Source organism: Pimephales promelas, chromosome 17 (assembly GCF_988280905.1).
Source record: "Pimephales promelas chromosome 17, fPimPro1.hap1.1, whole genome shotgun sequence".
NCBI lineage: Eukaryota > Metazoa > Chordata > Actinopteri > Cypriniformes > Leuciscidae > Pimephales > Pimephales promelas.
The window spans coordinates 13,756,162-13,860,382 of NC_142785.1; the positions used below are offsets into that span (position 1 = coordinate 13,756,162).

At 41.3% G+C, this 104,221-nt stretch overlaps 9 protein-coding genes, 13 non-coding genes and 1 pseudogene across 22 annotated transcripts; 16 read left to right on the forward strand and 7 right to left on the reverse strand.

Annotated features, from left to right (window-relative positions):
* The first annotated feature begins 224 nt into the window (after positions 1–224).
* irf9 (interferon regulatory factor 9) lies at positions 225–25,082 on the forward strand. The gene is given in 11 exon segments (XM_039691168.2): positions 225–364; positions 1,431–1,487; positions 1,950–2,072; positions 3,600–3,777; positions 4,711–4,850; positions 5,031–5,100; positions 5,204–5,266; positions 5,385–5,789; positions 24,651–24,763; positions 24,885–24,998; positions 25,000–25,082. Coding segments are annotated over 10 exon segments (1,284 nt in total). The 5' UTR covers positions 225–364; the 3' UTR covers positions 25,021–25,082.
* A 6,542-nt stretch (positions 25,083–31,624) lies between these two features.
* Positions 31,625–38,221, reverse strand: emc9 (ER membrane protein complex subunit 9). The gene is made up of 6 exons (XM_039691169.2): positions 38,080–38,221; positions 36,027–36,221; positions 32,536–32,612; positions 32,389–32,458; positions 32,196–32,290; positions 31,625–32,119 (listed from the first exon to the last, which is right to left on the reverse strand). The coding sequence occupies exons 2-6, from the start codon at positions 36,219–36,221 to the stop codon at positions 31,939–31,941; spliced, it is 618 nt and encodes a 205-aa protein (XP_039547103.2). The 5' UTR covers positions 38,080–38,221; the 3' UTR covers positions 31,625–31,938.
* Positions 38,222–39,233: 1,012 nt separating this feature from the next.
* On the forward strand, positions 39,234–39,356 carry LOC120486074 (5S ribosomal RNA; annotated as a pseudogene).
* Positions 39,357–40,658: 1,302 nt separating this feature from the next.
* Positions 40,659–44,401, reverse strand: LOC148971478 (uncharacterized). Its single transcript, XM_089121905.1, has 6 exons — positions 44,372–44,401; positions 43,546–43,710; positions 42,275–42,563; positions 41,257–42,169; positions 41,127–41,160; positions 40,659–41,075 (listed from the first exon to the last, which is right to left on the reverse strand). The coding sequence occupies exons 1-6, from the start codon at positions 44,399–44,401 to the stop codon at positions 40,659–40,661; spliced, it is 1,848 nt and encodes a 615-aa protein (XP_088978031.1).
* Positions 44,402–44,722: 321 nt separating this feature from the next.
* LOC148971479 (uncharacterized) lies at positions 44,723–46,085 on the reverse strand. Its single transcript, XM_089121906.1, has 3 exons — positions 45,534–46,085; positions 45,235–45,443; positions 44,723–45,146 (listed from the first exon to the last, which is right to left on the reverse strand). The coding sequence occupies exons 1-3, from the start codon at positions 46,083–46,085 to the stop codon at positions 44,723–44,725; spliced, it is 1,185 nt and encodes a 394-aa protein (XP_088978032.1).
* LOC148971480 (uncharacterized) lies at positions 46,085–47,553 on the reverse strand. Its single transcript, XM_089121907.1, has 4 exons — positions 46,973–47,553; positions 46,789–46,864; positions 46,135–46,642; positions 46,085–46,091 (listed from the first exon to the last, which is right to left on the reverse strand). Exons 1-4 carry the CDS (start codon positions 47,513–47,515, stop codon positions 46,085–46,087), a joined length of 1,134 nt encoding a protein of 377 aa, XP_088978033.1. The 5' UTR covers positions 47,516–47,553.
* A 2,790-nt stretch (positions 47,554–50,343) lies between these two features.
* Positions 50,344–54,086, reverse strand: LOC148971481 (uncharacterized). Its single transcript, XM_089121908.1, has 6 exons — positions 54,057–54,086; positions 53,231–53,395; positions 51,960–52,248; positions 50,942–51,854; positions 50,812–50,845; positions 50,344–50,760 (listed from the first exon to the last, which is right to left on the reverse strand). Exons 1-6 carry the CDS (start codon positions 54,084–54,086, stop codon positions 50,344–50,346), a joined length of 1,848 nt encoding a protein of 615 aa, XP_088978034.1.
* Positions 54,087–54,407: 321 nt separating this feature from the next.
* LOC148971482 (uncharacterized) lies at positions 54,408–55,770 on the reverse strand. Its single transcript, XM_089121909.1, has 3 exons — positions 55,219–55,770; positions 54,920–55,128; positions 54,408–54,831 (listed from the first exon to the last, which is right to left on the reverse strand). The coding sequence occupies exons 1-3, from the start codon at positions 55,768–55,770 to the stop codon at positions 54,408–54,410; spliced, it is 1,185 nt and encodes a 394-aa protein (XP_088978035.1).
* A 3-nt stretch (positions 55,771–55,773) lies between these two features.
* Positions 55,774–57,238, reverse strand: LOC148971483 (uncharacterized; the record flags this gene model as incomplete). Its single annotated transcript, XM_089121910.1, has 3 exons — positions 56,658–57,238; positions 56,474–56,549; positions 55,774–56,327 (listed from the first exon to the last, which is right to left on the reverse strand). Coding segments are annotated over exons 1-3 (1,173 nt in total), but the record flags the coding sequence as incomplete, so codon positions are not given.
* Positions 57,239–59,614: 2,376 nt separating this feature from the next.
* On the forward strand, positions 59,615–59,733 carry LOC120492972 (5S ribosomal RNA). Its single transcript, XR_005625637.2, has one exon. It is a non-coding gene; the product is annotated as a 5S ribosomal RNA (ribosomal RNA).
* Positions 59,734–62,841: 3,108 nt separating this feature from the next.
* Positions 62,842–62,960, forward strand: LOC148971484 (5S ribosomal RNA). The gene has a single exon (XR_016147198.1). It is a non-coding gene; the product is annotated as a 5S ribosomal RNA (ribosomal RNA).
* Positions 62,961–63,852: 892 nt separating this feature from the next.
* Positions 63,853–63,971, forward strand: LOC148971485 (5S ribosomal RNA). Its single transcript, XR_016147190.1, has one exon. It is a non-coding gene; the product is annotated as a 5S ribosomal RNA (ribosomal RNA).
* Positions 63,972–67,105: 3,134 nt separating this feature from the next.
* LOC120492968 (5S ribosomal RNA) lies at positions 67,106–67,224 on the forward strand. Its single transcript, XR_005625633.1, has one exon. It is a non-coding gene; the product is annotated as a 5S ribosomal RNA (ribosomal RNA).
* Positions 67,225–68,116: 892 nt separating this feature from the next.
* On the forward strand, positions 68,117–68,235 carry LOC120492969 (5S ribosomal RNA). Its single transcript, XR_005625634.1, has one exon. It is a non-coding gene; the product is annotated as a 5S ribosomal RNA (ribosomal RNA).
* Positions 68,236–71,115: 2,880 nt separating this feature from the next.
* LOC148971486 (5S ribosomal RNA) lies at positions 71,116–71,234 on the forward strand. Its single transcript, XR_016147191.1, has one exon. It is a non-coding gene; the product is annotated as a 5S ribosomal RNA (ribosomal RNA).
* An 892-nt stretch (positions 71,235–72,126) lies between these two features.
* On the forward strand, positions 72,127–72,245 carry LOC120492971 (5S ribosomal RNA). The gene has a single exon (XR_005625636.1). It is a non-coding gene; the product is annotated as a 5S ribosomal RNA (ribosomal RNA).
* Positions 72,246–75,123: 2,878 nt separating this feature from the next.
* On the forward strand, positions 75,124–75,242 carry LOC120492970 (5S ribosomal RNA). Its single transcript, XR_005625635.1, has one exon. It is a non-coding gene; the product is annotated as a 5S ribosomal RNA (ribosomal RNA).
* Positions 75,243–76,134: 892 nt separating this feature from the next.
* Positions 76,135–76,253, forward strand: LOC148971487 (5S ribosomal RNA). Its single transcript, XR_016147192.1, has one exon. It is a non-coding gene; the product is annotated as a 5S ribosomal RNA (ribosomal RNA).
* A 2,878-nt stretch (positions 76,254–79,131) lies between these two features.
* LOC148971488 (5S ribosomal RNA) lies at positions 79,132–79,250 on the forward strand. Its single transcript, XR_016147193.1, has one exon. It is a non-coding gene; the product is annotated as a 5S ribosomal RNA (ribosomal RNA).
* Positions 79,251–80,142: 892 nt separating this feature from the next.
* On the forward strand, positions 80,143–80,261 carry LOC148971489 (5S ribosomal RNA). The gene has a single exon (XR_016147195.1). It is a non-coding gene; the product is annotated as a 5S ribosomal RNA (ribosomal RNA).
* Positions 80,262–83,408: 3,147 nt separating this feature from the next.
* LOC148971490 (5S ribosomal RNA) lies at positions 83,409–83,527 on the forward strand. Its single transcript, XR_016147196.1, has one exon. It is a non-coding gene; the product is annotated as a 5S ribosomal RNA (ribosomal RNA).
* An 891-nt stretch (positions 83,528–84,418) lies between these two features.
* On the forward strand, positions 84,419–84,537 carry LOC148971491 (5S ribosomal RNA). Its single transcript, XR_016147197.1, has one exon. It is a non-coding gene; the product is annotated as a 5S ribosomal RNA (ribosomal RNA).
* A 14,331-nt stretch (positions 84,538–98,868) lies between these two features.
* On the forward strand, positions 98,869–104,154 carry psme2 (proteasome activator subunit 2). Its single transcript, XM_089121943.1, has 11 exons — positions 98,869–99,027; positions 99,342–99,374; positions 99,459–99,521; positions 99,700–99,786; positions 99,878–99,923; positions 100,661–100,758; positions 100,840–100,908; positions 101,036–101,103; positions 101,433–101,487; positions 103,541–103,627; positions 103,772–104,154. The coding sequence occupies exons 1-11, from the start codon at positions 98,980–98,982 to the stop codon at positions 103,850–103,852; spliced, it is 735 nt and encodes a 244-aa protein (XP_088978069.1). The 5' UTR covers positions 98,869–98,979; the 3' UTR covers positions 103,853–104,154.
* Positions 104,155–104,221: the final 67 nt, after the last annotated feature.

A 104,221-nucleotide genomic window follows, 5' to 3' on the forward strand; every position in this document is an offset into this window, starting at 1 on the left:
AGATCGTGGCACACGTTAAATCATGTGTTACCTAGGAGGACATTTGTCACAATGAGGAAAGGGAATTTTTCCAAATTATTTCACAGTCCACGTTAGCAATGTTTTTATATGATTACTAGGCCCTCGGCATACATATTTACACATTTCACGAATAATGTAAAATATTCCGTACAATGACGAACAGTGTGATAATTCGACGCTGTGAGCCGCTGAGCGCCCCCTACAAAAGTTACACAAACAGGTCAGGACGCTCTACTGTTTTCGCTTTCAGGAATTTCTAGTGCGATCATCTGCGATGGGCTGGACAGGCAGACTTTGGTGATCTCCAGAACTGCTGACAGTATAAAGACGACCGAAACTAAAGGTAGGCTAAGCGAAACTACAAACTACATAATCATTTTAAGTTTATACAAAAATGCCGTTTTTGTGCCTAAACTTATTTATACAACGAGCTACATTGATTTTTGATGTGGATAGTCTATATGAAATTGTTGAAATTATATATATAAAAAAACAATGTATCTCTATTTGATTTTTAATTAACGTTAAGCATTATTCAAGTTTACAAAAAGTATTGTGATTGCGTCTTAATAAAGTTAGCATTAGCACCTCCGCCTGTACTGCACTAAGTTAGATAACGTACCAAAGGAGGGAACCAAACAGCGATTTTTATCGAAGAACGAAAGTGATTGCGGAAATTGTTAGTCAAAATAAGATTTAAATAACAACCTGTGTGTAATTACAATTCTTTATTGTTTTAGTCAAGTGTAATAAGAGCTCCATTGATCACTGTTAATAACAACTAAAAGCTCAGAAGATCAAACTCAGAAACACATCTAAAACTGCATTATCTCATTTCATTGGGGCTCAAAACACGTCCATTTCAGAAACTTGACTCACTTACATTCATAAATCTTAAACAGTAAAAAAAGGGGAAAAAAAGTCCTGAGTCATGAGAAGCTCAGCCAGAGAAAAGAGGGTCTGAGATTTTTCATAAGGTAAGATACAAGAACAGGTTAGAAGAGGGTAAAGACTGATCAGTTATGTTGGCTACTGTTGAGTAGATGCTCATATACATTATATATGTAAATATTAAAACTGTAATCCACATTCGTATAGCCTGATCAGAAGTTGTTTAATTAGTTTGTCTGACCAATCAAAAACATTATCACATTTATTATTTATTGCTATTATTATTATAATTAACATTACTAGATTCATCATTACTTGGCATTATTATGTAGCATTTATATTAAAATACAAATGTATTGTTTCTAATTTTGAAAAGTAATTGTTTTCTTTATGTTTGCATGAGTGTTGATGAAAGATTCATCTTCAATTTAAAACTAATTTTATTGGAAGAGTATTCACAACTCCCGATGGTATAACATGGTCAAATAACATGGTACTACCCACCTCTGTACTTTCAGATGGCATCCGGAAGGATTCGCTCCACGCGCCGTCTGCGCTCCTGGATAGTAGAACAGGTGTGTGTGTGTGTGTGTGTGTGTGTGTGTGTGTGTGGTATGTTGAGTGTGTCAGAGTTAATAAAATCTTTGATAGTTTTTCATTGAAATAATGTTTCTTTATGCTGTTAAATTAAAGTTTATTGTACTTATTTTAGTGTCATCTGTGTTACCACGACAGTGTTTTGTATTGTATGACGTGCATCTTATGTTTAGTATTTATCTCAATTTGTGGAAAAGCTACATGTGTAGGTTGCATCTCTTATATATTTAAGGTGGATGACAGTATTATCAAGGTAAAAAAAGGAATTTGAGTAGTTTAGTAATAAATTAGTTATAATGTATTTTAGTTCTTTTAGTTACTCAAGTCTTTTTTATATAAATACCTTATTATGTAAATATTTTCATAATTAGGTTATAAATATGAATAATTATGATTAATAATTATAACTGTTTCTCTCTTGTGTGTGCTTTGGGATATAGGTGAACAGTGGGAAGTATCACGGCCTGGTGTGGGACAACACTGATAAAACTATGTTTCGTATCCCATGGAAACATGCAGGAAAACAAGATTTCCGAAGTGAGGAAGATGCAGCTATTTTCAAGGTGGATATACATTTCTGTGTGTGTGTGTGTGTGTGTGTTCATGATGTTTTTCTATCCCGATGGGGACTTCAACCTGAACACTGAGTCATGGGGACTCTGAAAGCCACGCCCATTCACCTAACACGCACACACATGGCGAGGGCGAGTCAATGAATCCGTGAACCATGACAGAGTTAGTGTAAGGCGATAGAATATACAGTTTTTACACAGTATAAAAAACATTACATCTATGGACACAAAAAAATAGCGAATCCTCCCTTGTAGTTCTGGGCTGATTTCTCACCTTTCTTAGGATCTTTGAGACCCCACGAGGTGAGACCTTGCATGGCGCCCCAGTCAGAGCGAGATTGACAGTCATGTTTAGCTTCTTCTATTTTCTAATGATTGCTCCAGCAGTGGACCTTTTTTCACCAAGCTGCTTGGCAATTTCCCCGTAGCCCTTTCCAGCCTTGTGGAGGTGTACAATTTTGTCTCTAGTGTCTTTGGACAGATCTTTGGTTTTGGCCATGTTAGTAGTTGGATTCTTACTGATTGTACAAGGTGGACAGGTGTCTTTATACAGCTAACGACCTCAAACAGGTGCATCTAATTAAGGATAATAAATGGAGTGGAAATGGACATTTTAAAGGCAGACTAACAGGTCTTTGAGGGTCAGAATTCTAGATGATAGACAGGTGTTCACATACTTATTTGCAGCTGTATCATAAGAATAAATAGTTAAAAAATCATATATTGTGATTTCTGGATATTTTTTAGGCCCTGTTTACACGAGAACGCTCGCGGGTGAAAACGTAAAAATATTTTATCGGATGTGCCTTTCGTTTACACGGCGACGGCGTTTTTGAGGCTTAAAAACACAAAAAAGTGAAACCACCCTCCAGAGTGGAAATCTTAAAAACGCTCCACCGCCGCGTTCCCGTGTAAACGGTAAAAACGCAAAAGTCTGCTCGACAGTGAAGGTTGTATGCAGGCGCGTGGACTTGGTGTTGTTCTAGTATGCACTCCTAGCCGCCTGAAGTGCATACTACATTGAATTTCACACACATTTGCGTCACCATTTGCACCCGGATTTCCCACACAAAACGCTCGTCTAAACGCAGAATAAAAAGTGATGACGCAACGCCACTTTTGCGATTCTCTTCAGAATCGTTTCCGTGTAAACATAGCCTTAGATAATGTCTCTCACAGTGGACATGCACCTACGATGACAATTTCAGAGCCTTCCATGATTTATAAGTGGGAGAACTTGCAAAATAGCAGGGTGTTCAAATACTTTTGCTCTCCTACTGTATATATATATATACAGTATATATATATATATATATATATATATATATATATATATAAGTATATATGCTAGTATATCAAATAGTTTGTTTCTACCTCTGTGGAATTACATGTTGATGATAATTAATTTGCACATTACTGGTCATAATTTATTTGAAAGATAGTTTGAGCAGTAATTCACTTATTATGAAATTAAACATTTTATTTTTTAAAAATTAATTTGAACTTTTCTGATTGAAGGCTTGGGCGGAGTTTAAAGGGAAGCTTTTGGAGAATGGAAATGACCCTGCATCCTGGAAGACTCGCCTTCGCTGTGCCCTCAACAAAAGTCCAGAGTTTAGTGAGGTCGTTGAAAGATCACAGCTGGACATCTCAGAACCCTACAAAGTGTACCGCCTCGTACCACTAGAAGAACAAGGTAACAAATAGATGTGGAAACTTTTGTGTGCAACATTGCAGGGTTGCCAACTCTCACGCATTTTACACCTTCAGTTTCTTTCTCTCATGCCCCCCATACATTTCAACACAAAATAATCCCTAAATTTGCAAAACTCCTTAGCATGTTCACACCATAATGAGGCTTGATTGGTCTAAACCAGGGTTGTCCAGTCCTGGGCCACTATCCAGCAGAGTTTAGCTCTAGTCCTAATTAAACGTACCTGAACCAGCTTATCAAGGTCTTTAGGACCACTAGAAACGTACAGGCAGGTGTGTTGGAGCCAGAGGATTTAAGGGGAGTGTTTATCTGATGTTTTTCTATAGTAGTATATAATTATCACCTGTCAGTAGTTATGCTCGACTTGTATTCATACTCCCCGTTTTGTTTAGTCCCTTGTCAGTTCTCGTTTCAGTTTATATAGTTAGCGTTTTCTAGATTCTAGATATCTCCTGAGAGTTTGTTATTCTAAAGACATTGTGAACAGTCCACCCTTACCTACATGCATATGTGTGGTTATATTCAATCACTTTTTTTGCATTACTTGGAATGATTACTACTTTATTCTGCATCCTGGTGGTTGGATGTTAACTGCATTTCATTGGCTTTGTATTTGTACTTTGCTCAATGACAATAATTGTAAGTGTCCTTTAATATTTTGTATAATAATTACTATATAATTATAATATGTTGTATAATAATAAAAATGTTAATAATATTACAGTATATATTTTTTTATATTTATATTTTTGAGAAAATAAGCTTTCTTAGACATCAAACATTGACTATAAAAAATGCCATTTGAAGTTTTGCCCATTCCTACAGTTTACAAGAACAGCAAACATTCATGTGAGTACGTACGTATAGGAGTTACTTTGTGTACTAATTATTTACTTCATTTTCCTCTCATCATAGGAGGGGTGAAAGTAAAAAAAGAGAATGGACAGAAAGCAGCGAGAAGCATCAGGAGGAGACACAGCGAATCTGAGCATGATCAGGAGGTCGAATGCAAAAAGATCAAAAAGGAGGTTGTTGCGTTCCAGCCCATCAACATGGTAAAAACATAACTAATCATTGAAGAGCTATGCTGTTCAAACTTTAATTAAGATGCTATTTGCAACATGCATGCTAATTAGAAAAAGCCGGCCTTACAGAAGCAAAACAAACACATTTTACATTCCAGTTAGCAGAGTCTACAATGAATTGAGCACTATTTCCACTTCTGATCTTAACAGAGCGCACAGGAAACTGTACCACATACAGGAAGTGAGATCGGGATGCAGACAATCCTCTTAAAGAGTGACAGTAATTATCTGTTTTTACTCAATAAGTTTTCGACTTCGGTCAATGTTGATGTTAAAAATGCAAAGTGGATAACTGACTTATTGTTATTTAACACTTTCTTGAGGTGCTGAAGATATCCAGTTAAACTTTACAATCGAAACAGTGCCTTTGTCTGAAGAAAGGAGGGGTAACTAAAAATACAATTTGATTCATTTATTAAGTAGAACAAATCTGATCTAAATATATTTCATGTTTAACCAAAGTATCAGCAGATGGTTTCTAAAAACACTTTTGTTTTTTTTCAGTGCTGAACACTTTTCACATAACCGTGCACTACGTTGGTCAGGAGGTTCTGTGGCGAGAAGTTAGGAGTGATGATGTTCGGATTGCTTACCTACCTCCGTCACCTGTCCCTCCGTCTCCACCGTCTCTGAGCGGCCCTTGCTTCCATCGAATCCCTCTCCCAGAGCCCCCATTAGACCTGGTTGATGACCCCATCCTTGCTCCACGTTTGAATGATCTTAAAAAATTACTGCCCTTCATGGAGCGGGGAGTTGTGCTGACCTTGACAGGAGGAGGCATCTATGCCAAGCGTTTTTGTCAGGGGCGGGTGTTCTGGAGAGGACCGCACAACACCACCACAGGACCCTGTAAAATGGAGAGGGCAGGCGAGCTTACCCAGCTGTTCAACATGGATACATTCAAACAGGGTAAGTGTTTCACAAGCAAATTTTTTGCACTGGAAAACCCAGAATAAAAAATTACTTGAGCGGTCAACTTAAATTTCTATGTTCCATCAACCCTTACAATAAGGTTTATTAGTTAACATTAATTAACTGCATTAGCATGACCTAATAATAAACTGCACGTATAGAGCATTTATTAATATTTGTTAAAGGAGAACTCCGGTCAATTTTAACATTGAGCTCATTTTTTTTTTTTTGTACATTTGGAGTGCTGTCAGTACAGACAAAAACGACAAAAATCGTTGTTACCTACACCATGTTATCGTCTTTTTAAAATTCGCACCCTGTTGACTTCAATGGGGCAAGTTCTAAACCTGCTTTTAAGCCTCTTAACATCATTGATTTGTCATTACGAGTGCACAGCCATGTGAGTGGTGTTATTAAGGCCGTGTGTCCACCAAAGCGTTTTTATCCAGCTGAAAACGCTAGACGCTCTGCTGAAGACGCCGTGCTTTGGGCGCTTGAGAGCGCTTTGGAAGCGCAGCGGGTTTCTGTTGAGACGTTTCGTTGCTATGATCCGCAATATATGCAGCAGTTTGAATGTTGTGACAGTTGGTTGGTGTGGTTTGGTCCCGCCCCTCCTCCACTGTGATTGGACGGCTGGGTAAAATGTGACAGTGATAAGCGCTGCGTTTTATCCAAAGTTGAACATTTTTCAACTCCCAGCGACCAGTAAAAACGCTGGGCGCTCGGCGCTTCAGCGAGAAAAAGAACGCTCTGCACCTCGGTACGCCCACGGCGTTTAAAAAACGCGGCGCTCCCATTGAAAACAATTGAAAACATACGCCAGGCGCGTGGAAAATCGCTTTGGTGGACACACGGCCTAAGAGTGACCACGGTCAATCTGACCGCAGTAGATGTGAAAGATATTAACAAAAATGATGTTAATCCAGCCAGCTCACATACCACATTTGCTTCCTGTTTTCGGTCGTAGCCCACAGTAGTCGATTGTCAAGTTCATTCGCGCGATCATTGGTGGATATTATCTCAAACCTCCTCCGTGTATTCAACATCTGATTTGGATGAACTATCCATTTGGAGCTGATATTCTCAGAACACCACACAGTGGTACTTTGAGATGATATTCACCAATGATCGCACGCGTGAACTCGACAATCGACTACTGTTTTCTTAGTGTTAAGAAAATTGGACTTTCAAGAACCTTTTTCCACTAGGCTATAAATAAGTTTTTAGCCATAGGAAAGATGTTAAATGTTCTTCATGGAACCATAGATGCCAATAAAGAACCTTTATTTTAAAGAGTGTTATAACAGCTCCTAAATAGTGGTCAAATGATATATTGCCAGGGACAAAATATTGATGATATTGATTGCTGATATTTGACATTTTTTAATTTAGTTTTTCTGTTTGCTCCCATTCTTTTGCCAATAGTTTACTATCTCTGTTTTAAAGTTCTGTCTAATAAATTATACATACTGTAATTATAAAGTATAATGGCATTTGCTTTTCTATTTTTTGTGTTCTTTGTATTAAAAAATTAGCAGTCATCAGGTTGAAGTAGAGGGGGCAGAGGAAAGAACTGAAAGTTTTGAAGCGTTTGAGTTTGTCTGAAGTGCCGTTGAGCTTGTTTTTGGTAATATGGTGTGTTTGCATGGTGTTGACATTGATAGAAAAAGTGGAGAATATTGGTTTATACATACCAACGTCAGCAGAATCCTGATTTGTGCCACTACTGTGATTGAGGATAACCCATCTTTGTGGCACAAGATTTTGGTCATAGTGCTCACCTTTCTGCTATAAAGTAATTCCATAAATTTTTAGTCCTATAGACTACGCCCTGTTGAGACTGCCAGTCCAAATCCAATTTTTTGTGCTTATCTGATTGGAATCTGATCGTATCTAGCAAGTGTGAAAATCTAGCAATTTTAACAAATCCATTTCAAGCTATTTGGTTTGAAATCCTTTTCAAATCTAATTTCCAGAAATGCGTTTTAATCTTACTGCTTTAATTTGCATAGTTTTTCTGCTTTGGTCACTTTCTCATGCCATGAAATACATCAGATGTTGTAGTAGACAACATGCATTGCTAGTCTGCTTCATCTACATACGTACCTCTTTGAGTTATAAGATCAGTGGAGCCTGTATCACCTTTATTTATATACCGCCTTATACAATACATATTGTTTCAAAGAAGCTGTACTGTGATAACAGGAAAGTCAGTGATACAAACAGATTTCAATGGGCTATATGCATGCATAAGTTCCGCATTTGACGCGAGGATGCTCTTCAGTTTCCGGTTGGGGAGATTAAAGTGGTGGAAAACCGAGGAAAATGGGATTATGGCAGAGTCTTCAAAATTTACTGTCCTTCCGTCTTTGAAACAAAACTTTCATACGTTTAGATGTCATTTTATATATAGTTATGTTTATTTAATATAATTTGAAAAAGAAGCATAAACACAATGAGGGGTGTCTGTTTTAGCTGTTTTTGTGACTAACGTTTCTTTAGTATAACCATGGTATGGAGTATAAAATTCAATATAAAATATAGCTGCGAGCAGCGATGGCGGGCCCAAGCCGGAGGCACCGCAACCCCGGTTCCTTTAGTTACCTAAAGGCACCCGGGTGGCGGTGCCGAAGGCTTTGGCCCTTTCATGATTAAATGTTAAAACGGCTTGCCATACTCTGTCATTTCGACTAGTCACAATTATGTTACAGATATCTTAAATGATAATACAAACTATCCAAAGTGTAACGACTAGACAGAAAGACTTTGTTGATATCTACAATGTTAATTCCGGACAGGCAAACTTAGCTTTTAAATGTTAAAAGGGCTTGCCATACAGGGACGTAGGCTCAGAGAGAGGCTCACCATATTCAGACCAAAATATCTGACTTCCTCTTGGTCTGAGCTAATGACTATGTATTAGAAAGTTGTACGGCTTGAGGAGTACAATGTATATACCGATTTTTGTAACTGTAGATAAAACTAACAACCCCACTTTTAAGTATATATATGGTGCCTTTAGTGTTATTCTGCACGACGTGCAAAAACTTAACCCCCGCTTTTTTAAGTATATATATATATATATATATATATATATATATATATAAAGAGGGTTATTCTGCACGACGTGCAAAAACTTAACCTCCGCATTGACTGTCGAAGAGAAGTGTGCAGAAGAGCTTGCATCAGTGAGGGCTTTGCAAAATATATATACATACAAACACACACACACACACACATATAAATGAGGTTAGTGTTTTACAATATTAAGGAAAGCAAATGTATTGAAATATAGCACATTAATTTTAAATTCATTCAGCTTCAATTACCAATTTGTAGTTTACCAATTTATCTTACTTTTATTTAAAGCAAACTATACATTTAAAAGATTAGGGTTATATGCATATTTTGTCATTTAAAAAAATACAAAATTGTTATGCAAAAAGATAAGGACTTGCAGAAAAAATCTACAGTCAGCCACACACACACACACATAAACGCAGACACCAGCAACCCCCCCCCCCCCTCCCTCTTCCCCATACAGACACTGATAGAGACAAGATACACATCCAAACTGCAATATCTGACTTTCTTTTGGTCTGAGCTTCTTACTGTTAATTAGAAAGTTGATCGGCTTGACAAGAACAATATACGTGGCATGTTTTGTAACTGTAGGTAAAACGAGCAAAGTTAACACATTTTATGTGTCCTTTTTTAGTCATAAAATTATTTTCCTCGCCACGGCCAAACCGTTCGAGATATCAAAAATCCGTCCGGAATTGAGCATCCTCAATGTCTTGACTTCATGCACACCGAGTATGGTGGTGATTGGTAAACACATGCGTTGTAATTTGATGTATTTCTCCTAGGAGATTTATTCAAACAACACATAATTCCCAACTTCCATTTGAACTGTCTTAAAACTTAGAGCAGAGATGGGCGCAGGTCACGCAAGTCTCAAGTAAGTCTCAAGTCTTAACCGTCAAGTCTCAAGTAAGTCCCAAGTATTTTTTTGGGGGGGGGCAAGTCAAGTCAAGTCACAGGCTATGTCAAGTCAAGTCAAGTCTTGTAGTAGGTTAAGTCAAGTGCAAGTCAAGTCACCTTATTATTTTAATTTTACATGCAGAATCTGATCTTAATAAAATGAAAAGACAAGATAAGTATTTGCCAGTAAATTACAATAATTTGCATTGTAAATACTCATGTTCAGTAAAATACACCATGGAATCAAACTAAATTGTAACTTCATAAAATTATTTATTTTTCACTTCTGCCAACAGTGTGTTTGAAATGTTTTAAATTTTCAACATTGAGTCCATAAAACAAATAACAGCTTAACATCCTACAGACTCTCTGAACACCTTCCTCTCTCTCAAACACAGTTTACAAACAATATTAAACTTTGTTACATTTCTCTCTCTCTCTCTCTCTCTCTCTCTCTCTCTCTCTCTCTCTCTCTCTCTCTCTCACACACACACACAGTGGCGGTTCTAGACCATTTCAACTGGGGGGGCCAAGCTGGGGCCAGTTGTACTGTTAGAGGGGCCAGTTACATTTAGACCTTATCATTTTCTGCACTGCACTGAATGCATAAATAAGCAAAATACCATGTTTATAATTATCCAACAATTTGCATTTGCATTATATTTTTACATTTGCATTACATATATCAGTCTGTATTTGAATTTCCATTTTATTTTTTTACATTGAATATACAGTATGTATATATATATATATATATATATATATATATATATAATTTTGACAAATTAATCTACGATTTTTGTGGGTTTTTTTTTTTTTTTTTTTGCAAAAAGATCAGCAAATTATCCTCTAAACTGGCCTTTTTAGGGGGCTTTCCTCTCAGGGTGAATGAGCTTTTTTATAATTGTTTTTTTCCTGACATCTTTGAAAGACAGAAGCAATAATTAATGCATCCTTGGCCAGGATATAATTATAAAATATGACATGATTTTAAAAGTGACCTATAATATCGACTATGCAATACACTTTAATTTATCTAGTGCTAATAAAATTATTAAGCCTATTTGGAGAGAGAGATGTTTATAATGTGACAATATGTCAGTCATCGTGATTCGTGTAATAAGATGACTAGGCCTAGACTACTTGTTCTGAGCAGGTGTTGTCAGTGAACAGGCTGTAAAACTGTTGTCTAAGTTACAGACTGATACTAATTAAATGGGAAACGAATCGATTACCTAACGTAACCTCGGTTCTCTCTAGATGAGGGAACGAGCATTGCGTAAGCTAGCTTACGCTACGGGAAAGATTCATCTTACATCAGTCAAGTTGTCATAGTTTTTGTCAAACAAGTTGTGAATTTGTTGTAACATTAAAACAGGAGATCATGACTTACTCCGTGCTCCAAGTGATGTTCGGAGCTCCAGTGATTAGTTTCATCTGTGGGACGGGTGAAGAAACTTTCGGAAGATGTTGTAACAGAATCATATGAACAATTCCAGGATATGCTTTTTTTCATTGGTTGTTGCGTTAAATTTTACCCAGATACAATAGTGCCCTTTTCTGATTGGCTATTAAGTAGCACTTCTCTTTTTTTGATTGGCTGATGCGTAGCAGGGTCGACTGCTGAACTCCAGGCGAGACGCGCTTGATTCTCACGTGAGAGCGGCGCGGCCAGAGAAATTGCGTATATTAAATATATTATTAAGTTTTTCCGCATGAGAAATACAATGTGTGACGGGAGTGTGAGACAAAAGACTGAAACGAGTGACTGTCATGCTCAATGCGTGACACACTATAAAAAAAATATTTCACACTGACTCCACATTTAGGGGGGCCACAAGGGGGTCCAAGCTTGTTGTCGCAGGGGCACTGGCCCCCCCAGGCCCCCGCCTAGAACCGCCACTGCTCACACACACACACTTTCTCTCTCTCTCAAGAAGCAAAAACATGACTGCTAAAGGTTGTATCAGCGATGGCGGGGTAACATCACTTAACATCACGAGTGATATTCCCTTAGGCCACGCCCCCTTGTCTCCCCAAAGTATTATAAGCAATCATGCGCATCCCGTGTGCAGAACGATGCACTTGAAGCAACACCAAGTCACAGCACGCAACGCTTCACATTGAAAAGAACATAGCGAAGGGATGGTATCTATAATCTATGCTTAGTAGGGCTGCACGATTTGGGAAAATGTCATATTGCCATTATTGAGCCAATATTGCAATTGCGATTTGCGACTCCGATATAATAAAATGGTTTCATGAGTCCAACTTGCTTGGTTCTAAAGTAAAATGCACACACAGATTAATGTTTATTTCTCAACTCAAACTAAAAACAACAACAACAATAAATGATTGATAACACCTATAATGATCAATAAACCATCAACCAAACCAACATTACAGTGATTCCATCAATTGAAAGCCATCAACTTTTTAAAAAATTATTAGGCTTAAAAAAAATATATAACAGCTTTTAAATTAAGTGAACTTCAAACAATCCCCACATAAACCCATAATAAAAAACATATTTACCTGTGCCCTTCCTGTCTTAACAGGTACAGAAATTGAATAAAGTTATCAAACAGTCTGCGCTGCCTGAATCATAAATTATATATATAATAATCCTTATTAAAGCTACAAAAGTTCTTTACTCAAGATCAGTGAGTAATTTTCTAATTTCCCTTTGTTCTTTTAACTTTACTGAAAGAACGCTTTATTCGCTGCTGGCCCTTTAAGAGCACCCGTTGCCGAGACGCGGATCTCACACGCGCCTCATAGCACAACTCACAACTCTCACATTTTGGCATAATTGTGTGTGCTATTGTTCGTTCAAGCTCGAAAGAGAACTGTTTATTCTGGGCTGGCACACGGTCAGTGCATGCGCATTATGCGAGTCTCATCTATTCTAATCTAGGGCACTCACAGGCAGCTTTTCACTTCTTGTCGTGCAAAATGCGAAAAGGCATTTGAACCAATAAGAGGGGGATCTTGTAACACTAGTCAAAGGATGACAAAAAAGAAGAGATGCTGCGCTAATAGCCCTACTTTGTTTATTTCATTTAAAATCGCGGCATTTTGCGTTATATAATTGCATAGGTTTGAGATCGCTATTACGACTGCGATATAATTAATCGTGCAGCACTAATGCTTAGTGTATTCTAAAGGGCAATAAACTCCACTCCAGCAAGATAGTCATTTTATGCAAATCATAGACCTTTATGCCTTATCTACAAAGAAAGTATAATATTGGGAACATTGATCTTGAAGAGAGTGTCGTCGTGTTACTGTCGCAACCGAACGCGACGCGCTAATGCTGATGCATGGAGAATGACTGAGGCGAGATGACTTTCCGTTAACTTTAACTTAGAGACTAAAATATTAATTTTACCACACATTAAGCTATTGAATGACTTTAGAAGTCTTGGAATATAGTGTGAAAACTTGATTGTGCTTTACAGTTTTTTATGCCTTTAGTGGGGCTTAACAAAATAACACAATATGCAGAATGTCGGACGTCACTTATAGGCTAAACTGTTTTTATAGATAAAACTATTTACATTCGGCAGTCATGAAAACAAATCTCAGATAACGGTTGACTAGGTAACAATGTGTAATTTTGCGCCGGAGTTCTCCTTTAACTTACATTAGCTAACGTTAGCTAACTACGAACGAGCTAACCAGATAACATTAACAAATTGACAAGCACTTACTGGGCAGAATATGGCTCTTCAAATGACGGACGAAATTGGAGGTTGTCATCTGACTGTCGATCTTAACGTTGCATGTCTTGCAAAGCGCTGTTCTTTTGCCATCTTGTTGTAAGAAATTCTTGAATCCAAAAGCGACGACGACCCTCGTTATCCCTCCGGCTGACATGTTGATGTGATCTGATGTAAGTGGGCGTGGTGTGCGCGTAATGGCTCTTTCAGACTGCACGATTTTCAAAGTAGTCAGGTCGCTGCTCTTTTCACACTGCATGACTATCTTGGCCAGCATTCAGTCGCTGCTGTGTTCACACTGGACGATGGATCGGCGACAGAAGGTTTCACACTGCATGACTTTAGAAAAATCGCCGACAGACTCTGTCTAGCACGCTGCGCGCAAACTACATTTCACAACAAACACGCGTGAGATATGAAAAGGAAACAACGCGCGACACCACACGTGCAAGACCGGAGTTCTCACGTGAGACTTTTTTTTTCGACCCGGTTGTGGTACAGCTGGTGAAACAGACACGAGTGCTCCTGCCAAATTTCTACTAATTTTTCTTCCATTTATTGTGTCCAAATAGACCGAGAAGAAGCTTTTTTTGTTGAAACAATGCCATATCATGTTGATATGTGATCTATAACTCCTCCCCGAACTCCCTGCTGCTCTGTATCTTGCTCTCTCACTGGCTGCCGGTGATCGCCGATGTAGTTTTCAGTCAAAACACTTTTCACACAGCAGGATTTTGAATCGCCGACAGGTCCAGATATTTAGCATGCCAAATATCTCACGGGCGTCGGCGACTCGTCGGTGATTCTCTCAGTTCGCGTCTTTGCTTATTCACACTGCGTGATTGTCACTCGCGTGAACGAGCGCCGATTTGCCTGTGATTTCGGGCATTTGTCGGCGATTTCTCAAAACCTGTCGGCGAGGCAAAATCGTGGCTAAAATCATGCAGTCTGAACTCGGCATTAGGTATGAGAAGGCATGACTGATGATCTCTGATCCAGTCATGACAGCGCTATTCTCAGCCTGCGCTCCAGCTGGATCAACTTTATTTTTTTTTACATAATTTATATATTTTATATTCAAACTGAAAACATGATGTGATTAACACTCAAGTCATATTATTACATGCAAGTGTGTTTGATTTATGGACCAAATTTTCAGATCAAGTTTATGGACCAAGTTAATTTAATTAATAAACTAATTATATAAAACTATTAATGCACTACAATTAAACTGGTTATATGCCTTTACTTATAAAAAAATAAAAAACTTATTTAAAAAAATACCAGGCTTAAGGCATTTATTTTTTATGCAGGCCATACACACAGGAGTGAAATGGTTAATACCCCTCCCCCTACAAACACACACACATACACAGACAGGCAAAGACAGCAGGCTCAGATTGAGCAAGACCAAGTTATAATATTTGTATAATTTAATTTAGAAACAAATGATGTATAATTACATTTTTAGAAGATATGAGGCTTTTAGTGTTTACTTTTTTGACATTACTTTAATCTTTTGCCATAGTTGCACATGTCTATTGGCTAATAAATGTGATGTATCTGTTGAGTTTCAAGCAATTTCAAGCAAGCTAAGAGTCCCAAAAGCATCAAAAAATAATGTTAAAGTTTGTTTCGTTGCCACGGCATTTTGAAAGTGACACACTTCCTGCTGCCAGTTGGTGGCGCTATAACTTTGACTCACAATAGTCACATCCATGTGATCGGTCTCTTACAGCGAAAACACTGCTGAAGTTTCATCAAGATCAGTTAATGTATGCTGAAGTTATAACACACATCCTGTTCCATGTTTCTCGCCATAATTTCGTTTCCTCGCCACGGCCAAACCGTTCGAGATATCAAAAATCCCGTGGCACTTTTTCATCCTTAATGTCTTGACTTCACGCTGATCGAGTTTCGTCGAATTTGGTTCAGTGCTCTAGGAGCAATAATTTAAATTACATTGCATGTGTTTTAAACACAACCCTAAATAGCCAACTTCCTGTTGGGCTGGGGTAAAAAGTAAGAGTGTGAAGTATATATGAAACGATGAGATCTATATGTGTACCAAGTTTCATATTATTACATGCAAGTGTGTTTAATTTATGGACCAAATTTTCAGACCAAGTTTATTGACCAAGTTAATCTGATTAATAAACTAATTATATAAAACTATTGTCAATTCACTACAATTAAACTAGTTATATGCCTTTACTTATAAAAAATAAAAATAAAAACTTATTTAAAAAATACCAGGCTTGAGAAATGTATTTTCTTTATGCAGGTCATACACACAGCAGTGAAATGGTTAAGCCCCCTCCCCCTGCACACACACACACACACACAGACAGCCAGCCAGCCAGCCAAAGGCTCAGAGTGGCCATATTCAAACAAAAATATCTGAGTTTCTGTGGGTCCTAGCTAATAAGTGTCAATTAAAAAGTTGTCCGGCTCGAGGAGTACAATATACATACCAATTTTTGTAACTCTAGTTAAAACTAACCACCCCACTTTTGTCAAAAGGTGGCGCTACTGAGCCCTCACCACGCCCGTTTCTGCAACTTTGCACATGTCTACTGGCTAATAAATGTGATGTGTCTGTCGAGTTTCATGCAATTTGAAGCATGCTAAGGGTCTCAAAAGCATCCTAAAAGCATCCTAAAAGAAGGGTAAAGTTTGATGCGTCGCCACGGCAACAGTTTCAAAGATATCAAGAATCCATTCACAGGTCTACATCTGCCGTATGTTTACATTATACATATGAAGTTTGAAGCAAATCGGGTAAAAATAAAAGGGTGATATCTAAGCATTTTGAAAGTGACACACTTCCTGCTGCCAGTTGGTGGCGCTATAACTTTGACTCACAATAGTCACATCCATGTGATCGTCCTCTTACAGCGAACACACTGCTGAAGTTTCATCAAGATCAGTTAATGTATGCTGAAGTTATAACACACTTCCTGTTTCACGTTTCTCGCCATGATTTCGTTTCCTCGCCACGGACAAACCGTTCGAGATATAAAAAATCCCCTCGCAAACTTTCATCCTCAATGTCTTGACTTCACGCTGACCGAGTTTCGTCGAATGTGGATCAAAGCTCTAGGAGGAGTATTTGACATTCCATTGCGAGCGTTTTACAAACAAACCTCAATAGCCAAATTCCTGTTGGGCTGGGGTAAAAAGTAAGAGCGCGAGGTATAGATGAAACGATGAGATCAACGTGTGTACCGAGTTTCATATTATTACATACAAGCGTGTTTGAGTTATGGACCAAGTGTTCGGACCCCGTTCCAGGGGGCGCTGACGAGCTGCCCTGCCACGCCCGGGTACCATCTTCAGCCCGGCTCTGATGGCCGCGGGTTCTGACCCGTGTGCAAAGTTTCAAGAGTTTTCGAGCACGTTAAGGGCCCCAAAAGTGCCCAAAAGGTAGTAAAATAATAATTATTATAATAATAATAATAATAGTAAAGAAAAATAATCCCAAGGAAAACAATAGGGCCTTCGCCCTTTCAGGGCTTGGGCCCTAATTCTCTGTATTCAATGGACTCTACGATCGGTGGAAGTTATCGAGCATCTTTACACCTTCACCGGAAATACCGCCATGCGTAGAGCCCATTCTTCTGTAAAGCAACTCTAAAAAACACAGGGTATTGTCATTATTCGGTTCATTGTTTTCGGTTTAAGAACTGTGTAAAGCTCATCAATTATGAAATGAGTTCAATTGTAGCATAAAGCAGCTTTGCAGAAAACAGTGATGTCATCGGTCCAGCTCAGTTCTCATCCAATAGTGTCAGTGCAGTTACACCAATAATACTGCTGAATATTGAGTGTCCCCAACTTAACAAGCCAAAGCCGACAGTAGCAAGAAACCAAAACTTGGGAGATACCAGGCTCAGTCGGGGGCAGTTCTCTTCTAGCCAAACGTGGGATTATGATTCCAGATCGGAGATTGTGGACTGTTCATTCAATATATTTCTTCCAGTTCTGCTTGAAGATCTGGATATAGCACGACGGCATTTGGTGGGAGAAGTTGAAGGTTGCTACTGGCTAGGGTCTGTTACAGTGTTGTGCACTCGAGACTCTGTCTCGGACTCGGTCTCGAGTCCATATTTTAATGGTCTCGGTCTTGTCATGGACTCGTGTGCATTTTGACTTGGAATTGACTCGTACTCGAACATATTAGGACTCGGACTTATTCTAGAGTCCACTCGAGTCCCATTCAAAATATGTCATGATTATTGCTGTATGTTAATATTTCTTTAAATTGTTTTATTGAAACGTCCAATGATTGCCGACTTTCTTGTCCGCAACTGCGGATGACTTGAGACTATAACGTTTGCGGCGCGCAAATGCAGCAAGACCCAGGTCAGATGTGATGTGAAGCGTCTAGCTCAACTATGTATCGAAAATGTCTGCCTTATCATCCATAATTCAGTTTGCATATAAGAAGTCATGTGCAGTAATGTTATGTGAAATAGAACTTACTGATTGTAATAATTTTAAGTCATAATTGTAATAAAATTACCTTTACACCACTATGTGGCCTTTTTACCATTACAGTGTACATGATTCCACGGTATATTTGGTTTACGTGAGTATGGTGCCAATTTTATTGTTACCACCAAATATTTAAAATATTCTTAAAGATATCTTTAAGTCTGGTTTCAGACCCAACCTTAGATTATCCGACCTCTCTGGTCTCGACTCGGACTCGACTCTCTTTGGTCTCGGTCTCGAGTGAGCTGGTCTCTCTCGAATACAACACTGGTCTGTTAGGTCTAGATGTTCCCATAAATTTCACTAATGTTCTTTAATTGTTATGTAAATGTTAGGACAAAACGTTCTTAAAATAATGTTTATGGAACGTTCTTTTAATTGTATTAATAATATACGTTCTAGCAATGTAGAAAAATGTTCTTACAACATTCATGGAATGACTTTACGATGTAATTTTTACTTGATGAATGTTCTCATAATGTAGAAAGAAAACATTGTGAGAACAATGTTCATAGAACATCCTTAAAATGGTATTGCTAATTAAATGTTCTCATAACATTGAGAGAAAACAACATTCTTGAAAAGTCGTTATGATTAATATTTGCTGAATGTTTTTGGAATATTAGTCGCTTGTTTTAGCAGATTCCCAGCTAACGGAACGTTCTCGGAACCTTGGCTAGCATTCTGGCAAGGTTCTCTCAAAGTTATGAACAAACTCATACTTTGAGAACTGCAAAGTTCATAGTCATCTGGTCTTAAAAAAATTCTCAAAACGTTAGCACAAAAACATTATTTCTACATCAGTCATGGAATGAATATTTGTAATGTTTTAGTTGGACGTTCATGTTTTAAATGTTACTATCATTAAAGAGAATTCAAGAGAAGATAACATAAAGTCAGAAGATGTTGCATAAGGAACAAACAATGAATGCAAGTTATGCAAATAAAATATACAGGCAAGCAAGTATAATAAACTGGCTTAATGCATTACACTAAGCATTCAGGACTTTGAACTTTCCCTTTTGTAACAGCATTTCATCTGTTGTTCAGTGGTTTAACAGATCACAAAACTTACGGATCAGATCTTATCAGATTTTAGATCTGCAAGAAATTAACGATAGGGGGGTGTGGGGGTAACTTTGCGATCCATTTATTACTTAAAGCACACTTTAAGTACTCCGATACCACAGCAGAAAATTCAAACATTATTAAAGGCATGTGTGAACAGTCAGTAACAAATACATTAATTGCAAGCATAGATAAATACAATATAACAAAGTTACAAATAAAGGAAGGTCTAACTAGTATTCATCTCAGGTACGTGATAATTAAATGTAAAATAACACTTGGGAACAACAGATGGGAATTACCTTGGACTGTACTTCCCAGAGACTCTTAACAGTTTAAAATAAAAGGAACTGGATGAAATATTTGAATGCTTCCACATTGCATCCACAATCTACAATCTGATTCTGACTTGTGATGTAGACTGAATCATAATCGCACAGTTTTCATTTGTTGTCAGAGGTGAACTGGCTGAGAACATGACTGAGCCTGGTTTCTCCCATAGTTTTTTTTTTTTTTTTCTTCATTCTGTCACCTGAAGGAGTTTGGGTTCCTTGCCACTGTTGTCTCTGTCTTGCTTAGTTGGGGACATTTTATTTTCAACAATATTATTGATTTGACTTCACAGACGCTGTTGAATGAGAACTGAACTGAGCTGGACGATGACATCACTGTTTTCTGCAGAGGTGCTTTATTGATGAAATGAACTACTTTAAAACGGAACTGAATCAACTTAACTTAAGCTGAGCAATGACACTTTCTTTTAGAGCTGCCCTGTTGTGCATCATTGAATCATTTTCCTGTTATCACTGTAAAGCTGCTTTGAAAAAAATCTGCATTGTATAAACAAAATGAATAAAGGTGACTTGACTGCTACAGTAAAATGTAAACCTTAACGTAAAGTCTTATCTGTTTATTTTATAATTCAAACTTTTAATGCACTTCGAAACTTGTATTCTCTGGGAAAATGTAAACACTCTGAAAAATGTATCTTAACACAGTTTTTGGAACTTGATGTTTGTTACTTTTCTACCTGTGGCTGTAAGAAATTAATTGTTTTTTTTTTTATATATATATATATATATATATATATATATATATATATAATTAAAATTAATATATAAGCAGGACAGCTCAGTGGGTAGCAGTAGCTCTCACCTCACAGCAAGAAAGTCCCCAGTTCGAGTCCCAACTGAGCCATGAGTCTTTCTGTGCGGAGTTTGCATGTTCTCCCTGTGTCAGTGTTGGTTTCCTCTGGGTAATCTAGTGTCCGCCACAGTTCAAAGTCATGCAGCATAGGTAAACTGGTGATACTAATTTGTCCTTATGCCACAAGACCAGCCAAACGCGGTGAGTGTGTGTTAGAAATCAGGAATTGTGATCAGGAACATTGTGTTTGGTACGTTTTTCGTCTTCAAAACAAACTTGGGTCTTCAGCCGACAAAGTTTAAATTCCGTCTGGCTAGTGTGGTTCCTTTAATTACTTTTCATTAATAAAGTTCGGGAGGAGCACGTTCAAAAAATCTAGCCAATCAACTCTTCATCATCAATTACCTCGTATATCCCATAGATGGTCAAATTGTTAGCTTTTGAAAAAAGATGGTCTATATCCGGTCAACCAAAACGGTTCTTAATATTATGTGGAAACAGGGCCTCTAACATTCACATAAACAAGGAAAAACTTTCATATATAAAAAACCTGGACTTTTTGAATGTTTTCATAACTTAAAGGGATACTCCACTTTTTTTGGAAATACGCTCATTTTACAACCCCAGAGTTAAATTGTTGAGATTTACCTTTTTTGAATCCATTCAGCCGATCTCCGGTTCTTAGCATACATCATTGAAGTGCACAAGAACATTATCATTTCTCCCAAAAAAAGGACCAAAGTGTTTCTATATTTTTCCTATTTAAAACTTGACTCTTCTATAGTTACATTGTGCACTAAGACATACGGAAAATGTAAATGTGTTTTTTTCTAGGCTGATATGACTAGGAACTATACTCTCATTCCTGCGTAATAATCAGGAAACTTCACTGCCGTACCATGAGTGCAGCAGGCGCAATGTTATGACGCAGCGCCTGAAAACAGTGCCCAGCTTCCAACGTGCCCAGGACTAAGTCTGTAATCATCGCGCCTGCTGCACTGCACTCATGGTACGGCAGTAAAGTTTCTTGATTATTACGCAGGAATGAGAGTATAGTTCCCTGCATATTGTTGTGGCAAATTCTAAGTCTTCAAATCAAGTCATCAAAATCTGGTTCAGGTCTCAAAAACCTTTCAGAGGCGAAGTTTCAGGTCTCAGGAGAATTAACTTTATTGAGCAGTTCAACAAAGTGAGATGTGGCCAAGCATCTGATCTTACAATGGTCTGCACTCGTTTCTTATACCTTGTGGTACCCAATTAGCGCTCAAATTGTTATCTTTTCTCTCCTTGCTCCTCCTTATTACTCCTCCCAGATTAAAAACACCTGCATCATCATTTTATTTTTAATTGGGGCAACCTTCTTTGCGCATGCGTATCTTTTCTTTTAAAAAAATGGACATCTGTATTAGTGTCTTTTTACACAATGGGCTCCTGTATTAGTATCTTTTTACACAATGGGCTCCTGTATTAGTATCTTTTTACACAATGGGCTCCTGTATTAGTATCTTTTTACACAATGGGCTCCTGTATTGACTCTGTGCACGAGAAAAATGCTAACTTCCGCCTTGAGGGCAGATGTTGGGTACTTCGGTTCCGGTTGCCGTTGTTTACATCCTACATCAGTGGACCGGCTATCTAAAGCTTAGCTATCTAAATATATTTGTCTAAAACTATGTTCGTTTTTTTCATTGTCAAGTCAACCAACACAGTTTTCACTCATATTTGGGTGGAGCCAGGCGCTGCTGCATTGTGAAAAGTAAACGATATTTCACATTTTGTCACCGCACCCAAGCAGTCGCTTTACAGAGTGGAGCGTTGCGTATACATGACAACTAGAAGGAAGTTTTTAGGCTACTAATTATTTATTATATTATACCGTTTAACCAGGAGAAGCCCCTGGGGTTGGAACCTATTTTGCAAGGGAGACCTGTTTGGAAATATGTGTGAACAGCCTAATATGAGTTAAACAGCCTAACTTGATAACGAACGAACCAACGTCGGATACCTTTACTCCCTGTATGACATGTATAGTGGTTGTCAACACTGACATATATAATGACATTCTATATAGATAGTGGTTGTCAACAACATAGCCTCTGAACATCATAAATGAAACAATGGCTAACACAAACTGTTCTGGAAAATGCACTTTCTAACACATGATTTCGACTTTTATAATGTATAGAGAGATAACATAACAGTTACCAAATAGCATAGCTTGAGCGCGTAGCATGGCAACATTAATGTCCGAGTGATTCCACGTGTACCGCGTATGTACACGCCGTCAAATGTCCGAGCGAAACAAAACAAAATGTAGATCTACATCTGGGGAGCGATATTTTTTCCTAGGATGGTAGGAGTGACGGGTAGGTTTAGGGATGGGGTTGAGGTAGGTCATATGCAATATATATACCCAGACAGCAAACTGACATTGAATCAACGTGGAAACGACGTCTCTCATGACATTGAAACAACGTTGATTTGCTCATCGATTTTACGTTGAACCAACGTCAGACGCGGCATTCTTCAAAGCTAAATGAAATCGAAAATTGGTTTGCTTTCATAACGTTGAAACAACGCGTTGATTTCAAGTTGATTTTCCGTTAGTTTTGAAAGAATGACGCATCTGACGTTGGTTCAACGTTAATTCAATGAGCAAAACAATGTCAGATCAACGTTGTTTCGATGTCATATTTCCACGTTGATTCAATGTCAGTTTGCTATCTGGGTATATATATATGAATATATATATACAGTAATAACGTTAAGTCAACGGTATTCATAAACACGCTGAAAAGAGATTATGCGTGTTGATAGCATGCCAAAAATACGTGATACGTGTCATACATACGCAATTTCATGAGATCAGTCTGAGCATGGATGTTGTTGTGACTTAACGTTCCCTTCAAAATGATGCAAATACTGAGAAATGTAATATTTAAACCCCTTCTCTCTTGCTCTGGGGAGCTGGAGGAAAATCATTAGCCAGTCGATGAACATAATCGACTGTAATATTCGGCAAATGTTCAAGACATCTGGAGAAACATACATCCTCTACGTCGTCCATCAGGCTACCGGAAACTAGACACCCCATATCGGTTTCGCAGCCGGAACTAGCATATGCTAATGTGCACATAGTCCATTAGTGTCTTTTTACACAATGGGCTCCTGTATTAGTATCTTTTTACACAATGGGCTCCTTGTTTTAGTATGCTTTTCTCTGTGGCACATTGTTACATTGTATACAGTCTGTTTCTCTCCCAGACAGTGCCTCCCAACACCTGCATCTGTGCTACAAGTGTTTCCTGGGTACTTTTCCACTCTCTCGTCCCTGTCCTCATGTGCCCTATGACCTAGTTTTTTCTGCTTGGCATTACATCACATGCACGCTTCTTTCACATGTACATAGGACAAGCAGAATTCTCCAACAATATCAGCCTAGAAAATCGCAACTTTACATTTTCCGTCTGTCTTAGTGCACGATGTAACTATAGAAGAGTCAAGTTTTAAATAAGAAAAATATCGAAACACTTTGGTCCTTTTTTTTGGGAGAAATGCTAATGGTGCACTTCAATGATGTATGCTATTGCTAAGCTATGATAAAAGTGGTACCGCCAGAACCGGAGATCGGCTGAATGGATTCAAAAAAGGTAAAACTCAACAGTTTAACTCTGGGGGAGTTGTAAAATGAGCGTATTTCCAAAAAAAGTGGAGTATCCCTTTAATGGCAAATTGTTAGCTGGATATGGCCTTTTCTGATGATCTTTACTCTTCAGCCCCAGCTGACTACGGGCTCCCAGCAGTAATAAGCAGTAACTGAATTTAAATAATATAACAATATTTTGGGCTCTGTTATTAACCTTTAATTGTAATTTAATTAATTTAATGACAGACACCATTTGTTCATTAAACCACAGTTTAATATAAAGAAAAAGAAGACATTTTATGGTTAGTTTCCTCCCCCCTGCAGTACCGAATCCACACCGAACCATGACTTCAAAACCGAGGTACATACCGAACCATGAGTTTTGTGTGCCGTTACCCTTACCGGCTACACATGTTGTAATACAACAGCTGTATTCCCAACACCTCCGTGTTGCTGTTGTTGTTTTTGGTGTGTAGGCATACCAACGCAACGGCAAGAGACACACAAATCAGACCTAAACATACAGTTGCAATACACAGTGTGGACATTCAGTCATTTAGATCATATTTGGACTGGTAGATCATAATTATTTGAAGTTGCCCAATGATCAAGCCAGAGACAATTGTGGCAAGAAATAAAACAAAAAAGGTTGGTTTTAGATACAGGAGGGAAAAAAACGATGGGTCAGTTCTCCTCCGGCTATAATATAGTGTAAACATAATGTCATGTTTCTTTTCGTCTTCTATATACAGTAATACCAAGTTTTGACCAGTTGATTTTCTTTCCTATTCTCAGAGTTGGATGCTTTCCGCAATGGAGGAAAAGAACCTCAAAGTGAGATCATGCTGTGTTTCGGAGAAGAACTGTATGATGGAGACAACATCTCTGATAAACACATCATCATTAAGGTAAATACCTTATAGGAAGGTAGATGCTAAAATTTTTTTGGGGACATGTACAGTGAAAAAAAAAATTCTGTTTATACATTTGTTTTGGGAGCACTTTTCATTTGATTTTTTCTCTCTCCAGATCTCTCTGCCATGGGTTGAGTTGCAGATAGAAGAGGTCAAGACCCTAAGAGACCCTATTGCAATTCTCAAATGTTTGGCCAGCCAGTCTCCTACAGGGGAAGTGACTCTGAACCTTTGTTGAAGTATCGGAGTAACAAACCTCTAAGATATCACTCACAGCATTCTAAACATTAAGGATCAAAATGAAGAGGAAAATGGCTTAAGACAACTAGTAGAAACACATTACTGTTAGTGGAAATGCTGCAGTTATTAGTTGCTTAAATATATATAGCAGTTAAATATTTATAAGTAATACAAAGAGACATCTTTAGTCAATAGGCATGTCAGCCAAAAGCTGAATACCTTGGTCCAAAGCGGGCCAACTGGGGCTTGAGGAGTGGTCTTGAACAACGGCGTTTAGCAGAAGTTTACCAGAATCAGGAGATGGTCAACACTGCTTTTCATTTCCCATGTTGTCATACCAGGCTACCAGTTCATTTCAAGACATTTTAAACACTTTTCAGCTTTTCAGACACCAAGGATTGTTTGAAATAACTTACGATAACGCTAATGTATCATTGTATTTGTCACTTTATATCAATCAATGGCAATAAATGTTGTTGTCACTTGCCTTGTCTCAATCGTAAAGGCATAAACTGAAAGCTTTTCTTAGATTTTATCGACTAAGCAGTGTGAGGCTACTTGTTTTAGCTCATGCCAACTTTAGTCATCAATAGCTATACAAAAACATTGAATCATGCAAGTATCAGGGGTGTCATGCATCTTTTTTAGTGATCCAGTCAAGCACCCTCTTTATACTTCTTTTTCTTCACCATCATCTTCCCCTAAAAGTGTGTGGGCATTATAACAAGGCAATTAATGTGTTGGAAATATTGAGAATTTATTTATTTTTTTTCCCCCTGAATCCCTGAGTCAACGACCTACCAAAGGCTTTACATTTTTTTCTCCATTTTGATACAAAAAAATAAAATAAAAAAATTGTACTCATTCTAGGCTATTGGTCTGATCTTTACCAAATTTCATAAACAGCTGCTAGGGACAGTGATGGAAATTTTTATTTGCAAAGATTTAAGCATAATTTAATCTGATCTAAAACTTAGTCTGCTGCTACACATTTTTCACGAATTCACCTCTCCTGAACATAATGTTTAAACTTAACAAAACTTGATATAAACCAGAGGAAATTCAGAAAATACACTCCCAAATTGGATAAAAATTCCACCTATGACGACACTACAATGAATGAAGTAGGTATTTGACATTTTAGGAAAATTAGTATTTGTTTCCTTTGGTAGACCTGCTAAAATATACACTAGTATGACTACAATGTCAAATCTCACTTGTTTTCATGTATGCTTTAATGTTCATACATCTGTATAATTATCTATAAACATCTGTGTATTGTAGGTCTGTTTTATTGATTGTTGCTGACCATCTCCCTCTTCCCTCCCACACCTTTATTCATCCATTTAATCTTTACTTTGTATTGCTACTCAGCATGTGTGATTATTTGCTCCCCTGGGGACGGTATTCCAGAAAGTAGGCTTAACTTAACATGATAGTAACCCTGAATTCTGATTGGCTTAAACAGATTAAATTGAATAGTGCCAGTTGACTTTCATTGTGTGGGCAAAAACACAGAGACAATTCTCAAAATATTTTTTATGTTCCACAGAAGAAAGAAAATCATACAGGTTTAAAAATGCAAACATTATATTAGCAGTGCTGAAAAGAAGGGAAGAGAACAGGAAATAAAAGCTCCAGACACACCCGAAGATTCTCATATTTCAAATCATGCTTCTCTGAGTGCTTTGGTTTGTTCTCAATTTGCTGCAAGGAATCACCTACTCATCTATAGTCATGGTCAAAATTGATGGCACCCCTGGTAAATATGATCAAAACTGGCTGTGAAAAATATCTTTCATGAAAAAAAATCACAAAAATCTAACCTTTCATTGAAGTAAAAGAATTGAAAGTAGGGGTAAATCACTTTATGAAATAGATGTTTTTCTCCAAAACACGCTGGCCATAATTATTGGCACCCTGTTATTAAATACTTTTTGCAATCTCCTTTTGAACGAGATAACTGCTCTGAGTCTTCTCCTATAATGCCTGATGAGTTTGGAGAACACCTGACCAGAGATCAGAGACCATTCCTCCATACAGACTCTCTCCAGATCCTGCAGATTCCCAGATCCATGTTGGTGCTTCTTCTCTTCAGTTCACTCTCCACTCATCAGGTCAGGACACTGGGACGGTCATGGCAGAAGCTTCATTTTGTGCTCCCCAACACATTTTTTTGATGATTTTGATGTTTGTTTTGGATCGTTGTCCTGATGGAAGATCCAACCACAGCCCAATATAAGATTTCTAGAGGAAGGCGTCAGGTTTTGATTTTTTATCTGTTGATATTTGATAGAATCCATAATACCATATATCTGAACAAGATGTCCAGGACCTCCAGCAAATAAATAGGCCCACAACATATAAGATCCAGCAGTATATTTAACCGTAGGCATGGGGTACTCTTCATCCCTGTTTGCACCAAACACATCTAGTGTGTTTGCTGCCAAAAAGCCAGTTTTTGTTAGTTTCATCTGACCACAGAAGGCTGTGCCATTTGAAGATCCAGTCGTGTCTGACCACTGAATATGCTGGAGTTTGTTTTTGGAGGAGCGAGGAGGATTTTTCTTGAAACCCTCCCAAACAACATGTGGGGATGTAGTTTGTCTGACAATTTGGTTTTTAGTTTTTCCGATCCCCAAGACTCAACTGCAATTCTCCATCTGTGATCCTTGAAGAGTCTTTGGCCACTCAAACTTTCATCCTCACCGTCCATGTAAGGGTTAATGCCCGACGAGGTGTCCATCGTCAGGTTTTAATGGACGACGGCGAGGCGTAAACCGGCCGACGCGCAGCGGAGTACGGTTGCCTCCGCCGAAGTCCATTAAAACCTGACAATGGACCCCTCGGAGGGCATTAACCCGCTTATACCATGGTCACTTGCCAAATAAAACATTTTTAAAACATTAGTTTATATTTTAATTAGGCTAAATCTAGTTTTTACAAATAATAACTTGCCTTGCCTGACTGTTTATTTAGCAACCGGAGATATTTATAGTCCGCTTAGCTCGTATCCCTTCAGGTTCACAAATACATTTTTTTTTTCATGAAACACAAAGGTAGGCATAGTTTTTTTTTTTTATTACACATAAAACAATTAATCAAACAACAATAAAAAAACAATTAGCTCTGAGCTCCAGCGATTTGCGCTTAAAGGATTAGTTCACTTTTGAAAAAACTTTTGCTGATAATTTACTCACCCCCATGTCATCCAAGATGTCCATGTCTTTCTTTCCTCAGTCGAAAAGAAATTTAGGTTTTTGATGAAAACATTCCAGGATTTTTCTCCATATAATGGACTTCAATGGGAACCGGATGGTTCAAGGTCCAAAAGACAGTTAATAACTGTTTCAGATGCAGCTTCAAATGTCTTTAAACGATATCAGACGATGAATAAGGGTCTTATCATGCGAAACGATCGGTTATTTCAAAGCTTATTCCAAAAATGTAACTTTTCTAAGGACAAATGCTAGCCTTTCTCCATTCTGTGAGGCGCGTTTGTAACGTCACGTAATACGTAATTACGTTCAAAAGGTCACGGGCGACGTAGCCGGAAGTACAGAATCAAAATCGTCCGACATCGTTGTTTTACCTTTTAATTCCTTTTTTGTAAACGGCGTTTGAGTTAGTTTTCACGTTCAACCTATGCGTTCAACTTGTAAACACTCTGACTCTGTACTTCTGGCTACGTCGCCCGTGACCTTTTGAACGTAATTACGTACTACGTGACGTTGCAAACGCGCCTCACAGAATGGAGAAAGGCTAGCATTTGTCCTTAGAAAAGTTACATTTTTGGAGTAAGCATTGAAATAACCGATCGTTTCGCATGATAAGACCCTTATTCATCGTCTGGTGTCGTTTAAAGACATTTGAAGCTGCATCTGAAACTGTTATTAACACTATCTTTTGGACCTGAACCATCCGGTTCCCATTGAAGTCCATTATATGGAGAAAAATCCTGGAATGTTTTCATCAAAAACCTAATTTTTTTTTCGACTGAGGAAAGAAAGACATGGACATCTTGGATGACATGGGGGTGAGTAAATTATCAGCAAAAGTTTTTTCAAAAGTGAACTAATCCTTTAACGTTATAGAGGGCAATAAATTGATCAGATCAAAGAGAGGGTCATTTGCCTCAGGCTCCTTAGGCTTGAAACGCTGTAACGTTCAGCCTTCTCCTGCCTTGGTTGTCTGGACAGCTGCGTAAAACTCCCGCAGGGTCTCATTCAGGGGTGCGTTTCCCGAAAGCATCGTTATCCAACTATGGTCGCAAGTTACGTCGTTACATAGAGTTCAATGGAGCAGAGCAGCAGCGGTGTAATTTTCTCCGTTTTATTTACATTTTTTCTTTCTTCAGCAGCATACCAGTCGTCAAAGTTGCCATATTCTCCATAAATGTTAAAAGAAATAGCACGAAGTCGCTCATTGTTGTATTAGGCTATAAAATCTAACGTTAGATGATAGAGCTAGAGCATGTGACTGCCTGTTGCTATGGTTACTCACAGCCGTTGTGGGCAGCGCATTTATTTATTAATTTCGAATGGTAAACAGGCAGTTTCACCAGAACTACTTTACTAGGTGTCCTCTATCACTTTTTAACGGACACCCTGCAGCCAATCAGAATCGAGTATTCACCCAGACCATGGTATAATAAGGCAATATAGACACAAGTCCTCTTCGTGGCAGATTCCTAACATCTTTAGTTGATTATAACTTCTTAATTATTGTCCTGATGGTCAAAATGGGAATTTTCAATTCTTTAGCTATTTTCTTACATCCACTTTCTATTTTGTGAAGCTCAACAATCTTTTGCTGCACATCAGAACCATGTTCTTTGGTTTTATTCATTGTGATGGATGATGAAGGGGATTTGGCCTTTGTGCTTCCTCATATTTAAACTCCTTGAAACAAGAAGTAATGACTGGACAATTTCATGTTCCTAGTAATCACCCTGGTGTGCTTAAAAATTAAAATATTAATGGAAATATATTTCAGAGATTTTTCTCATAAAAAATTCTAGGGGTGCCAACAATTATGGCCAGCATTTAAACATTTACACTCACCGGCCACTTTATTAGGTACCCCATGCTAGTAACGGGTTGTACCCCCTTTTGCCTTCAGAACTGCCTCAATTCTTCGTGGCATAGATTCAACAAGGTGCTGGAAGCATTCCTCAGGGAGTTTGGTCCATATTGACATGATGGCATCACACAGTTGCCGCAGATTTGTCGGCTGCACATCCATGATGCGAATCTCCCGTTCCACCACATCCCAAAGATGCTCTATTGGATTGAGATCTGGTGACTGTGGAGGCCATTTGAGTACAGCGAACTCATTGTCATGTTCAAGAAACCAGTCTGAGATGATTCCAGCTTTATGACATGGCGCATTATCCTGCTGAAAGTAGCCATCAGAAGTTGGGTACATTGTGGTCATAAAGGGATGGACATGGTCAGCAACAATACTCAGGTAGGCTGTGGCGTTGCAACAATGCTCAATTGGTACCAAGGGGCCCAAAGAGTGCCAAGAAAATATTCCCCACACCATGACACCACCACCACCAGCCTGAACCGTTGATACAAGGCAGGATGGATCCATGCTTTCATGTTGTAGACGCCAAATTCTGACCCTACCATCCGATTGTCGCAGCAGAAATCGAGACTCATCAGACCAGGCAACGTTTTTCCAATCTTCTATTGTCCAATTTCGATGAGCTTGTGCAAATTGTAGCCTCAGTTTCCTGTTCTTGGCTGAAAGGAGTGGCACCCGGTGTGGTCTTCTGTTGCTGTAGCCCATCTGCCTCAAAGTTCGACGTACTGTGCGTTCAGAGATGCTCTTCTGCCCACCTTGGTTGTAACGGGTGGTTATTTGAGTCACTGTTGCCCTTCTATCAGCTCGAACCAGTCTGGCCATTCTCCTCTGACCTCTGGCATCAACAAGGCATTTCCGCCCACAGAACTGCCGCTCACTGGATGTTTTTTCTTTTTCGGACCATTCTCTGTAAACCCTAGAGATGGTTGTGCGTGAAAATCCCAGTAGATTAGCAGTTTCTGAAATACTCAGACCAGCCCTTCTGGCACCAACAATCATGCCACGTTCAAAGTCACTCAAATCACCTTTCTTCCCCATACTGATGCTCGGTTTGAACTGCAGGAGATTGTCTTGCCCATGTCTACATGCCTAAATGCACTGAGTTGCGGCCATGTGATTGGCTGCTTAGAAATTAAGTGTTAACGAGCAGTTGGACAGGTGTACCTAATAAAGTGGCCGGTGAGTGTATTTCATAATGCGATTTACCCCCCACTTTCAATTCTTTTACTTCAATGAAAGGTTAGAATTTTGCCAATTTTTTTTTAATGAAAGATCAAAAGGATAAACAATGCAGATTTATTTTTTTCAGCCAGTTTTGATCATATTTACCAGGGGTGCCATCAATTTTGACCATGAGTGTAAAGAGACTTGATTAATGCACAATGCACATGCATCAGCCATAATAAAATCACCATGATTTACTTAAAGCTGAATTATAAGACTATTCTACATTTTTTAAAAATCAGTTTAGTCTGGATGTGTAAAAATTTGTATTAAATCTGAAAAACCGAGAACCCCATGTAGTGAAAGAACCTGATGAAGAACATTTTAGTTTTATTACAGAATTACTTAATTCTTAGATATATCTTTAAATCAACAATTAATAGCTTATTATTAATTTGCTTAAATATGACATGTAGAATGATGAAAGTAAGGAAATATGCTGGTTGTATTATATCTAGGATCAACACACCAAATCATAATGAACAAGAAAAATATGTTTCTGCATATTTCATTTAGATCATAATGACAAAATGAAGCGCGATACACAGTCAAATAGTATTAAAAACAGAATTTAAGTGAAAACACTATGACATGAGCTGATTTAGTCTGTATAGTTAAACATTTCCATTGGCTGGGGAGACCAGCTCCATGATCTTGGCATTGAGTTTCGGATTGGTCCAATCTTTTGTGATGTCATCCAAATGGCTGTCAAAATCCACCAATAGTGCCTGATCACCAGAGCTGATCAGCTGATTAACTATGGAACAGGTTTCTTCCCACTGCCGAAGCATTATTCTAATGAAAACACATGTCGTTAAAAGCTGCACTACAACATTATCATCAAAAACAAAACAGAGAGAGATTTTCTTACGTGTGTTTGTCTTTGAGTGCCCAGCGAGCGTCTTTGCGCTCATACATTACAATCGGAGGAACACGGCAGCCTGGAAACATCTTTTCTCCATCGATCTGAGGCAAGCATTTTTCCAATTAAAAAAGGGACTTTTCCTAGTAACTTTCATAATAAGGTGACATTTCCCACAAGTAAATTTCCCCCCCAAAATTACCATGAGTATCACGGCATTGTTACACTGCTCGAAGATCTTCTCTGCGATCTTCAATGCACAGGGTGTAGGGCTGGAAAAAGACAGTAAGAGAAAGTGAAATGCAGTGGAAAAATAAGGAACTCAATATAAGAAAAAATGAAGGAGTACCTGCTGTCTGACACACAAGCGTTGGCCTGATAATATCCCACAATCCTTTGCTGTGTTTGTGCACACCAAACATCGACCTACAACAGGAAATATCATGTTATCATGAATTCTAGATTTCTAGAGCAGCATATCAATGTCATTACAATTCACATAGAAAACCCCTTTATCCAAACCCTTTATCTTACAAATGAGGAATAGAACAATGTCATGCTGTTAATGCTGCTAATATAGATAATTCAACAGCATTCCTCAATTCTTTCAAACTGGGCAGCCACATTAGGGAAAAAAAATATTAGAAAGCAATGAAATGTGTAGGTATTGGATATTTCAGAAAAACATGTAATCTACTTAAACCAGGGGTAGGCAAGTATGGTCCTAGAGAGCCACTATCCAGAAGAATTTGGCTCCAACACTGGACAAACCTCTCCTGCGTTCAGCCGTAGTAATCCTGAACATAGATATCCATAATAAAGGCTAGATTTCGCATCTGCGCTGCTGGATAGTGAAGGTCGATGTCTGCACCTGGCGGCCATCTTGTCACAGGCAGCTTGCTCACTCGTAACATTAGTTGCATATCCACTGCCGGGCTAGGGCCGGGCCAGGGCTAACAGCAAGCCAAGCCGAGCCAGTGGCTTCGGGTCTCAAGCACCGGGCTTGCACTTGCAGTTTCCACTGCCGAGCCAGTAGCCCTGCAGCGCTGCCCTAAACTCCGCCCCTAACACGCCTTTCTGGTTCAAACCACATACAACCCAACCCATTTCAGCGGGTATTATGAATTTATTTTTTAAGTTAGGAAGATAGCATGTATATTACCTCGCCGGCCGTGGCTGCAATAGTGTCCCGATTGTTTCGCGAGTCGCCAATACAATGCAATAGTGCGCCCGCAACTTTTAAATTTTTTTCCTGAACTTGAAGCGTTGCTCGCTGAATGCTTAGCTTAGAAAGTTCAGCATCGATGTATTTTATAACGTACTCGTTTCTTCACACACCGTCACATTGACGTTGTCCCCTTTCTTCTGCCCAAATGCTCAGAAGAGCTTTGGTATCTTCGACAGACCAGTACAGGCGATTCTCCATTTCAAGCAGCGATTATTTTGCGCGATATAAAAAAGTGAAATGTGCATTTTGCTTCAGATCATAACATTCCATAACACAAATAAACTCCACCTTTTACCTTGAGCATGCCTCTAGCCCGAGCTGGCCCGCTTTGGCCCAAGGTATTCGACGGGCCAGAAATCCTGGCCGTTGGCCCTGAGTAATCCCCGATCAAGCCCTGGAAGTGACAGTGGAAACGCAACTGGCCCTGGCACGCACTAGCACGGCTCGGCAGTGGAAATGCGGCTATTGTGTTTTAATGGTGCTTGTACTTTCTAAATAACCATAACTTGCTCAATGGTTTGGTTTGTTATAAACGTCAGAGATGTAGTTATGGTACTGCATACTTATGAATAAGTGTATAAATAAATACTTTATACTAAAAAATAGAATACAGAATTATAGCCACATGAATAACGTTTGTAAGAAACCAAACCATTTGTAAATCAGTCAAGATTTCAACGAGATGAGTAGTTTGTTTTCGTGCAGATCACTCATCTTACATAAGGTACCACAGAGCCCACCAGAAAGCTTGCCTGTGACAAGATGGCCGACGGTGATGGCGATAGAAACTCCGCCATAAGACATTTAGCCTTTATTATGGATATCTATGATCCTGAAGACATTGATTAGCTTGTTCAGGTGTGTTTGATTAGGGTTGTAAATAAATTCTGCAGGACAGCGGCTCTCTAGGACCAAACTTGCCAACCCCTGACTTAAACATTGATTGAGATAACCAAAAATATATATACAAAATCATCATTATACAGAAATTTCTAGTTAACCTTTAACACATTAAAAAAAAATCTGTCCCAAATTTGATGCTTCCAAAAAGGTTTCATCCACTGACTAAATGATTTGATTAATTTTCTTCACCCTGTTTACACCTGATATTAAGATGCATTTTGGATCACAAGTAGATGAGGGAGACGCATACCCATTTACACCTGTTGTTTTAATCCGTGACTTTTGTCCACTTTCACTTTCGAGTACTTATATTACATCGAGTACTTAACACATCAAAAATTGTAAATGGAAACTCAAACGTGCCTGCTTGTCATGCGAGAACAATTTACATTGCTTCAAGCTTGAAAATATTGAGGACAGACTTTCAATGGATGGACTTTCATGACCTCTGATGCCTGATCCTTTATTTTCTGTCAGGTGTCGTGCAGTAGGTGACGGTATGCACCTTCAAGTGGGTTTGCCAACTGCCATTAAAAGGAAAATATATAAATGCCTCATCCTATTCTATATCTGATGCTAACTTGTGTAAAAAAAAAATCACTGTCAAGCAGTGTTGGGCAGTAATGCATTACTTACGGCGCTTTTCCATTACCACTACCAACTCGACTCGGCTCGCCTCAGCTCGCTTTTCGTTACGTTTTCCATTGCAGACAGTAACTATCTCTGGCCAAACTATTTAAAAATAGCGCGGTTATTCTGGATACTCCATCTGGCGCTTGTAATGATGACGCAGTGAATGGTGATTCTCTCTGACCAATCAGCAGTTGGCATTGTTTTCACGTGACATTTTAGTATCGCCTAAGCTAGTCTTAGCTCGCTCAGAACCTCGCCGGAGGTGGTACAAAAAAAGTACCCGAAAGCAGGAACAGGTACAACTTTTACACAGTGTAAAACCAAACAAAGACGATCCGAGCCAAGGTGGTACTGTAGTGGAAAAGCGACATTAGTAACTTTGTAATTTGATTACTTATTTTAGTTACGGAGTAATGAAACGCATGTAATAATTTCCAAAATAGTAATTCAAATATAGTTCCAATTTATTATACATTACAGCTGTGTTATATTTCTGCCAACAGACTGCGGTGTTTTATCACCTAGATTGTAAAAAGAGAAAAAGCTTCCGCGACGTCATCTATCCGAGACCTAATTTCACTGGTAAGAGCTTGCGCAGTGGGTAAATCAATGAAAACAAAGTCAGCATGGAGAGAGAAAATGACACGTTCTGTAGCTGGAAATAGAAGCATTGTTATGAGTTTATTCTACTGTCGATTCCAGTCCAAATATGAAAATATTTTAAAAGTTTAGAGTTGAAAGTCAGATGAGAGTGAGACTGGCTTAATTTTGTTTGTTGCGAGAGAGGTTTTCTGGGGGGTTGGTTGGGTAGTAATGTAACTAGTTACTTTTTAAAAAAAGTAATCAGAACTTAAAAAGGAGTAATCAGAAATTTAATTAAATTTCCAGAGTAACTTGCACAACACTGCTCTCAAGACATTTAATGTTTATTTTTTATATGCAATCAGACTATCTGTCGTTGTTTCGCTTCAGACTTGACTGACAGACTTTCTGACACTGCGAACTTCATGCTTATCTCCACTTTTCTCTCGCTGTGCTAGTTTTCCACTGCCAACATTCATAAAAGACGTAGTTACCTGTGTAAGAGCGAGCTGTGTAATTGGAGCCAAAGACAAGTGCGAGTGGAGCAGCGGCACACAGTCTGTGATACACAAAGCTCCCCCTGCTGGACTGGAGGACAACAGCAGGCCATTCACACTGCAGCGTGGAAACTGACTGGCATGTAGGAACATTTTGGCATAAGCCAGACAGGACAACTCCACCTCCCCCATCTGAGAAAAACCCAAAGGGGGGAAAATAAAGACAGATTTTATCACAGTTTTTTTTTAAATATTGTGAAATATTATTATGTCTTAAAAAAACAACCATTTTCTATTTAAATATAATGTATTTATGTGATGCAAAGCTGAATTTCTAGCAGCCATTACTCCAGTGATGATGGAGGATCATTATGACTGACTGAGGCTGACTTATGATCCTTCATAAATATGCTTATAATATGCTTATTTGGTGTTCAATTATTAATTAATTATTACTGGTGCTATAATCAGTTATTACAGTTCTTATAATTATAATGTCAGTGTTTTTGCAGCTTAATATTTTTGTGGAACCCGTGATCTTTTTTTTTTTTCAGGATGCTTTGATAAAGTTCAAAAGAACTGAATTTTTTATAAAGAAAGAAATATCATCATTTTGATCAATTTAATGGATCCTTGTTGAATATACTGTAGGTGTTGTGTTTTCTTTATTTAATGGTACTGTATGTTATGTTTTCACAAAAATATTAAGCAGCACAACTGTTTTTAACTTTGAGAATATGTTTCTTGAGCACCAAGACAGCATAGAATGATTTCTGAAGGATCATGTGACTCTGACGAGTAATATCTGCTGAAAAATCAGCTTTACCATCACAGGAATAAATTATTTTAAATAATAACAATATTTTACAACATTGCTGATTTACAGTATTTTTAATAAAATAAAATGCAAGCTTAGTGAGCATAAAAACTTTCAACCATTTTAAAAATCTTAAAACACTCCAAACTTTCAACAGGTAACGTTAGTGTATGTGTTTGGATATTACTCTAATTTTTGCCATTTCACTCTTCTGGGTTTTGTAAATAATTTGCACTCCCCTTTGGTGAAAATATTCTATCTTAGATTAAAGGACTTTTAAAAATAAAACTTTTTACCCTATTATTTGTCATCCAAGATGTCCACGTCTTTCTTTCTTCAGTCAAAAAGAAATTAACCTCGTCACAGACACAGACGTCACAGACGCTTTGTCCATATTTTTTACAGTCTATGGTTTGAACAGGAGAGTCACAAACGCTCATCACAGATCAGAGCAAGGTGAGCATTTGTGCTTATAAAACTATAAAAAAAAATATTTTATTTATTTTTGAAATGACCGATCGTTTCGCTAGATAAGACCCTTATTCATCGTCTAGTGTCGTTTAAAGCCCTTTAAAGCTGCACTGAAACTCATTTGGACCTTAAACCGTTTGGTTCCCATTGAAGTCCATTATATGGAGAAAATCCTGGAATATTTTCATCAAATAACGTTACCTTAATTTCTTTTCGACTGAAGAAAGAAAGACATGGACATCTTGGATGACATGGGGGTGAGTAAATTATCAGCAAAAAGTTTTTTTTTTTTTTTTAAGTGAACTACTCCTTTAACCATCATAACAACTTAAATAAATCTGAACAATTGCAGAAAGACTTAAGGAGGAGGCCTTTTTGTGCGGTGCTTTTTGGCTTATGTTGCTCCGGTTTTACCCCACAATTCAAAATCATGAAGGACATGTGCATTGGAGACAGCAAATTGTTTATCTGTATGTGTGCGAATGTGTGTACTTTATCTGTACATGTCACGCTTTGTTGGGAAGATAGATTGAAAAATGCAAAGTAACAAAAAACACACAAGGTTCAAGCAAATCATAAACTGCCAAATAAAAACACTCTAGGAAGGATTCTTTCTAGATTTTGATATTGTAAGCCTCACAATCTATGGTTAATAACGTAACAAGGTTCATAATAATAATATAGTCCAAGTACATAATCAATCAATCGTTGATCACACAGCGTTTTTCTTTTCGTCATCTAAAATTCACAGAATATAATTACCTTTGTGTTGCTTCCCTTTTGCAGTAGAAAATATGAGATGTCAATAGTTAAATCAAACAGATTAAAACATAAATATTGACTGTTCACTTCATACGGACTCGAAGCACACGGACAGGATAACAGATAAAAGCAGCGTCATTTTCTTCTTCGTGACGTCATTGACGTTGTTTTGAACATGCAGCGCATTACTGCCGCCTGCAGGTCTCAATAGTAATAACTTGTTTTGGCGTCATCACTCATTTACGATGTTGTTTTGTAGGCCTAGATTTACACATACAGTATACTTGTGTGCAGCCTGTACTGTGTTTACTCTTACAAAAATAAGGGAAAAGCTCAACTATTCCATCAAATGAGGTTAGGTCAGGTGTGCACATGCTATGTTATAAATATGATAGGAGAAAGCCTTTTTCCCTGTTTAGTGAAATAGTATTTCCTTTCATATACATATTCGCTGCTAACTTACCTAATATTCCCTAAGCTTCAGAATGCAGAAAAGTCAGTAGAGAAGCCTGCATGTTGTGGAAAGGTAGGCCTACACCCTTTTCTTCCCCTCAGTAAATATGGATGTTAGTGTAGGCTATATGCCGTTCATATCGTCTTTTCTGATAAAATTATGACACATAGTTGTTTTAACCTGACCAAATGGATTTCGTCCAATGTGATATAGACATAAACTAAACAAAAAGCCTTAAATGTAGGATACCTAAATAATTCAAACTGAAAAGTAATCATCATTTGAAGTTAAACTAAAACCTTTCATTCAAGTCAAATGAACAACACCATTGGCTGTAGTTGGTTTTACACGGTTGATTTTATTGAGTTTTATCTGTTCCTGTTATTATAAGATTACTTGTTTTAATCACATGGAACCACAGAATGAATGAGTGTGACTGTGTATATGTGAACCCTGCTGGCTATTTGGAGACCACATTCACCCCACAAAAATGCATGGGTGAAGGGTGTCAGAGATTAGGGCCATTTTTCTGAAAAAAAAAAATGAAATACACGAGTCCTCTCAGATTCATATTCAAGGTTGCATGAAAACACTTGGTGGTTTCTGTTTGTCTTGCAGCTTCAGCCTGGGTCATGTGTGAATTCAGGCCTAGAGCCCCGGTGTCCCTTCTTTAAATAGCTCTTTATTGACTATGACTCTCGCTTACGGCCATACCACCCTGAACACGCCCGATCTCGTCCGATCTCGGAAGCTAAGCAGGGTCGGGCCTGGTTAGTACTTGGATGGGAGACCGCCTGGGAATGGCCCATGACCCCTGCAAGTACATATTCCTTGACCCTGGGATCGATTGAAAATGATCAAAATGGATGATGCCATCTGGTGGTCAACATCCTGAAGTGTTATTTACAGAAATTGTCATGTACATACACAGCTTAGTTTATTGAACTCCACTAGTCTGCTGAATGTTTTGTTTATTATTTGCATAGTATGAGTTGATGTAGCTGATGAGATTCTTCTAGTCAAGTGGAAAAGTGTGCAAATTCTTACATTTATGTGCTGAATTAAGAAAGGGTGTAATGTATTAGTGCACTCTCACATTTTTGTGACCACCCAGGGGCTACAGCCAGCGCACAGTGGGGTGTATTCACACCTCTGGGAGTGGCAGTGAAGAAACAAGGACTTGTAATTGCTTTGATGTGTCTTTTTATTTTATTTTATTTTTTTGACACTATCCCGCCCCTTCTGAAAACCAAGCATACAGAGACTCCAAAATACTTGAAATACTTTTACAACTTTTATTTTTCACCCAGAATTTTTTTCATTTAAAGGTAATGCATGAAAACACTTGTAAACAAGATCTGTTTGGTTTAAAGCTCGCTCACCACGACAAGGTACAGATCTACGAGCGAGAACACGAGACAAGACGAGAGCATTAACTACCATTTGCAAACATTTAGTTAAACATGGAGCTGACAGACATACAAACATCACAATGACACGCACACATAAATAACATTAATAAGAATAAGAATAATAAAAACACAAACTTGTACTAAAGATAAAAAAACAACAACAATTAGTTTATACAGGCCAAAGCCCAAAAAAGAACAGGTGCTTCAAATAAAGGCTCAAGCCATTCCTGTTTGTTACATTTTTTTTGTGTGTTTTCTTTGGCAAACTTTTGTTAAACATGAAGCAGACAAAGACATACAAAAAACACGCATGACAAAAACACAGATTATCTGAACATGAACAACCACTAAAGGGTATGTAAACTTATTGTGTTAGGTCAGAACTGATTGCAATTGAACCTAGGCCAGAACGTGTTTGTATATAAAAAGATACTACAAAGTGCATTTTTAACAGCAACATAAATAATAATAAATAACAAACACAAGAACATTCTTAAGTAAAACTGTAAAGTGCAGTTTAAAAGCAACATAAATTATAATAAAAAACAAACACAAGAACATTCTTAAGTAAAACTGTAAAGTGCATTTTTGAACTATATAAATAAATAGATTGTACTTGAAGAACTTTAAAACACAAACAAACAAACACACAAACAAACACAACAAGCCTCTTTCTCCTACAGATGGCACAGGAGAAGTGGCATCACAGTTATTTACACAGTTTTCCTCTTTTCCAGCTCTGCATCCACCACACTTTTAAAGTGTTCAAAGCTGTCGTACACCACACTGTCAAACCCAGAGGTGGTGCATTTCCTAGTGGATGGACAATAGGAAAATATCTTCTGGGTGCTTCCTGCCACTTTGTCCTTGGAAGGAGTGTACCTCTTCCGCTGTCCACCACAATTAGGCACGTGGCAAGCCCCACATGGCCGCAAGGACTTGTTCGGCATGAATGCCTTGACTGTTGGTGCAGGAGGTACAAACCTCTGGCTGCAGGATGGCCCACGAAACAGGACGGAGGGAGCCTGTGGCTGTGCGGGGAGAACTAGCAGTATGGGTGCTGCCGACACAGGGGGTGGTCTATAGGTAGGCACAGCAGGCTTTGGCTGGAGGTGGGTGGGCGCAGCAGGCTTTGGCCGAGTGGAGGAGGAAGACGCTGTGGGCTGAACGAGCCAGTTCACAGGAGGCACAGGGTCTGGCTCTTCAACAAATAATCTGGAAATATAAAATACACATGTAATGACTATTGATATGACGTGTGTGCTATTTGCTTTCCACAGCCAACAGGTGAAAGTGCTTATGACAACTTACCTCCGCTTCTCACCACGCCTTTTTCCAGCCTTGTGAAGAACGTGCTGGTACTGGACCTGAGGCCGGTCTGGCGGCGGGAGGGATGTTGGTAGCGCAGGAGCTTCCGGGAATGGTGCGTCCGACAGCACTTTCAGGTGAGGCGTCACCTTTGGCAGTACCGTCGCCCTGTAGTTGGCCTTTTTCTCCTCCCTGGCAGCGAAGGTCGAGATGGACTTGGCATTTAAGTTGGGCAGTGGAATGGCGAGACCGCCGAGGATGGGGTCATCTCGGACTCGGTCTGCAATCCTCTTATACTGTCCCTTCAAAGAAGCCGTGACCTTGCTGGGGGAGGTGAGCTGATTGGCCGGCGCTCGGTTCTTCAGCATCTTGAGGAGGAGGTAGAGCAGGCGACTGTCCTCGGTCACCTGTGCCGCCTGAGCGTACCTCATGCAGCCAAACTTGGTCTTCTGGGCTGCTCTGGTCTCAGGAGAGTCCGCCCCAAGGCACCGACCGAACAAAGTGTAGCCCCACCTGGACTCGTACCGCTTGACGAAGCGGGCGGCGGTCTTGTCATGGTCGTGGAGAGAGTTGGCGGCGGCCGCGATCTTATGCCTGAGGTCAGCCGGCACTAGGTGGTGGTCGCTGTTGTTGGCCAGTTCAAGGAGGAGCAAGGCCAGTGCCTCCACTTCCTCTATACCTGGCAGATGCAGATGTCGATGTTGATGGCTCATCAGCACGTCTTGCAGGGCAGGACTGTCCTCTTCTTCCGCCTGTTCTGCCTGGGTGAGGACGACATGCTTCCCAGACACTCTGTCTATTGGGTCCTCCTCTGTATCAGAAGACATGCCGAGACCCTCGTCCACCATCTCATCGTCTCCCTGCTCAGCCGACTCCTCCTCCTCCTCCTCCTCCTCACGTGACTGCTCTTCCTCAACTGCAAATATGTCATTGTACTAAATCACAAACATGTCTACACAACAATAGTTTTTTTTTCACCAGGTTTGTCATCATTGTTTAAGTGTGTTATCAAGTACTGTACCTTTCTGCACGTAGTAGTCCCTGGCAGTGAAGCTGGTGGACTGGCACATGGCGTACTCAACACCAAGGAGCTCCTCCTCATCTGGGTGCTCGTACGCTTCGGGCAGCGGCATCGGTGCAGCAAAGTTGGGCTCCAGGACGTGCTCCTTGCCGAAGAGAACCTCGGCCTGCTGGTTGATGCGCTGGATCTGCCGCGCGTCCAAGCACGACGTCTGCTGGCCATGACCACCAGCGACACGGAGCGATGCCATGCGGTGGTTCCACTGCATGGCAAAGGACACCAAGTATACCTGAAACACATTCCCATTTTGAGTGTTATTGTGTACAATGTTTACTAGTGATGACTGGAGCTGTGAAATAAAATGTATCATTGAAACTATCATTGAAACTTTTCTTTTTAAATTATACTGTATGATGTGCTATACGAAAATGTATAAAACAGTTGGTTCCAATCCTTGATTCTGATTGGTCAATAGCTGTGCTTTTTTCACGATAAAACACGGCTATGACCGCTTCACCCAACAGTTCTATTTATCACAGCGCCCTTAGCAACACCCTTAGCAACCACAACTACAGAGCTACTGGAGGCCAAACTTAAAACAAAAAAAGCACTGGAGCGACCTTGCATTAAATATAATGAGACAAATATTTAATGAGTACACAATAAACAGAGTTGTTCAAATAAATTTAAATAAACAACAATAAAAAGTAATCTCTTGTTCATTAATAACATTAATAAAATAGATTAAAGACCTAACTGTTACCTATCAAAATATGTGCCCTTGTGTTTTTATTTATGCTATGTAAATATTAAGTTCATTGCAGAGAGAAAATAACGGAATAAACAAAAAAATGTTTTCTCATGCTGAGAGATAAGCTATGCCTATTTTTGTGAGGAAATTTCACAAATATTGTGTTGTAAAAAATCAAAAGAATGAGACAAAGTTTAAGAATGGTTTGTTGTTTTTATTTGAGCTTTCATGCATATTACACATTGGAACGTTGTCGTTTAAGGTCAGGGACTATTTTTTCTAGCGGAAGGAATGCTTTTATTGATTTAACTTCATGAAAGCTGCACAGATACATTTTTTTTTTACTTTAATACTGTGTGGTATAAAAGTTTTATAAAAGCAATAAACCTATGCTTCGCTTCGCTCCTAACAACGCCCTTCAGTCCTTACTTATTCACGATACAGCACAGCCTCTCGTACCTTATTGCTTACGTGTCTGCAATAAAGCTTTATACATATATCTTATGTTTTAATCACTCACTTGGAATGGCATAATCCCACATCGCTGTGAAGGGACGGCATTGACCAGGTGGGCGTGCAACCCCTCCAGAGAGTTGCTGCCTCGTCGACACCTGTACTTGTTGAGTCGGACGCCGTTCATCACAACCACCTTCACAGACACATACAGCGGTATGCCAGGGGGATCCTGTAACACACAACATATTGCAAGGTCCTTTTTATTCTGGTGTCCTTTTGAAATGTTGCCATATACAAGTCTGAATGGTTTTGACACACAGACATTAATTACATTATTAATCAGTGTTGTGGAATATTTTTTTTTCTCTACCTGGATCTTAAACAACAATTAAAGAACAAGTGAAAGTCTCGAAAGTCATAAGCATTAGTATTTTATTTCTTATAAGAAATTAGGCAGTTCACACACAGACAAATTCTGATATGAGAAGGGCAAAAATCCTTCTCAATTTCCAGACTTTATATACACAAATAATCCCCCTTCTTGATGTACCCCTCCTTTCCTTGCCAAGGCTCCTGCACGTATACAGGTTCCAGTTCTCCTTTTCCTCACACTCAAGTTAGTTATTGTTACCGGGCAGACTTTTCTGTCCTTTTGACCTGGCCTGTCTGTCCTATTTTGCAATTTCCCTGACACAGCATTTACTAAAAAAACGCATCTATTGTATGAATCATCTCTGTCTAAAAACAAATAAAACATCTATGTATTATAAAACACACAGGCAGATACACATATTCAAAAAGGAAAAGATAATATGAAAGATAATATGATTGGTTCTTCATTTACTGCCTCCTCTGTTACCAGGTAGAGGAGACTTTGTTTTAATGATTACTTCATAGATGTCAAGCTCGAACTTCGTCATCTGTCTGGTTCCATTTCTCATATTTGTTATTTATACACACAATCAGGTGCTTGACATACACACATCCCTAAAGTACAAAATGTCTTAGTACTGTACATTTGTTTTAGAGACTTAGCAGATAAATGAGGTCAACTGATAAACCATGGTTAGATTAATATTCAGTTTAAAATTTCCCTTACATCAGACATTAACCCACCTGCATGCAACTGAGGTGCTTGCTCGCAACTGCCCAGTGAGCGTCGACTGCCTCTGGCGACTTGAACAGGTGAATGCCATCGATGTCAAGGCCGGCTGGTCCCCGGAACTCAGCAAGGATGGACTCTATAACCAAAGCAGTTTCCTGTAACACATAGGATATATTATCAGCGTTGAGTGTTGGATCTGGATCAGTTGAATATATGTGAATATGAAAGCCACACTTACCACAACCCCCCGGGTAATACGCCTTACATATGACCTGATCTGATGAGGCTTGAGGAAGGCCATCATCTCCTCATCAGAGTACCTGCCGTAGAGCTCTGGGTTACCGTTCCTGACCGCCTGGATCAGGAGCGCCATGTCAAGCTTGTTGTAGGCAAGCACGGCACCCGCCATGGCACTCATGAAAGCCCCGTACTTGGCGTGGCTCTGCTTAATCACGACGGCGTCCCAGCGGTGCAGCCAGTGGCGGATGTCCAGCCTGATAACGGTACCCCTCTTCACCCAGTCACCAAACAGATTTTCCAAGAACGACGAACCGCTGTCACTGAAAATTATATCATGACATTTTGTCTAGGTGTGCTACATGTTGAATTATACATTTCATCATAGGTTTCAACGGCTATTGAACTCACCGACAGCAGTTGTTGTCTGCGTACACCACCTTCGGAGCAGGGGCGTTGGCACGCCGAAAGCGGGCGACCAAACCTCTGGCCATGCGTGCGTAGCACCCCTCGGACTCGGACGCCACCACCACTGTGGTCAAAAACTGGCCCCACTCATTCAGCACGCTAGTGACGTACTGCATGGTGCCCTGGCCATCGCCGTAGATCTTCTTGAGAATCTATAAAAACAAAGCAGAACATTCATTGCATGGTGCTTATCAAGAGTCAGTCTGTTCCATATGATCACAAGTTCTTTAAGCTGTACATACCTTCCTCGTGCCGTCGATGCACAAGATTTCCCCAGTTGTACTGAGGATTTGGTCCCTGTAAACGGGCATCTTCTCCATCTCCAGGATCAGGTGCGCACGCCTCAGGACCCGAGCAGACGGAAGGGGAGACGGGGCGATGGGAGGGGTGTAAGTGCCGGCTGCTCTGGCAAACGAGAGGATGCCTTGCTGAGACGAAGACGTTCCAGCCGCTGACTTGTAGGCATCATACAGGAGAGTCTGGTACAGGTCCCGACGCTCCACGTACCACTCGTCGTGGCTCTGCTGCAGCAGCCTCTGCACCTTGCTCATTGAGACAGAGTTGAGTCGGTCACTCATCAGGGTGACCACACTCCTGTCCACAGCACGCTTGCCGCAGATTATGGCAGGGAACATGCTTCTGACGGCCGGGGCGAGGTTCATCAGAATTTTCGGACTGTACGCCAGCCAGGTGTACTGCTGCTGGGCACGGTGGGCGCCGTCCTCCTCGTCGTCACTGTCGTCCGCGTGTGCCTGGCTCGGCTCCTCCCTCAGCTTGAGACAGTGTTTGCACATCAACCTCTCAGTCAGCAGGGTGTAATGGAAGTTCATTCCGCACACTTGCCTGGCGTAGCTGCCGTACCCTCTCTTCTCCAGGTAGTACTCTGGCGGTGCGGGGCAGTTGGTGTTGGGGCAGCGGATCAATGCCTTCATCACGCCGACTGGGCGCCAGAAGAATGCAGGGGTGGTGAAGAAGGAGAGCATGTTGGGCACAGCTCCCTTGATGGCCATAGGAGGTGGGGGTGGGTGGAACTCCATCTTCTCCTTAAAGAGCTTCCTCTCGGCCATCTCTCCCCTGACATTCTTGTACTTGGATGCCCTCTCGAACAGCCCGTAGGTCTCGTTGGTCTTCAGCCACTTGATGTTCGCGGGGGCTATACCAAGGGCTTGGGCGGATTCAGGCGGCTGCTCCCAGAATTTCTGCCAGCCCTCCAGCACGACACCACCGGGTTCCGAGGTCTCTCGGAGAGACGAGGGTCCGGGCCTGTCGTCCTGGTACACAGTGCTGGCGAGGTCTCCCCAGGTGGTCAGCTGTGTGCTGACCGACACCTCGGACCCGTCCAGGACACTCTCTGAAGAGGAGAACACCACAAAAATGTATCAAAAGCATCGCTCGATATATACTGATAAATTTCACGTGGCACAAACACAAGTCCTAGCAGCTCCCCAGCATACTACAAAGTCATTTCATGTTCATTTCAGCATAATGCTACTATACCTGCAGCAGCCAACAACTCGGCATCGCTGACGTCGGGGATGGTTGACGGAGCCCGGTCTTTCTTTGATTGCTCTTTCTGCAGAAAATAAAACACAGCCATAAAATAATCTCATAAAATGATACTTTTACTAATACTGCTTAACATCAATTACTCAGGTCTAAAAGGTAACTGGGTTTATCTTACCTTCAACCTCCTGTCAAGGTGCCATGTGACAGGAGGGAAATCTCTGGCGTACTCGAGCAGTCGCTCCTTCTGCCACTTCAGCAGCTCGTTCTGCTCTCCCTGCTGGCAGTACTGGAACAGCAACCACACCAGCCAGCCGACATCGTTTTCTAGAAGCCACCTGAAGGTCTGACCGGCGTACTTCCCGAACACGATGACCAGCTGACCTTTCCACAGCTCACCCCCGGACCTCTTGGCAGCCGCCTCTGCTGTCTTGGGATCCAGCCATGCAGGGTCAACAACGGTGCTGGGGGTCTCTGCCACAGACTTTGCTGCCTCTGTACACTGCAGCCTGGCCTCTCCTTGCCGGTACAAAATGATGTTGGGGTACTGGTGTTGCTTTTGATGGCTGACCAGCAATGATTTGGTGGTCAAGCTCTTCATGCAGACATCACAGTCAAAGGTCTCCCTGATGACAGTATGGATCTTCAGATGCCTCGTCAGGTTGGACTTTACAGTGAAAGTTTTGTCGCACACGCTGCACCGATGTCTAGGCTTCTCCATGTTTCATCTGGTACAGAAAACATGAATAAATGAGTAAAAAATAAAAGCAGATGAGGGCTTAAATACATTTTAAGTATACAAATTTTTTTTTATATATTTATTTATTTAAACATATTTATTTATACATAACATACATGATTACATTTTTAGAGACCCTGCAGCACTTGTAAAAAAGAAGTAACCCAAAACAGCCCATTCATTCATCACTTTGTTTTTAGCATGCAAATCGCGGTTGACATGTTTACACTTCTAAAGCATATTTACTAGGGGTGTAACATTATATTGTGCCACAAAATGTCGCAAATCGCAATACAAAAATGCAAAAATACGTATCGTGGATAGTGACAATATGTCTAATGTATAGTTCCCCCAAAATCAAAATTACTGTGTGGGACAAAAAAAAAAAGTTTTCAGAGTTTTAGTGTCAGTACTACATTAAACTACTATATATAATCATGCTAATTATATTGTAAAATAATGCAATGGGGAAATAATTGTGGGTAATGGCAAATGTCTGAAAGTGGCTTACATTTATTTTAAATAGGCTATATCTAGTCAGTGACGGAGTGCAAGCATATTCGTCTACAATAATAATTCTGTATTTTCAGCTTCAGAATCATGAATATCTTTATTCTGGTGTCACCATTGTCCTTGGGTTATAAGCACCAAGTACAAGCCTATTCATTTAAACCCACAATGTAATGTCAAATTTAGCATTTTAATTAACAGTAGCTACATTTTTGTTAACCTTTTATGTCTTGGAGAATCGCAATAATATCGTATCATTCATATCGAGTTCACTGTGATACGTATCGAATCGTGATATGAGGTTATCATTACACCCTTAATATTTACACATCGAATTTGTTGTACTCCACACTGTTCACGTTTTTGAAGTAACTTATCTCCAGACGATTGATTGGTAAAGTTAGCTAGCTCATTCATTCAGTCATTCATTTTCAATGCATTTCTAACGCATCTGACTTAACTTACGCATATTTAAGCTTTCCATTTCGAGTCCACACAGTAACGTTAGTAGTAACATTCTTCAAGGTGTCAACATGTAAAATAAATAATCTGGTCGCATTTTAAACGCATTTCAGGGAAATCAAACCTAGCTATTTTAATACAAGCAAATTATTATCCCAAAAATATATCGTCGAGTTTCATTCAATACTTAATAGCACATAATTATACCAAACGTAATTTACCTGAGAGTAAGAATGAACAGTCCAATCGATCATCAATAACTCTATTCACAAAAAAAATTATAGAGATGGCCGCCAGACAGTATAAAATAGCGCGCAGAGTCAGGCTAGTTGACGGTTTCTGATCGTCGCTCAATGATTGGTCTGTTGAGCGCTGAGCTCTGCTCAGCATTGCTCAACCATTGGCTGATCGCTGCTCAGCTCTGCTCAACCATTGGCTGATCGCTGCTCAGCTCTGCTCAACCATTGGACGTCTGACGATCGCTTAGGTACTTGGAGGGGAATTTGCTTGGGAATGGCCCATGACCCCTGCAAGTACATATTCCTTGACCCTGGGATCGATTGAAAATGATCAAAATGGATGATGCCATCTGGTGGTCAACATCCTGAAGTGTTATTTACAGAAATTGTCATGTACATACACAGCTTAGTTTATTGAACTCCACTAGTCTGCTGAATGTTTTGTTTATTATTTGCATAGTATGAGTTGATGTAGCTGATGAGATTCTTCTAGTCAAGTGGAAAAGTGTGCAAATTCTTACATTTATGTGCTGAATTAAGAAAGGGTGTAATGTATTAGTGCACTCTCACATTTTTGTGACCACCCAGGGGCTACAGCCAGCGCACAGTGGGGTGTATTCACACCTCTGGGAGTGGCAGTGAAGAAACAAGGACTTGTAATTGCTTTGATGTGTCTTTTTATTTTATTTTATTTTTTTGACACTATCCCGCCCCTTCTGAAAACCAAGCATACAGAGACTCCAAAATACTTGAAATACTTTTACAACTTTTATTTTTCACCCAGAATTTTTTTCATTTAAAGGTAATGCATGAAAACACTTGTAAACAAGATCTGTTTGGTTTAAAGCTCGCTCACCACGACAAGGTACAGATCTACGAGCGAGAACACGAGACAAGACGAGAGCATTAACTACCATTTGCAAACATTTAGTTAAACATGGAGCTGACAGACATACAAACATCACAATGACACGCACACATAAATAACATTAATAAGAATAAGAATAATAAAAACACAAACTTGTACTAAAGATAAAAAAACAACAACAATTAGTTTATACAGGCCAAAGCCCAAAAAAGAACAGGTGCTTCAAATAAAGGCTCAAGCCATTCCTGTTTGTTACATTTTTTTTGTGTGTTTTCTTTGGCAAACTTTTGTTAAACATGAAGCAGACAAAGACATACAAAAAACACGCATGACAAAAACACAGATTATCTGAACATGAACAACCACTAAAGGGTATGTAAACTTATTGTGTTAGGTCAGAACTGATTGCAATTGAACCTAGGCCAGAACGTGTTTGTATATAAAAAGATACTACAAAGTGCATTTTTAACAGCAACATAAATAATAATAAATAACAAACACAAGAACATTCTTAAGTAAAACTGTAAAGTGCAGTTTAAAAGCAACATAAATTATAATAAAAAACAAACACAAGAACATTCTTAAGTAAAACTGTAAAGTGCATTTTTGAACTATATAAATAAATAGATTGTACTTGAAGAACTTTAAAACACAAACAAACAAACACACAAACAAACACAACAAGCCTCTTTCTCCTACAGATGGCACAGGAGAAGTGGCATCACAGTTATTTACACAGTTTTCCTCTTTTCCAGCTCTGCATCCACCACACTTTTAAAGTGTTCAAAGCTGTCGTACACCACACTGTCAAACCCAGAGGTGGTGCATTTCCTAGTGGATGGACAATAGGAAAATATCTTCTGGGTGCTTCCTGCCACTTTGTCCTTGGAAGGAGTGTACCTCTTCCGCTGTCCACCACAATTAGGCACGTGGCAAGCCCCACATGGCCGCAAGGACTTGTTCGGCATGAATGCCTTGACTGTTGGTGCAGGAGGTACAAACCTCTGGCTGCAGGATGGCCCACGAAACAGGACGGAGGGAGCCTGTGGCTGTGCGGGGAGAACTAGCAGTATGGGTGCTGCCGACACAGGGGGTGGTCTATAGGTAGGCACAGCAGGCTTTGGCTGGAGGTGGGTGGGCGCAGCAGGCTTTGGCCGAGTGGAGGAGGAAGACGCTGTGGGCTGAACGAGCCAGTTCACAGGAGGCACAGGGTCTGGCTCTTCAACAAATAATCTGGAAATATAAAATACACATGTAATGACTATTGATATGACGTGTGTGCTATTTGCTTTCCACAGCCAACAGGTGAAAGTGCTTATGACAACTTACCTCCGCTTCTCACCACGCCTTTTTCCAGCCTTGTGAAGAACGTGCTGGTACTGGACCTGAGGCCGGTCTGGCGGCGGGAGGGATGTTGGTAGCGCAGGAGCTTCCGGGAATGGTGCGTCCGACAGCACTTTCAGGTGAGGCGTCACCTTTGGCAGTACCGTCGCCCTGTAGTTGGCCTTTTTCTCCTCCCTGGCAGCGAAGGTCGAGATGGACTTGGCATTTAAGTTGGGCAGTGGAATGGCGAGACCGCCGAGGATGGGGTCATCTCGGACTCGGTCTGCAATCCTCTTATACTGTCCCTTCAAAGAAGCCGTGACCTTGCTGGGGGAGGTGAGCTGATTGGCCGGCGCTCGGTTCTTCAGCATCTTGAGGAGGAGGTAGAGCAGGCGACTGTCCTCGGTCACCTGTGCCGCCTGAGCGTACCTCATGCAGCCAAACTTGGTCTTCTGGGCTGCTCTGGTCTCAGGAGAGTCCGCCCCAAGGCACCGACCGAACAAAGTGTAGCCCCACCTGGACTCGTACCGCTTGACGAAGCGGGCGGCGGTCTTGTCATGGTCGTGGAGAGAGTTGGCGGCGGCCGCGATCTTATGCCTGAGGTCAGCCGGCACTAGGTGGTGGTCGCTGTTGTTGGCCAGTTCAAGGAGGAGCAAGGCCAGTGCCTCCACTTCCTCTATACCTGGCAGATGCAGATGTCGATGTTGATGGCTCATCAGCACGTCTTGCAGGGCAGGACTGTCCTCTTCTTCCGCCTGTTCTGCCTGGGTGAGGACGACATGCTTCCCAGACACTCTGTCTATTGGGTCCTCCTCTGTATCAGAAGACATGCCGAGACCCTCGTCCACCATCTCATCGTCTCCCTGCTCAGCCGACTCCTCCTCCTCCTCCTCCTCCTCACGTGACTGCTCTTCCTCAACTGCAAATATGTCATTGTACTAAATCACAAACATGTCTACACAACAATAGTTTTTTTTTCACCAGGTTTGTCATCATTGTTTAAGTGTGTTATCAAGTACTGTACCTTTCTGCACGTAGTAGTCCCTGGCAGTGAAGCTGGTGGACTGGCACATGGCGTACTCAACACCAAGGAGCTCCTCCTCATCTGGGTGCTCGTACGCTTCGGGCAGCGGCATCGGTGCAGCAAAGTTGGGCTCCAGGACGTGCTCCTTGCCGAAGAGAACCTCGGCCTGCTGGTTGATGCGCTGGATCTGCCGCGCGTCCAAGCACGACGTCTGCTGGCCATGACCACCAGCGACACGGAGCGATGCCATGCGGTGGTTCCACTGCATGGCAAAGGACACCAAGTATACCTGAAACACATTCCCATTTTGAGTGTTATTGTGTACAATGTTTACTAGTGATGACTGGAGCTGTGAAATAAAATGTATCATTGAAACTATCATTGAAACTTTTCTTTTTAAATTATACTGTATGATGTGCTATACGAAAATGTATAAAACAGTTGGTTCCAATCCTTGATTCTGATTGGTCAATAGCTGTGCTTTTTTCACGATAAAACACGGCTATGACCGCTTCACCCAACAGTTCTATTTATCACAGCGCCCTTAGCAACACCCTTAGCAACCACAACTACAGAGCTACTGGAGGCCAAACTTAAAACAAAAAAAGCACTGGAGCGACCTTGCATTAAATATAATGAGACAAATATTTAATGAGTACACAATAAACAGAGTTGTTCAAATAAATTTAAATAAACAACAATAAAAAGTAATCTCTTGTTCATTAATAACATTAATAAAATAGATTAAAGACCTAACTGTTACCTATCAAAATATGTGCCCTTGTGTTTTTATTTATGCTATGTAAATATTAAGTTCATTGCAGAGAGAAAATAACGGAATAAACAAAAAAATGTTTTCTCATGCTGAGAGATAAGCTATGCCTATTTTTGTGAGGAAATTTCACAAATATTGTGTTGTAAAAAATCAAAAGAATGAGACAAAGTTTAAGAATGGTTTGTTGTTTTTATTTGAGCTTTCATGCATATTACACATTGGAACGTTGTCGTTTAAGGTCAGGGACTATTTTTTCTAGCGGAAGGAATGCTTTTATTGATTTAACTTCATGAAAGCTGCACAGATACATTTTTTTTTTACTTTAATACTGTGTGGTATAAAAGTTTTATAAAAGCAATAAACCTATGCTTCGCTTCGCTCCTAACAACGCCCTTCAGTCCTTACTTATTCACGATACAGCACAGCCTCTCGTACCTTATTGCTTACGTGTCTGCAATAAAGCTTTATACATATATCTTATGTTTTAATCACTCACTTGGAATGGCATAATCCCACATCGCTGTGAAGGGACGGCATTGACCAGGTGGGCGTGCAACCCCTCCAGAGAGTTGCTGCCTCGTCGACACCTGTACTTGTTGAGTCGGACGCCGTTCATCACAACCACCTTCACAGACACATACAGCGGTATGCCAGGGGGATCCTGTAACACACAACATATTGCAAGGTCCTTTTTATTCTGGTGTCCTTTTGAAATGTTGCCATATACAAGTCTGAATGGTTTTGACACACAGACATTAATTACATTATTAATCAGTGTTGTGGAATATTTTTTTTTCTCTACCTGGATCTTAAACAACAATTAAAGAACAAGTGAAAGTCTCGAAAGTCATAAGCATTAGTATTTTATTTCTTATAAGAAATTAGGCAGTTCACACACAGACAAATTCTGATATGAGAAGGGCAAAAATCCTTCTCAATTTCCAGACTTTATATACACAAATAATCCCCCTTCTTGATGTACCCCTCCTTTCCTTGCCAAGGCTCCTGCACGTATACAGGTTCCAGTTCTCCTTTTCCTCACACTCAAGTTAGTTATTGTTACCGGGCAGACTTTTCTGTCCTTTTGACCTGGCCTGTCTGTCCTATTTTGCAATTTCCCTGACACAGCATTTACTAAAAAAACGCATCTATTGTATGAATCATCTCTGTCTAAAAACAAATAAAACATCTATGTATTATAAAACACACAGGCAGATACACATATTCAAAAAGGAAAAGATAATATGAAAGATAATATGATTGGTTCTTCATTTACTGCCTCCTCTGTTACCAGGTAGAGGAGACTTTGTTTTAATGATTACTTCATAGATGTCAAGCTCGAACTTCGTCATCTGTCTGGTTCCATTTCTCATATTTGTTATTTATACACACAATCAGGTGCTTGACATACACACATCCCTAAAGTACAAAATGTCTTAGTACTGTACATTTGTTTTAGAGACTTAGCAGATAAATGAGGTCAACTGATAAACCATGGTTAGATTAATATTCAGTTTAAAATTTCCCTTACATCAGACATTAACCCACCTGCATGCAACTGAGGTGCTTGCTCGCAACTGCCCAGTGAGCGTCGACTGCCTCTGGCGACTTGAACAGGTGAATGCCATCGATGTCAAGGCCGGCTGGTCCCCGGAACTCAGCAAGGATGGACTCTATAACCAAAGCAGTTTCCTGTAACACATAGGATATATTATCAGCGTTGAGTGTTGGATCTGGATCAGTTGAATATATGTGAATATGAAAGCCACACTTACCACAACCCCCCGGGTAATACGCCTTACATATGACCTGATCTGATGAGGCTTGAGGAAGGCCATCATCTCCTCATCAGAGTACCTGCCGTAGAGCTCTGGGTTACCGTTCCTGACCGCCTGGATCAGGAGCGCCATGTCAAGCTTGTTGTAGGCAAGCACGGCACCCGCCATGGCACTCATGAAAGCCCCGTACTTGGCGTGGCTCTGCTTAATCACGACGGCGTCCCAGCGGTGCAGCCAGTGGCGGATGTCCAGCCTGATAACGGTACCCCTCTTCACCCAGTCACCAAACAGATTTTCCAAGAACGACGAACCGCTGTCACTGAAAATTATATCATGACATTTTGTCTAGGTGTGCTACATGTTGAATTATACATTTCATCATAGGTTTCAACGGCTATTGAACTCACCGACAGCAGTTGTTGTCTGCGTACACCACCTTCGGAGCAGGGGCGTTGGCACGCCGAAAGCGGGCGACCAAACCTCTGGCCATGCGTGCGTAGCACCCCTCGGACTCGGACGCCACCACCACTGTGGTCAAAAACTGGCCCCACTCATTCAGCACGCTAGTGACGTACTGCATGGTGCCCTGGCCATCGCCGTAGATCTTCTTGAGAATCTATAAAAACAAAGCAGAACATTCATTGCATGGTGCTTATCAAGAGTCAGTCTGTTCCATATGATCACAAGTTCTTTAAGCTGTACATACCTTCCTCGTGCCGTCGATGCACAAGATTTCCCCAGTTGTACTGAGGATTTGGTCCCTGTAAACGGGCATCTTCTCCATCTCCAGGATCAGGTGCGCACGCCTCAGGACCCGAGCAGACGGAAGGGGAGACGGGGCGATGGGAGGGGTGTAAGTGCCGGCTGCTCTGGCAAACGAGAGGATGCCTTGCTGAGACGAAGACGTTCCAGCCGCTGACTTGTAGGCATCATACAGGAGAGTCTGGTACAGGTCCCGACGCTCCACGTACCACTCGTCGTGGCTCTGCTGCAGCAGCCTCTGCACCTTGCTCATTGAGACAGAGTTGAGTCGGTCACTCATCAGGGTGACCACACTCCTGTCCACAGCACGCTTGCCGCAGATTATGGCAGGGAACATGCTTCTGACGGCCGGGGCGAGGTTCATCAGAATTTTCGGACTGTACGCCAGCCAGGTGTACTGCTGCTGGGCACGGTGGGCGCCGTCCTCCTCGTCGTCACTGTCGTCCGCGTGTGCCTGGCTCGGCTCCTCCCTCAGCTTGAGACAGTGTTTGCACATCAACCTCTCAGTCAGCAGGGTGTAATGGAAGTTCATTCCGCACACTTGCCTGGCGTAGCTGCCGTACCCTCTCTTCTCCAGGTAGTACTCTGGCGGTGCGGGGCAGTTGGTGTTGGGGCAGCGGATCAATGCCTTCATCACGCCGACTGGGCGCCAGAAGAATGCAGGGGTGGTGAAGAAGGAGAGCATGTTGGGCACAGCTCCCTTGATGGCCATAGGAGGTGGGGGTGGGTGGAACTCCATCTTCTCCTTAAAGAGCTTCCTCTCGGCCATCTCTCCCCTGACATTCTTGTACTTGGATGCCCTCTCGAACAGCCCGTAGGTCTCGTTGGTCTTCAGCCACTTGATGTTCGCGGGGGCTATACCAAGGGCTTGGGCGGATTCAGGCGGCTGCTCCCAGAATTTCTGCCAGCCCTCCAGCACGACACCACCGGGTTCCGAGGTCTCTCGGAGAGACGAGGGTCCGGGCCTGTCGTCCTGGTACACAGTGCTGGCGAGGTCTCCCCAGGTGGTCAGCTGTGTGCTGACCGACACCTCGGACCCGTCCAGGACACTCTCTGAAGAGGAGAACACCACAAAAATGTATCAAAAGCATCGCTCGATATATACTGATAAATTTCACGTGGCACAAACACAAGTCCTAGCAGCTCCCCAGCATACTACAAAGTCATTTCATGTTCATTTCAGCATAATGCTACTATACCTGCAGCAGCCAACAACTCGGCATCGCTGACGTCGGGGATGGTTGACGGAGCCCGGTCTTTCTTTGATTGCTCTTTCTGCAGAAAATAAAACACAGCCATAAAATAATCTCATAAAATGATACTTTTACTAATACTGCTTAACATCAATTACTCAGGTCTAAAAGGTAACTGGGTTTATCTTACCTTCAACCTCCTGTCAAGGTGCCATGTGACAGGAGGGAAATCTCTGGCGTACTCGAGCAGTCGCTCCTTCTGCCACTTCAGCAGCTCGTTCTGCTCTCCCTGCTGGCAGTACTGGAACAGCAACCACACCAGCCAGCCGACATCGTTTTCTAGAAGCCACCTGAAGGTCTGACCGGCGTACTTCCCGAACACGATGACCAGCTGACCTTTCCACAGCTCACCCCCGGACCTCTTGGCAGCCGCCTCTGCTGTCTTGGGATCCAGCCATGCAGGGTCAACAACGGTGCTGGGGGTCTCTGCCACAGACTTTGCTGCCTCTGTACACTGCAGCCTGGCCTCTCCTTGCCGGTACAAAATGATGTTGGGGTACTGGTGTTGCTTTTGATGGCTGACCAGCAATGATTTGGTGGTCAAGCTCTTCATGCAGACATCACAGTCAAAGGTCTCCCTGATGACAGTATGGATCTTCAGATGCCTCGTCAGGTTGGACTTTACAGTGAAAGTTTTGTCGCACACGCTGCACCGATGTCTAGGCTTCTCCATGTTTCATCTGGTACAGAAAACATGAATAAATGAGTAAAAAATAAAAGCAGATGAGGGCTTAAATACATTTTAAGTATACAAATTTTTTTTTATATATTTATTTATTTAAACATATTTATTTATACATAACATACATGATTACATTTTTAGAGACCCTGCAGCACTTGTAAAAAAGAAGTAACCCAAAACAGCCCATTCATTCATCACTTTGTTTTTAGCATGCAAATCGCGGTTGACATGTTTACACTTCTAAAGCATATTTACTAGGGGTGTAACATTATATTGTGCCACAAAATGTCGCAAATCGCAATACAAAAATGCAAAAATACGTATCGTGGATAGTGACAATATGTCTAATGTATAGTTCCCCCAAAATCAAAATTACTGTGTGGGACAAAAAAAAAAAGTTTTCAGAGTTTTAGTGTCAGTACTACATTAAACTACTATATATAATCATGCTAATTATATTGTAAAATAATGCAATGGGGAAATAATTGTGGGTAATGGCAAATGTCTGAAAGTGGCTTACATTTATTTTAAATAGGCTATATCTAGTCAGTGACGGAGTGCAAGCATATTCGTCTACAATAATAATTCTGTATTTTCAGCTTCAGAATCATGAATATCTTTATTCTGGTGTCACCATTGTCCTTGGGTTATAAGCACCAAGTACAAGCCTATTCATTTAAACCCACAATGTAATGTCAAATTTAGCATTTTAATTAACAGTAGCTACATTTTTGTTAACCTTTTATGTCTTGGAGAATCGCAATAATATCGTATCATTCATATCGAGTTCACTGTGATACGTATCGAATCGTGATATGAGGTTATCATTACACCCTTAATATTTACACATCGAATTTGTTGTACTCCACACTGTTCACGTTTTTGAAGTAACTTATCTCCAGACGATTGATTGGTAAAGTTAGCTAGCTCATTCATTCAGTCATTCATTTTCAATGCATTTCTAACGCATCTGACTTAACTTACGCATATTTAAGCTTTCCATTTCGAGTCCACACAGTAACGTTAGTAGTAACATTCTTCAAGGTGTCAACATGTAAAATAAATAATCTGGTCGCATTTTAAACGCATTTCAGGGAAATCAAACCTAGCTATTTTAATACAAGCAAATTATTATCCCAAAAATATATCGTCGAGTTTCATTCAATACTTAATAGCACATAATTATACCAAACGTAATTTACCTGAGAGTAAGAATGAACAGTCCAATCGATCATCAATAACTCTATTCACAAAAAAAATTATAGAGATGGCCGCCAGACAGTATAAAATAGCGCGCAGAGTCAGGCTAGTTGACGGTTTCTGATCGTCGCTCAATGATTGGTCTGTTGAGCGCTGAGCTCTGCTCAGCATTGCTCAACCATTGGCTGATCGCTGCTCAGCTCTGCTCAACCATTGGCTGATCGCTGCTCAGCTCTGCTCAACCATTGGACGTCTGACGATCGCTTAGGTACTTGGAGGGGAATTTGCTTGGGAATACCAGGTGCTGTAAGCTTTTGCTTTATCTTCACTAATACACTTCATGGCTCGGCTCCCATGGTTGTTCCTGCTTTATCGTTTTAAATTCAATTGCTTCATTTATTTGTCTTTCTTTTCGCTTTCTCTCTGGCTTCTGTCTGCTTTCAGTGTGCAAACTAGGACAGCTCAGCCTCGTCATTACTTCTTCCTCCTCCAGGGGGCGATCAACAGGCTTTTCTCTCTCTATCTCAGTCTGCCATAGAGATGTATGTACTGTATGTTTAGTATGTTTAGAAATACAGCTTCATCTACTCACTGTAAAAGAATAAAAAAGAACATCTTTCCATCCATCATGTTATTTTTATTTGCGCTTTATTTTGTACAGTAAAGAGAGAGTACACTTTTACGTATCACTCTCTATATATACCATTTTTAACTTTATTTCACTTCACTATTAATGGTTAAAATGTGTTCATGTATGTAAGATACAGAAATAAACTATTAAAATGAATTCCAAAGTGGTGTTTTGGGCCCCCACCCCCATAGTGTCCTGGTGGGCGCATGCCTTGCATGTGTGGGGACATAACGGCGCTTTTTAAACAAAATAATCAGGAAAGTGTAAATTAAATATGCAACACTAAACACATTCATCTAAAGACGTGTTTGCTACTGTTGAAAGGTATGACACCTTTTGTGAACTTTTTCTTCCTCCCAGTAAATGGATGTTATAGTGTATGTCGTTCCTGTTGTCTTCGAGTCATGGAGATAAAATTAGTACACATAGTTGTTTTAACCCGGCCAAATGGATTTTGTCCAATGTGACAAAATGTTTATGTTTGCCTTGCAGCTTCAGCCTGGGTCATGTGTGAATTCAGGCCTAGAGCCCCGGTGTCCCTTCTTTAAATAGCTCTTTATTGATTGAGACTCTCGCTTACGGCCATACCACCCTGAACACGCCCGATCTCGTCCGATCTCGGAAGCTAAGCAGGGTCGGGCCTGGTTAGTACTTGGATGGGAGACCGCCTGGGAATACCAGGTGCTGTAAGCTTTTGCTTTATCTTCACAAATACACTTCATGGCTCGGCTCCCATGGTTGTCCCTGCTTTATCGTTTTAAATTCAATTGCTTCATTTATTTGTCTTTCATTTCACTTTCTCTCTGGCTTCTGTCTCCTTTCAGTGTGCAAAGGACAGCTCAGTCTCGTCATTACCTCTTCCTCCTCCAGGGGGCGATCGACAGGCTTTTCTCTCTCTTCCTCCTCCAGGGGGCGATCGACAGGCTTTTCTCTCTCTTCCTCCTCCAGGGGGCGATCGACAGGCTTTTCTCTCTCTATCTCAGTCTACCATAGAGATTTTTTTTTTCCATTTATACCACACAAGTCCTGTCCAAGCAATACCAACTTGGTCAAGTTTACAGATATGTCACCACCATAGTAAGGAACACATTGGACATAGCTATTGATATCAAAGTAGCTGAAGCTTTTCTTGGATTTCAGATCAGATCTGTAAGTGAACTGGACAGCATTTTAAAAAACGTCATGATATTTCTAAATGTCGTGTTCAGGAATACAACGGAGTGGCCAATATGAGTGGCGTCTATGCGTGAGGGCAGGCCAGGATCAGGGAAAAAGAGACACTTGCAACATATGTACACTGTGCAGCAAATAACCAGAACCTAGTGCTGAATGATGCAGAAAAAACATTCCAGAAGTGTCACAGTTCTATGACACCATTAAATATTTGTATGTGTTTTTGGCCACTATTAAAAGGTGGGCCATGCTCACTGGCTTCGACTCCACAGAGCCCCCACTCAGGTGTCATATCCGAGTTTTCTGTGATGGTTAGGTTTCGTCTTGGGGAATAGAATACACAGTTTGTTCAGTATAAAAACCATTATGATAATGAGTAGACCAACGTGTGTGTGTGTGTGTGCTCAGTATGATTAGAAATACAGCTTCATCTACTCATTGTTAAAAAATAAAAAAATAGCATTTTTCCGTCCATCATGTTATTCTTATTTGTGCTTTATTTTGTACAGTAAAGGGAGAGTTCACTTTTACGTATCACTCCCTATATACCATTTTTAATTTTATTTCACTTCACTATTAATGGTTAGAACATGTTCGTTACAGGGTGCTAGAGGGTTCATGGGAGTTTACCCAACCAGTCCACATGTGTTTTGTGGATTTGGAGAAGCCATTCGACTGTGTCCCCCGAGGCGGCCTGTGGAGGGTGCTCCGGGAATATGGGGTCCGGGATCCTTTGCTAAGGGCTGTTCGGTCCCTGTATGACCGAAGCAGGAGCTTGGTTCGCATTGCCGGTAGTAAGTCAGACTTCTTCCCATGAGTGCATGTTGGACTCCGGCAGGGCTGCCATTTGTTCGCTGGTTCTGTTCATAATTTTTAAGGACAGAATTTCTAGGCGCAGCCAGGGGCTGGAGGGTGTCAGGTTTGGGGACCACGCGATTCCGTCTCTGCGGATGATGTTGTCATGTTGGCCCCTTCACACCAGGAAAATTCAGCATGCACTGGGACGGGTTTGCAGCCGAGTGTGAAGCGGCTGGGATGAGACTCAGCACCTCCAAAACCAAGGCCATGGTCCTCAGTCGGAAAAGGGTGGCTTGCTCACTTCAGGTTGGTGGAGGGATCCTTCCTCAAGTGGAGGAGTTTAAGTATCTTGGGGTTTTGTTAACGAGTGAGGGAAGGATGGAACGGGAGATTGACAGACGGATCGGTGCAGCTTCTGCAGTAATGCAGTCGGTGTACTAGTCTGTTGTGGTGAAGAAGGAGCTGAGCCGTAAGGCAAAGCTCTCAATTTAGCGGTCGATCTACGTTACTACTCTCCCCTATGGTCATGAGCTTTGGGTCATGACCGAAAGGACAAGATCCCGGATACAGGCAGCCGAAATGAGCTTTCTCCGCAGGGTGGCTGGGCGATCCCTTAGAGATAGGGTGAGAAGCTCGGTCACTCAGGAGGAGCTCAGAGTAGAGCCGCTGCTCCTCCACATCGAGAGGGGTCAGCTGAGGTGGCTCGGGCATCTGTTCCGGATGCCTCCTGGACGCCTCCCCGGGGAGGTGTACCGGGCACGTTCCACTGGGCGGAGACCCCGGGGAAGACCTAGAACATGCTGGAGAGACTATGTCTCCCGGCTGGCCTGGGAACCCCTCGGTGTCCCCCTGGAAGAGCTGGAGGAAGTGTCTAGGGAGAAGGAAATCTGGGCATCTCTGCTTAGACTGCTGCCCCCGCGACCCGGCCCTGGATAAGCACAAGAAGATGGATGGATGGATGGATGGATGGATGGATGGATGGACGTGTTCATGTATGAAAACAGAAATAAACTATTAAAATGAATTTCAAAGTGGTGTTTTGGGCCCCCACCCTCATAGCGTCCTGGTGGACGCATGCCTTGCATGTGTGGGGACATAACGGCACTTTTTAAACAAAATAATGAGGAATAATTAAATGTGCAACTCTAAACACATTAATCTAAAAAAAAAATGTTGCTACTGTAGAAAGATATGACACCTTTTGTGAAATTTTTCTTCCTCCCAGTAAATGGATGTTATAGTGTATGTCGTTCCTGTTGTCTTCGAGTCAGTCATCATGAGATAAAATTATTACACATATAGTTGTTTTAACCTGGCCAAATGGATTTTGTCCAATGTGATAAAGACATGGACTAAACAAGAAGCCTTAAATGAAAATACCTTAAACAATTCAAGTTAACTGAAAACCATTAATTAAAGTTAAACTAAAACCTTTCATTTCAAGTTAAATGAACAACACCATTGGCTGTAGTAGGTTTTACATGGGTGATTTTATTGAGTTTTATCTGTTCCTGTTATTATAAGATTACTTGTTTTAATCACGTGGAACCACAGAATGAATGAGTGTGACTGTGTATATGTGAACCCTGCTGGCTATTTGGAGACCACATTCACCCCACAACAATGCATGGGTGAAGGGTGTCAGAGATTAAGGCCATTTGTCTGAAAAACAATTAAATATTTGAGTCCTCTCAGTTTCTTATTCAAGGCTGCATGAAAACACTTGGTGGTTTCTGTTTGCCTTGCAGCTTCAGCCTGGGTCATGTGTGAATTCAGGCCGAGAGCCCCGGTATCCCTTCTTTAAATAGCTCTTTATTGGTTGAGACTCTCGCTTACGGCCATACCACCCTGAACACGCCCGATCTCGTCCGATCTCGGAAGCTAAGCAGGGTCGGGCCTGGTTAGTACTTGGATGGGAGACCGCCTGGGAATACCAGGTGCTGTAAGCTTTTGCTTTATCTTCACTAATACACTTCATGGCTCGGCTCCCATGGTTGTTCCTGCTTTATCGTTTTAAATTCAATTGCTTCATTTATTTGTCTTTCTTTTCGCTTTCTCTCTGGCGTCTGTCTGCTTTCAGTGTGCAAACTAGGACAGCTCAGCCTCGTCATTACTTCTTCCTCCTCCAGGGGGCGATCAACAGGCTTTTCTCTCTCTATCTCAGTCTGCCATAGAGATGTATGTACTGTATGTTTAGTATGTTTAGAAATACAGCTTCATCTACTCACTGTAAAAGAATAAAAAAGAACATCTTTCCATCCATCATGTTATTTTTATTTGCGCTTTATTTTGTACAGTAAAGAGAGAGTACACTTTTACGTATCACTCTCTATATATACCATTTTTAACTTTATTTCACTTCACTATTAATGGTTAAAATGTGTTCATGTATGTAAGATACAGAAATAAACTATTAAAATGAATTCCAAAGTGGTGTTTTGGGCCCCCACCCCCATAGTGGCCTGGTGGGCGCATGCCTTGCATGTGTGGGGACATAACGGCGCTTTTTAAACAAAATAATCAGGAAAGTGTAAATTAAATATGCAACACTAAACACATTCATCTAAAGACGTGTTTGCTACTGTTGAAAGGTATGACACCTTTTGTGAACTTTTTCTTCCTCCCAGTAAATGGATGTTATAGTGTATGTCGTTCCTGTTGTCTTTGAGTCATGGAGATAAAATTAGTACACATAGTTGTTTTAACCCGGCCAAATGGATTTTGTCCAATGTGACAAAATGTTTATGTTTGCCTTGCAGCTTCAGCCTGGGTCATGTGTGAATTCAGGCCTAGAGCCCCGGTGTCCCTTCTTTAAATAGCTCTTTATTGATTGAGACTCTCGCTTACGGCCATACCACCCTGAACACGCCCGATCTCGTCCGATCTCGGAAGCTAAGCAGGGTTGGGCCTGGTTAGTACTTGGATGGGAGACCGCCTGGGAATACCAGGTGCTGTAAGCTTTTGCTTTATCTTCACAAATACACTTCATGGCTCGGCTCCCATGGTTGTCCCTGCTTTATCGTTTTAAATTCAATTGCTTCATTTATTTGTCTTTCATTTCACTTTCTCTCTGGCTTCTGTCTGCTTTCAGTGTGCAAAGGACAGCTCAGTCTCGTCATTACTTCTTCCTCCTCCAGGGGGCGATCGACAGGCTTTTCTCTCTCTTCCTCCTCCAGGGGGCGATCGACAGGCTTTTCTCTCTCTTCCTCCTCCAGGGGGCGATCGACAGGCTTTTCTCTCTCTTCCTCCTCCAGGGGGCGATCGACAGGCTTTTCTCTCTCTATCTCAGTCTACCATAGAGATTTTTTTTTTTCCATTTATACCACACAAGTCCTGTCCAAGCAATACCAACTTGGTCAAGTTTACAGATATGTCACCACCATAGTAAGGAACACATTGGACATAGCTATTGATATCAAAGTAGCTGAAGCTTTTCTTGGATTTCAGATCAGATCTGTAAGTGAACTGGACAGCATTTTAAAAAACGTCATGATATTTCTAAATGTCGTGTTCAGGAATACAACGGAGTGGCCAATATGAGTGGCGTCTATGCGTGAGGGCAGGCCAGGATCAGGGAAAAAGAGACACTTGCAACATATGTACACTGTGCAGCAAATAACCAGAACCTAGTGCTGAATGATGCAGAAAAAACATTCCAGAAGTGTCACAGTTCTATGACACCATTAAATATTTCTATGTGTTTTTGGCCACTATTAAAAGGTGGGCCATGCTCACTGGCTTCGACTCCACAGAGCCCCCACTCAGGTGTCATATCCGAGTTTTCTGTGATGGTTAGGTTTCGTCTTGGGGAATAGAATACACAGTTTGTTCAGTATAAAAACCATTATGATAATGAGTAGACCAACGTGTGTGTGTGTGTGTGCTCAGTATGATTAGAAATACAGCTTCATCTACTCATTGTTAAAAAATAAAAAAAATAGCATTTTTCCGTCCATCATGTTATTCTTATTTGTGCTTTATTTTGTACAGTAAAGGGAGAGTTCACTTTTACGTATCACTCCCTATATACCATTTTTAATTTTATTTCACTTCACTATTAATGGTTAGAACATGTTCGTTACAGGGTGCTAGAGGGTTCATGGGAGTTTACCCAACCAGTCCACATGTGTTTTGTGGATTTGGAGAAGCCATTCGACTGTGTCCCCCGAGGCGGCCTGTGGAGGGTGCTCCGGGAATATGGGGTCCGGGATCCTTTGCTAAGGGCTCTTCGGTCCCTGTATGACCGAAGCAGGAGCTTGGTTCGCATTGCCGGTAGTAAGTCAGACTTCTTCCCATGAGTGCATGTTGGACTCCGGCAGGGCTGCCATTTGTTCGCTGGTTCTGTTCATCATTTTTAAGGACAGAATTTCTAGGCGCAGCCAGGGGCTGGAGGGTGTCAGGTTTGGGGACCACGCGATTCCGTCTCTGCGGATGATGTTGTCATGTTGGCCCCTTCACACCAGGAAAATTCAGCATGCACTGGGACGGGTTTGCAGCCGAGTGTGAAGCGGCTGGGATGAGACTCAGCACCTCCAAAACCAAGGCCATGGTCCTCAGTCGGAAAAGGGTGGCTTGCTCACTTCAGGTTGGTGGAGGGATCCTTCCTCAAGTGGAGGAGTTTAAGTATCTTGGGGTTTTGTTAACGAGTGAGGGAAGGATGGAACGGGAGATTGACAGACGGATCGGTGCAGCTTCTGCAGTAATGCAGTCGGTGTACTAGTCTGTTGTGGTGAAGAAGGAGCTGAGCCGTAAGGCAAAGCTCTCAATTTAGCGGTCGATCTACGTTACTACTCTCCCCTATGGTCATGAGCTTTGGGTCATGACCGAAAGGACAAGATCCCGGATACAGGCAGCCGAAATGAGCTTTCTCCGCAGGGTGGCTGGGCGATCCCTTAGAGATAGGGTGAGAAGCTCGGTCACTCAGGAGGAGCTCAGAGTAGAGCCGCTGCTCCTCCACATCGAGAGGGGTCAGCTGAGGTGGCTCGGGCATCTGTTCCGGATGCCTCCTGGACGCCTCCCCGGGGAGGTGTACCGGGCACGTTCCACTGGGCGGAGACCCCGGGGAAGACCTAGAACATGCTGGAGAGACTATGTCTCCCGGCTGGCCTGGGAACCCCTCGGTGTCCCCCTGGAAGAGCTGGAGGAAGTGTCTAGGGAGAAGGAAATCTGGGCATCTCTGCTTAGACTGCTGCCCCCGCGACCCGGCCCTGGATAAGCACAAGAAGATGGATGGATGGATGGATGGACGTGTTCATGTATGAAAACAGAAATAAACTATTAAAATGAATTTCAAAGTGGTGTTTTGGGCCCCCACCCTCATAGCGTCCTGGTGGACGCATGCCTTGCATGTGTGGGGACATAACGGCACTTTTTAAACAAAATAATGAGGAATAATTAAATGTGCAACTCTAAACACATTAATCTAAAAAAAAAAATGTTGCTACTGTAGAAAGATATGACACCTTTTGTGAAATTTTTCTTCCTCCCAGTAAATGGATGTTATAGTGTATGTCGTTCCTGTTGTCTTCGAGTCAGTCATCATGAGATAAAATTATTACACATATAGTTGTTTTAACCTGGCCAAATGGATTTTGTCCAATGTGATAAAGACATGGACTAAACAAGAAGCCTTAAATGAAAATACCTTAAACAATTCAAGTTAACTGAAAACCATTAATTAAAGTTAAACTAAACCCTTTCATTTCAAGTTAAATGAACAACACCATTGGCTGTAGTAGGTTTTACATGGTTGATTTTATTGAGTTTTATCTGTTCCTGTTATTATAAGATTACTTGTTTTAATCACGTGGAACCACAGAATGAATGAGTGTGACTGTGTATATGTGAACCCTGCTGGCTATTTGGAGACCACATTCACCCCACAACAATGCATGGGTGAAGGGTGTCAGAGATTAAGGCCATTTGTCTGAAAAACAATTAAATATTTGAGTCCTCTCAGTTTCTTATTCAAGGCTGCATGAAAACACTTGGTGGTTTCTGTTTGCCTTGCAGCTTCAGCCTGGGTCATGTGTGAATTCAGGCCGAGAGCCCCGGTGTCCCTTCTTTAAATAGCTCTTTATTGGTTGAGACTCTCGCTTACGGCCATACCACCCTGAACACGCCCGATCTCGTCCGATCTCGGAAGCTAAGCAGGGTCGGGCCTGGTTAGTACTTGGATGGGAGACCGCCTGGGAATACCAGGTGCTGTAAGCTTTTGCTTTATCTTCACTAATACACTTCATGGCTCGGCTCCCATGGTTGTTCCTGCTTTATCGTTTTAAATTCAATTGCTTCATTTATTTGTCTTTCTTTTCGCTTTCTCTCTGGCTTCTGTCTGCTTTCAGTGTGCAAACTAGGACAGCTCAGCCTCGTCATTACTTGTTCCTCCTCCAGGGGGCGATCAACAGGCTTTTCTCTCTCTATCTCAGTCTGCCATAGAGATGTATGTACTGTATGTTTAGTATGTTTAGAAATACAGCTTCATCTACTCACTGTAAAAGAATAAAAAAGAACATCTTTCCATCCATCATGTTATTTTTATTTGCGCTTTATTTTGTACAGTAAAGAGAGAGTACACTTTTACGTATCACTCTCTATATATACCATTTTTAACTTTATTTCACTTCACTATTAATGGTTAAAATGTGTTCATGTATGTAAGATACAGAAATAAACTATTAAAATGAATTCCAAAGTGGTGTTTTGGGCCCCCACCCCCATAGTGTCCTGGTGGGCGCATGCCTTGCATGTGTGGGGACATAACGGCGCTTTTTAAACAAAATAATCAGGAAAGTGTAAATTAAATATGCAACACTAAACACATTCATCTAAAGACGTGTTTGCTACTGTTGAAAGGTATGACACCTTTTGTGAACTTTTTCTTCCTCCCAGTAAATGGATGTTATAGTGTATGTCGTTCCTGTTGTCTTCGAGTCATGGAGATAAAATTAGTACACATAGTTGTTTTAACCCGGCCAAATGGATTTTGTCCAATGTGACAAAATGTTTATGTTTGCCTTGCAGCTTCAGCCTGGGTCATGTGTGAATTCAGGCCTAGAGCCCCGGTGTCCCTTCTTTAAATAGCTCTTTATTGATTGAGACTCTCGCTTACGGCCATACCACCCTGAACACGCCCGATCTCGTCCGATCTCGGAAGCTAAGCAGGGTCGGGCCTGGTTAGTACTTGGATGGGAGACCGCCTGGGAATACCAGGTGCTGTAAGCTTTTGCTTTATCTTCACAAATACACTTCATGGCTCGGCTCCCATGGTTGTCCCTGCTTTATCGTTTTAAATTCAATTGCTTCATTTATTTGTCTTTCATTTCACTTTCTCTCTGGCTTCTGTCTGCTTTCAGTGTGCAAAGGACAGCTCAGTCTCGTCATTACTTCTTCCTCCTCCAGGGGGCGATCGACAGGCTTTTCTCTCTCTTCCTCCTCCAGGGGGCGATCGACAGGCTTTTCTCTCTCTTCCTCCTCCAGGGGGCGATCGACAGGCTTTTCTCTCTCTTCCTCCTCCAGGGGGCGATCGACAGGCTTTTCTCTCTCTATCTCAGTCTACCATAGAGATTTTTTTTTTTCCATTTATACCACACAAGTCCTGTCCAAGCAATACCAACTTGGTCAAGTTTACAGATATGTCACCACCATAGTAAGGAACACATTGGACATAGCTATTGATATCAAAGTAGCTGAAGCTTTTCTTGGATTTCAGATCAGATCTGTAAGTGAACTGGACAGCATTTTAAAAAACGTCATGATATTTCTAAATGTCGTGTTCAGGAATACAACGGAGTGGCCAATATGAGTGGCGTCTATGCGTGAGGGCAGGCCAGGATCAGGGAAAAAGAGACACTTGCAACATATGTACACTGTGCAGCAAATAACCAGAACCTAGTGCTGAATGATGCAGAAAAAACATTCCAGAAGTGTCACAGTTCTATGACACCATTAAATATTTGTATGTGTTTTTGGCCACTATTAAAAGGTGGGCCATGCTCACTGGCTTCGACTCCACAGAGCCCCCACTCAGGTGTCATATCCGAGTTTTCTGTGATGGTTAGGTTTCGTCTTGGGGAATAGAATACACAGTTTGTTCAGTATAAACACCATTATGATAATGAGTAGACCAACGTGTGTGTGTGTGTGTGTGTGCTCAGTATGATTAGAAATACAGCTTCATCTACTCATTGTTAAAAAATAAAAAAAATAGCATTTTTCCGTCCATCATGTTATTCTTATTTGTGCTTTATTTTGTACAGTAAAGGGAGAGTTCACTTTTACGTATCACTCCCTATATACCATTTTTAATTTTATTTCACTTCACTATTAATGGTTAGAACATGTTCGTTACAGGGTGCTAGAGGGTTCATGGGAGTTTACCCAACCAGTCCACATGTGTTTTGTGGATTTGGAGAAGCCATTCGACTGTATCCCCTGAGGCGGCCTGTGGAGGGTGCTCCGGGAATATGGGGTCCGGGATCCTTTGCTAAGGGCTCTTCGGTCCCTGTATGACCGAAGCAGGAGCTTGGTTCGCATTGCCGGTAGTAAGTCAGACTTCTTCCCATGAGTGCATGTTGGACTCCGGCAGGGCTGCCATTTGTTCGCTGGTTCTGTTCACAATTTTTAAGGACAGAATTTCTAGGCGCAGCCAGGGGCTGGAGGGTGTCAGGTTTGGGGACCACGCGATTCCGTCTCTGCGGATGATGTTGTCATGTTGGCCCCTTCACACCAGGAAAATTCAGCATGCACTGGGACGGGTTTGCAGCCGAGTGTGAAGCGGCTGGGATGAGACTCAGCACCTCCAAAACCAAGGCCATGGTCCTTTGGGTCATGACCGAAAGGACAAGATCCCGGATACAGGCAGCCGAAATGAGCTTTCTCCGCAGGGTGGCTGGGCGATCCCTTAGAGATAGGGTGAGAAGCTCGGTCACTCAGGAGGAGCTCAGAGTAGAGCCGCTGCTCCTCCACATCGAGAGGGGTCAGCTGAGGTGGCTCGGGCATCTGTTCCGGATGCCTCCTGGACGCCTCCCCGGGGAGGTGTACCGGGCACGTTCCACTGGGCGGAGACCCCGGGGAAGACCTAGAACATGCTGGAGAGACTATGTCTCCCGGCTGGCCTGGGAACCCCTCGGTGTCCCCCTGGAAGAGCTGGAGGAAGTGTCTAGGGAGAAGGAAATCTGGGCATCTCTGCTTAGACTGCTGCCCCCGCGACCCGGCCCTGGATAAGCACAAGAAGATGGATGGATGGATGGATGGACGTGTTCATGTATGAAAACAGAAATAAACTATTAAAATGAATTTCAAAGTGGTGTTTTGGGCCCCCACCCTCATAGCGTCCTGGTGGACGCATGCCTTGCATGTGTGGGGACATAACGGCACTTTTTAAACAAAATAATGAGGAATAATTAAATGTGCAACTCTAAACACATTAATCTAAAAAAAAAAATGTTGCTACTGTAGAAAGATATGACACCTTTTGTGAAATTTTTCTTCCTCCCAGTAAATGGATGTTATAGTGTATGTCGTTCCTGTTGTCTTCGAGTCAGTCATCATGAGATAAAATTATTACACATATAGTTGTTTTAACCTGGCCAAATGGATTTTGTCCAATGTGATAAAGACATGGACTAAACAAGAAGCCTTAAATGAAAATACCTTAAACAATTCAAGTTAACTGAAAACCATTAATTAAAGTTAAACTAAACCCTTTCATTTCAAGTTAAATGAACAACACCATTGGCTGTAGTAGGTTTTACATGGTTGATTTTATTGAGTTTTATCTGTTCCTGTTATTATAAGATTACTTGTTTTAATCACGTGGAACCACAGAATGAATGAGTGTGACTGTGTATATGTGAACCCTGCTGGCTATTTGGAGACCACATTCACCCCACAACAATGCATGGGTGAAGGGTGTCAGAGATTAAGGCCATTTGTCTGAAAAACAATTAAATATTTGAGTCCTCTCAGTTTCTTATTCAAGGCTGCATGAAAACACTTGGTGGTTTCTGTTTGCCTTGCAGCTTCAGCCTGGGTCATGTGTGAATTCAGGCCGAGAGCCCCGGTGTCCCTTCTTTAAATAGCTCTTTATTGGTTGAGACTCTCGCTTACGGCCATACCACCCTGAACACGCCCGATCTCGTCCGATCTCGGAAGCTAAGCAGGGTCGGGCCTGGTTAGTACTTGGATGGGAGACCGCCTGGGAATACCAGGTGCTGTAAGCTTTTGCTTTATCTTCACTAATACACTTCATGGCTCGGCTCCCATGGTTGTTCCTGCTTTATCGTTTTAAATTCAATTGCTTCATTTATTTGTCTTTCTTTTCGCTTTCTCTCTGGCTTCTGTCTGCTTTCAGTGTGCAAACTAGGACAGCTCAGCCTCGTCATTACTTGTTCCTCCTCCAGGGGGCGATCAACAGGCTTTTCTCTCTCTATCTCAGTCTGCCATAGAGATGTATGTACTGTATGTTTAGTATGTTTAGAAATACAGCTTCATCTACTCACTGTAAAAGAATAAAAAAGAACATCTTTCCATCCATCATGTTATTTTTATTTGCGCTTTATTTTGTACAGTAAAGAGAGAGTACACTTTTACGTATCACTCTCTATATATACCATTTTTAACTTTATTTCACTTCACTATTAATGGTTAAAATGTGTTCATGTATGTAAGATACAGAAATAAACTATTAAAATGAATTCCAAAGTGGTGTTTTGGGCCCCCACCCCCATAGTGTCCTGGTGGGCGCATGCCTTGCATGTGTGGGGACATAACGGCGCTTTTTAAACAAAATAATCAGGAAAGTGTAAATTAAATATGCAACACTAAACACATTCATCTAAAGACGTGTTTGCTACTGTTGAAAGGTATGACACCTTTTGTGAACTTTTTCTTCCTCCCAGTAAATGGATGTTATAGTGTATGTCGTTCCTGTTGTCTTCGAGTCATGGAGATAAAATTAGTACACATAGTTGTTTTAACCCGGCCAAATGGATTTTGTCCAATGTGACAAAATGTTTATGTTTGCCTTGCAGCTTCAGCCTGGGTCATGTGTGAATTCAGGCCTAGAGCCCCGGTGTCCCTTCTTTAAATAGCTCTTTATTGATTGAGACTCTCGCTTACGGCCATACCACCCTGAACACGCCCGATCTCGTCCGATCTCGGAAGCTAAGCAGGGTCGGGCCTGGTTAGTACTTGGATGGGAGACCGCCTGGGAATACCAGGTGCTGTAAGCTTTTGCTTTATCTTCACAAATACACTTCATGGCTCGGCTCCCATGGTTGTCCCTGCTTTATCGTTTTAAATTCAATTGCTTCATTTATTTGTCTTTCATTTCACTTTCTCTCTGGCTTCTGTCTGCTTTCAGTGTGCAAAGGACAGCTCAGTCTCGTCATTACTTCTTCCTCCTCCAGGGGGCGATCGACAGGCTTTTCTCTCTCTTCCTCCTCCAGGGGGCGATCGACAGGCTTTTCTCTCTCTTCCTCCTCCAGGGGGCGATCGACAGGCTTTTCTCTCTCTTCCTCCTCCAGGGGGCGATCGACAGGCTTTTCTCTCTCTATCTCAGTCTACCATAGAGATTTTTTTTTTTCCATTTATACCACACAAGTCCTGTCCAAGCAATACCAACTTGGTCAAGTTTACAGATATGTCACCACCATAGTAAGGAACACATTGGACATAGCTATTGATATCAAAGTAGCTGAAGCTTTTCTTGGATTTCAGATCAGATCTGTAAGTGAACTGGACAGCATTTTAAAAAACGTCATGATATTTCTAAATGTCGTGTTCAGGAATACAACGGAGTGGCCAATATGAGTGGCGTCTATGCGTGAGGGCAGGCCAGGATCAGGGAAAAAGAGACACTTGCAACATATGTACACTGTGCAGCAAATAACCAGAACCTAGTGCTGAATGATGCAGAAAAAACATTCCAGAAGTGTCACAGTTCTATGACACCATTAAATATTTGTATGTGTTTTTGGCCACTATTAAAAGGTGGGCCATGCTCACTGGCTTCGACTCCACAGAGCCCCCACTCAGGTGTCATATCCGAGTTTTCTGTGATGGTTAGGTTTCGTCTTGGGGAATAGAATACACAGTTTGTTCAGTATAAACACCATTATGATAATGAGTAGACCAACGTGTGTGTGTGTGTGTGTGCTCAGTATGATTAGAAATACAGCTTCATCTACTCATTGTTAAAAAATAAAAAAAATAGCATTTTTCCGTCCATCATGTTATTCTTATTTGTGCTTTATTTTGTACAGTAAAGGGAGAGTTCACTTTTACGTATCACTCCCTATATACCATTTTTAATTTTATTTCACTTCACTATTAATGGTTAGAACATGTTCGTTACAGGGTGCTAGAGGGTTCATGGGAGTTTACCCAACCAGTCCACATGTGTTTTGTGGATTTGGAGAAGCCATTCGACTGTATCCCCTGAGGCGGCCTGTGGAGGGTGCTCCGGGAATATGGGGTCCGGGATCCTTTGCTAAGGGCTCTTCGGTCCCTGTATGACCGAAGCAGGAGCTTGGTTCGCATTGCCGGTAGTAAGTCAGACTTCTTCCCATGAGTGCATGTTGGACTCCGGCAGGGCTGCCATTTGTTCGCTGGTTCTGTTCACAATTTTTAAGGACAGAATTTCTAGGCGCAGCCAGGGGCTGGAGGGTGTCAGGTTTGGGGACCACGCGATTCCGTCTCTGCGGATGATGTTGTCATGTTGGCCCCTTCACACCAGGAAAATTCAGCATGCACTGGGACGGGTTTGCAGCCGAGTGTGAAGCGGCTGGGATGAGACTCAGCACCTCCAAAACCAAGGCCATGGTCCTTTGGGTCATGACCGAAAGGACAAGATCCCGGATACAGGCAGCCGAAATGAGCTTTCTCCGCAGGGTGGCTGGGCGATCCCTTAGAGATAGGGTGAGAAGCTCGGTCACTCAGGAGGAGCTCAGAGTAGAGCCGCTGCTCCTCCACATCGAGAGGGGTCAGCTGAGGTGGCTCGGGCATCTGTTCCGGATGCCTCCTGGACGCCTCCCCGGGGAGGTGTACCGGGCACGTTCCACTGGGCGGAGACCCCGGGGAAGACCTAGAACATGCTGGAGAGACTATGTCTCCCGGCTGGCCTGGGAACCCCTCGGTGTCCCCCTGGAAGAGCTGGAGGAAGTGTCTAGGGAGAAGGAAATCTGGGCATCTCTGCTTAGACTGCTGCCCCCGCGACCCGGCCCTGGATAAGCACAAGAAGATGGATGGATGGATGGATGGACGTGTTCATGTATGAAAACAGAAATAAACTATTAAAATGAATTTCAAAGTGGTGTTTTGGGCCCCCACCCTCATAGCGTCCTGGTGGACGCATGCCTTGCATGTGTGGGGACATAACGGCACTTTTTAAACAAAATAATGAGGAATAATTAAATGTGCAACTCTAAACACATTAATCTAAAAAAAAAAATGTTGCTACTGTAGAAAGATATGACACCTTTTGTGAAATTTTTCTTCCTCCCAGTAAATGGATGTTATAGTGTATGTCGTTCCTGTTGTCTTCGAGTCAGTCATCATGAGATAAAATTATTACACATATAGTTGTTTTAACCTGGCCAAATGGATTTTGTCCAATGTGATAAAGACATGGACTAAACAAGAAGCCTTAAATGAAAATACCTTAAACAATTCAAGTTAACTGAAAACCATTAATTAAAGTTAAACTAAACCCTTTCATTTCAAGTTAAATGAACAACACCATTGGCTGTAGTAGGTTTTACATGGTTGATTTTATTGAGTTTTATCTGTTCCTGTTATTATAAGATTACTTGTTTTAATCACGTGGAACCACAGAATGAATGAGTGTGACTGTGTATATGTGAACCCTGCTGGCTATTTGGAGACCACATTCACCCCACAACAATGCATGGGTGAAGGGTGTCAGAGATTAAGGCCATTTGTCTGAAAAACAATTAAATATTTGAGTCCTCTCAGTTTCTTATTCAAGGCTGCATGAAAACACTTGGTGGTTTCTGTTTGCCTTGCAGCTTCAGCCTGGGTCATGTGTGAATTCAGGCCGAGAGCCCCGGTGTCCCTTCTTTAAATAGCTCTTTATTGGTTGAGACTCTCGCTTACGGCCATACCACCCTGAACACGCCCGATCTCGTCCGATCTCGGAAGCTAAGCAGGGTCGGGCCTGGTTAGTACTTGGATGGGAGACCGCCTGGGAATACCAGGTGCTGTAAGCTTTTGCTTTATCTTCACTAATACACTTCATGGCTCGGCTCCCATGGTTGTTCCTGCTTTATCGTTTTAAATTCAATTGCTTCATTTATTTGTCTTTCTTTTCGCTTTCTCTCTGGCTTCTGTCTGCTTTCAGTGTGCAAACTAGGACAGCTCAGCCTCGTCATTACTTGTTCCTCCTCCAGGGGGCGATCAACAGGCTTTTCTCTCTCTATCTCAGTCTGCCATAGAGATGTATGTACTGTATGTTTAGTATGTTTAGAAATACAGCTTCATCTACTCACTGTAAAAGAATAAAAAAGAACATCTTTCCATCCATCATGTTATTTTTATTTGCGCTTTATTTTGTACAGTAAAGAGAGAGTACACTTTTACGTATCACTCTCTATATATACCATTTTTAACTTTATTTCACTTCACTATTAATGGTTAAAATGTGTTCATGTATGTAAGATACAGAAATAAACTATTAAAATGAATTCCAAAGTGGTGTTTTGGGCCCCCACCCCCATAGTGTCCTGGTGGGCGCATGCCTTGCATGTGTGGGGACATAACGGCGCTTTTTAAACAAAATAATCAGGAAAGTGTAAATTAAATATGCAACACTAAACACATTCATCTAAAGACGTGTTTGCTACTGTTGAAAGGTATGACACCTTTTGTGAACTTTTTCTTCCTCCCAGTAAATGGATGTTATAGTGTATGTCGTTCCTGTTGTCTTCGAGTCATGGAGATAAAATTAGTACACATAGTTGTTTTAACCCGGCCAAATGGATTTTGTCCAATGTGACAAAATGTTTATGTTTGCCTTGCAGCTTCAGCCTGGGTCATGTGTGAATTCAGGCCTAGAGCCCCGGTGTCCCTTCTTTAAATAGCTCTTTATTGATTGAGACTCTCGCTTACGGCCATACCACCCTGAACACGCCCGATCTCGTCCGATCTCGGAAGCTAAGCAGGGTCGGGCCTGGTTAGTACTTGGATGGGAGACCGCCTGGGAATACCAGGTGCTGTAAGCTTTTGCTTTATCTTCACAAATACACTTCATGGCTCGGCTCCCATGGTTGTCCCTGCTTTATCGTTTTAAATTCAATTGCTTCATTTATTTGTCTTTCATTTCACTTTCTCTCTGGCTTCTGTCTGCTTTCAGTGTGCAAAGGACAGCTCAGTCTCGTCATTACTTCTTCCTCCTCCAGGGGGCGATCGACAGGCTTTTCTCTCTCTTCCTCCTCCAGGGGGCGATCGACAGGCTTTTCTCTCTCTTCCTCCTCCAGGGGGCGATCGACAGGCTTTTCTCTCTCTTCCTCCTCCAGGGGGCGATCGACAGGCTTTTCTCTCTCTATCTCAGTCTACCATAGAGATTTTTTTTTTTCCATTTATACCACACAAGTCCTGTCCAAGCAATACCAACTTGGTCAAGTTTACAGATATGTCACCACCATAGTAAGGAACACATTGGACATAGCTATTGATATCAAAGTAGCTGAAGCTTTTCTTGGATTTCAGATCAGATCTGTAAGTGAACTGGACAGCATTTTAAAAAACGTCATGATATTTCTAAATGTCGTGTTCAGGAATACAACGGAGTGGCCAATATGAGTGGCGTCTATGCGTGAGGGCAGGCCAGGATCAGGGAAAAAGAGACACTTGCAACATATGTACACTGTGCAGCAAATAACCAGAACCTAGTGCTGAATGATGCAGAAAAAACATTCCAGAAGTGTCACAGTTCTATGACACCATTAAATATTTCTATGTGTTTTTGGCCACTATTAAAAGGTGGGCCATGCTCACTGGCTTCGACTCCACAGAGCCCCCACTCAGGTGTCATATCCGAGTTTTCTGTGATGGTTAGGTTTCGTCTTGGGGAATAGAATACACAGTTTGTTCAGTATAAACACCATTATGATAATGAGTAGACCAACGTGTGTGTGTGTGTGTGTGCTCAGTATGATTAGAAATACAGCTTCATCTACTCATTGTTAAAAAATAAAAAAAATAGCATTTTTCCGTCCATCATGTTATTCTTATTTGTGCTTTATTTTGTACAGTAAAGGGAGAGTTCACTTTTACGTATCACTCCCTATATACCATTTTTAATTTTATTTCACTTCACTATTAATGGTTAGAACATGTTCGTTACAGGGTGCTAGAGGGTTCATGGGAGTTTACCCAACCAGTCCACATGTGTTTTGTGGATTTGGAGAAGCCATTCGACTGTATCCCCTGAGGCGGCCTGTGGAGGGTGCTCCGGGAATATGGGGTCCGGGATCCTTTGCTAAGGGCTCTTCGGTCCCTGTATGACCGAAGCAGGAGCTTGGTTCGCATTGCCGGTAGTAAGTCAGACTTCTTCCCATGAGTGCATGTTGGACTCCGGCAGGGCTGCCATTTGTTCGCTGGTTCTGTTCACAATTTTTAAGGACAGAATTTCTAGGCGCAGCCAGGGGCTGGAGGGTGTCAGGTTTGGGGACCACGCGATTCCGTCTCTGCGGATGATGTTGTCATGTTGGCCCCTTCACACCAGGAAAATTCAGCATGCACTGGGACGGGTTTGCAGCCGAGTGTGAAGCGGCTGGGATGAGACTCAGCACCTCCAAAACCAAGGCCATGGTCCTTTGGGTCATGACCGAAAGGACAAGATCCCGGATACAGGCAGCCGAAATGAGCTTTCTCCGCAGGGTGGCTGGGCGATCCCTTAGAGATAGGGTGAGAAGCTCGGTCACTCAGGAGGAGCTCAGAGTAGAGCCGCTGCTCCTCCACATCGAGAGGGGTCAGCTGAGGTGGCTCGGGCATCTGTTCCGGATGCCTCCTGGACGCCTCCCCGGGGAGGTGTACCGGGCACGTTCCACTGGGCGGAGACCCCGGGGAAGACCTAGAACATGCTGGAGAGACTATGTCTCCCGGCTGGCCTGGGAACCCCTCGGTGTCCCCCTGGAAGAGCTGGAGGAAGTGTCTAGGGAGAAGGAAATCTGGGCATCTCTGCTTAGACTGCTGCCCCCGCGACCCGGCCCTGGATAAGCACAAGAAGATGGATGGATGGATGGATGGACGTGTTCATGTATGAAAACAGAAATAAACTATTAAAATGAATTTCAAAGTGGTGTTTTGGGCCCCCACCCTCATAGCGTCCTGGTGGACGCATGCCTTGCATGTGTGGGGACATAACGGCACTTTTTAAACAAAATAATGAGGAATAATTAAATGTGCAACTCTAAACACATTAATCTAAAAAAAAAAATGTTGCTACTGTAGAAAGATATGACACCTTTTGTGAAATTTTTCTTCCTCCCAGTAAATGGATGTTATAGTGTATGTCGTTCCTGTTGTCTTCGAGTCAGTCATCATGAGATAAAATTATTACACATATAGTTGTTTTAACCTGGCCAAATGGATTTTGTCCAATGTGATAAAGACATGGACTAAACAAGAAGCCTTAAATGAAAATACCTTAAACAATTCAAGTTAACTGAAAACCATTAATTAAAGTTAAACTAAACCCTTTCATTTCAAGTTAAATGAACAACACCATTGGCTGTAGTAGGTTTTACATGGTTGATTTTATTGAGTTTTATCTGTTCCTGTTATTATAAGATTACTTGTTTTAATCACGTGGAACCACAGAATGAATGAGTGTGACTGTGTATATGTGAACCCTGCTGGCTATTTGGAGACCACATTCACCCCACAACAATGCATGGGTGAAGGGTGTCAGAGATTAAGGCCATTTGTCTGAAAAACAATTAAATATTTGAGTCCTCTCAGTTTCTTATTCAAGGCTGCATGAAAACACTTGGTGGTTTCTGTTTGCCTTGCAGCTTCAGCCTGGGTCATGTGTGAATTCAGGCCGAGAGCCCCGGTGTCCCTTCTTTAAATAGCTCTTTATTGGTTGAGACTCTCGCTTACGGCCATACCACCCTGAACACGCCCGATCTCGTCCGATCTCGGAAGCTAAGCAGGGTCGGGCCTGGTTAGTACTTGGATGGGAGACCGCCTGGGAATACCAGGTGCTGTAAGCTTTTGCTTTATCTTCACTAATACACTTCATGGCTCGGCTCCCATGGTTGTTCCTGCTTTATCGTTTTAAATTCAATTGCTTCATTTATTTGTCTTTCTTTTCGCTTTCTCTCTGGCTTCTGTCTGCTTTCAGTGTGCAAACTAGGACAGCTCAGCCTCGTCATTACTTGTTCCTCCTCCAGGGGGCGATCAACAGGCTTTTCTCTCTCTATCTCAGTCTGCCATAGAGATGTATGTACTGTATGTTTAGTATGTTTAGAAATACAGCTTCATCTACTCACTGTAAAAGAATAAAAAAGAACATCTTTCCATCCATCATGTTATTTTTATTTGCGCTTTATTTTGTACAGTAAAGAGAGAGTACACTTTTACGTATCACTCTCTATATATACCATTTTTAACTTTATTTCACTTCACTATTAATGGTTAAAATGTGTTCATGTATGTAAGATACAGAAATAAACTATTAAAATGAATTCCAAAGTGGTGTTTTGGGCCCCCACCCCCATAGTGTCCTGGTGGGCGCATGCCTTGCATGTGTGGGGACATAACGGCGCTTTTTAAACAAAATAATCAGGAAAGTGTAAATTAAATATGCAACACTAAACACATTCATCTAAAGACGTGTTTGCTACTGTTGAAAGGTATGACACCTTTTGTGAACTTTTTCTTCCTCCCAGTAAATGGATGTTATAGTGTATGTCGTTCCTGTTGTCTTCGAGTCATGGAGATAAAATTAGTACACATAGTTGTTTTAACCCGGCCAAATGGATTTTGTCCAATGTGACAAAATGTTTATGTTTGCCTTGCAGCTTCAGCCTGGGTCATGTGTGAATTCAGGCCTAGAGCCCCGGTGTCCCTTCTTTAAATAGCTCTTTATTGATTGAGACTCTCGCTTACGGCCATACCACCCTGAACACGCCCGATCTCGTCCGATCTCGGAAGCTAAGCAGGGTCGGGCCTGGTTAGTACTTGGATGGGAGACCGCCTGGGAATACCAGGTGCTGTAAGCTTTTGCTTTATCTTCACAAATACACTTCATGGCTCGGCTCCCATGGTTGTCCCTGCTTTATCGTTTTAAATTCAATTGCTTCATTTATTTGTCTTTCATTTCACTTTCTCTCTGGCTTCTGTCTGCTTTCAGTGTGCAAAGGACAGCTCAGTCTCGTCATTACTTCTTCCTCCTCCAGGGGGCGATCGACAGGCTTTTCTCTCTCTTCCTCCTCCAGGGGGCGATCGACAGGCTTTTCTCTCTCTTCCTCCTCCAGGGGGCGATCGACAGGCTTTTCTCTCTCTTCCTCCTCCAGGGGGCGATCGACAGGCTTTTCTCTCTCTATCTCAGTCTACCATAGAGATTTTTTTTTTCCATTTATACCACACAAGTCCTGTCCAAGCAATACCAACTTGGTCAAGTTTACAGATATGTCACCACCATAGTAAGGAACACATTGGACATAGCTATTGATATCAAAGTAGCTGAAGCTTTTCTTGGATTTCAGATCAGATCTGTAAGTGAACTGGACAGCATTTTAAAAAACGTCATGATATTTCTAAATGTCGTGTTCAGGAATACAACGGAGTGGCCAATATGAGTGGCGTCTATGCGTGAGGGCAGGCCAGGATCAGGGAAAAAGAGACACTTGCAACATATGTACACTGTGCAGCAAATAACCAGAACCTAGTGCTGAATGATGCAGAAAAAACATTCCAGAAGTGTCACAGTTCTATGACACCATTAAATATTTGTATGTGTTTTTGGCCACTATTAAAAGGTGGGCCATGCTCACTGGCTTCGACTCCACAGAGCCCCCACTCAGGTGTCATATCCGAGTTTTCTGTGATGGTTAGGTTTCGTCTTGGGGAATAGAATACACAGTTTGTTCAGTATAAACACCATTATGATAATGAGTAGACCAACGTGTGTGTGTGTGTGTGTGCTCAGTATGATTAGAAATACAGCTTCATCTACTCATTGTTAAAAAATAAAAAAAATAGCATTTTTCCGTCCATCATGTTATTCTTATTTGTGCTTTATTTTGTACAGTAAAGGGAGAGTTCACTTTTACGTATCACTCCCTATATACCATTTTTAATTTTATTTCACTTCACTATTAATGGTTAGAACATGTTCGTTACAGGGTGCTAGAGGGTTCATGGGAGTTTACCCAACCAGTCCACATGTGTTTTGTGGATTTGGAGAAGCCATTCGACTGTATCCCCTGAGGCGGCCTGTGGAGGGTGCTCCGGGAATATGGGGTCCGGGATCCTTTGCTAAGGGCTCTTCGGTCCCTGTATGACCGAAGCAGGAGCTTGGTTCGCATTGCCGGTAGTAAGTCAGACTTCTTCCCATGAGTGCATGTTGGACTCCGGCAGGGCTGCCATTTGTTCGCTGGTTCTGTTCACAATTTTTAAGGACAGAATTTCTAGGCGCAGCCAGGGGCTGGAGGGTGTCAGGTTTGGGGACCACGCGATTCCGTCTCTGCGGATGATGTTGTCATGTTGGCCCCTTCACACCAGGAAAATTCAGCATGCACTGGGACGGGTTTGCAGCCGAGTGTGAAGCGGCTGGGATGAGACTCAGCACCTCCAAAACCAAGGCCATGGTCCTCAGTCGGAAAAGGGTGGCTTGCTCACTTCAGGTTGGTGGAGGGATCCTTCCTCAAGTGGAGGAGTTTAAGTATCTTGGGGTTTTGTTAACGAGTGAGGGAAGGATGGAACGGGAGATTGACAGACGGATCGGTGCAGCTTCTGCAGTAATGCAGTCGGTGTACTAGTCTGTTGTGGTGAAGAAGGAGCTGAGCCGTAAGGCAAAGCTCTCAATTTAGCGGTCGATCTACGTTACTACTCTCCCCTATGGTCATGAGCTTTGGGTCATGACCGAAAGGACAAGATCCCGGATACAGGCAGCCGAAATGAGCTTTCTCCGCAGGGTGGCTGGGCGATCCCTTAGAGATAGGGTGAGAAGCTCGGTCACTCAGGAGGAGCTCAGAGTAGAGCCGCTGCTCCTCCACATCGAGAGGGGTCAGCTGAGGTGGCTCGGGCATCTGTTCCGGATGCCTCCTGGACGCCTCCCCGGGGAGGTGTACCGGGCACGTTCCACTGGGCGGAGACCCCGGGGAAGACCTAGAACATGCTGGAGAGACTATGTCTCCCGGCTGGCCTGGGAACCCCTCGGTGTCCCCCTGGAAGAGCTGGAGGAAGTGTCTAGGGAGAAGGAAATCTGGGCATCTCTGCTTAGACTGCTGCCCCCGCGACCCGGCCCTGGATAAGCACAAGAAGATGGATGGATGGATGGATGGATGGATGGATGGACGTGTTCATGTATGAAAACAGAAATAAACTATTAAAATGAATTTCAAAGTGGTGTTTTGGGCCCCCACCCTCATAGCGTCCTGGTGGACGCATGCCTTGCATGTGTGGGGACATAACGGCACTTTTTAAACAAAATAATGAGGAATAATTAAATGTGCAACTCTAAACACATTAATCTAAAAAAAAAAATGTTGCTACTGTAGAAAGATATGACACCTTTTGTGAAATTTTTCTTCCTCCCAGTAAATGGATGTTATAGTGTATGTCGTTCCTGTTGTCTTCGAGTCAGTCATCATGAGATAAAATTATTACACATATAGTTGTTTTAACCTGGCCAAATGGATTTTGTCCAATGTGATAAAGACATGGACTAAACAAGAAGCCTTAAATGAAAATACCTTAAACAATTCAAGTTAACTGAAAACCATTAATTAAAGTTAAACTAAAACCTTTCATTTCAAGTTAAATGAACAACACCATTGGCTGTAGTAGGTTTTACATGGTTGATTTTATTGAGTTTTATCTGTTCCTGTTATTATAAGATTACTTGTTTTAATCACGTGGAACCACAGAATGAATGAGTGTGACTGTGTATATGTGAACCCTGCTGGCTATTTGGAGACCACATTCACCCCACAACAATGCATGGGTGAAGGGTGTCAGAGATTAAGGCCATTTGTCTGAAAAACAATTAAATATTTGAGTCCTCTCAGTTTCTTATTCAAGGCTGCATGAAAACACTTGGTGGTTTCTGTTTGCCTTGCAGCTTCAGCCTGGGTCATGTGTGAATTCAGGCCGAGAGCGCCGGTGTCCCTTCTTTAAATAGCTCTTTATTGGTTGAGACTCTCGCTTACGGCCATACCACCCTGAACACGCCCGATCTCGTCCGATCTCGGAAGCTAAGCAGGGTCGGGCCTGGTTAGTACTTGGATGGGAGACCGCCTGGGAATACCAGGTGCTGTAAGCTTTTGCTTTATCTTCACTAATACACTTCATGGCTCGGCTCCCATGGTTGTTCCTGCTTTATCGTTTTAAATTCAATTGCTTCATTTATTTGTCTTTCTTTTCGCTTTCTCTCTGGCTTCTGTCTGCTCTCAGTGTGCAAACTAGGACAGCTCAGCCTCGTCATTACTTGTTCCTCCTCCAGGGGGCGATCAACAGGCTTTTCTCTCTCTATCTCAGTCTGCCATAGAGATGTATGTACTGTATGTTTAGTATGTTTAGAAATACAGCTTCATCTACTCACTGTAAAAGAATAAAAAAGAACATCTTTCCATCCATCATGTTATTTTTATTTGCGCTTTATTTTGTACATTAAAGAGAGAGTACACTTTTACGTATCACTCTCTATATATACCATTTTTAACTTTATTTCACTTCACTATTAATGGTTAAAATGTGTTCATGTATGTAAGATACAGAAATAAACTATTAAAATGAATTCCAAAGTGGTGTTTTGGGCCCCCACCCCCATAGTGTCCTGGTGGGCGCATGCCTTGCATGTGTGGGGACATAACGGCGCTTTTTAAACAAAATAATCAGGAAAGTGTAAATTAAATATGCAACACTACACACATTCATCTAAAGACGTGTTTGCTACTGTTGAAAGGTATGACACCTTTTGTGAACTTTTTCTTCCTCCCAGTAAATGGATGTTATAGTGTATGTCGTTCCTGTTGTCTTCGAGTCATGGAGATAAAATTAGTACACATAGTTGTTTTAACCCGGCCAAATGGATTTTGTCCAATGTGACAAAATGTTTATGTTTGCCTTGCAGCTTCAGCCTGGGTCATGTGTGAATTCAGGCCTAGAGCCCGGTGTCCCTTCTTTAAATAGCTCTTTATTGATTGAGACTCTCGCTTACGGCCATACCACCCTGAACACGCCCGATCTCGTCCGATCTCGGAAGCTAAGCAGGGTCGGGCCTGGTTAGTACTTGGATGGGAGACCGCCTGGGAATACCAGGTGCTGTAAGCTTTTGCTTTATCTTCACAAATACACTTCATGGCTCGGCTCCCATGGTTGTCCCTGCTTTATCGTTTTAAATTCAATTGCTTCATTTATTTGTCTTTCATTTCACTTTCTCTCTGGCTTCTGTCTGCTTTCAGTGTGCAAAGGACAGCTCAGTCTCGTCATTACTTCTTCCTCCTCCAGGGGGCGATCGACAGGCTTTTCTCTCTCTTCCTCCTCCAGGGGGCGATCGACAGGCTTTTCTCTCTCTTCCTCCTCCAGGGGGCGATCGACAGGCTTTTCTCTCTCTATCTCAGTCTACCATAGAGATTTTTTTTTTCCATTTATACCACACAAGTCCTGTCCAAGCAATACCAACTTGGTCAAGTTTACAGATATGTCACCACCATAGTAAGGAACACATTGGACATAGCTATTGATATCAAAGTAGCTGAAGCTTTTCTTGGATTTCAGATCAGATCTGTAAGTGAACTGGACAGCATTTTAAAAAACGTCATGATATTTCTAAATGTCGTGTTCAGGAATACAACGGAGTGGCCAAATGATTGGGAGGGAGGGCAGGCCAGGATCAGGGAAAAAGAGACACCTGCATCATGCAGCAAATAACCAGAACCTAGTGCTGAATGATGCAAAAAAAACATTCCAAAAGTGTCACAGTTCTATGACATCATCAAATATTTGTATGTGTTTTTGGCCACTATTAAAAGGTGGGCCATGCTCACTGGCTGCGACTCCACAGAGCCCTCACTCAAGTGTCACACTTAATCCATTGTTGGTGTTGCTATTCGGTACAGATATGTGGATGTAATGAAAGCACTGCCAAAAATATATCTGGCAAGTGACAAGAAGGATGAGAACGCTTTTGACCAGGCAAAGATGAAGGCACATTTTTATGACTTAAAATGTCATAGACTTTACCCCCTACTACACCACTTTGTAAAAGTTTGTAATATAATCCATTGTGCCAAATAGAATCAAATGCTTTTTTGAAATCGACAAAGCATGCAAATATTTTTCCGTTTTTGGTCTGTTTTACGTGTTTATTGATTAGGGTGTAAATGTGGTCAGTAGTTCTGTGTTTTGGAATGAAGCCAGTCTGACTCGGGCTCAGGACATTGTGCTCGTTAAGGAAGCTTACAATTCTATTGTTTAAAATACTGCTAAATAACTTCCCCAGATTACTGCTCACACAAATGCCTCTGAAATTATTAGGGTCTAATTTATTTCCACTCTTGTGAATTGGGGTAATAAGTCCTTGGCTCCAGATGTCAGGAAAACAGGCTGAACGGAGTACGATGTTGAACAGTTTGAGCAGCGCCGCCTGCAGCTCCGGTGTGCTGTGTTTCAGCATCTCACCTAGAATGCTGTCAGGACCACAAGATTTATTTCCTTTTAGGCTTTTGAGTTTGTTTGCCAATTCTTCATGCGCAATTGGGAAGTCAAGTGGATTTTGATTATTTTTAATTGTCTCTTCATAAGTTTGTAGATTTTGTTTGATTCGATTATAATTTTCATTGAGTTGTTTTGATGGGATTTCTCTGTATAAGTTTTCAAAATGATTTGTCCAAATTTCTTCATCTTGTATTGGTAGGTCTTGTGGTTTATGCGGTGCTCAGATTATTTCACATATCCCAGTGTTGCTTCTTCACTCTAATTGTGTCTTTATATATTTTTAGTTTTAAAAAGTATTCAGTTCTTAAGTCAGTGTTGTTTGGTTCTTTATGTTTCTTTAAGTTGTTTTCTCAATGTTTTGCAGTCTGAATCAAAGCATTTTTCATCTTTTGGAGTATTTTTGTGTATTTTTTCCCTTTCTTTTTCAATTCACTTTTCTGTGCTGCTTTATTAAATATGTTATTGATTTCATTTGTAGCCGAATTAACAAATCAAAACAATCTTTAGTTGTTTCGAATTTCTTAGTAATAAATGTATTTATTTTATTTTTTTAGTTCTTCAGAACTGAGGGCTTGGACAAACTTGTCTGCGCTGTCCAGAGCCCATTTGTATCTCTGCTGGACCTGATACATTCGGCAGGTTTCCAGTCTGTTTTGTTCTGGTGTGTGATGTGTTTTGATATAAATGTTAGTTTGGTTATGGTCAGAAAGCGGAGTTTGCTGTTTGACAGTGAATGCATTGAAGGAGGATGGGTCCATGTCAGTGATGGCGTAGTCAACTACACTAGCTCCAAGACCTGAACAACACGTGAACCTCCCTAAAGAGTCCCCTCGGATCCTGCCGTTCAGTATGTACAGGCCTGAGGCTCGGCAGAGCTGCACCAGCTCTCTACCAGTTTTGTTTACTGTCTGGTCTAGGTTGTTTCTCGATGGAAGTTTTCCTGTGATACTCGGGGGGTTTTGGCCAAAGACATATTCATTACCCTTTGGATCTATGTCATCAGGTTCAGATCCAGTTCTTGCATTGAAGTCTCCTCACAGCAGCACGTTTCCCTGGGCCTGGAAATGGCTGATTTCGGTGTGGATGATGTTGAGGTATTCTTCCTCATGGTAAGGGGATTCCGCTGGGGGAATGTAGATGGCAGAGCGATATGTTTCTTTGGTAGAAATGCCAATTTGGTTTATTTTTAACCAGCAATGAAATTTTCCAACTGATATAGTTGTAATGTGATTGGCAAGATCCTCCCTGCACCACACCAGAACTCCCCCCGAGTCTCGTCCACGGTGGACTGTATTTATTTTGACTGAGGGGACAATCACTTCATAGTAGCCTGAGGGACAGTAGGTAAGCGCATCATTTCGACACCAGGTTTCAGTGAGGATTATGATGTCAACATCTTTTATATGTTTTAGAAATTCTGGGTCTGTACTTTTAGAACCAAACGTTGAAGAGTGAAGACCCTGAATATTCCAGCAACTTATTTGAAATGAATGCATTCGTATTCTAAAAGATAAACCTATTTGGTGAGACAGAGAGAAGATAATTTAAAGTAGGTGAAAATATACATGGCAAACAATTTATATATATATAGGCTATATATATACATACACATACACACATACACACACATACAAACCCAATTCCATAAAAGTTGGGACACTGTACAAATTGTGAATAAAAACAGAATGCAATGATGTGGAAGTTTCAAATTTCAATATTATATTTAGAATACAACATAGATGACATATCAAATGTTTAAATTGAGAAAATGCATAATTTTAAGGGGAAAATAAGTTGATTTTAAATTTCATGGCATCAACACATCTCAAAAAAGTTGGGACAAGGCCATTTTTACCACTGTGTGGCATCCCCTCTTCTTTTAGTAACAGTCTGCAAACGTCTGGGGACTGAGGAGACAAGTTGATCAAGTTTAGGAATAGGAATGTTGTCCCATTCTTGTCTAATAAAGGCTTCTAGCTGCTCAACTGTCTTAGGTCTTCTTTGTTGCATCTTCCTCTTTATGATGCGCCAAATGTTTTCTATGGGTGAAAGATCTCGACTGCAGGCTGGCCATTTCAGTACCCGGATCCTTCTTCTACGCAGACATGATGTTGTAATTGATGCAGTATGTGGTTTGGCATTGTCTCGTTGGAAAATACAAGGTCTTCCCTGAAAGAGACAATGTCTGGATGGGAGCATATGTTGTTCTAGAACTTGGATATACCTTTCAGCATTGATGGTGCCTTTCCAGATGTGTAAGCTGCCCATGCCACACGCACTCATGCAATCCCATACCATCAGAGATGCAGGCTTCTGAACTGAGCGCTGATAACAACTTGGGTTGTCCTTGTCCTCTTTAGTCCGGATGACATGGTGTCCCAGTTTTCCAAAAAGAACTTCAAATTTTGATTCGTCTGACCACAGAACAGTTTTCCACTTTGCTAGAGTCCACTTTAAATGAGCCTTGGCCCAGAGAAAACGCCTGCGCTTCTGGTTCCCGTTTAGATATGGCTTCTTTTTTGACCTATAGAGTTTTAGCCGGCAACGGTGAATGGCACGGTGGATTGTGTTCACTGACAATGTTTTCTGGAAGCATTCTTGAGCCCATGTTGTGATTTCCATTACAGTAGCATTCCTGTGTGTGATGCAGTGCCGTCTAAGGGCCCGAAGATCACGGGCATTCAGTATGGGTTTCCGGCCTTGACCCTTACGCACAGAGATCGTTCCAGATTCTCTGAATCTTTGGATGATATTATGCACTGTTGATGATGATAACTTCAAACTGGGCGGTATATCGAGTTTGTACGATGTATCGTTATATTTTTTTGAAACGATATGGAATGAGGCAATACTGTTTATATCGATACAGTAGTTTGATATTAGCACATCTGAAAAATAGCGGAGGTTGCAGTGTGAGCTGCTGCAGTGAACGTAGCTAGGCTACATAGTACAATTTGTCCTAAACAATGACACAAGCTTATATTAATTGCTTCAAAATAACTGATAAGATATAGTTAACAAGTTTAAAGCAGCTTGCACTGTCAGATGCTCTGACAGACACTAGGCATTTCTCAATGTCAAGGAAGGATCCTCGGAAGCCGGAATTTCGAGGATGCTACGTCATCGACGTCCGTCGAAGCACTGTTCCAATGTCGAGGATCCTCAGAATTTCAACCAAGGACTGAGTCCTTCGTTCGGAAAATATCCCATACACAGAAAAGGATGCATATGTGTAGCCTTCGCGCTCTTAAATCACCCACAATCCTATGCGCAGCTTTGCTATCTTGTTCAAAAAAATAAAAAAAATGTCAACCGTAGGCGGAGTCGGAGTGATAACGGCAATATGCTTTTAAATGTAAGCAAGTATAATTTCAGTTTAGCCATTTATTTAATGTTTGTTAAACTATTTAACATATCGGCTCAAATTTGCTGAGGGGATTTAAAGCTGTTCCCTTTTACTGGTGATTAACTTTTTAATTTTTACTTCATATAACGTTATAGCCTTTTTTGTTGGTCACATATTTTACCATTGCATGTGTTTTAACAGCTAGATCATGTTGCTATGGACGTAGTTCTGTTCACTCCGGTAATATAATCGTTTTTGAATGAATAAACTCCTTTTTAAATCAATATTGTGTCAAATTATTGATTTATTTGGTAGGTAGCCGTGTTATAAGTGGGAAAATGTATCCACAAGTTTCCTGCGCCCCATGAGGCCTTGCGTCAAAAGTGGGCGCGACTTCCAGTTGGAAGTAAACAAAGCACGATTTGACATGCTTGACACTCGTTCATTCAACAGTTGACAGTCATTCAAGTTATAGCGATCCAAACTAGCTAACGATGTGGGAACACAACCTCAACGAAATTAAAAAAGGTGAAATAACAGTACCTTACCTCCACAGTAGTTGATTGGGAGTATTATTAAAACATTATTAATAATCAATACTCATCAAGGCATGGTGACAGACAGTTGTGCGAGCTGACAAACAATTAAAATAAAAAATACACACTTAGTCATTGTGCTTTGGAGTTTATTCAAAATTATAAATGAATGTGCTACTTGAATACATTAACTGGCACATTTGGTATTCTGTCAACACAGGCTTTGATCCTGAGTTTAGGTGCAACATAGAGAACAGCCAAACACATGCTGATAAAAGTTTATAGAATATTAAGAATTTAAACAAATGTACACAGGAAGATTCGTCGTCTTTTGGGAGGTGATGGAAACTACAGTCGTTGGCAGGATCAGAGACGGGCTCTGGCAGGATCACTCTGATTTCGTTTTCAGCTTATGTTCAAAACAATCACGTTTAAGCCACTGAACTAGTTTAGTCCGGTTATACATACAACCGCGAACAGCACATGTTGTCCATGAGCTCCGTAACGACATCTCTCATAAAGATTTGCGTCTTTAAATAGTAAAATAATTCTCCGAAAAACAGCTAGCCTCTTCGCTAACTAACACACAAAATACCATTGGAATGCTACTTCCGCCGCCTCACCGGAAGTTTCACCCACTTTATTTTTTACAGGAGCGCCCCTCGGAAACTTGTGGATAGCGAGGCGGTTGTTAAAGGCAGCGAATACAACCCCTTCAGGCTGATTCAATCAAGACCCCTCTGCTTTAGAGTTTGTGGGGTTGTATTCACTATAACAACCGCCTGATTATACATGATCCCTTATACTTTATTTATTTATTTATTTCTATGAGGACTGACAAGACAAAATAAGGAGTGTCAAGTGTATTTAAACAGTGCAGTACACCAGCACTATGATTTTTGCAGCGCCGAAGCGGACCTTTCACTGATGACGTGCACTTGCTAGCCTGTTCCATTTACGTGTTCTCCGAATGCTAAAGAGGACCCTTGCCTAGCCTCTGAAGGAAATGACTTGGAAGGACCCGTCCTGCCAAGGAAGTATCCTTGAAGTATCCTTGACATTGAGAAACACCTACTGTTGCTGACTGATAGATATAGGCTACTTGCGTTCCACCCACTAGCAATATTTGAAAAATGCTGAAAAAATGGGCAGACCCCAGCGGGGCTAGGGGGCGTACACCTGAGACCCGCCGTGAGTGACAGCTGCTGTCAGACTCTAAAATAGAACGAGACTGGAGTGACTCAAGTAGCTGCCTTTGCAACAGAGCGGCCATTTGAAGTCGAGGACTTTTCTCCCTCACCTTCACCTTCACCTGAAGTGGATGAGGGTGAATTGTATGTAGACACAGGGCCAAATCCATTCGAGCTGCTGGCTCAAACTGCGGTCTTAACTCCCGCATCGCGACCGGCATCTGATGAGTTATGTCGTCGAGTTGATCTCAATAGCGCACGCTGGCATATATTCATATTGATATTATGCCGCTATATGAAAAAATCCAGCAAAATGCACCGGCTCGTTTGTCGACCCCAGAGGATTAACTTTATCCTAACCATAAATTGTGATTAAAATATCCATGATCACTCACATCAAGACGCCGCTGCGGTGGAGGAGTCCATGCAGGACGAGCAGTGTTTGGCACTGCGTGTGGAGAAGCCCATGTCCACCTCTATTCCGTTACTATCCTGATCACTGTACTAAACACTGATAAATCTATGCTAACTTGAAGCTATCCTAACTGTACTATGCTACTAGCTACACAAAATAATCTAAATTATCTATATAATGCTATGCTAAATAGATGCAACAATACTCTATCCTGGTCGTTTTCAAAAATAATCTAAATAACTATATAAATGCTATGCTAACTAGATGCTATTATATGCTATCCTGATCGTTTTCAATACTCATAAATCCAACTCCTGACTCGCTACAGTAGTTTTGACGGAACCAGATGCTTTTATACCAGGGGCTGCCAAGGGCGTGGTGAGCTCGCACCAAGGGTGTGACAGAGTGCGTCTGAGAGTTCGCTACGTCAGAAAGTACCCCTACTGCAGGAGCTTTCCGTTTAACCTGAAGAGGGCAGCACTCAGACGTTTTTACACCATATATTTGAAAACCAAAACACTTTATACTCAATTGTCAAAAAATGTACTCGAATCAATGAACAGCATTTATGAAGCTCCATTCTTACAGATTATTGTATTTTCAAAGAGTGTGCGGAGATGCAGGCAAATATGACACACACACAATTTAGCGGGACTGCTCTGTTTACTTCGTCTTCTTAACGTCATTGCACATAACACCGGAACATCCGGAACATAAGTACACCGTGCATCATGGGAAATGTAGTCACATAAAGCATTGCACAATATACAACATCTCCTCCCCTCTTACTCTTTGAGGTCTAACACAAGATTACAAATTATACTGTAATATCAGTAGTCAGAAATTTTGAAATTCAACTCTCTTAGAACTCTTCTTTTTTTATATATATATAGAACATTCAACTTTGTTGTTTCTTATTTACAACTAATTCCCTGGGAGTGAGGGTAGACTACCTCAAACCCTAGCTGACCCTAAGGGGATTATTCTGCCCCGAGCAATAAGGGTAGCTTCCAACTAAGAATAATCCAAGAACCGCTGGGGCGGGTGTCGCTCCCTAACTGGGTATCGGCGCCCTGTTTGGCTCCCACTTTCTGCCGATACAACAGGTGATGCCGGTTCCTTTACTGATGGACAATTTGCGGTCTTGGTAGGCTCAGTGGTTAGTACTTCAGGAGCTGACGTACTGTTACTAATTTGGTCAGTGACATCCGCAACTTCGGAAACATTTGGAACTGCGTTTGCTCCCTTGAGCAACTGATCACTGTGTCTCCTCCAAGACAAATCTCCAGCAGTTTTGACCTTATATGAGACTGGACCTGTCTGGGCCTCCACCGTAGCTGGAACCCACTTCGGACCACCGCCATAGTTCCGTGCCAGCACTGGTGAGCCTATCGAGAAGGTTCTGTCCTTGGCTCGCAGATTCTGTCGCTGTACCTGATTCCTCTGTTGTCTTAAGACAGTTTCTTTGAGTGTTGCTGGTTTGAGCAGCTTCAAGCTTGTCCTGAGCTCTCTATTGAACAACAGAGACGCTGGTGACACTTTAGTGGTTGCGTGCGGAGTACTGCGATAGCACAACAAAAAGCTATGCAGCCGTTGATGGACTGTTCCCTGTCCGAGTGAAGCTTTCAAAGCATGTTTCAAGGTTTGGACAAACCTTTCTGCTAAACCATTTGTTGCCGGATGGTAAGGTGATGATGTGATATGCTGCACACCATTTGCTTGTAGGAATGTGCCCATCTCGTGAGATGTAAATTGACGGCCAATTTTCTGAGACAAGCTGCACCGGAGGTCCAAATCTACTGAAAATTTCTCCCAGTTTCTCAATTGTCTTTTCAGCTGATGTAGATTTCATGATAGCCACCTCCGGCCACTTACTGTGTGCATCCACGACCACCAGCAGCATTTTGTCCTCCACTGGGCCTGCAAAATCAACATGAATGCGCTGCCATGGTTTCTCTGGATATTCCCATGGGTGCAGCGGAGCCAGTTGGGGTACATTGCGTATGCGCTGGCATGACGTACATGTTCTTGCCTTTTCCTCAATTTGGCCATCTACTCCTGGCCACCAGAAGTAACTCCTGGCAATTTCTTTCATTCGGACCATTCCACAGTGTCCCACATGCAGCTGTTTTAGCACTTGCTTGCGCAGAGCAGAGGGAATGATCACTCTCCTACCCCACAGCAAACATCCTGACTGCACTGAAAGTTCATGGCGTCGAGAGACATACGGTTTTAACTCCAGGTCATCGGTCTCACCTTTTCCTGTCATTACGATATCCATGACTTTCGACAGAACAGGGTCATTGTGTGTGCTCTTACGGACTTGTACAGCTATTACTGGGGCCCTTTCCACCTGGCTGAAGTAGAAAATTTCTGCAACTTGTGCCTCCTTCATTCTGTCAGCGAGAGGCAATCTAGACAGACCATCCGCATTTCCATGCAATTCCGCCTTCCGATACTTGATGTCATAGGTGTGAGCGGATAACAACAAAGCCCATCTTTGCATCCTACTAGCAGCCAGAGACGGAATGCCATGGTGTGGGCCAAAAATTGCAGTGAGTGGGCGATGATCGGTCAACAATGTGAACTTCCTTCCAAAAACATACTGGTAAAACTTACGAACTCCAAACACAATGCTCAACGCTTCTCGCTCAATCTGAGCATAGTTTGCTTCTGCCTTACTCAGACTCCTGGAAGCGAATGCGATCGGCCTCTCTTGACCATTTGGCATGATGTGGGACAAGACAGCTCCCACACCATATGGAGAAGCATCGCAGGCCAGTTGAATGGGAAGAGCAGGGTCAAAATAAGTGAGGGCATTTGACTTTAAGAGTGTCTCCTTTGCTCTTTTGAAAGCCTCCTGGCATTCAGAGGTCCACCTCCAATTTTTCTCGTGACACAACAACTTGTGAAGTGGTTTCAGCAGCGTAGCGATGTTTGGAATGAACCGCCCATAATAATTTAGTAAACCGAGGAAAGACCGCAACTGGCTTACATTTTCGGGCTCTGGAGCATCCACAATGGCCTTAACCTTGGATGGAGATGTATGCAAACCAGAGGCATCAATGACATGGCCTAAGTACTCGACTGCAACCTGGAAAAATTCACATTTGTCCTTGCGCACCCTCAATCCGTATTCTTTCAGTCTCTCCAGGGTAGCATCCAGGTGTTGTAAGTGCGACTCTTCATCAGTGCCAGTCACTAGGATGTCGTCTAAGTAACACACCACGCCTTTAAGGCCCGCCAAAATCTGATCCATCGCTCGCTGAAAAACAGATGGGGCCGAAGTAATTCCAAATGGTAACCGCTTGTACCGAAATAGGCCTTTGTGGGTGTTGATGGTGAGAAGTTCTCTGGACTGTTCCTCAACATGCATCTGCAGGTATGCTTGGTTGAGGTCGATTTTGCTGAATTTTTGCCCTCCTGTCAGTACAGCAAAGATATCATTAATGTGAGGCAAGGGGTATTGTTCTGCTGATAACACCGGATTTACAGTGACTTTAAAATCTCCACAGATCCTTATGCCTCCATCTTTCTTTAGAACTGGAACAATGGGTGTTGCCCACTTACTCACGCTGACTGGTTCCAGCACCCCTTCCTTCATGAGTTCTGCTAAGCTTGCCTCTACCTTGGGTTTTAGCGCATATGGAAGGGGCCGGGCTTTTAGAAATTTTGGCTGGCATCCCGGCTCTACAGTCAATTTCACCTGGATGTCCTTCATGCTGCCCAACTCCTGCTTGAACGCATCAGAGTGTTTCCGGAGAATCCCTTCAAGATCCAGCGTTTTAGGTGTCATCATGTGTATGGCCGCCCAGTCCACCTTGAGTTGCTCCAGCCAAGAACGTCCCATCAACGAAGGATAATCACCCAAGACCACATACAATGGCAGTTTTTTCTTTTTCCCGTTGAGTTCAACTGTTACCTGCGTGAGTCCTTTCATAGTTACCGCTTCCCCAGTGTACGTCTTAAGAACCACATCAGGTGGTGCGAGTGGCAGGTGGCTCAGTATTTCGCTGTATACCTTATCCGACACGAGCGACACAGCAGCACCCGTGTCAATCTCCATTTTCACAGGCTGTCCTTCCAGCAGCGCGGTGACCTTATAAGCCTTGGTTCCACCAGCAACAGTGAGCACATGCAACGGAAATTCCTCATCCGATGTGTCAGTAACATCTTTGTTTTCCTGCTCCACTGAAAACACGCGTTGCTTTTGCTTCCTTCTGTATACTGGTTTCTGCTGCATTTTTTCCTTCTTTCCTGTTTTATTTTTACACGCACGCTCAATGTGTCCTTTTTTCTTGCAGCTGCGGCACTCCACATCTTTAAACCAGCATGAAACGGGTGAGTGTCCCGTCTTGCCACAGCGAAAACATGGCCCTTTATTTTCATTTTGTTTTTCGGTCTCCATCTTATACACTTTACTGTTTGAGCTCAGTTGTTGTGCCTCCTTCGCAGCCAATTCCATTGACACACTCAGCTCTATTGCTCTTTGTAGTGTCAAGTTGCTCTCTGTTAACAGTCTTTTTTGTATTCCCTCACAACGGAGTCCGCAGACTAATCTGTCCCGAAGTGTGTCATTTAGCACTTCACCAAATTCGCAGTGTTCAGCTAATTTTTTTAGCACCGCTACGAACATTGTCACGGTTTCTCCTTCCAGCTGATTCCGTCTGTGAAAACGAAACCGCTCCGCAATTACTAAGGGCTTTGGAGAGAAATGTGCTTTAAGAGTGGCCACTATTTGATCATACGTTTTCTCTCCCGGTTTTTCTGGCTGCAGGAGGTTACGCAGTAGTGCATATGTCTTTGGGCCCATCACACTTAAAAAAGTGGGTACAGCTTTCTCATCAGCGATAGCATTAGCTGCTACAAAGTACTCAAATCTTTCTGTGTAAGAGCTCCACTGCTCACTACTCTCATCAAAAGGACCAATGTTGCCAAGAATTGTTGCCATTTTGTAACGTTCTCTGTCAGTTTCAAATAATTCAGTCACTTATCTGAATCGTTGTTGTTCTTCCCCCTCTTCAGTCACAACGTGGATTAGCAGCAGGCTCGTATCATTTCTCATTTTCGAGCGATCTCGCCGTCAATCCACTTCCTTCCCGCATTTAAAACACACACGCGGATTTACGAGCTCCTCGTCGCCAATTTATTGTATTTTCAAAGAGTGTGCGGAGATGCAGGCAAATATGACACACACACAATTTAGCGGGACTGCTCTGTTTACTTCGTCTTCTTAACGTCATTGCACATAACACCGGAACATCCGGAACATAAGTACACCGTGCATCATGGGAAATGTAGTCACATAAAGCATTGCACAATATACAACAAGATCATTAACTAAAAAAAGTTGTTTTGGTGTTTAGTTACCCTTTAATGCGTTTGAGATGTGGTGCTTTCCTCAGTGCTCAGCTTACATTTCACATGTATATTCTCCATCTGTAAATGTTAGAAAGTAAAGCAAATATGTCCATTTCACAACAAATATGTCCATGTCAGAAGAGGACGAGCTTCTGCGAGTGAATCTCCGCTAAAATTCATACTTCCTTGAACGAGCGGCGCTTCGCGCATGCGCGTGAATAGTAGCTACTACGTACTATACGCAATAATTCTGACTAAAATAAACATATTGCTAAAATATTTGTTGTTGGAGAAAATAAATGTGCCGTATGTGGAATTTTAAACCTACAAGTGTATATTTTTAACGAAAGTGACCATTATAATGGGGTAATCAAATGCAGGCTAATTAATTAGTTTGTGCTTTTGTTTTTGTTTTTATTTTCATTTTTAGTTTAGCCTTTAGTCAATTTAAAAACAAAAGCTTTTTGCACATTTCCATATCCTTCAATATCAACATTGTTTGTAGGATATCATAGGGCAGAATGTGAAATATATATATATTTAAATATAAATATTTTATTTATCTAAATGGAAAACATAGAAAGTACCGAGATATATATCGTATATCGCCACTTGACCAAAAAATACCGAGATATGATTTTTTGGCCATATCGCCCAGCCCTATACCCAATCATGTTGCCAATTGACCTAATAAGTTGCAAATTGGTCCTCCAGCTGTTCCTTATATGTACATTTAACTTTTCTGGCCTCTTATTGCTACCTGTCCCAACTTTTTTGGAATTTGTAGCTCTCATGAAATCCAAAAGGAGCCAAGATTTGGCATGGCAATTCAAAATGTCTCACTTTCAACATTTGATATGTCATTAATTCTATTGTGAATAAAATATAAGTTTATGAGATTTCTAAATTATTCCATTCTTTTTTTACTCAAAATTTGTACAGTGTCCCAACTTTTTTGGAATCGGGTTTGTATATATATATATATATATATATATATATATATATATATACATATACATACATACACATATGCACAAATATACATACACACACATATACACACATACCTTACATATACAGACATACCCACCTAACCCCAGCTGCTCCCGACGAGCTGGCTGGCGCCTTGCATGGCTGACACCGCCGTCGGTGTGTGAATGAGTGTATGAATGGGTGAATGTGAGGCAAATGTAAAGCGCTTTGGTGGCCATTAGGTCTATGAAGGCGCTATATAAATGCAGTCCATTTACCATTTTACCATTTACATACATACACACACACACACACATACACGAACATTTTTTTTTTTTTTTTTTTTTTTCTAGTAGAGCACTGTGTGTTTTTTTATCTGTTCAGGAGCTGGTTGCACAGTGTTTGCAGCATCTCTCTGATCTGGCTCAGTTCGCTGGCAGGTGTGGAAGTGGAGGTGGTGGTGGTGGAGCAGGACAGGAGGCCGGGCTAAAGCTTCAGCGTAGCTCTGTGCTCTTGGGTGGGGGGATTTCTCTGTGTGTGTGGAGGGGGTTGGTTTCTTCTTCCTTCTTTTCTCTCTCTCTCTCTCTCTCTCTCTCTCTCTCTCTCTCTCTCTCTCTCTCTCTCTCTCTCTCTCTCTCTCTCTCTCTCTCTCTCTCTCTCTCTCTCTCTCTCTCTCTCTCTGTGTGTGCTCAGTAGGCTATGTTTAGAAATACAGCTTCATCTAGACTAGTCATTAAAAAAGAGCCTCTTTCCGTCCACATGTTATTCTTCTTCGCGCTTTATTTTGTACAGTAAATGGAGGGTTACTCTCTCTAATATACCATTTTTAATTTGATTTCGCTTCAATATTAAAGGTTAAAACGTGTTCATGTGGTTCATGCATGTAAGTCGATACAGAAATAAACTATTAAAATGAAAAGTGGTGTTTGGCCCCCCTCTAGCGTCCTGGTGGGGACATAACGGCTCTTTTTAAACGAAATAATGAGGAAGGTGTAAATTAAATATGCAACGTTAAATACATTAATCTAAAAACGTAAATAAAAAATAAAATAAAAATAATAGTAATGATGAAAAATGTGTAGCCTACTTCACTGCATCATTTCCTAATGGATTGTGGGCGTCATCATTAAATCGAAAGTATCGCGAAGTGAAAGTGAATAGCGAGCCACCTGGACGTCTGCTGCTGTGCACTGTGATCGTCTTTTCCTCTGAAAATAACGCACAATTGCTTTCATTATGTCCAGAGCTAAAGTACTCAAGATAAACTCTGATAATGCAGTGAGGGTAAGTTCATCGATATAGATTTTATAGTATTTCCAACAGTGTCGAACTAAGTAAACGCGTTTGCGTGTGTTTGAGTTCTGACAGTATATGGCTCTAAAAGGGTCGTTATTGATTGTTTAAGGATTGTTGAAAATAAAACACTATAGGAAATCGCGATGTTTATATGTAAAAACAAAAAAACCTGAGTCACACTTCCTCATCCACGAATGTTGAAAGTGAAAGTAAACATGGCCATGAAGGCGCGATCATTTTCATGGACAAAGACAATCTCAATATATCAATTTTTAATTGTTCATCTGTGTTACTTCATCCAGATAGAAAACTACCGCCAGTCACTGTATAAACAGGTATGAATTCACTTGAAATAATACATGCATAGGCTCTTTGAGCACTGTGTCTGTTTGTGCTTACAATATTCATTGTGTTGCTAGGCAGAAGAGCTGTTCTCCAATCACATACCTTTGAAGATCTCACAGCTTGACAACCTGCTGAAGGTACTTTTCCCCCTTTCATTTGGCAGATGCTTTTATCCAAAGTGACCTGTACCTTTAGGTATTCCTGTGTCAGTCTGTAATAACTCATGGCCTTGGTTTTGCTGCCCTTGGTTACCAGTTGAGAAATTTTACTCCAGCAACAAGTGAAATGAAAAATGCTTCTCTTTTATGACTTTAGGGAGATGAGTTCAGTGTCACTGACCTCTCGTCTCTCCATGCACCCCTGGACATTCCCATTCCTGACCCCCCGGCTGCAGAGGAGGAGGTTGGCATCAGGATCAGGATTCTAACTAGATTCATAATAATTCTAGAAATAGATGTCCATTACCCCAACATTTATTAACTTATTTTAATAGGAGATGGAGACAGATAAAAATGAAGATGATGAGAAAAAGAAGAAAGGTAATTATGCACACACACACACACACACGCATAAGTGAGATTTAACTGGTTAGTCGGGATCTCGATGTTGCTGATGAGCGTGGAGAATAAAGGCTTTGTCTTGTCCAGGAGTGCCAGGAGATCCTCCTTCCTGCAGAGTTTATTTCCAACCCTGCTTCAACACACATGTCTGTAAATATCAAATGTTCTTGAAGATCTTAATTAGTTTAAAGGAGAACTCCGGCGCAAAATGAACCTTTGGTCTAATAAAACATTGGTACCTAGTAGACCGTTCTCTGTTATTGGTTTTCATGATGAAACTCTTTATAACGCTAGTATATGGGGGCATTTAATAAGTAAAAAGAAATCGGTAGTTAATACCATTAACAAGGCTCAAAATAGCCCCACACTAACACAGTAACATAACGAGGGTCCCTACATGCAAAACAGAGCATTGAGAACATTGTAAGTGTACAGACCGTTCAGCGAACTTCTGAACTGTATGAATGGCATTCGTGGTTCGACTTGTCGAGGCTGTTTTCCAAAGATGGCTCCTACCTGTATACATGAAGTGAACTGTCTTTATAAAGTATCTTCTTATTAAACGGTCTGTACACTTACACTTAGATGAATATGTATGTTTACCAGAGTGGTGGTAGTGTAAGAAGAAACGTAGATAAAATAGGAAGTGCTTATGGTTGTCAAACCTTAACTGTAAATATGGAATATTGTTGTAATGTTACATTTTCTTCTGTCAGCTCCCAAGTGTGGCTTCATCAAAGGAAATGAGCGGATTGTGAAGTTGCTGGATATTGTAAAACCAGAGATAATGGCTCTGAAGGAGACCTGCATCACTGTAAGTGGACAAAACTGACTCGTAGATAAGTTTTCAGCATTTTCCAAGACTGTAGTTTGGCAGCTTTTTGCTTTTTTTCAGGTCTCTTGCTGGATCGCTCATCTGATTCCAAAAATTGAAGATGGAAATGATTTTGGAGTTGCAATTCAGGTTATTAACCCTTAATTCTTCACTGAAGATGGCTGGTTTATAGACAGTGTTATAGACTGTGGTCGGCTATGGCATATAATGTTTCTGTTTCTGAATGGTAAACATGGTTGACTGGTTGAAATTTTAGGAAAAAATCCTTGAGAGAATTACTGCTGTGAAGACCAAGGTGGAGGGTTTTCAGACCAACATTAACAAGTATGTGCAATTTATAACTATTTACAGTTCACTGATTATGCATAATATGGAAGCTTGTTTCAGGTACGTAATAAAAAAGGAAAAAAGTAATTGCTACTTTTTTCTCGCAATTGCAACTTAAAAGAAAATGTATCTTCTAATTGCCAGAAAAAAAATCAGAAGTTTGAGACTTGAGAAAGAAGTCCACAATTAGCTTTTAATTTTCTTTCTTTTTCTTTTTTATTTTTCTTTATTCTATGGCAGAAACAAGATTTCATTGTTTACATGTTTTACGTTGCCCTCCTTCATTCATGTTGTCATGTTGGTAATCAAAGTGTGTTTATCTGCAGGTACTTCTCAGAGAGAGGCGATGCGGTGGCCAAAGCTTCCAAAGACACACATGTGGTGAGTGACCCATCCAATACACTTATTATTGTAACTAATATTATTGTATAACTTTTTTGTAAAGCTACAGTTATCAAATAGGGCTTTCAATATCAAATTCTCAGGGTTTTTTAGTATTTTCAGTAAATTTTTAGTATTTTTAAAGACATTAAACATCACCCTTCCTCACCTTTTAAGAACACGAAAAGGCGTGTACACAGCAATGAAATCCATTTTAATTATTACAATGTATTGATTATGAGTTGACAAAACCATGCGAATCCAACCTGAGCAACAAAATCACCCCCTATATCCTCATTTACTATTCCCTACATTAATCTGCTCTTGAAGAAGTGAATGAAAACAAGTGAGCGAATTTGGACACTGACTGTGCTTAAAGGGATACTCCACTTTTTTTTGGAAATAGGCTCATTTTACCACTCCCCCAGAGTTAAACAGATGGATTTTACCGTTTTCAAATCCATTCAGCCAATTTTCTGATATTTAGAGGAATATCAGTAACCAGACAGTTTCTGGTCTCATTGACTTCCATAGTAGGAAAAAATATACTATGGAAGTCAATGAGACCAGAAACTGTCTGGTTACTGATATTCTACTAAATATCAAAAAATCAGCTGAATACATTTGAAAATGGTAAAACCCAACTGTTTAACTCTGAGGGAGTGGTAAAATGAGCCTATTTCCAAAAAAAAAGTGGAAGTATCCCTTTAGAGGCCTGCTGCTCTTTTATAGTTTGAGCTTACTGTTTAATAATCATTTGAAACGTAGCAAACTGGCAGCTCCAGTAGTAATGAAAAGACTTATCTTGAACTCTTTAATGGAAACTAGCATGTATAAAGTGCAACTAAACAGTAACCGCAAAAGTTTGAGAAGGCAGTTGAAAGAAAACGTATATATCAAACGTAGACTATATCAATGCAAGTTTAAATAATTGAAATTTAAAGGGATAGTTCACTTTGAAATTAATTTTTGATATGTTTTAGCTTACCTCAAGTGCATCCAAGATGTAGGTGTCTTTGTTTCCACAGTAGTTTAAATTTTTATGTTTTTAGGTTAATCTTTTCTTGTCTGTCATATAATGCAGGTCTATGGTCACCACCTCAAAGAGCATGCACAGAGAAGTCCAAATTAAACATGATTTAATGACTCATAAATGAAAGTACACACTGATGGCCTAGGACACGAAACGAGCGGTTTGTGTGACAAAACGAACAGTATTTATATTGTTTTTACCTCTTGCAACCACAGCCATGTCCAAGTGATCTGAAGGCACGGGCGCTTCGGTCTGCGCAAGCGCCGGAAGTGATCTCTTGTGCGGTTGCGAAAAAAAATCAACGTTGTCTGTTGATATATCGAAATCGCACACAAACCGCTCGTTTTGTGTCTTAGGCCATCAATGTGTACTTACATTTACAAGTCATTAAATGATGTTTAATTTGGACTTCTCTGTGCATGCTCTTTGAGGTGGACCCCATATACCTCCATTATATGACTGACAGACAAGAACGGTTTGACCTAAAAATATCAAAATTGAATATTTTGTCTGTGGAAACAAAGACACCTACATCTTGGATGCCCTTGACGTAAGCTAAAACATACCAAAAATTAATTTCAAAATGAACTATCCCTTTAAATAACAGTATACATGTTCACAAAGAGCTCAAAGGAAAGTGTCAATTTAAACAATTAAAAATGCTTTATATATTTATATTAATTTAAATGCAGTTTAATATTGAAAAATATATCATTTATAATGTAAATATAATAATCAGAAGTAAAAGACTGTCAATTTTGTCATTACCATTTGTTCACTGTTAACTGCTTTAATTTGGAGCACGAGATCCAAGGAGAGTGGCTTTATTGCATCGGATACATGTCACTTTACTCACAACTGATCGGTCAGTTTTGGTTTTGCCGAAACTTGCCTGGGTAACAACTTAAATTGGCTTCGTGGAACAGGCCTCAGATTTACACATTGTCCTCATATAAAAGTGATTTCAAGTCACTGTCATACCCTTTTTGTGTAATAATAAAGGACATGTTCTTTTGATAGATGGATTATCGCTCTCTGGTGCACGAGAAGGATGAAGCCGCATATTCTGAGATCAGAGTGATTGTGCTCGATATACGCGGATTCTACGTGAGTTTGCATGTATTTATTTAGCAAACAGCTTCTAAATGAGAAACGCTAAAACAAAAGTGAAATATATGGCCTTTATGAACGAATCACGATAATTGTGGAAACATACGGCAGCATATTCAGATTTCTGTTGTTTGTACTCAGGCTGAACTTTATGACGTCATCAGCAAGAACCTGGAGAAAGTGACAAACCCCAAAGGAGAAGAGAAGCCATCCATGTACTGAGACAGATACTTACTGGGACCTTCATATACATAAAGTTGTACAACTAGACCAGTTTTAAGAATTTCTCATTTCTTTTCCTCATTTTTGACATTCTAGATACAGTAGTTTCATGACACTTTTGACAGTAGATGCATCTTTTAAATCCCTTTGTTACTAAACTTGTTAATTAATCACAGAGGTAGTTGAATTCTATTTCAGCATGTACAAAATTAAAGAAAGAAAACCTAAAAGCAAATTCACTCATAGGACATGTTCTTAAAGCAACAAAAAAAACCATTAAAACCAACAATGATTTCACAAAAGATCCTCAGTTTCTTTATCTACATATTACACGTCAGGAATACAACACAAAATGCTCTTATACAATGA

Coding starts and splice junctions, on each gene's coding strand:
- psme2 (XM_089121943.1), top strand. CDS start 98,980: ATGTCCAGAGCTAAAGTACTCAAGATAAACTCTGATAATGCAGTGAGG. Junction 99,375..99,458: donor GCCAGTCACTGTATAAACAG/GTATGAATTCAC, acceptor TTGTGTTGCTAG/GCAGAAGAGCTGTTCTCCAA. Junction 99,787..99,877: donor CCCCGGCTGCAGAGGAGGAG/GTTGGCATCAGG, acceptor TTATTTTAATAG/GAGATGGAGACAGATAAAAA.
- emc9 (XM_039691169.2), bottom strand. CDS start 36,221: ATGGGGGAGGTGGAGTTGTCCTGTCTGGCTTATGCCAAAATGTTCCTA. Junction 32,613..36,026: donor CACAGCTCGCTCTTACACAG/GTAACTACGTCT, acceptor TTCCTGTTGTAG/GTCGATGTTTGGTGTGCACA. Junction 32,291..32,388: donor ACAATGCCGTGATACTCATG/GTAATTTTGGGG, acceptor TGCTTGCCTCAG/ATCGATGGAGAAAAGATGTT.
- LOC148971481 (XM_089121908.1), bottom strand. CDS start 54,086: ATGACGAAGTTCGAGCTTGACATCTATGAA. Junction 51,855..51,959: donor GGACTACTACGTGCAGAAAG/GTACAGTACTTG, acceptor ACATATTTGCAG/TTGAGGAAGAGCAGTCACGT. Junction 50,846..50,941: donor AGGCGTGGTGAGAAGCGGAG/GTAAGTTGTCAT, acceptor TTATATTTCCAG/ATTATTTGTTGAAGAGCCAG.
- LOC148971478 (XM_089121905.1), bottom strand. CDS start 44,401: ATGACGAAGTTCGAGCTTGACATCTATGAA. Junction 43,711..44,371: donor TCGAGCTTGACATCTATGAA/GTAATCATTAAA, acceptor TGTGTGTTACAG/GATCCCCCTGGCATACCGCT. Junction 41,076..41,126: donor AGCCAGACCCTGTGCCTCCT/GTGAACTGGCTC, acceptor ACTCGGCCAAAG/CCTGCTGCGCCCACCCACCT.
- LOC148971479 (XM_089121906.1), bottom strand. CDS start 46,085: ATGTGCAAACACTGTCTCAAGCTGAGGGAGGAGCCGAGCCAGGCACAC. Junction 45,444..45,533: donor GCATCGACGGCACGAGGAAG/GTATGTACAGCT, acceptor TTGTTTTTATAG/ATTCTCAAGAAGATCTACGG. Junction 45,147..45,234: donor GCAGACAACAACTGCTGTCG/GTGAGTTCAATA, acceptor TATAATTTTCAG/TGACAGCGGTTCGTCGTTCT.
- LOC148971482 (XM_089121909.1), bottom strand. CDS start 55,770: ATGTGCAAACACTGTCTCAAGCTGAGGGAGGAGCCGAGCCAGGCACAC. Junction 55,129..55,218: donor GCATCGACGGCACGAGGAAG/GTATGTACAGCT, acceptor TTGTTTTTATAG/ATTCTCAAGAAGATCTACGG. Junction 54,832..54,919: donor GCAGACAACAACTGCTGTCG/GTGAGTTCAATA, acceptor TATAATTTTCAG/TGACAGCGGTTCGTCGTTCT.
- LOC148971480 (XM_089121907.1), bottom strand. CDS start 47,515: ATGGAGAAGCCTAGACATCGGTGCAGCGTGTGCGACAAAACTTTCACT. Junction 46,865..46,972: donor ACCTTGACAGGAGGTTGAAG/GTAAGATAAACC, acceptor TATTTTCTGCAG/AAAGAGCAATCAAAGAAAGA. Junction 46,643..46,788: donor CGAGTTGTTGGCTGCTGCAG/GTATAGTAGCAT, acceptor TCTCCTCTTCAG/AGAGTGTCCTGGACGGGTCC.